A 144,179-nucleotide genomic window follows, 5' to 3' on the forward strand; every position below is an offset into this window, starting at 1 on the left:
GGAAATAGGAAAATATTACTATGGATTTTGTGTACAAGCTTCCTCGTACACATAATGGTTATGATGGCATTTGGGTGATAGTTGATCGGCTTACTAAGTCAACACATTTTATTCCTGTGAGGGAGAAGTATTCTTTAAGCCGATTAGCTGAATTGTTCATATCGAAGATTTTAAAGTACCATAGAGTTCCAGTTAGTATTATCTTGGATCGTGATCTTAGATTTACTTCTAAGTTCTGGATAGCATTCCAGAAAGCTCTTGGTTCGAGATTACTTTATAGTACAACATATCATCCTCAAACAGATGGACAATCAAATAGGACTATTCAGACGTTGGAAGATATGCTGAGATCTTCAGTATTGCAGCTTGGTGACACTTGGCATAAGCGGTTGGATTTAATGGAATTTGCCTACAACAACAGCTTTCATTCAAGTATTGGTATGTCACCATTTAAGGCACTTTATGGCAAATCTTGTCGTACACCTTTATGTTGGTCAGAGGTTGGCGAAAGAGTTTTGGTGGGCCCTGAGATTGTGGATGAGACTACTCAGAATATTCAGGTAATTAAATCTAACCTGAAAGTGGCCCAGGATCGACAAAAAAGTTTAGTAGACATGTATGACACTGACCGGGTGTATAATGTAGGTGATTGTGTGTTTCTGAAGTTATCATCATGGAGAGGTGTTGTAGGGTTTGGAAAGAAAGGCAAGCTAAGTCCTAGGTACATCAGACCATATGTGATCACCGAGAGAGTCGATAAAGTTGCTTATAGGCTTGAGCTGCCTCCAAAGTTGTCCAAAATGCACGATGTATTCCATGTTTCTTTGCTTCGTCATTATATTTCAGATCTGTCACATGTGATACCTCCTCAACCATTGGAAATTAATCCGGATTTGACTTATGATGAGGAGCTAGTGACGATTTTAGATTGGAAAGATAAGATTATGAGGAATAAGATCGTGCACCTGGTGAAAGTTTTGTGGAGGAATCACTCGGTGGAGGAAGCCTTCTAAGAGACGGATGAGCGTATGAAAGAGATATATCCGCACTTGTTTTATTATTATTAGTAGTTTGTAATTATTGTATGAATTTCGAGGATGAAATTTTCTTAAGGAGGGTAGGTTGTGACAGCCCGTCTCGAATTATTTTTTTATCAATTGCGTGAAATGACTAAACTACCCTTGGACGTTAGTTAGTGTTGTGGGTGATATGTTTTGGTTGTGGTCCAATTCATGTTAAGTCCTAATTGTTTGGACCCAATTAGAACTAAATTTTTCCTAGTTTGTGGTTGGTTGTTTTGTTGCCAACTAGGACCACACACACTCACACACACCCATACCCTTACCCGTTGACCCTTCTCTCTCCTCCCTCTCTCTATTTTCATCCATTATCCGTACAATTGTACGGTCAACTTGTGAACCAATCAATTTAGGCACGGATCGAGATTTTGGAAACCATTTTCATGTTCCTTGTGAGCTTAGGAACCCATTCATACCTTTCATTGGACGTGAAGCCTTCGTTTTCTTGAGAAACCAAGAACCCCAATTTTGAGCACTGTTCATGTGATTGTAATTGTGGACTTTTTAAGGAGTTTTGAGGTCCTAAGAAGCTTTAGAACATCTTCACAAAGCTCGGGGATGAAAGTTGGAGTGTTTTGGACTTAGGGAAGCTTAGCTTGACGAGTTTCAAATTTTGGCCGAATTATCGAGGTTTCTCCAGTGAGATCCCGTGGATTTCAAGGCTTGAAAGTGGTAAGAATGTGTTCTACTCACTCTAAACTTCATTTTGAGACAAATTTCATGGATTTTGGTGCAAAAATGAGTGAGAAATGAAGGTTTAAATATTTTCCAGAAACGGGCGATCGTAACGGCATCGGCGATGGTCTCTGGCGAACCAAGGAAGACGAATGAGAATATTCCGTCAAGTCTAACAGAATATTCTAACGATGTCAGGTAATGCCGTTAACTTTTATTAAGGTTTTAACGGAATATTCCTAGCGGCCGTTAGGCTCAGTTAGGGTTTGGCCGCGCGTGGGGGCGCATTTGGCCGTGAGGTTGAGTAAATCACTTTGGTATATTCAAACATCCCATTTGAGCATTGTATGAGAAGTTATCAGCTAATTTTGGTTGTGTGCTTTGATTAACATTTATTTAGTTATTTCTCATATAGGTGAGACCTATCCAGAGGACGAGCGCCATCAATCGAGGCTCGAGGGCTACGACCCTTCGACATACCAGTGAGTGGGCTTTTGGTTTTCCGTATATACCTATATACTTGAGATTTTTCCCAAAAAATGAATTTGAATGATTATACGTTTGGAAATGCCATGCAAAGTATCTGCCTATTTTATTTATGCATTAGTAGTTGCATATATTTATGATTGGTGTTGCGGACGCAAAGGTAAGTGCCATGTAAGTTCATAAATTAAAGATATGAGATTGCTTTAGTTTTGCGAGATATGATGTGATGCATTGAGAAGTTATAAACCTGCATCCCAGTGTTAATGCTCCCGCCTAGAATTAGGGCACAATCCTTCATGTGATGTTCACTTCCTGCACCATATGCTCACCTTGGATCCAAGTTAGGTGCACAAGCTTGTCGTACAGACCATTATAGGTGGTTCCGACTCGTAGGTGACCCGCGATCATTCACACAGTCTTCACGTGATCGTAGCACTAGAGCATATTTATTTTATACCTAGTCTTGTCGTACAGACCACTTTAGGTGGTTCCGACTCGTGTGCAGGATTTGATATGAGTGAGATTGGTTATGAGTTATAGACTCAGCCGGGCAGGTCACATTAGGTGGATTCGACTGATATGATATCTGACATTGATATATTTTAACTGGATTACTTATAGCATTTGATTGAGATACTTTGGCATGGTATATTTCTATGAATTTTCATTCTGAGCATGATTTCTGATATAGCATATATTATTTTTCTGGGAAATATACATGTTTTATGGCGAGGGGTTAGCGCTTTTGATTAATGAAATGAATTTGAAAAGCTTTGTTTTTTCCCACTCACACTTTCTGTTTTACGCCCCTCCAAGATTTAGGTAGAAGTGTTTTGGTGGCTCAAGCGGATTTTGAAGGTGGTTCTGACCGAACATCACAAATGTAAGATCACCTTTGGGTGTTGTATAATTAGTACTTGTCCAGTCAGACTGCAGTTAGGCTCTTTATGCTCTGATTGTGATTTCATACTTAATATCGCACTAGCACCTTATTTTAGCTAGTACTTTTAGTAGTTTGGTTTTTATTCACTCGTATTTCTCTATATCATTATTGCTTCCGCACTGTGCACATGGTTACGTCACTCTCACGTGACGGCCAGCACGCCCTGATTTAGGCCAGGGTGTGTCATCTAGCCTATGAACCAAAGAGAGGCGCGATGTCGCTGCCCTAAAATCATAGACGCCTCCATACGTGCAAGTTATGGCGGTGCCTACAAATCCAAGATACAACCCAAAGCCTTACAGGATGTTTGATCCGATATGCACGCCAACGGCAGACGGCATTGCCAAGTAGTGATCAATTGCCCAAGAATTATGAAGTAGGAATGTAAATTGAGATGTGAAAACTGAGGGAGACAGAAAAGTTTTAGCGTATTATGTTTTCTATCTGAGGTTTCTTATTTAAAGAACTTCGCATACCCTTTTAAAAGGAATATGACTCTTTAAATAAAACACAACTATTAAATATTATAAATAAATAAATAAAATAATAATAAGTTTTGAATATTTAAAATAAAATATTATTAAAATATTTAAAATAATCAACAATATCAACGATCTGAACCATTCATCTTCCTGTATCTTCTAATAGATCATGTTTTCAAAAAACAAAATTTGAAAAAATAAAATTTGGTGAGAAAAATGAAGCATAAATGTAAACAACAATTAACAGTTAAATTTTGATCTACGATTTATATGATTATAGTGGCACATTTCAACTTCATGAAAGTTGTAAAGCTTGTCATTATGAGCGTTTATATATTTTTTTTCTATATTTTGCACACTTCTACATTAATTAAAAAATTATTAAAAATTTTACTTAAACAATAGCCATAGGATAAATGAGAAGAAAGTGCTAATGTATAAAGCCTCACTGAAAATATCATCAATATAACTCTTGAAGACAATATATCAAGTCAAAGTTCCAATACCGTTTCATGGTGATTGATAAAAATTGAAGAGTTCAAGAAAATGTGCAAGGTTCCAAACCTTGAAACATAACTCTCTTAATTTTGCAAATCTTTTGAACATTTGATATTTTGTAATGTTCTAATGTTTTTTTTATTTTTTATTATGCTCTTATTTTGGGTATATAAATATGTAATACTTGAAAGACAAATGCGTTTTTATGTTTTAAATGTGATAATATGATATGTATATACTTATTTAGTATTATGTTTTTCATTATTGGTTTAAAATATATTTTCCTTAACGGGTAACAGCTAATGGGTCGGGTCATATTACTTGTTAATATTATCGGGTCGATTTCAGATCGAGTCATTTTACTAGTTTATTTTAATAGGTGTTACACGATACGGCCCGTTAAGATATTTGATATGACATGAAAATGATACGAACACGAAAAACACGACACGAATGTCAGGTCTAATATTCACCTCACAAAATGCTTCGTTATAAATTACTCTTTCTTTCATTTGTAGCAGCACTTCGTCTTTCCTTTATGTGTTGATAAAGCCTCTGCAATCCCAAAGCAAGATGGCATATCCCAACTTCTACTTCTTCCTCCAAAGTCTCTTTCTATCTCCATTTCAACCTCACTCCGAAATATTCATTTCTTCTTCTGATATAGTATTCCAGGCAAATCCCTTCTTTTTGGTCGGTAATTCCTCCCATCGCCCCCAACGGTTATCGTCATTCATATTTAACTACACCATAATACAACGGTGCTTTAATATACAAACTAGAAATACAATTCTCTTACCCGTCTTGTGTTCCAAAACAAATTCTTATGGCGCCACACTAAAATGAATGTGTTTTCTAACAAAAACTGACATGACTCTTCAGTGATATCTAGATTTATAAATATATATATATATATATATATATTACAGTTACATAAGCATCTTATATTGCTAGATAGTTTGACAAAATAACACTTCTTCTAAAATTAACGTTTTACCATGAACAACAATAACAAAACAAAAGAATAAGTAATTATTTATGTGTCACCAGCCAGCTATTGGTGTCGTCAATAAAAATTTTAGTGTCGCCGAAATCCAGTATTGAAATGTCAGCAAAATCCAACAAAAGAATAACACACGAACATTGAAAAACAAAGAATTTGAATGCCAAATTATTACCATGTATCTGGGAATTATTCAAAAGTACCTAGTATATCTTCTGCTTTGTTGCCTTCACCTTGCTGGTCCATCACTTCTACTTTATGCCATTTGACATGTCCTCGAAATGACCGTTAGACACGTTACTTTGGTTAGTTTATTCAAATTTAGGCGCCAAATATTTCACCCCAAATTAAAAATTAGTAAAAATTATTAGGAAGTAATTTTGTTATGTTGGACTAAGAAAAGAAAGACTGTTTCTGAGAATTCAAAGGTACTTGGAAGGAGTTATTTAGTAATACGGTCTAGTAGTATTTCTTTTTAATTGTAAGTGAGAGGTCTTAGGTTCGATTATCGTCAAAAAAAATTTAAACCATATTATTATGGCTACCCCAGTATGAGGCTTAGCCAATTCTCGACACTTTAGTGTAGATACTATCGTTTGTTAAAAAAAAAAAACAAAAAAAAGTACTGGGAAGGAATCAAATGTTAGGGTTAGCTTTGAATCATAGCCAATCTAGTTACACATGACCGCCCTATATATGGATCATTATCTTTCTCATGGGCTTAATATAAAGGCTTCTTAGGCCATCTCCAATAGGGAGGGCTAAAGGTCCAAAAACCGAAAAATGACCTGATTTTCCCAAAAACGCATCTCCAACTGAAGGTTAAGCTATAATTTTGTGGAGTCCACAAGGCCATTATTTGGCTAAAGGGGCACCAGGCTGGCCAAATGTGGCCCTCCTCTTAGGCCATCTCCAACCTAAATGGCTAAACATAGCTCGGTCCAAAATTATAGCCCTGCAAAAAATTATTTTTAGATGAACACTGCCAGGCTATATTTATGTATCATCTCCAACCGAAATGGGCTATGTTTTAGCCCCTCAATAACTTATTATTTTTAAGTTTGTGCTTTAACTTATTGGTTAATTGAATTAAACTACCATATTAAAATAAAGTTATCCAGACATATTTTGGTTGCCACTTGTTGCTAAATAAATAAGCCAATAATTTTTCGGATAGGATTTCAAGTGACACATGTCACTAAATGAGTAACTCTCCATATTTCTTATCTTTATGTAATCTTAATATTTTTTTCATATAGGATTTCGAGTGACACGTGTCTAAATGAGTAACTTTTCATATTTCTTGTCTTTATGTAATCTTAATAATTTTTTGGATATCATTTTCAAGTGACATGTGTCGAGATGTAATTGGTTATGCAAATTTCAGTAATATTCTTATCTACTTCTTCTCTTCAACTTCCAATATTAATAAATTGCCTGGATATTAGAATTCTCACACCTTCATCTTTGCCTCTCCAATTGTTGGAAATGTGCCCTAAAGCCAATCATATGATGATACTTTACGGACATTTCACATGTTAAACTAATCTAGTTTAAATATAAAGGGCAAATATTATTGTTTGAGCCGTATCATATAAATGTTATATGCTTAAACGATAAAGTCCAAGGAATATGTGATTGGGAGAATGCAATCTAATGAAGTTAGATTCATGAGACCATTCTTTCGTAGACACATCCTAAATGTTCCTGATCATAGGATTGTCAATTGGGCATTGACAGTCCGTCAAGATCGGTACGTGCTATGTCTTCTCTCAGGGAGAGTGACTAGTCTCGAGTCATTGGTGTGTGTGACATCAAGACAAGTACGTAGGTGCTCAGTAGAGAATGAGTTCACTGAACTCAATCAACGAAGAGTTCTCATACTCATGTCACATGAGAACTCATGGTTGGGATAATGCAAAGTAGTCCTTTGACCTGAGGCATCACAGTTGTCTTGTGGTTAAGTCCTTCATCTTTGATTATGTCAAACGTCATTCCATTGGAGTGTCCACGGCATCGTTGGGGTTAAACCACTTAGCCATGGAGGCAAGTGAATGCGCAACAAGGGATCTCTAACCTTCAAACCGTTGGGGGAGAATACTCTATGATATGATTTAGAATCTCTGGCCAGAGTATGAATGAGATTTAGGAATGCGTTCCAAATCACATTCAAGGTAATCATATAAGCACACGAATCACATTGGATAGTATACATGAATAAATAAACTATCAAACCAAACAATGTGGTCAAGAGTATTGTATTAGAGAAAGACCGTATTGCATTTGTAATCCCAAACTGAATAGGTTTTCTCTACCTCTTCTGATTAGCTTGGGTAACCATGATATGCTGCAAGGTGTCACTCATGGTTTGTGGAAGCCCTAAACGTGTGTAATCACTAAAGGGAGAATTGAAAGTAAGTTTCAATTCACAATCGATGTAAAATGGTTTTAATCGCCCACTGCCTCGCTAAAAGGAACCTAATGGATCGCACACCGTGTAAGGTGGAGATTGAAGAAACAATGGAGATGAGTAAGAATGATTAAATGGTTTAATCATTTATTTATGGCAAGAATTAATTAATATGTTAATTAATCAAACGAATAAGTTCGTTAAAGACCTCGGGATAGTTTTGGACCTTAAGGCCCAATGGGCTTCGAACGTCAAGCCCATTAACTTAAGTTGTATGACAACTTAATGAATAATGATTCACAAAGGCCCAATTAGTCCAAAATATCCTAATGGCCGGCCATATTGTTTAGGGTAGTGAACTTGGACTTATTTACAAGTTTGCCACTCAAATGAATAAAGGTATAAATATGACTTTATAGCCAAAATTCATTAAGGGTTTGTTTTGGAGAAAATTGGTGAGAACTTGTCTCTCCATTTCTCTCTAAAGAGGCCGGCCACCTTGGGGGGTGCATCTTGCAATCCCACTACTCCAAGGTCACTCATTTCTTCTCCAATCTCTCCTTGGTGAAGAGACTTAGAGGTTCTCAATTTTGGGAACTTGGAGAAACCTATTCATCCATCCAAATCCATAGATTTTAGATGCAAGGAATGAAGGCCCTCTCTTTGGGTGATTAGCCTTTGCCCTCTCTTTGGGTGATTAGCCTTTGCTTATGCAAAGAGGAATCTACAAAGGTATAAATTTCAACTCACTTTGTTTTGAGTTGAGTTTTGGTTCACCAATCTCCTAGGCTTTGAATTTCATGGTTAAAGTTTTGTTTTTAAGTGCATGCAAGCATGATTCCGTCTTTAATTGTTAATTGCATGCTTATTGATGTTGCTTAAATGAACTTGTTTTCACAAAATAATCCTTCACCAATATCTCTTGTCATTGTCTAAAATTTGTCATTTCAATTCAAATTTGCAATTAATTCCAACCTTGGATCTTCTTCACATTCCAATTGGGGGTCCTCATCCAATTCCAAATTGGAAGATAAATGGGCAGAACGAAGACGAGAAGAGGAGGAGTCCGACGAAGAAGATGAAGCATGGCACCACACAAAATTTATGGTGCCAATGGTTGGGACCATGGCGTGTGAGGAAACTCAACAACAACCTCATGGGGTGGCTCTGTTGTTGATCGCTCTTACAAACCACGACAAAGAGAGATGGTGTACGAAACTCTGATGAGTAACTACTTCAGCTCCAACGCGATGTACCTAGAACAAGATTTTAGACATCACTTCTAGATGAGGCATCATGTCTTCAAGCATTTTCTTTATGATGTCCAACATGCCTTCAATCCATACTTTCGACAGAAGATTGATAGATCAGGCTATCCTGGTTTCTTGCCTCACTAAAAGATTACTGTTGCACTTTGAATAATGGCCTACACCTCCACAGCTGATGTGATGGATGATACATATGGTATGTTTAAGTCTACATGCCTTGAGAATCTTGCTTAATTTTTTCACACAATTGCGTAGATTTACAAAGATAAGTACCTCTGTGAACCAAATCAAGTAGATCTTGCTCGGCTCCTTCGCAAAGTTGAAGAACGTGGTTTTCCGGACATGATAAGATCATTAGATTGTATGCATTGGCAGTGGAAGAACTATCCCACCGGATGGCAATGAGTTTTTAACGGAATATCGAGAAAGCCAAATATTGTGTTAAAGGTGGTTGCCTAGTTTAACACATGGATCTGGCATGCTTTCTTTGGAGTCCCAGGATCCCAAAATGACATCACAGTACTCGGGCGTTCACCCTTCTTTACTAACCTAACAGAGGGTAAATCACCTTAATTGGACTACTACATCAACAAACGTCAGTACAATTACCTAGCAGATGACATTTACCCGAGGTTGGCGACATTTGTACAAGAAATTGCAAACCATGTGGATGTCGTTGAAAGGTGGTTTACCTTACACCAAAAGGTGTATTGAAAAGATATTGAAAGAGCTTTCAGTATTTTACAAGCACGGTAGAAAATCATTAAGGAACTGGCAAAAGGGTGGAGTCTAGATAAATTGAACTCCATCATGATGTCGTGTATCATATTACACAACATGATTGTGGAGGATGAGCGAGATGACTATGTTGATGGAGAATTTGATGGCGACCAAGATGATCCGAACTGGTTAAGGAGGGCTCATGCAAGAATATATAATGGACCTAATTTGCCTTTAGATCCAAGAACTGGTAACATATCTATAAAATGAATACATGAGGCATCATAGAATAATATGTTCGTGTACCACAAACAAGTACCTACAATAGGATCTTGTTGCACATCATTGGGCGAAAAAAAAACAATGGAGTAAGCCTAACGGACAAAATGTTATTTAAGTTTCAATAACTCCCCGAAGTAGTACAAGGGTGAAGATTGTGTTGTTATTTGTTTTCCATCTTGAAGAACAACTCTCGTGGTTTCTAGGGTTCGGTGGAGTGGTGTTTTCATATAACTCGTAGTACTTTATGGACGTACGAATCCAAATGCCTTGACTTGTTTGAGAAATAACTTTGATACTATTGATAGGAGCATATTTATGCGCCTTAGTTAGCTAGTTCTTATGCATTTATGTTGTGTTTTCTTAGTTAAAGTAGTCTTTTAAGCTATTTTCATGTGTTTTCAGGTTTTAGAGACAAAGTGAGCAAAAGGTTGCAATTTGGAGCATTTTGGAGCAAAATTGGGCTAGAATGGAGTTCATGCACATGAAGCACAAGGGATGGACGAATTTGAAGGATTGATGAAGCTAGGAATGTGTTTTGAAGTTGAAGAATTGAAGATACAAAGATTCCTAATTGAAGTGGGAAAGTGCTTAATTGAAGATGAAATCCTAGTTGAAGATGGATTCCTAGTTGAAGTTGAATTCCTAGAAGATTGAAGTTTCCTACTCAAACAAGGTTTCCTACTTGAAGAAGGGAAGTTGAAGCCAAAGAATCAGCTCAAGTGAAGAAACCTTATCCAAAACATTATCCAAACCCTATCCTATCCAATCCTATCTTATCTTATCCTATCTTAATCCTATCCTAATTTAATTCCACCTGCATGGGGGATTTATTTTCAGATTAGGACACATTAAAATTGGTTTCTAGAAGCCCTTATCCACTCCTACAAAGGTGCCACACCTTATCCCTTGTTTTTTCTAGAAATCAGCCACAAAACAACCTTTCTAGAAGGCCTTATCCCTTGTCCTACAAAAGTGACGCCCCAAACCTTTCTAGAACTTCTAGAAACCTGATTATTCCTTTCCCCCTTGGTTTCTAAAAGCCTTAACCTTTTCCTTCAAGGATTGTGTGTTATTATCCTATACAAATTAGGCCTTTAAATCCTTTTCCTTTGCTACATAGGGGCTGCGAATTTCAGCCTATAAATACCATCCTCTACCATATTTTCACTACACCATTCACCAAAACATACCTTGTGTGCCGTGAGTTTGCAAGGAGAAGAAGGAAGACAACTTGGAGTCGTGCATGCCATTCAAGGAGCTTGGATTGTGGAGCGTTTCTAGGTGTTTTCTATCTTTGTTTTAATGTTTAAATTTATTTATCTTTGTTTATTTGCGAGTATGAGGAACTAAACCCCCCTTGGCTAGGGGGGGATTCGAAACCATGATTATGCTTGCTATATGATTTGATTACTTCTAATTGCGTTTCATAAGTTGTGATTTCAATTTGCTTATCTATGTGAATTAAAACTTATTCTTGTATGTTGATTGAGGGTCGACACTTAGTTTGCATGCATGAATTTGATGCTAGGATATAAGGGAATTTCACCTAATCGTTATGAACTTATATTCACAAGTAGTAAAGGTTGTTGATCACAATCGTGTTAAGTAAATTCTTGGCATAAGTTTCATGCAATCATAGTAACAAGTGCTTCGTCAATGCTTATGGTTTTCATAGAACTTAATGATTCTTGCTTGTATCTCTATTATGCAATCATGTAGGGGACTTGTGGGGAATGATTTGGGTTGTCGTATGCAATCATCCAATTCAATAACATTAGGAAAATCTGAAGGTTAATTTAAGCGGACCTAATTAACTTGGGGCGTTGGGAATTCATGGTTTATTGAAAAGCAATTAGAGATCGTTTTATATGCAAGTGTGACATGTGTGGAGATGAACCCCTTAGCTAGCCTTCCATCCATCCATTTAAACCAAATTCGTTTTAGAGTCTTTTCAATTTACAAAGTTTTGTTTTGTTTTCAAAATTCGTCCAAAATCAATCCCCCTTTAGTTTTAAGTGTCATATTAGTTAGAAACCCATTTAGTTTGTGTTTTTAAGTGTCTTGAGTCAAGTTTAAACCAATTTTCGTCCAAATTCTTCCCTAGTGTCCAAAACTGCCCAGAAAGTGGTTTTAAGGCAGTTTTGAGTGTTTATTTGCTGTTTTGAGTCTTTTGGTTTGTTTTAGTGTTTTAAAGTTTAGTTTTACATTCTTTGAGTCTAGTTAGTGTTTTAAACTTGTTTTTACGTTTTTGAGTCAAGTCCAAGTGATTTTGCAATCCCTCCTAATCCCCGGCCTAGAACGATCCCTACTTACATACTTGCTACAATTGATAAAAAGAGGGTTAATTTGAGTGTCAACATAATTTTCACATCAAATTTTGGCGCCGTTGCCGGGGATTAGCAACTTTGCTAATCCCTTGGATTGTTTTATTTCAGTTTTAATTCGTTCCAGATTCTGAGTTTGTTATTTTGTTTCTTGTTTTAGGTACTTGTTTATGACTCGGAGTTCTAATCCGGTTCACGAACATATTTTAGACTTTGACGACGATTTTGAGCGTGAGTTGAGACGAAAGAGGAAGAACCCGGAACCTAGTGAATCAAGTGCAAGTTCGGAGTCCATTTCTGAATTTGAAGAGGAAGTGGAAAACATGGCAGCGGACAACCGAACAATCAAGGAGCTTTCCGCGTCGGGATTGGATAATGCCGCACCCCTATGTATCCAATACCCTAGGGCGGCTCCGGACAAAACTGCCGAGTTCGAATTGAAGTCAAGCTTGTTACATCACATTCCGAAGTACCATGGGCTGTCCATGGAAGATCCGAACAAGCATTTGAAGGAGTTTGAAGTCGTTTGCTCAAGCATGACTCCGGTGAACGTGGATGAGAGCATCTTGAAGATGAAGGCCTTTCCCTTTTCTCTCCTAGAGAAGGCGAAAGATTGGTTGTACGAATTGGCTCCCGGAACTGTCACATCATGGGAGAGCATGAAACGAGCTTTCTTGGAGAAGTTTTTCCCAACTTCTCGAGTCATCCTCCTACGAAAAAGGATAAGTGGAATTCAACAAGATGAAGGTGAGTCTTTTCCTACGTATTACGAACGTTTTAAATCTCTTGTTGCTTCATGTCCACAGCATCAAATGAATGAGGAGCTTCTTTTACAATATTTCTACGAGGGACTTCTACCAATCGAACGACAAATGTTAGATGCCTCAGCGGGAGGAGCATTGGTGGACAAGACCCCTACGGCTGCAAAGATGTTGATTGCTAATCGAGCGTTGAACGCTCAACAATACGAAGGTGTTGGACAAAGGAGCATGCCACAGCAACATCAAGTCAATGAGGTAAGTGTCATAATCGAACTTCAAAATCAAATGGCTAACCTTACTATGTTGCTTTCTCAGGTGGTGGAAGGTTCAAAAGTCAAAACAATAGCTTCTTGTGGCGTATGTTCCATGCAAAACCACCATACGGACAAGTGCCCCCAATTGATAGAGAATGGAGGGTGGGAGACACTCAATGTTGTGGGATATGGCAACCAATACCAATCACGTGGTGATCCGTTTTCCAATACTTACAATCCCGGTTGGCGTGATCATCCGAATTTCAACTGGCGAGACCCCCAACAAGGCCAACAACAAAGCGGATTTAGGCAACAACCCCAGGGTTTCTATCAAAAGCCGTTGGCACCACCACAAGCCCAAGCACAACCTGCCCAAAGCAATGTAGGTAATTCAAGTGATAATGATAAGATTTTTCAATTACTTACTACTTTGACGCAAGAAGTCCAAACTCAAGCCAAAGAGAGGCAAATCCAAGATAGGAGGGTGGACAACTTGGAGAAGCAAGTGGGACAAATTGCCGAGTTCATAGGGCAATTTCGTGAGCAAGGAAGGTTGCCTAGCTCAACGGTGGTCAATCCGAAAGGTGGATTCGAATCTGCAAAGGCTATCACGCTAAGAAGCGGAAAAGAAGTAGGAACCGAGCCAAAACCATCCAAATCTGCCCCCAAGGAGGACGAGAAGATGCAAATTGAGGAGATGGACCAAGCAAAGGCCACGGCAAGGATTGAGCAATCCTTGCCGCAACCACCAAGGCTATCCAATTCGGCCAATAAGGGTAAGGAAGGTATAATTCAAGTTAATTCTAATGTTATTCCTCCGGATGTACCCTTTCCTAGCAGATTTTTGCAAGCCAAGAACGAAGAAGAGGAACAAGACGTTCTTGAGACGTTTAGAAAGGTGCATGTCAATATCCCTCTCCTCGATGCTATAAAGCAAATCCCGAAGTATGCCAAGTTTTTGAAGAAGCTTTGTACAACAAGGAAACGGATTCGGGAGAAAGAGGTGGTACACGTAAGTGAGAATGTATCTGCATTGTTGCAAAGAAAGTTACCACCTAAATGCAAAGATCCAGGTAGTTTCACTATCCCTTGTGTTATTGGCAATGCGAGGTTTGATAATGCTATGTTAGATTTAGGTGCATCTATAAATGTCATGCCATATTCTGTTTATGCATCCATGAATCTAGGAAAGCTTAAAAATGATGGTGTTATTATTCAATTAGCCGATCGATCTAATGCATACCCCAAAGGAGTTTTGGAGGATGTTTTGGTGCAGGTAGACCATTTGATTTTTCCTGCAAATTTTTATGTGCTTGACATGGAAGATTCGGTACACTCTCCATCATCACCACTCTTACTTGGACGTCCTTTCATGAAAACAGCTCAAACCAAGATTGACGTGGCCAAGGGAGCAGTAACTATGGCCTTTGGTGGTGATATGATTAACTTTAAGATTTCTGAATCGGTTGAGAATACTAATGATGTTCGTTCTTGTTGTGCTATTAATGTAATTGATAATATAGGGCAGGAATGTTCAACACTAGTCAACAAGAATGTACCACAACCCACCATCGAGGAAGGAATTGGAGTGAACAATAAAGAGTGCACGGCCCCAACCTTGAAATCATCAAATCTGCCCAAGTGCAACCCTTGTGCATTTGTCCATAGTGCTACCACTTCTTTGCCGTACAAAGGTAAGCCACCTATTCCAATTTCGATTCCCATTTCAACTAATAGGTTGTTACCTTGTATGGTGCAGGTACCAAATCGAAGACAACGTAATGGGAGAGTTCGTGTTGATTTAGAGAAGCAAAACATGACAAATAGAAAGGATCATTATCCCATCCCATTCAAGGACCCAAAGAATGAAGTATTTCGTAGGTCAGGTTGTGGAAACACCCCTCCATGCTGTGGGGTTCCATAAACCTTCGATGAAGCATCGTCCGGCTGGAAGACGTTAAAGCAAGCGCTACTTGGGAGGCAACCCATGCATTCAACAAAGGAGGACATAGAAAGCACTCCAATTTCAGATTTGCGTTCCTAAACTCTTCTCTTTGTTGTTAATTTCGTTTCTGCTATGTTAGGTTGTTTTGATGTTGTTTTGTTTGTTTGTTTGTTATTTGTGTGAGTCTATGCTTGAAACATTGAGGACAATGTTTGATTTAAGTGTGGGGGGGTAACCAAAGTGTTTTGATGCAAATTCGTAGGGTTTTGTCACCCATAATTTCAAATGTTGTTTCTTGCTGTTTTTAAGCCTTTTTAAGCTGTTTTGGTGTGTTTTAATATGTTTTGAGTAAAAAATCCGAAAATCCCATAAAAATTTGAAAAATTTGTTTTAAAAACCCAAAAAGAGTCGTTTTGTGTGTTTGTTTGTGTCTTAGGGTACCTTCCAACACAATGATAAGGATTCGGTTTGTAATTGCATGATTGTTAAAGAGAGTTATAAACATGGATGAAAGTTTGATTTACTCTTTGGTTTATGCTTGGTTGTGGTTATAACTTATGACTTCACATGTAATCATAAAGAAAAAAATCAGTTTTTGTAACATGCTTGAAGGAAGGAACTCAAACAAACGCTACAACCTTGTGAGACTTGAGCCTAAATTTTTATTTGGAGAGTTAAAATCTGTGCATTCTTGTTTTCTAAAGTCGTTGCATGATCTCATTATTCTTTGCTTGGTTACTACTTAGAAGGCGTTTCATCATTTAGTTCCAAACACTAGAACTCATGCCAATGTCATTCAAAACATGTTATTGAATTGCATAACACATATTCAAGATGAAGTTGTTTAGTAGTACCACCATAGCCAAAAAGCCTTCATTCCATGCATTTGTTTTTGTAGGTTTAACCCCGTTGAGCCTTGTTTAGCCTATGTTGTTTGTTAACCCACATTATCCTTACCTAGCCTAGATTAGGACCATCCATACCTTTGTTCTTGAAGCATAGTAATAAATGACTCAAAATGAATTCCTTTTGGTCATTATTGGCAGAAAATAAGTGTGGGGGAAGTGAGTTTTGTTGTGGGTGTGCCAAAGTCTTGAATGAGGCATGAAAAAGAAAAAAAAATGAAATTCGTGGAAAAAGAAAAAGAAAAAGAAAAAATGTGAAAAGTATGAAAAAAGAGTTGAAAAGATGTGAAAAAGAGTTCTAAAAGTGTTGATTGTTGAAGAAAGGGTCCAAAAAGTTGCATTTGACCCTAAATATGCATGCGTATTCCCCTTTGTGTTTAAAGTTGTTTTCTGCACTATAAAGTGAATTCTAAGTGTCAATTTCATTGCTTTGCTTACTATTGTTTTAAGAACATTTGTTTATCCTTTACCCTTCTTTGTTAGCCAATACCCCAAGCCCCGTTACAACCCTTTACTTTAATCTTGAGTGTTATGTGTTTCAATTTGTGGAGTTTAACATTGGTATGAGCATATGGTGTCGCTGGTTCTCGCATCTAAGTAGTAGCATTCCATTCATGAGATCATATTTAAACATGTTGTTAACTCCGGAAAGTGCTTCCTTTGTCATACATATATGTGAGCATTCGTTTTCATATTTACATCAATCTTCTCACATATAACTAGTATAGGGTGTGTAGTCAGAAATTCTGTGTGAAAATTAAGTGCATATCTAGTAAGGACTTGAGCAATTTCTCTAAGGCATGTTACTACATTCAAAATCATGTTTTAAATGGTTATATGTGAACTAGTACGTGGTGACTATGATTAAGTATGTGCTTAAGTGTGAAGATGACTAAAATCTATGGGAATGATGATTTTTAATAAGTCATGTACCATTGGAAATCCCTGAGGCGATTGTTGGAAGGTTTAGGTCATGTTTTGTTTCGTTGTTTTGCTCGAGGACTAGCAAAAGCTAAGTGTGGGGGAATTTGATAGGAGCATATTTATGCGCCTTAGTTAGCTAGTTCTTATGCATTTATGTTGTGTTTTCTTAGTTAAAGTAGTCTTTTAAGCTATTTTCATGTGTTTTCAGGTTTTAGAGACAAAGTGAGCAAAAGGTTGCAATTTGGAGCATTTTGGAGCAAAATTGGGCTAGAATGGAGTTCATGCACATGAAGCACAAGGGATGGACGAATTTGAAGGATTGATGAAGCTAGGAATGTGTTTTGAAGTTGAAGAATTGAAGATACAAAGATTCCTAATTGAAGTGGGAAAGTGCTTAATTGAAGATGAAATCCTAGTTGAAGATGGATTCCTAGTTGAAGTTGAATTCCTAGAAGATTGAAGTTTCCTACTCAAACAAGGTTTCCTACTTGAAGAAGGGAAGTTGGAGCCAAAGAATCAGCTCAAGTGAAGAAACCTTATCCAAAACATTATCCAAACCCTATCCTATCCAATCCTATCTTATCTTATCCTATCTTAATCCTATCCTAATTTAATTCCACCTGCATGGGGGATTTATTTTCAGATTATGACACATTAAAATTGGTTTCTAGAAGCCCTTATCCACTTCTACAAAGGTGCCACACCTTATCCCTTGTTTTTTCTAGAAATCAGCCACAAAACAACCTTTCTAGAAGGCCTTATCCCTTGTCCTACAAAAGTGACGCCCCAAACCTTTCTAGAACTTCTAGAAACCTGATTATTCCTTTCCCCCTTGGTTTCTAAAAGCCTTAACCTTTTCCTTCAAGGATTGTGTGTTATTATCCTATACAAATTAGGCCTTTAAATCCTTTTCCTTTGCTACATAGGGGCTGCGAATTTCAGCCTATAAATACCATCCTCTACCATATTTTCACTACACCATTCACCAAAACATACCTTGTGTGCCGTGAGTTTGCAAGGAGAAGAAGGAAGACAACTTGGAGCCGTGCATGCCATTCAAGGAGCTTGGATTGTGGAGCGTTTCTAGGTGTTTTCTATCTTTGTTTTAATGTTTAAATTTATTTATCTTTGTTTATTTGCGAGTATGAGGAACTAAACCCCCCTTGGCTAGGGGGGGATTCGAAACCATGATTATGCTTGCTATATGATTTGATTACTTCTAATTGCGTTTCATAAGTTGTGATTTCAATTTGCTTATCTATGTGAATTAAAACTTATTCTTGTATGTTGATTGAGGGTCGACACTTAGTTTGCATGCATGAATTTGATGCTAGGATATAAGGGAATTTCACCTAATCGTTATGAACTTATATTCACAAGTAGTAAAGGTTGTTGATCACAATCGTGTTAAGTAAATTCTTGGCATAAGTTTCATGCAATCATAGTAACAAGTGCTTCGTCAATGCTTATGGTTTTCATAGAACTTAATGATTCTTGCTTGTATCTCTATTATGCAATCATGTAGGGGACTTGTGGGGAATGATTTGGGTTGTCGTATGCAATCATCCAATTCAATAACATTAGGAAAATCTGAAGGTTAATTTAAGCGGACCTAATTAACTTGGGGCGTTGGGAATTCATGGTTTATTGAAAAGCAATTAGAGATCGTTTTATATGCAAGTGTGACATGTGTGGAGATGAACCCCTTAGCTAGCCTTCCATCCATCCATTTAAACCAAATTCGTTTTAGAGTCTTTTCAATTTACAAAGTTTTGTTTTGTTTTCAAAATTCGTCCAAAATCAATCCCCCTTTAGTTTTAAGTGTCATATTAGTTAGAAACCCATTTAGTTTGTGTTTTTAAGTGTCTTGAGTCAAGTTTAAACCAATTTTCGTCCAAATTCTTCCCTAGTGTCCAAAACTGCCCAGAAAGTGGTTTTAAGGCAGTTTTGAGTGTTTATTTGCTGTTTTGAGTCTTTTGGTTTGTTTTAGTGTTTTAAAGTTTAGTTTTACATTCTTTGAGTCTAGTTAGTGTTTTAAACTTGTTTTTACGTTTTTGAGTCAAGTCCAAGTGATTTTGCAATCCCTCCTAATCCCCGGCCTAGAACGATCCCTACTTACATACTTGCTACAATTGATAAAAAGAGGGTTAATTTGAGTGTCAACATAATTTTCACATCAACTATCTTTTGAGAGCCATCTATAAGCCTTGCAAAAAGCTTCATCTTCCTTTCGGGTCCAAGCCTTTCCCTTGGTTGAAGATGTGGCCATTTAAAAAATATAAATTTAGATTATTGGAATAGGTAAGAGAGGGGTGTGTATGAAAAGAGTGTTTGAGGTGAATTGAATGTGAAGAATTGAAATATAATGAGGTAAGATAGTATGGAAGGGTGAAAAGGATGTGAGAAATTGTGTAGAAATGACTTAGGTATTTATAAAAATAAAAATAAATTTTTTATTTTTTATTTTTTTAAATTCATCCTGAAAAAAAAAAATATATATATATATAACGGCTACATGACGTGACATCATGTAGTTGTTGGCTGCTGATAGCTTGGGCCCCTCAAACGGGCTGGCTGGTGGGCTCAACATGCCCATCCTGAAGGTCAAAGGATTTGAATTTGGTTTGGTGGGTCCCTTTTTTTTTGTCTTTTTACCCAAACCTCCATTGGAGTTGGGTTTTGTCTCAATTAGAGCTAAAACATGGCCTATGGCCCTATGGCCTGATCCATTGAAGATGACCGTAGCCCATTTTTTGGGGCCAAAGTCCATAGTTATAATAATTAATTCAAATTCAACGACTAGATTTGAAAACATCTAAAGGTAGTTTAATTAAATAAACTAATAATTTAAAGTATAAACTTAAAACTAATAAATTATTGAGGGGTTATATTTAGCTCATTCGGTTAGAGATAGTATATGAGTATGACCTGCCACTGTTCATTTAAAAATGATATTTTGGTTAAAGATGGCTTTAGACTCTTAGTTTTGAGTTCAAGTTCGGATCCCTACTGTCTAAATGTTGCAAACTACCAATCCATTTTTTAATTTTCCATTAAGGGCGGGTAATAAATTTTAGTGGAGAATATTTCGGAGTAATTAAATCTAATCTAACAAAACGCAATAGCAACTCATTCAATCCACCATAGATAAGCAGTCAAGCCCAAACATTTTGTTAGTGTATGTCGGTTATAATTCCCAGTTTCATAGCCCAAACCTTTGTGTGTAAGTTGAGTCTTATATATTTTGAAAATATGTACAAAATAGAGAGAACTCACATATGCATTAAAGAGGAAATACTTTGTGCGTCAAACAATTTTTGAGTGAGTTCATGTGCATATCATGTTCCTAGAAGATTTGTTCCTTGTTTGAGGTCTTTCTAGGGTTTAAACAAAATTCCATATCTTGAGATTGTGTGGTGGAAGGATCATGTGAAGAAGATTTGTGAGGCGAGATTGTCATTATGGCGAAAGATGGCGTAGCAGCTGTGTAAGTCTTTAGGAGTCTTGAAGGGTGTCCTTACGTTGCATAAGTCTATTGGGCGAGTCATTGTAAAGTTATTTTTCTCATAGTGGATTTATTTCACTGGCTTGGGCCCCAGGTTTTTGCTCCATTTATCGGAGTTTTACCTCACTAAATCTTTATGTAATGTGTTTTTAAGCTTTTCTGCACTTTATTTACTTCATAACAGGATTGATATATGCTTTCAATCCTACTGTCTGATTGTTATATTATTGCCTCATTACACTTGTTGATCAGAACTTGTTTTCTATTTCCGATGCATACTTGATCAATGTGATTAAGAAATAAAGTTTGTGAAAGTTGGATTCAACTAAAGGAGTTTACAACTCAAGTGGTTAAGAGTCACTTTTTATCTACCTATGCACATGAGACCGAGGTTTGATTCCCCTTCATTAGCCAGGTGAACTGCTTTTACTAGTCGAGTCGTCAAATTAGGTTCGCTTTTCCACAAAAATAAGTATTATTTTTACCGAGTCTAATTCAGCTTCATTTTGAATTTTGGCACTTCGCTAACCAGAATAAATAAAATAGTTTTAGATTTTATTTTCCTAGTATAATTCATACTTTCCCAACCCTAACACTAATCTCACAACTCTTCTCTACCTCCCTCAACTTTTCAGTTTCCTCCATTTCTTGTCATCTCCTCGTAGGTCTTCTCCCTCATCATTTCTCTTCCTTCTTCGTCTCCTCATATCTCCATGCCCCTTACCACTCTTTTCTCCATCTTCTCATCCTCCATGCTTCCTCTCCCTTAGACGCTCCATCTGCTTAACAAGCTCAAGATAAAATTGATGAAAACGAAATCAAATTTACCCTGCTAGCTAGTTTCGATGTAGTTGGGTTCGCTTACCATCATGATTTTGTCAGAGAGGAGAACCAATCTAATTTGATCCATTTCAGGGCTACGATTCCATTACCGATTATGGAGTTGAAAATGACTGAATGGAAATCCACCAACCCTTAGTTGTAGACTTGTAGATAGTTTTTAGTTCAAATCTCATGGACGACCGTTCTTAAATAAAAAATAATTAGTATATATATATATACACCCCAATTAAAAATATGATACTGGAAAATATTTTATTTTTAGGCACTTTAACAATACAAATACTTATATTGACAAACTGTTATATAATATATACATTAGATAAATGTAGGATTATAAACTTAGGGGCTTTAGAGCATCACTAACAACCTAGCTAAAAGAGGTTGTTTCGACTATTTTAATGAAAATGCAGCAAAACACAGAAAAATGAGCTTCCAACATATTAGCTTTTTGGCTAGCTATTTAGTTTTTGAAACAGCAACTCGCTACATTTAGGGAGGAGGAGAGAGAAATTAATTGGCTAGCTAAACATTAATATTCCTATGTCGTTGTACACTATGCTTCTATCTATGCATTCAGTTCTCGACCATACATTGGATCAACAAGATATTATGGCAGAGTGGTGAAGCAACGAGATCTGACGGCAGAGTGGTGGAGCAACGTGGCGGATTGATGAGATTTGAATTTGAATGTTGTAGATTGGTAGTAGGAATGGGCAACGGTTATGGCGGGCAGGTAACCATGGTTATTTATTTATAACCGTTTATTCTTATATCCGCATAACCGTTTACCATTGGGTAATTGTCTAAATGGTTATACTCATACTCATAACTGTTTATAAATGGTTAACCATACCCATAACCGTGTACCATTTAACCGTAACCGTTCAGTACCCGTTTACCCATTTATCATTTTTAAACTCGTTTATCCTTTCTTTTTTACCATTTACTCATTTTTCATCCGTCTACGTGTTTTTTTAACAACTTGAAAATTTTAAAAGAACAATTTGTCATAATTTTCTTTTTCCAACAATTAAACACCGTTATAGGTACATTCATCATACATTTCCGCATTTTAATTTTTTAAGTCCCTATATCATTCCAATAATTGAAATAATATTTTACAAATGATATTTTTACTGTTAGCAATGGAGATAATATAAAATTTGCTAAGTATTCTTGGTTATGAAAACTGTTAAAAGACAATATTCTTAGGTTATTTAACTCGGAATGTAAAATATTAACATAATATATATAATGAACCATGAAATTTAAAATGGTTAAGGAAAGTTATATTATATTAGCTATAGAAATCATGCACTATAGTCAATAACATTGATCTAAGTTTTGTCCGATAGGGAACATGGTTTATGTTAATTTTACATATATAAAATAAATGGGTAAATGGTTACCCGTTTATAACCGCGATTAATACCCATAACAGCCCATTTAAATTTCGAGGGTAAACGGTTATACCCTTAACCGTTTATTTATCTAAATGGTTACCCATAACCATAACCGTGAAATTTAAATAGACGGGTAACCGCGGTTACCCATAACCGATGGGTATTTGCCCATCCCTAATTGGCAGTGCTGGATTGTGCCCTATTTTAGGACACGTGTGTGGAAGCGTGGTAGGTGACATATAACAACAACAACTACTACAATAATAATAAAGTTTTATCCCACTAAGTGAGGTCGAATTTATAAATCCTAGAATGCCATTACGCTTGATTTTGCGCCAAGTCTTTTATTAACTCCAAGTACTCGTTGTATTTTTCTAAAGTCTATTTTCAAGTCTTCCTAAGTCTTCATCTATCCCTTTTGGCCTGATGAACATGAATAATATGTGATAAATTAACTTGAATGTTGTAATCCGTTTAATCATATTAAATTAATCATGTGATCCTGGTTAATCGACGTGTTTGTGTTCATTCAAAAAATAAATAAATTTAAGAACACATGCTTAAAACTTAGATTAAGTTTAGAATTCCATACTTAAGATTTCATATGCTGAAGAATTCAATTCAGTTGAGGCTCCGAAGTGTTAGCCCTCTGCTAGTATCTACACAAATGAATCTCTAGTTGGTAAAGAAGGAAGACGGCAATAAGCTACAACCTTCTCCTCTAGTGGTGTGGTGTTTTGTTTTTCAATTTCTCTAAATTGACAAAACTTAATTACCTTCTCTCTAATTTTCTATTTCGCAATATATTAATGGAAGGTCTAAAGATCCCTAAGCTTATATATAGAATAGTACCATAAGCTAGTATGATTACAATTTAATCATCCACCTCCACATGTGTACCAGAAGCACTAGGAAACCCTTCCTCTGGTTTGCCGTACCTCTCTATTGTCGTCGGGCTTTAGCCCGGTTCACTCCTATTTTATTTATTTAGTTAACTCAGAATTTTCCTTCCGGACTGGGCACCCTTATTTATTTTAGTTTAAATAACCAACAATAAATCGAAGACCCAAACCAATTAATTAAACATTTAATAAAACAATTTATATTAAATTTAGTCTTCACCAATTTGATTCTTCGATATCATTATATTATGTGCAACCTTGTATGTTTCAACTAAAGTTGGCAGTGGTTAATTTGATTGATCTAATTAATCTAATTTTCATAATTAGAAACCATTATAATTTAACCTTATAGGAATATCCTCAAACGGAATAATAACATCTAGCAATGGCTTTCGGCTACCTAGGTTAGTCAGAATATGTTTGAATTTATACAACACATATTTTGAACCTTAGTTATGGTTACAATGCAATTCAGTTCTTCTATCTACTATATCCGATCATATATTTAGAGCATGGAATTACTAATGCCAAACTCTACATATAAAATGATCGTCCAAATGTATCCCTTATACGTCACTTTGGTCAAATACTTCTAGAGATAGATCGTCAAGGGGCTCCAAGAATATCCACCTTCATGATTAGCTAGAAGGTGACAGATTTCTTATTGTGCAATCACGTATCTTCATATTAATGCACATGATCTCAACGCTCACACTATAGGGCTCCATTATCGTTTGAGAGCTTTGAGATGAGGCCAGAGATCAGATTCACTAGCATGAGATAATTAGCGATGCCTCAGGTCTGAGAATTAGTTGCATCCATAACTCAAAAGTATGGTACGATTGAGAAGTAGGTAATCTTCTTTTCATACACTTCTATGGTTGGTCAATGTTTAGTGAACTCGATCTCATAGATGAGCACCTTTATGTCTATTCCATGTCACTAAGTGCTTAGTCTAAGACTTACTACTTAATATGACATAAAACAATCTTCGCAGATATTCGATAGTCCACTCAACCATCCTATGGCTAGGAACATAATTTAGGATTTAAGATTTGTAGGGTTCATATCTCAAATTTGGAACTTCTTTATAATCTTGTCCTTACAACCTAAGGTATTCCTTGAACTCATCCTAATCAATAATGAACCTTCTTAATCCGTTGTTAGATCATGTACTCGATTAACGGATGTTTTCACTTACCCTTGTCATTGATGACTCGACAATAGGTTGCCACGAATAACCAATAACATGTTGCCACGTCAATTGCTTTTCGAGCACAAATAGGCGGATGCGACAAAGATAAAAAATTCTTCAACAAAGAAAGAGGAAGAGAGAGATTATGTGTGTGACGCAGTGGAATATATGACAAGGGAAACCAAGCGAAATCCCCATGCTAGAATCCACTAGCAAATAAGCTGAAGTCTATCAACAATCTGAAATCTACCAGAATATAGAAAAAACTTTAAAGTTGTATTGATTATAATATGAATGATTAAGATGACCTTCTTAAAATGTAAGTTAGCCCTAGAAACCCTAGGAATCAAAATAGAAAAGAAATTAAAAATATAACAAAATACAAAAACATTCTAAAATATTGAAATAAAAATTAAACATGGTAAACAACATAATTTTCTCAAATTCTGACAAGCTTTGTAGATTTCGTTGTTTTCTTTGAACCTAAATATTACACACCCAAAACTGACATGTCAACCGAAAATTATGTACATTAATCAAAACAGTCTGTAAAAGTAAAAAAGCATTCACTTTCAGGATAGACAACAACAAACAATCTATTAACCCTTAAATTGCCGATTCTCTCATCATTTTTCTTCCTTAAGCGCCGGTTCCTACTTATAATTTTATTCCATATAAAATAACATAATTTTTTTCCTACGTCAAAGAGGGGGATGGTTTGAGAAAGAAACCTGAGCGTTTGAGAACGAGGGCAAGTCCTGATCTGCTCTGTTTCTGGTGGATTTAATTTTTATCGGTGAAGCTTATAGACTTGGATGGGCGTGGGACTCTTCTGGGAGAGAGTCTGAGAAAATTGAAATATATGGACAGGGCACGGAGAGGAGAGAGAATAAAGTGGATTTGTTAAAATATTTGGATAAAATACTGAAGAGGTTGTTGGAAATTATATATTATAATATGAAATATTGTAATATATAATTTTAATAATTGAATGAAAAATATTGTTAACCAATTTCTTAGAAATGTTATGTTATTTAGGTGATACTTGATAAGTGATGTATACTTAGGGGTGGATTTTTTTGCCAAATTGCCGTGCCAACCGAATTACCAACCGTGCCATACCGATTTTGTGCCAAATTTTTTGTGCCAATCGGTAATGGTACGGTATTGTACCGTACCGAAATTTCTTGGTACGGTATTGGTAATGGATATCATTACCACGGTATTACCTTACCGTACCGAACATATAATATAATATATAATTTATAAATTATATAATATATTATTATATAACACATATTTATAATATTCTAATAATTTGATATGATGAAAGAGGCTCAACCTTGGTTCAAGATTTCAAATAGGAAGAAGATTGCGGCCAATGTGTGGGATTTATATGTGTTGGAAAAGTCTAAGTTATTTGAAGCAATGCATAATCAAAAGGTAAGTATCACAACCGATACTTGGACATCGGTACAAAACATTAACTACATGGTAGTTACCGCTCACTTCATGGATAGTGAATGAAAGTTGCACAAACGGATCATAAACTTCATAAAGATCACGGGTCATAAGGGAGAAGACATTGGGAAAGTTCTAGAGGTGTGTTTGAACCAATGGAGGATAGAGAAGATCTTTAGCATGGGGGAAACTTCTATTTGTTTTGGTTCGTAACTTCTATTTGGATTGTAAGCTTAATTTTCATCATGAATCTTGATGCATCATTTGAATTATTGTGTGTGTGAATTGTAAATGATGAATAATAGATGAATTTAGGCTACAATGTATGAGATAAAGGTACAATAAAAAAGTTTTGCCCTTGAATTGGGTTAAAAAAGCAAAATCAAATTTTGTCCCAAAACAAAGTGGCAATTACCATTGCCATACCATGCCAACCGAACATTTGGCAATACCGAACTTCGGTATACCGAAAGTTTGGTATAGTAGTGGTAATAGATTTTACCAAACCGAAAGTTTGGTATGGTAATTGGTACGAGGGTTTTGGTACGGTAACCGTACCAAACCCACCCCTATGTATACTTATAGATGAAAAGTTACATCTCTTCAATAAGTAGAAGTTGGATTCTATATAAACCCATGAAACCATTGGTATTAGATATAGAAAATTAGAGTTAATTTTTACTCTTGAGAAATAGGGTTTCCCCACTTTGTTTCTCAAATGATTCGTGTGTCAAATTCCGAGTCATGTCTTAAGAGTACAGAATATATTAAGTTCGCAAGAGTTTGAAGATTGAAGTGCTTTAACTTCGGATTATAGATTGTTGAATCCTAGGAGACGGACGCCTACCGAACTACAAGCACAAGAGTAAGGGTGAAATTCTGTCTTTAGGACATTGCATTTATGCAAGCCTCAATCTTCAAGTTTGTCAGTTTTCCTAACTTTATCTCTAGTTGTTTATATGAATTTTGTATACTATTGATGTTGTGATTTTCTTTATGATTTTCATATTTTCTAATATTGCTCCAACAATCTATAGACATAATTTTTTTTTTATGCAATATTAGAAAGTTAATATGAATGTTAAAAAAAAAAAAAAAAGAAGAAGGAAGATGGTAAGACATTAAACGTTACCCTAAACCCTAATTGGAAGAAACTATGGATTTCTATGGAAAAAAGGTATGCCTTCGTGGGATTGAATTTTGTTTGCTTATTGATGAATAACATACTAGTATAATTGATGTTGTCGTTCAACTTGTATTGCTAAATGCATGATACAATTCCAATATATTCATCTATATACGCATGAGCAGTGTTTGCATGTTGATTCAATCTGCGACTTTAAACATGTTGGGCAACATATAGTGTTGTATTTGATGTGTAGCCTAGCCCTTTTATGTTAAGATGATTTGCATAAAATTGATACAATTAAGACTTCAATCTCTATGATTTTAGTCTTGGGGTTAGATGATGTTTTGGCATTATCAATGGAAAGCGGTGTCCATGCAACCGCTTGCTTCTTTTGAAAAAAAAAATTAAATTAAAACTTTTTGGGCAAATGTATCACATAACGAAAAGGCATGAGCAGTTTGTATGGGTGATTTGGGTTACTGGTATGTTTATGCATGAGTACGTCCATGTGTGTCGGCAAGTTACCTTGAAAGCATGAATTGCATGACTTGTGAGATATGTTTTCTGGAAATTTCTTAATTTCAAATAATGACCGAGTGTTTGACAAATTTTCAAGTGTTTGATAGGCTAGTTGGAAACCTGCACGATTTCTAGAAAAAATTTCCAGAAAAGTTTGTTCATCACAATTGCAGAACAACGATATTTCTAAGGAAAAGGAAGGAAATATGTGCAGATGTGAAAGTCCAAGTAACTCTTTTACGAAGGGTTGTGGCCTATAGTAAGGGGAGTAGTGAAAATTTTCATGATGCATGCCTGGGAACGGTTTGTAAATTTCATAATGGAATGTGGCAATAGCAGCATTTATCAAATCCAAATACATGTGAAATGAAATGGGTATGACAATATCCATAGGTAAGGTCAAGGGCCAAAGATGTAATTGAGAGGCCTAACCATGTTTGTAAAGCAGATTGACCAATGTCTTGTCTAAGAGCCACATGTACATGGTTTTTATTACATTGGGGTAAAAGACTACGAAAAAGAGTTTTGCCATGGCTAATGATTTAGTCATGTTTGGCAATGAATTTTGCACCGTTTGTCCATAGGCCAACCTTAGCGTGTAAACTCATTTAGGATGCAATTATCTTTGTCTTAAAAAGAAAATAGCAACTGAATTCTAGGGGTTCTGCCCAAGGATGCAAGCCAACAAGAGTTTTTCTTATAATGGCTAGTGAGGAACGAAGGCCCTAGAATGTGGTGAAATGAGATGCATGGAACATTGATAGAGCCTAGAATGATTGGCAATTACTCCTTAAATATGACATTGAAGTGTGGGGGTTTCTTACAGAAGTGCACTAGATCAGATATGGCTACTTTAGTAAGCAAAATCAAATTTGGCTAGTTTGATGTGTTAGTCATGGTTTTAAGGTACTTAAGGTACATTATCATGGAGTGTAATTTACAATACGCAAAGTATATCCACATGGGATAATCCTATGCATGTATTGGGATGGTTTGCGAATAAGGCAGAGAACAAATTAGAAAGAGTAATTTGCATGTAAAAGAGATAATAAGTAATATCTCTTATTATGAATGACTTTTAAGGTGTGAAGAGGTTAGAGACCTTCTTTCAAATACCTTAAATGTGGGGGAAGTCTAATTCCTAGCAAATTACTATTAGTAAGTCCGAACATATGTTTCGAGGACTTAATATTGGAAAACAACTACTCTCGTATGAAATATAATTTCATAAGATGGATTGTGCACACCCTTAAAAATAGTCAACCTAGTAGTAGATCCAATTATTAAAGATTAGACTAGAGAGTAAGTTGATCAACGAGGAGAATGAGGCTAAAGCCAACATAATTAATGAATCAGCCGAGTGGAAACCTAACTTAGTTGATTGGAGATCCCATGGTCTAAGTTCAATAGGTAAACTGGTTGGGCATGATTCAAAGAAGTTAACACACTATATACCTCATTCCTATGATGGAAGAAGTGTGTTGTTTACAGACGTTTTAGGTTGTATATTTATACTTAATAACAGTGATATCTTATAAATAAGAGGAATAGAGCAGACTGTTCTTAATCAGTGGTCACCTATGTGAGAGTAGAAGTGGGTCGCTTCTATGAGTATGAGATGACTAAATTCTCTAAAGCTCTCATGAATCCGGGATTTGTTCAGGACCAAAATGAACACAACCGTATGAACCGAAATATATTAGGATTAGTGATGTGTGTTGCTTATTATCTCAGTTTACTACTGCGGTGAACAGTTCAAGATTTTATATTCACTGCGTCACCAAGTAAATCTGATAAGTATTCACTAGGGTAGGTTCAAGTCCAAAAGATACCTCTCCCGATGCATCTCTTGTTCGCCTGTACTCTCAAATTCTTCCTGATTTTTCATTCATGTGGGGGATTGTTGGAAATTATATATTATAATATGAAATATTGTAATATATAATTTTAATAATTAAATGAAAAATAGTGTTAACCAATTTCTGAGAAAGGTTATGTTGTTTAGGTGATACTTGATAAGTGATGTATACTTATAGATGAAAAGTTACATCTGTTTAATAAGTAGAAGTTGGATTCTATATAAACCCATGAAACCATTGGTATTAGATATAGAAAATTAGAGTTAATTTTTACTCTTGAGAAATAGGGTTTCCCCACTTTGTTTCTCAAATGATTCGTGTGTTAAATGTCGAGTCGTGTCTTGAGAATACATAATATATTAAGTTCGCAAGAGTCCGAAGATTAAAGTGCTTTGACTTCGGATTATAGATTGTTGAATCTTGAGAGACGGACGCCTACCGAACTACAAGCACAAGAGTATGGGCGAAATTCTGTCTTTAGGACATTGCATTTATGCAAGCCTCAATCTTCAAGTTTGTCAGTTTTCCTAACTTTATCTCTAGTTGTTTATATGAATTTTGTATACTATTGATATTGTGATTTTCTTTATGATTTTCATATTTTCTAATATTGCTCCAACAGAGGTTGGATTATTAAATAATACTTAATATTGTTCACTAGGTTTTGAGTATAACAATATATTTTACAGAAAGATGACATCTTACTTACATGTGAATATGAATACTACCAAACCAAGAGGAATGAGGAGTTCGGCTAAGTCACACAATGAGCAACTTAATTTGATATCGAATTCTTCATCCACGAGATTTGAACCTAAGATCTCTTACGAATACTACTAGACTGAAGCACTAAATGATTATATTGTTCACTAGTTAAAATATAAAAATTATAACATTATTGTTAGGAGATGCTCTTAAATTTCTGGCTTTGAATTGATATGGGAATTATTGGATTGCAAAAAGTAGTTTCAGAGACTGATTCCTAGTTTCCTACCCCATCCTCCGTTGAGTGCAGTCCTCTTCTTTAGGCTTACGATTCCATGCACGCGAACTCATTCCACGCAATTAATTGTATGGTTGGTGTCAAACTCTAACTGATATCATTATTTTAGTTTCTTTTTTTATGCATTAACTCAAATTAATCTTATAAAAGTCTTGTGAGCTCTAAACCATATATAATAAACCACAAAGTGTGACAAATTAATTAGGCACGTCAAAAGACTGCATATGATTGAGTCATCCATTTCACTTTTCTTGGACGTGTAAACATCAAACATCATTTTCTTGTTATTTTCTTACCAACCAATCAATCTTTGGTTGTGGGAATTTGGTAATAAGCTACTACCCGCGCGTTAAAAGTAAATTCAGGCCAAGTGCGTTTAAATCAAGCTGCGAGCTGCTGCTAGAACTAAAGCAGTTTTGGTTTGGAGATATTTATTAAAGTGATCGAGATTTAAGCAGATACTTCATGTGTTACAAAATAAATGAAGAAACACAAAAAATAAATTATTATTGCCACCTATACAAAAAAAATATATTATTATTGCCACCTATACAATGACGTCTGTAATACCCACTGAATACTTGTTACATATAAAAAAAAAATCTTGGTGCATTCACATGTGTCTAGATTGCTAACCAACCCAATTGTTTCTATGTGTGATTGTAATTGTGGAGCAAAAAATAATCGAGAAAAATATTGAGGCGATACGTGGATTCTAAAGTGAAAAAAGATAAAATTACCCTCGAGGCATACCGAAGCTTCTACGCGCAAGCAGCGGATAATCATAACTCAATCAATGTCAAAAGTGATCAAAATAGATATTTATTCAAAACATTTTTCATCAATCCTCATCAAATCTTCCTCACAAGGTAACTCCCAAATTATTTCTTCCAAATTATATTAATTAGCCAATTAATTGATTTATCACTCAATTAATTTATTAATTAGCCAATTGATTGTAATTAACACCAAAAAACACCAAATGTGGCCCGTTCCCATTCTCCTAATAGGGCCGGCCACACCCCTATAAATACCACCTCATTTTCTCCAAAAACCTAAGTTGAATCCTCTTGCAAAATTCTCTAAATTCTCCAAATATTTTTCCCTCAAAATTCTAACTTTGGCATCGGAGGTTTTTCGGCCAAAGCCCCCCTCCCATTCATCGTAGGCGCGTGAGACTCTTGGCCTTGACCTAAGGTGTTAATTGTTTTTGTAGGCATTTTCGTCCAAGAACAAGAAGGAAGAAATTTGCATCCACAAATTGGTGCTTTCATCGAAAGCTTGAGTCGCACACTAGTAGAAGACTCTTGCATTCAGGGTTTTTTGTTTTCTTGTTCATTTGTAGATTTTTCGTACATTCTTATTCTTAGAATTTTTATTTTTAAAAATTCTTTGATAAAACGTAAAAGAAAAGTACAATGGCAAGAGATTTGGAAACCTCGACGAACAGAAATTCCAACATTCAAGAATTAGGACCGCGACGATCTACAAGGCTCAACATAACGATGAGTGGAGTGGCACCACCCCTGGGGCACCACCGTAGCAATCACCATGGTGGCCACCCACGACAAAACCCATGGCGCTAAGGTCATGGCCCAAGCCATGCCATTTCAAGCTTCAAAGGCCCAAGCCCTAGCCGAGCTGGCCCCAGCACCCAAGCCCAAGCCGAGTTGGCCTAAGCTGCCCAAAGCCAAAGGCAGCCCAATGAGTTATGCGTTGCCAAGCCGAGCCTTAGCCTCGCATCCATGTGCGCCACGCGCCGAGCAGCCCACTTTCATGGCCCAGCCTGCTCCTGCTGCCTAACTCACTCCCATGGTATTCTAAGCAATTCTTACCGATCTAAGATCGGTTCAACCATACCGACTTCAGATTTCTGGGCCTACACTTGAACCAGGGCCATTTTCACCAAATTTCTCCGCGAATTTGACATTTCCCAACTCAAATCTCGTGCCCGGAGTTTACCACACTTCCATTGCTCAAGGACATGCATTTCTTCCAAGCTTTTCCAACCCAAATGAAGAACAACACTTGTTTTGACAAGTCATAGAGTTGACGAATGCCCTTGTACAATAGACGACCTTGGTGAATAAGCTCTTATAGCGCACCGAGATGCAACGTGCCCTGGACAAGATGTCCCGAAGTAGGACAAGGGCAGACAAGGAACTTCTCTAGTAGCGTCCTGTCAAGCAACCACTCGACCAGCCACAAATCAAGTCTTAGTGCGTGGAGGAGCATGCACTCTCGACTAGGCCCATGAACGAGCATACACTCACAGTTGGGACCACACTCTGATGATCAACATGGACAACCTTCCAAGCAAAGTGTTCATTCACGACTAGGCTCACAATAAGCATCTTCTACCTCACATCAGAGTAAGCAGGACGACATACGGAGATGAGCAGTCACTCAATCCAGCTTAAGTTCAACCGACAGCCTGCAAGGGATTCCCTCGCCTGCTAGGAACGAACTACATGCACCACATCCACGGTATAGATGAGCCGAGTACGTAAAAGAGTAGCCTAGACTAGCAGGTCAGGTCAGGATCAGGGGCAATCGAGAACTCTGCTACCCCAACAATGGTAGATTCATAGAAGATGTAGCACACTTAGCATGGCTTGCCAATGTCGTGCTAGTAAAAAAGAAAGAAAATGGCAAATGGAGGGTTTGTATAGACTACACTAACCTCAACAAAGCATGCCCAAAGGATCCTTATCCATTTCCCCGAATCGATCTATTAGTAGATTCAACTTCTAGGAACTAGTTGCTCAGTTTCTTGGACACCTACTCCAGCTACAACTAAATAGCCATGTACGAGCCCGACAAGGAGAAAACTGCGTTCGTGATCGAGCGAGGCACTTACTGCTACAAGGTCATGCCCTTTGGTCTCAAAACGTGGGAGCCACTTACCAAAGGTTAGTAAACATGGTGTTCAAGAAACAAATTTAAGTAACCATGGAAATCTATGTTGTCGACATCATGGTGAAAGGCAAGCAACGGTCATACCACATCGGCAACCTGGTGGAAACTTTCAACATCCTTAGAAAGTACAAGATGAAGCTCAATCTCTCTAAATGCACATTTGGAGTATCTTCCAGCAGATTCTTAGGGTACCTAGTGACCCAACAAGGAATTGAAGCATATCCTAAGCAAATTCGAGCGATCCTAGAAATGAAATCTCCAACCACCTTAAAGGAGATCCAAAGCTTAACCGGACAAGCAGCTGCCCTTAACCGCTTTCTCTCGCGGTCCATCGATCGATGCAAACCCTTTTTCAAGGCCATCAAGAGGGCACAACAAGACAAATGGGATGATGAGTGCGAAAAAGTTTTCCAAGACCTGAAGAAGTATCTTACATCACCTCCCTTACTATCCAAGCCAGAAGTAATGTATGACTTATACATCTACTTGGCAGTCTCCGAAGTAGCTGTGAGCTCTACCCTCATACGAGAAGAGTTGGGGGCCTAACTGCTGGTATTCTACACTTCTAAAGCTCTTCTCGATGCGGAAACAAGATACCCGAAGATCAAAAAGTTAATTTTAGCGCTAGTTGTTGCGGCTCAAGAGCTCAGACCATACTTTCAAGCTCATACAATCATCGTTATAACTCAATATCCTTTACGATCAATCCTACATGGTTTGGACACTTCTCAACAAGTGATGAAATGGGCATTGGAACTTGGTCAATATGGTTTAGTTTTCTGACCCCGTACGGCAATAAAAGCCCAAGCCTTGGCGGACTTCATAGCAGAATTCACGCCTAGTGTTGGCGACGCAATAGAGCAGCCCAACGACGTCCCGGAAGTAGCTGAGCACACCTTAACTACGCTTGCTCGTCCCAATGGAAACTTCTTGCATTTGCATGTCGATGGCGCATCCAACTACAAAGGCTAGGGAGCAAGCGTGGTCTTTGTCACCCCAAACTGTTCAATGCTCGAGGAGGTGATCACTCTAGGCATCAAAGCATCCAACAACGAAGCAGAGTATAAGGCCTTACTAACAGGCCTCTGAATGGCAAAAGACTTGGTGGTGAAGAAGCTTGCAATTCATTCTGATTCCCAACTAATCACTAATCAGACTACTGGGAGTACATGGCAAAACATCTGAGGATAGCGCAATACCTAGATAAGGTACGCAAGCAATTTGAGGCATTTCAGACTTCTACTCTTACTCAAGTTCAGCGGTTAGTATAACTCCTAATTGGCAAAGTTTTATTATAGACTACCTGGTCAACGGCACACTCCTTATGGAAAGGTTGAAGTCTAGAAAGCTCCAAATAAAGGCAGCATAATAATACATGTGGAACGGCATTTTCGTCCGAATATCCTACACCAGACCATATCTCCACTGCCTAGCGCCTCCCAATGACCTAAAGGTTTTAAATGCAATCCACGAAGGCGTTTGCAGAAATCACTTCGAAGGCCGGTCTTTAAAGCAAAAGGCTCTTAATGCAGGCTACTACTGGCCTACCATGCATCAACACGCTAAGGAGTTAGTGCAAAAGTACGACCAGTACCAACACTACCTGCCAGCGAACTACACCCGCAGACGAGTCATTGGCTGGTCCTGCAATAGACAATCGACTTGGTAGGGCCGATGCCGACCACTACTAGGGTAGAAGCATGATGATCGTGGCAACCGATTACTTCACTAAATGTGTAGAGGCAGAGCCCATAATAACCACAACTTAGATGGACATAGAGTGCTTCATATGGAAGAACATCATTTGCTGATTTGGCATCCCTTAATCCATCGTCACTGACAACAGCCCACAATTTGTGGGCAAAGATTTAGCGAAGTTTTTCCAAAAGTATGACATTAATCAGTACATGTCCACACCGAGGTATCCTCAAGGCAACAGGCAGGACGAAGCATCCAAAAAGACGATCTTCAACTGCCTCAAGAAATCCTTCACTGACAAGAAGGGAAAATGGCCAGATGAGCTCCCCGGATGTCTATGGGCATATCGTACCACCAAAAGGTGAGCAACCTGTGAGACTCTTTTCTCTTTGGCATTTGGTTCAAAAGCAATCATTCACCCTAATGTCATCATGCCAAGTATCAGCACTCTACTGCCAAGCATTGAGCATAATAGTAAAAAGATGGCCACAAGCTTAGATCTGGTAAAGGAAAAGCGTGAGTAGACCATCACCCATATTGCAACCTACCAGCAGTAGCTCATTTCCAGCTATAACAACAAGGCCAATATCCAACAGTTCCAACCTGGATATCTAGTCTGCCCGCAAAGAAGGCTCCAAAAAGATGGATCTCATCTGGGAAGGTTCGTACAAGATCAGTAGAGTAGGCGACATGGGCAATTACACCCTCGCCTGTGACAACCGGTCCCAATTTATTTTACTGTTTTTACGGAATGGAAGGTTAGTCTCAGAATTTCACTTTGGTTTTAAAAATATGTTTGAAATGGGTTTGTTTTGGACCTTAAATGGTGTGCCCAATGGGGCATACCCCTGATTTTCTATCCCAGTTTCCTTATCCCCCGCCTGCCACGTGGCAAACCCCTACCCATTTCCTTTGTCTTTTCTCTTCTCCCTGAGCACTTACTCTTTCAGCTCTCTATCACACTCTCTCATACACTCACCCTCTCTCTCTCTCGAACACTCTCCCTCACCTTGATTCACTCACACGTCCACCGTGGTAGCACTCTCCTTCTCCCTTGTCTCAATGAAGAAACGAGACAACCAGAAGACACCCAAACCCAGACTTCAGTGAGCCCAGTAGGTTTCGAGCAAGGAACCAGCCACATCTGGCCATTCCACGATGATTAGGAGGTAACAAATCTTTCTCTCTCATCTCTATTTCATTTTGGTACCTAGATCGAGTCCTAAGTGTGAGCAGTGACGTCGATCGGAGCTCGAGATTGTTCTATCGATAACCTTTTTACTTACTCCAACCATGAGGTCAAGTTCACTAAACCTCGATTGTCAGTTGTAGGTCAAACTCTTCGAACGTTGTTTTGTCTATAGTATATAAATGTCTATGTCTGCACCATCGTGTACCACCCCAATTATGCTGAAAGACATATACAAAGCCCAAGAGGGATATCGATAGGATGTTTTGGCTTCCCAACTCTAAGGCACGGTGGATCAGCAGAGTAACACAGTTGTGTATTGCGATAATTAACAAAATAGTCGTAAATAGTGACTTTTATTTCTGCATCTTCACCTTTCTTCACTTGTTTGTTTCTCAATGTAAACTGGATCATACCGAAACAACACACTAAGGGTGTGAATTTCTCACTCAAACCAGATATCTTGCACTCTAGATTTAATGAAGTTGTTTTTAACCCTCAAATCCTATAGTGTTCTTTTAGCCTTCTCAGAATAGCTGTTCGTTAAATATGAGGGAAATTTTCATTGAATCCGCTCACTTGGCTGTGTGTTCCACCTTTTCAGTTTTGGGACATATTGTCATTTTTGTACCTCTTCATGTTGCGCATTCCACTTGAAAGTTTTGTGAAGTTTTACTTGAAGACAATGGGTACTACATTTCATTCGCAAATGTTTGGACAGTATAAGTGAACTATCTAGACTTTGAAGGACGCATTGTGTTCACTCATATTATGGCTTTAGCACATTTAGAATTTACACTTCTCTTGAATGGTGTGTGCTCTCATAAGGTTTTTAGGTTGATCATTTGCGCGTCCTTCTTCTTTCCACCAACATTGGCCTTGTTTAACTAGAAATATGCAACTAAGCAAAAATAGAGAGGTGGTTTATGCACTACAACAACCCCTTTGAGATACTGCTTGTTGGAAAGGTGACTTCTCGTTTTCTGCTTGCCTGGTTCAAGCTTTTGGGTCTGATATTAACATGGTAGCCACTTCTCCTGAATCCTAAGGTACAGTTTTCAAATGGGTTCTTTGTTGGCAAAACACTGGAGTAGTTGGTCGCATTTGGAAGAACCGAGAAAGATGGGGTGCTTGGTACTGGATAGAGTTCTTACGACAACAATTTTTATTTTGTTCGGTTTGGGCATGACACTTTTTGTGACATGGTATGAGAGTTTCTACTGGCAACACTGGTTGACATAGGAGTTTTGCAAACTTGTATTCAGAGGATCAAATTCACGATACGAGAAAATTGTACACTTTTGGGAAATTACTGCTTGCTTATCGAGACAACAAATGTGTGGTCGATATCGTGAGTAGCCGACTGTTGTATCGATAACTTATTCATTAGGTTCGTTAAGCAAGTGGGTAGTAGACTTGTCTACGGTAGATGTTACTGGGTAGTCATTGTTGGGGCTTGACCCAGAGACAACTATTCTCGAAGTAAGTGACGTTATGTATACGTGGGTGAGACCTACTTTCATTTTCGGTTTTGGTTTTCAGTACAAGTATTTTAACTTACCATATTATAGTTATACGTGTTTTCTGACGTTACAAATGTTTTGAGGGGGAAGTATTTCATTTTCAGTTTTAGGTGCAACTTGAGTTTTCGACCTATATGTTAGTACATATCTATTTTGACATTATCATATTTGGCGTACTTATTTTTTACCTTACTTTATTATACATTTTTGACTTTGTATCCTTATAAAGTTTGTTTTCTACTTTACACTGATGGCGAAAAAAAAAGTATGATCCTGGAGGCATGAAAGATGGAATCATTGCAACCCAATTACGACGGTGTGTCATTTTTTATTTTGTGCAACCGCTCTGACTTGATTTCTTCTATACATATATATTTTCTTCTTTATTTTTGAGTTTTTCAGTGTACTAAGTTATTTTAAATTTCGGGATGAAATTTTATTTAATGGGGGTAGATTGTGACAACCTGTCCCAATTTATTTTACGGGTTTTACAGAACAGAAGGTTAGTCTTGTAATTTCACTTTGGTTTTAAAAATGTGTTTGAAAGGGATTTGTTTTGGACCTTAAATGGTGTGCCCAAGGGGGCCCACCCCTGATTTTCTGTCCTCGGTTCCCCTCTCCCCCGCTTGCCACGTGGCAAATCCCTACCCATTTCTTTTCTCTTTTCTCTTCTCCCTGACCACTCACTCTCTCAGCTCTCTATCATTCTTTGTCACACATTCACCCTCTCTTTCTCTCAGACCCTCTCCCTCACCCCGATTCACTCACACATCCACCGTGGTAGCATTCTCCCTCTCCCTCGTCTCTATGAAGAAATGGGACACCCAAAGGGCACCCAACCCTAGACTCAGGCGAGCCCAGTGGGTTTCGAGCGAGGAACCGGCCATCTCCGGCCATTCCATAACAATTAGGAGGTAACAAATCTTTCCTTCTCATCTCTATTTCATTTTGGTACCTAAATCGAGTCCTAAGTGTGAGCAGATACGTCGACCGAAGCTTAGGAGGCTCTGGCTTATTTCCTCAGCGAGAACAAGTAGCCAAGTCCTTTGGGCCGAGGAACCTAGGGCCTTTGGCCGGCTATACCCTTAGCCCAAGACCAAAGGGCTTAGGCCATGAGCTTTAAATCCAACCCAACCCAAGCCCTTTTTATTTTTATTTATTTTGTTTTCTTTTAAAAACCCAAAAACAATCGAGCTAGGCTTCAAGCCCATCCCATTTGAAAACCCTTTAACCCTTTCGTACCCAGGACTTAGGGCTGTGTGGGATTAGGTCTTCAGGCCTTTACATCCGAGCCAAAACCCTTTGTAGCCCCAAATCCTTTGAAACAGGCGTTCGGGCAGTGTGGAAGTTGGGCTTTTGGGCCCGTGTAAACCAAACCCAACCCAGAGAGCGACAGGCCCTTAGGCCATCCAATCTGGGCCTCCGACCCGGTAGTCTCAAGCCTAACCCGGTCCGACCCAGGCTTGTTAACCGTTGACTATTGACCGGTCAAAGTTGACTTTTTTGGGTTTCGTTTAAGGACCCCTCCTAGGCTAATTTGGATGTCCTAGACCCATTTTTGAAGTCCGTTTTCCCAAATTCAATTGTTTGAGTAGAGTTTTATTAATTAGACCCTTTATGTGCTTAGGGGCATTTATTGTGGCGTTTCCGTCTTCGCTAGTTTGCGTGGTTCTTCGATGACCGAGTATGTGTGAGTGGACCCCTTCTAAAATGCATGTTTTAATAGTAGAAATGCTACATGAAAAGCATGATTTAATATTTACGTTTTATGAAATGTTTTTATGAGATATTATGCTTACTGAGAATATTTTGAATTACCATATTTTATTGAACTCATATTCTTTGTAGTATAGATGATGGATGACTTTATACTACTTATGAACATGCTTTTGCACACTTCTTTATAGTATAGATGATTGATGACTTTATACTATGAAGATGTTTTTGAGATATATATACCTATGTTTGGAAAGTCTATGTTCAAGGGTTTTGTGCTTATCTAGTGGTCACTATACCGCCACGAGCAAGGATTATGGTTGTTGGCTGCGGGCCGGGAGAAATAATCTCTGGCTTTGGACCGAGAAACATGGAGCTGGCATTAGGCCGGGAGAAATAATCTCTGGCTACGGGCGTAGAAACATGGAGCTGGCATTGAGCCGGGAGATATTATTATTGGATACCATTATTTATCACACTATATATGAGATATGTTTCAGGAAAGGTTTTATGGCATGTTAGGGTTTTTAGAAAACCTACTACATATTATGCTATTGATGTTTTCATAAAACTTTGGAGGTTAGTATGTTGATAACTATTTTAGTATTATATATATATATACACCAACTTAGTCCACTCATGTTTGTTTTGTGCCCCCTTAGGATTTAGAATTGAGGCATACGATCCCGCATCAAGGTACTTCCGTATTGGCATATTTGAGTCCTCTCAAAGTAGGATCCATCCTCTTATTCATTCAATTTTATATTCTTCCTTTTAGTGTTCTAGTTAGATTGTATGCTCTGAACACGTTCCTAATTTGCATATTAATTATATTTAAATTTATAAGTCTTGTTTATTTCTTGTTCTCATGCATTCTAATATAGCTTCGTCACCTTCGGGTGTTGGCCAACAAGTACCTACCCTACTGTTCAGGAAATATCGAGATCGGGCATGTCATCGCCACCATGAACAACAAAGAGATCGAAAAGCAGTGGGACACCTACAATCTAAGGAAGTACCATGTGTGACATCCCGCTACATCAAAGCCTGAAGAACTCGACCAGCTCAACGGGCACCAACTCGCAAGCCGAGGATTATCCAATTGTTATGTAGTCTTTACTTTACAGTTATGTTTTCATTCGTTTCACTCGTTTTTCAATGAGGAATTCAGAAGTAATTTACAACTTAGCTTGACTACATGCCTACAACGACTGACCACTCATGCACTTCAAAAGAAGACCGTGCCCTTCTTAAGGATTTAACGCAGGAATTGCACCCCCGAGGGACCAACCATGCTCTCCAGTGTGAAAGGGTAAACCAATTCCCCAACACCCACATGGGTATGCTCTTTAAAACATGAGGATAAACTTTACATTACGAATATCCAAATGTGGATAAGCCGGGCTGCCCTAGTATAACTAGATTTATGATGGCTTGCGCCAGGATTCCTAAAAGTAGCCACAATGGTCTTTTTCAAGGCTTAGCTAACTGAAGGATTTTGGGTCTCTTGACCTAATCTGCGGGGAACATGGCCCCAATGACGGAGGGGGCACATTACACAGTACGCTCTATGGACGGCTGCCCTAGAACCTTAAAGCTGCTACCGAGTGCATTAAGGTAGTCTACGGTTTCCAGAAAACTGCTTATGACTTGCTCTTCGAGCAATAAGCCGCGTTAAACTTATACAACCATACGTTTTTGTAAAAGGTTAAACAAGTTAGCACGCACATACAAAGCTTCATCCATTGCCGACATGCTACGCAGTCGATAGACTTCATTTCTACCATAGCACGGAACGACCTACATCAAGTCCTAAAGTGTTATGATACTTGCTATGCAACCTACAGAATTGGAGAAAGCCAAAGTTAACAGCCAAGTGGTCATGCAGACTCGTTTGCTTCTGTAAGTAAGCTGTCTGGCTGCCGACCCTAAGACTAACAACTTTGCAAAGTTTTACACCAACACCTACGGCTACATTGACTACACGGACCTATCTGCTTATAGAAAAGTAGCACGCCTGCCACTGGTCTATAAAGCCTAAGGTTAGGGCATGAACAAAAGAAGAGAAGATGGAAAAAAATGAAGGAAGTAAGTTTATTAAATTTTCTAGCAAAGACCAAAGGTGTTCAAGCAAAAAGCAATAAGGAAAACAAAGAAAATCCTAAAAACTACCTAGAACTTTAGCCGCTTGGACGATCTACGATTACTCGATCGCCACACCCTTAGTAGTGGCACCATTCGGTATTTCATCCCCAGCTGCTCCAGCCTGGGCATCAACTTCTCCGACTACTTCACCAATGGAAGCCTCGAAAGTAAAGAAGAGCAAGTCTTCTGAAGAAATGAAGGAGGTCTCGAAGTCTTTACCAGAAAACTCAGAGTTAGACGGCTGCCCAAAAAGATGATTTACATAACCCAGCTTGTAGAAATCGGCTTGACTCTAAGTAAGCGAAGCCTCGAACCCAGCCTTTTCACCATTCAACTGCTCATTCTCCTTGAGCAGACCAACACGGACCTGCTGCAGCTCTTCTATTTCCTTCTTCAGACTGTCATTGATTTTCAAAACACCTTGGAATTCAAACACTTGAGGTTCAAGCCTATCAACGACCTTTTTGAAATGGATCACTTGGTTGTAAACAACGATCAATTCTTCATCATTTGCATAAACAGCGGAGCGAAGCTTAGATACAGCACATTAAAGGTCTTGAATCTGAGGCATGTAACACCCAATCTCCTTCTCTACACTTTCGTACTTTACTTGGATCGCGTCAAGCCTAGTCTTCAAAACCATGATCTCTTGGCGAGCGGTCTCAAGCTTCAGAGAAGTAGGGGTAGAAATATTAGACCCCTTCAAAGTAGCAAGCTCATATGCCAACTTCTTGACTTTTTCGACCGAAGAGTAAGCTTCGGCTGCCATAGTTCTTACCACCTCCTTGGCAACGTTGGTATCCTCTTGATTAAGGAACATAGACTCAGTTGGTAGAATTGCCGTTTTCTGCATCATAGCTAATAGAGTAGTCCTTCTATACTCAGTTGTATACTTTACAAAAGAACTCTAGCCAACAACCCTTTCAACGTCATCAATAAACTTGGCACACACATCCATGTCCTCAAGCATATTTAGTCTCAAAAGTGCACAATCTCAGCAGCTTTCCTGGAAACAGACTTAGTGGATTTCTCACAACTGCCATCACAAACAGTCTCATTCTTCTTCTCAAGCTTTAAAGAAGTGAGGGCAGAAATATTAGACCTCTTCAAAACAGCAAGCTCATATTCCAACTTCTTGACTTTCTCAACCGAGGAGTAAGCTTCGGCTGCCATAGTTCTTGCCACCTCCTTGGCAACCTTGGTATCCTCTTGATTAAGGAAAATAGACTTGGTTGGTAGAATCGTCGTTTTCTGCATCATAGCTAGTAGAGTAGTCATCTTATACTCAGTTGTATGCTTCATAAAGGAACTCTAGTCAACAACCCTTTTAGCGTCATCAACAAACTTGGCACACACATCCATGTCCTCGAGCATATTTGGTCTCTAAAGTGCACAAATCTCACCAACTTTCCTGGAAATAGACTTGGTGGATTTCTCACAATTGCCTTCACGAGCAGTCTTATTCTTATTAGCAGAAGAATCGGTCTCAGCAACATAGTGAATGGGTTTTGGTGCCACTTTAGCAGGCAAAGGCACCTTGTCACTCTTCATAGTAGCAAGCCTCTCAAAAGGTGAACCAGACTTATCCCCAAACATACGTTTTGACATAAATTTCTGCATTGGAGGCACATAGGAACTTCTACACAGAGCAATCATGTCAACAATCGAACTAGCCACTTTTAGAAGGGTAGGTGTCGTCATCACAGATCTAACAGCCTCATCCTTCTCACCCTTGGGAGAAGTCAAGTCAATCACAAGCTTGGGGGCAGCCGGTGAACCTTTGCGAACATCGAAAGAAGTCTTTGGCATTTTCTTAACTGGCATCTCTTGAGCAAGCGGGAAGGGTCTTTTTTTCCCACCTTCACATACAACAGGTTCCACGACGGCGATCAGACGAGCTAATGCTTCTGCCTTAATCCGTTTTATCTTATCTCTTAGGGGTAGCTCACCTTTCTCCTTAGGAAAATGACTAAGTAGCTAACGCCACTTACGGTACTCGGAAGGGATACCCAGAGCAACATGCACTTTCTTCATGTCCAGAGAAGTCTTAGGAGTTGAGCCAAACTCCAAATCTACAAAAACAGCGAGAGATAATCAGAAAATTAGGAAGCAGCTTAGCACAAATACAAAGCAGACGAGAGATTAAGCAACCTACTTACCAGATATGAAGACTGTTAGAACATGCAACTCGGGGGAAAAATCAGACTCCGATACTCCATTTATCTCCAAAGTCACCTTGGCCCAATCATGATCTCCCTTGCTTGAATGATCGAATAGCCTATGGCTAGGCCACAGCTGCCCAACTTCCTCGATGTGGCCTACATAAAAAAAGTACCAAAATTCGTTGACGATTAGATCTAAGTCAAAGAGTTGGCTTAGATTAAGGAATCCCACCAACACACAGGGGCACATCTCATGGAGTATAGAACTTTATGGAAGAAACGTGGCATAGGAAAAGTAAACCCCAATACAAAATAGTAGGGGTGAAACTTGATAGCTCTCCAAGCCCCATTACACGACTCACGGCTACTACCATCCTTGACATGCTTCACACGCACTCTTGAAGAAATAGTGTGCCTAAATGCCTCAAGCAAGTCTCTAAACAAGTCATCAGAGATAATTTCGAAATGAGCAGCCTTGAAGTAACCAACCTTGCTCAAAGACCCGCCTTGAAGATATAATGGCGACACACCATCATCATTCTTGTGGTTCGAGGAAGACATGCTCAAGGAAATTCTACAAAGAAGCAAAGAAAATTCGTTAGACGGCTGCTTGGAAAAAAAAAACAACAACAGCCGGCGCATCAAGTCCCCTGGCTCAAAATTACGACCCAAATCGCAAGAACCCAGTGGCCTGGTCCGATTCCTTGGCCCAAAAGATCTCTCGACCTCCTTGCTATTTTCTCCCAGGCACAGGGCCAAGCCCTGCCTTAAAAATAAAAAAATAAAGGGAGGCCCGTGCTTCCCTGGCCCATCACCAATGGCCTGAGCTCCAACCCTAACACAATATCACGGCGCCCCAACACCCAGACCAAAGCCAAAGCCACGCCAAGCCACACAAGGTAACAACCTTGCCGTGGCTTCCCAATCAACTTTTCACACCTACTTGACCTCTGTCGAGCCAAATTTCAAGCCCCGACGCTCTAAAAAAAAATTAATAAGACAAGAAAAATTAATTTTTCTTACCTTGAAGCGGTGTGAAGATGAAGCAAGCAACGAAAGACAATCCTTTACACAGGCAAGATGTAGAAGATTGCTAGAGGAGGGGGAACAAATATCCTCTAAGCTTTTTCTCTCATGTAAGGAAAAATAAATCGTTCTCCAAAGTTGATTTAATAATCTACTAAAGCTAGACTTAAATAGGTTTTGAGAAAAATTTATTTCCCTTTCCTAAAAGGATCTAATTTCCAATTAAAAGGGAATCAACATCAAAATAGGAAACAATTCTATGTTTCCTAAAGCAAGAAGATCTCTACACCTACTGCGCTTTCCTGCGAGCAGCCCAACATGTATGGGGGCATTTGTGGAGCCAAAAGTAATCGAGAAAAATATGGAGGCGACACATGGATTCTAGGGTTAAAAAGACAAAATTACCTTTGAGGCATACCGGAACTTCTACGCATAAGCAGCAGACAATCATGGCTCAATCAAGGTCAAAAGTGATCAAAATAGGTATTTATTCAAAACCTGTTTCATCAATCCTCATCAAATCTTCCTCGCAAGGTAACTCCCAAATTATTTCTTCCAAATTATATTAATTAGCTAATTAATTGATTTATTACTCAATTAATTTATTAATTAGCTAATTGATTGTAATTAACACCAAAAACACACCAAATGTGGTCGATCCCCATTCTCCTAATAGGGCCGGCCACACCCCTATAAATACCATCTCATTTTGTCCAAAAACCTAAGTTGAATCCTCTTGCAAAATTCTCCAAACACTTTTCCCTCAAAATTCTAATTTTGGCATCAGAGGTTCTTTGTCCAAAGCCCCCCTCAATTGGTCATGGGCGCGTGAGGCTCTTGGCATTGACCTAAGGTGTTAATTGTTTTTGCAGGTGCATTTTCGTCCAAGAACAAGAAGGAAGAAAATTTGCATCCACAGTAATTAATAACATCTCACATGGTATGAACAATGATAGGTCAACCATCTTGTACATGCAATGCCAGAGTTATTACGATCACATATTTAATGGAAGGATTTTATCTTTAACTTATGGTTGAAACTATAGAAATGTGTCATGCTTAAGGCCAGTTTGGGATTATTGTGCCTTAAAAGAAAAAGGGGGGCGCTATCCACACACCACTTGATAATTTATGTATGTTGATCTTCTTTAATTCATCTGATTCAACTGTTGAAAATTAAAAAGGTGTGTGAGAAGTAAAATGAGGTGTGTGGATATCACACCCCAAGAAAAATTGTGTTTTTTTTTGTACTTTAAGAATAATCAACTGTCAAATAAAACAATTGAGTGTTGGATAAACTGTATGATCTAATATCTAGGCTAAGATCTAATATGATCAAATTCAACTGTAAAAAAAGGAAAAAAAAAAACTAACGGTCCAAATTTACACCCAAAGGTTAAAGTAATTAAAAAAAATCTTTTATGTGTTTCATATTCTTTCATAGTGTTTTAGAAGTTTCATGATGTCGGTTTAGTGATTTTTCAATATTTTTCAGAATCTAAATATTTTTAGGTTAAAATGTTCATAAAATAAAATTTGAATTGTCTACATAATTTTTTTTTAAGTTAATTTAAGAAAAAAAATTATCTTAAACTCATTCTTTAATAATCTCAGGCTAAAATTTAGAGAAGAAAAACTGTTTCTGGCTTAAAACTGGAGATGATCTTAGAGCGAACATTTAAAGGAGTTTTTTTTTAGTACAACAATATGTTTTCACTAAAGAGATGGGAGTTTGGCTAAGCCACACGATAGACAACTTAATTTGGTTTGAATTCATCATCTACAAGATTTGAACCTAAGACTTTTTAGGTGTAAGTGAAGAGGAATACCACCGTAGTACTGAGTGACATTTAAAGGAGTTAAATACATGTAGATCTATTAATTTAAAGGAATTTTATTTTTCTGCTGAATCAAATTTAACAAATCTCCAAGGAAAGAAAAAAAAATTAATGAAAATGGCTTGAAAACTTTGAATAATGATAATGAAAAAATAAAGGGTAAAGTGAATAGTACCAGGTTTGACTTTTTAGTGTAAAAATATGATTTTTCGTTAAAATGAACAGCACCATGAGTTTTTCATTAAAACTCTAAAAAAAAAAAACCTAATACGTGTAATTCCTAGAAAAGCAAAAAATAAATAAAGAAAACAAAAAAGCCGGCTTTCGCAAACGTTGAAAAAGCCGAACAGCAGAGAAAGCCAAAAAAGAAAGAGAAAGGCTTTGACAGCTTGGACTTTAAAACCTCCTGCAGCCTGCTAATAAGTCAGCTCGTACGGCCCTCCGTCGTTGCTTTCTATTTTCCCTCCTTAATTATTTATTTACTCTCTTTCCTCTCTCTCTGCAATTCTTCCAACTCTCCAAACTTGAAGAAATCTTAAGTTTTATGGCCACTCTCTCCCACGCGATCGCCCCGCCGGGACTCGACCTCCACCGCCGCGCTTCTCACGGATTCTCTCCGCCGTCTCTGAGACTACTGACTACTTCCTGTGGAGTCACCAAGAACAGCAGCCGCGTCTTCGCTCAGAGCAAGAGCCATAGCCGGCAGCAGATCGATTTCAGTGATCCCGACTGGAAATCCAAGTTCCAGAAGGATTTCGAGAAGCGGTTTAACATCCCTCACATCACTGATGTCTTCCCTGACGCCGTTCCCATTCCTTCCACCTTCTGCTTACAAATGAGGTCACTTTATTCTTCTTTTATTGTTTGAATTTATTTTTGACTTTTAGTTGGGAGGGCCTCAGATATTGTGTTGCAGGACTCCGGTGATTGAAGACTTTGCAGGTGGGTACCCGTCGGACGAAGAGTGGCACGGCTACATAAATAACAATGACCGGGTACTCCTTAAGGTAAATAAAGCAATTCCATTTTCTAATATCTTTCAAATGTTGTAAAAATAATTTGCCATCTGAATCTTTTTGAATCACTATAGAGCACTATATAGTATAAGAGAACTTGTGAGAAACTTATGTATTTGCACCTTCAATCTATTAGGAGAGTACCCTTTTCGTTTTTTCGATTTTCGTTGCTCTTGGGTTGAACCAATTGAATGGTGATGGTTTATATGACTCTCATGCGAGAATCACTAAAGAGAGACTACTGTTTGCGTGTGTGTTTTTTTGTCTTTAATATGTGCAGACCATATACTACTCGTCGCATACGTCTGCTGGTGCTGAATGCATTGATCCTAATTGTACTTGGGTGGAGCAATGGTAAATATTTCTCTCAACTTACCTTTGTTGTTTGTGGATGAAGTTCTGAGCGGCAATAAGTTGAAGATCGGTTTAATGATACAGATTTTTAGATCGGTCATGTTTTGTGCCTTGGATGTTTTCCAGTGAGAAGTAAAAAACAGAGCGTTTCTGTGAGTTTTGGTTGTGGACGTGGGACCGCTAGGTCAATGGTTCTAATAGTTCCGGTTATGATAGGGATTTGTAGTCCTGTTGCAGGGTGAGAGCTCAAAAGGATGCTTAATAGTGAGCCGCTGGAATGGCGGTTTCCTCATTCATGTTCTCTTTGTACTTGTAGGGATTTTAAAGCAATAGATGTTTTTTTTTTCCTTCGAATTACCACGTTTCTTTTTTATGAGTTAATCGAGTGTAGTAGCTTCTATTTCTTTCATCGGCTGATGGTCATCATTTTTACTCTATGTAAATTCAGAAAGGAGCATACATGCTTCCATATGTATTTTTCAAAGTTTTCTACATTTGGGCTATGATAGGTCTTCAAATAATTGCAACTTGAATGTATTCATATTATTAAACTTTTTATTGATCTCTTGGTACATGCGTACGTTAGCTTGCTTAGCATAGGTGACGCTAGTTTTTCAATTTGAAAACTGTAATTTGTGCTGAATATGATAATGAAAATTTCCAGGGTTCATCGTGCTGGGCCTCGGGAAAAAATATATTTTAAACCAGAAGAAGTGAAAGCAGCAATTGTAACATGCGGAGGGCTCTGCCCTGGTCTTAATGACGTCATCAGACAGGTCATTATCATCACACCAAAATTTTAAATTTTTTTAGTTTTCTTGTGGCTTTTATCAGCCCTGGCCTTGAAGTTCTATTTGATGAAATTGGTATGTTAATAATTCATGATGTAGTAGTAGAAACTGTAATTTAAAGTTCTGATATAACAACATATGCCATTTTCACATTCTGTTATAGGAGTATAGGACAAACAATGGGCGTTTCTGTGTATGAGTATGGTGAGTTTAGCAGATGGTATAAATTTTGGTAGTAAGAACTTTAGAGAAAATAAGAAGATTTAGGATTGCTGTATTGCAGAAAAATTATACGGAGAAAATGATCAGAAAAGTTATGTAGAGAAAAATGAAAAGAAGAGAGAGGAGAAAAGTATAGATGTAGCAGTCCAAGCGTAAAGCCTTACAAAAATAGTTTATTGTCATTCACCAGATATTATAGGCTACAAAGAGAACCTCAAAAGACTCATAGTAGTACTAAAACGCACATATAATGACTAGAAGACTTTTGAAAACTTAGAACAGATTGAGTCTGAGACCAAAACATATTGACTCATATTTGATCTTGACAATAACTTTAAGTTTGACATTTAGACTAACTCTTATGATATTAAGAGATGGATCAAATTTACACTACCTTAAGTGGACCGACACTTCAGTGCCATTGAATTTCTCATTGTACGGTCAGCAGAATATAACACGCTTAACAAGCATTTGAATTGCACAATGTCTTCTCATATTCCAACTGAATAAGTTACTATATGTGATATGCCCAAATAAAGCAATAAAATGCAAACAAACAAACCTGCCAACAGGCAGACCTCCCAATCTGAGTACTTGTGGGTTTTTTTTATACATTGTAGACTTGAACTTTTCATTCTTTTAGTAATGGTGTTTTGGTCAGTCAAGTATTTGTGATCTTAAGCTTTACAGTACATTGGTAAGGCAAAAAGTTTAATTATATTGTGGAGTTACTTACCAACTACATGATTGGGGCTTAGCATCTTTCTTCCCTGATTGTTTTCCTTTTCAGCTCCAAACCTTCATACTTATTTCTGTTGTATTTGACATCAAACGTATACATTCTGCAGATCGTCATTACACTTGAAATATACGGTGTCAAACAGATTGTGGGGATTCCTTATGGTTACCGCGGGTTTTCTAACAATGAATTAGCTGAAATGCCAGTAAGTTCTTGCTTTTGTCCTTGCAAGTAGCTGTCTAATATGAATCATTCAATCAACAATTCTCTTGCAGCCTTTCTATGCTTCTAAGATAAATATATGTTTCCTATATTTCGAAAATGCATTTATGTTGTAGACTAATATGTTGAAACTGGATTTGATTATCAGCTATCTAGGAAAGTGGTTCAAAATGTTCATCTTTCTGGTGGAAGCTTGTTAGGAGTTTCACGTGGAGGTCCCAGTGTTAGTGACATTGTGGACAGTTTGGAGGTGATTACTTGAAAGCTTCTTTTAAGAAATTGGTAATATTGAAGCATCATGATTCCCCTATAATTCAGTGTCATGATATATGTATTTGCGTGTTGATATCAGGAAAGAGGGATCAACATGGTTTTTGTTTTGGGTGGAAACGGCACACATGCTGGAGCCGATGCAATACACAATGAGGTTGGTAAGCTTAGAATCTGTACCAACCTGGTACATTATGTCATATGTTGAATCTGGTATTCATTCATTATTAAAAAAGAATTTCCTAACATTGCCTTCATAGGACTCGTGTAAGATATTCTTCTTTCGAGTTTTAGTACAATGTCTCTTACATGACAATGACCAAAGAAAATAATAAGGAAAACTTTTGGGAAGGAATGAGTGCACTATGCTATAGTTTGGGATAGTCTGTCTGTTTATTACTATTAAAATGTGTTAGCCAATACTGGTAGAGGCTGGGAAATTATGTACTGGATATATATTCTGGGAGGATTTTCGTAGAGAGTCTCATTTGTGACAATCATATAGTCTTTGCAAGTTGTGAATGCTTGGTTCTTTCATTTGCCTTAATTTTTATAAGGTCTAATTGTTTTATGGTTCCTATTTTGCTTTTAGTGCCGTAAAAGACAGTTAAGAGTGGCTGTAGTTGGTGTGCCGAAAACCATAGACAATGATATTTTGCTGATGGACAAAACTTTTGGTTTCGATTCAGCTGTTGAAGAAGCTCAACGGGCAATAAATTCAGCATACATTGAGGTAGAAGTTATGATATGTATTGTTTCTTATGTTAATTATTCAATATCATTTTCCTGTCATGCGTGGGTTTATGTTTCTGCGAGGGTTCTACACTTGTACTTAAATTTCCTGGCAGTGATGTCTACATGATATGCTGATCTTTCTCCTCAATCTTGTAATAGGCACATAGTGCTTACCATGGCGTTGGCATTGTTAAATTGATGGGTCGTAGCAGTGGATTCATAGCAATGCATGCATCCCTGGCTAGTGGACAAATTGACATATGTTTGATACCTGAGGTACTTAGACTGGACCCGTGCTAATGACATATGCTATTTTCATTTATTTCCGACCCTCCACTGATGCTAGTGATATATGCACATCCAAGGTACCTTTTCAAATACATGGCCCTCATGGTATTTTGCACCATCTAAAATACCTAATTCAAACAAAGGGATCAGCTGTGGTCTGCGTAGCAGAGGGAGCAGGGCAGGTGAGTCGGAATCATAATTTCAAGTCATGTTTTATTTTATTGTATATGTAACTTATTATGTTAAAAAAAAATAATAATAAAAAAAAAATTTGTTCTTTTGGTTACCAAAAACTTATGTATTTAACCTAAAAAGATAATGATCATTTCTTTCTTCCCTGGATTTCATGTCTAAATTATTAATTTTTTTCTTTGATTTCTGTGGTTGATATTTTTCTTGACTACATGGTGAGATTGTTGAGTTCTGTATGGTTCTTTTCATGCAGAATTTAATAGAGAAAACCAATGCTACTGATGCATCTGGAAATATGGTATATGGGGATATTGGCGTACATATTCAGCAAGAGGTTGGTGATTGTGTTTTAATGCAATAATGATTTCCAATGCATTTGAGAACTCAGTTTTAGACTTGCAGAATACTATCCGTGGTTTTCGACCTAAAATATGAAAAAACTATACGGGTATAGATGATGATTGCATCCAGTAGGCTATGAGTCTCATTAGGACTTTTAATATGCTTGTGTACTTAAACGGACAAAAGTAGGATCAAGACACAGAACGCAGTCATAGTAATTGACCATTTTTGTTTCTTTTCATAAGAAATATCTGATAGTCTGATAATGCAATTCCTCTGATTTAATTGTTTTGTTCATAATTTGGATGAAACATTTTTGGTGTCTATAACCATCTATTCTTCTGCCAGACAAAAAAGTATTTTAAAGAGGCTGGTGTTCCCGTTGACGTGAAGTATATAGACCCCACATACATGATCCGTGCGTGTCGTGCAAATGCATCAGACGGAATACTTTGCGCTGTATTAGGGCAAAATGCTGTGAGTCTCTTTTCTCCATCTCTCTTTCTCAAACACCCGTACATGCACTCGCACCTGCGCGTATATTTGCACAAGACCATTTCCTTCCTTTTGTATCTCATATGAAGTTACGTTGAATATGTGTTCCTGGATATAACAGGTTCACGGGGCATTCGCTGGATACAGTGGAATCACCGTCGGCACTTGCAACACTCATTATGTATACCTTCCAATTCCTGAGGTCATATCTCATCCCAGGCTGGTGGATCCGAACAGCCGAATGTGGCATCGTTGCTTGACTTCCACAGGTCAGCCGGACTTTATCTAGCTACGTAGGCGTCATTAGCCTCAGTTTTGAAAAATACAAATTTCCAAGAGTAAGTTGTAAGCAAAAAGAAATAACCAACATCAGAAGGAATCTGGTTTGGTCGCGCATGCTGCGGAAGAAATAATACAAAACGATGAAGACATTCCCTCCACTAAATGTCTAGTGTATAGCATATAGCAGCTTCAGAGTCGTCTTAATTGTTTTGAACGTTAAAGCACTTGATGCTTGGTTCGTAATGTACATCATTTGTTGTATCCTTACAAGTCGTTCAAGTAATCCGAACGAGGTTACTGATAAATTGAACCAGACCAAGCATATACTTAATTCAAATACATAATTTAGTTTTAAGGCTTGGGATGCCTACACTTACAAGTCGTTCAAGTAATCTTAGAGACCGTTCGGTATTCTACTAAAAAAAATAAAAAATCATCCTTTTAAAAAATATGTTCCAAGACCATTTCTTAGGAGCAATTTTTAACAAGATTCAAGGAATTGTTTGGTATAAAATTTAAAGTGTTTTGGAGTTTTCACAGTTCAAATTAAAAAAGAAAATGCAACCATCAACTTGGTGGAGCTGACGAAGGAGAGCAAGAAAAGACTGGATCCGAAGTAAGAGGAAGAAGACAGTGGATTAGAGGAGGGGGGGGATCTGGCGGGAGAGTGGAGAGCAGCGAGGAGACAAAGAAGAGAGAGGAGAGAGAGAGAGGGGGAGGACCTGACGTGAGAGTAGAGAGAGCAGCGAGGAGACAGAGAAGAGAGAGACAAGAGAGATAGGACTATCTAAGGGTGGGCATTAAAATCATGAAATGTAGAACCGGATCAAACCAAATTTAAAAATAATTGAAAAAATTGTGTTAACAACAAACTGATCAAACCCGGTCTAAAAACGAACTGAACCGGTCAGATCGGTTCTGGTTTTGGTTATTATCAGGTCCGACCTGAACCGAATTGGACCTTATTTTTAATTAATTTTTATTTTAAATATAATCTTTTAGGCCTTTATTTTTATCTGTCTGTTCAGCCCAGATATAAAAAAAGTCCATATCCAAAGCTCCCAAACTTCAGCCCAAATAACTTTAACAATACCAACCAAGTTAGAAATCTAGTTATGTTGTGGTCTATTTTATCTGACAGAGGGACTAGGGCCGGCGGCAGAGAGAGAGAGGAGAGAGATGTGTGTTTGTAGAATTGTAGGGGAATGTGTGTGTTGTTATCCCTCCTACATTGTGCCTTTATTTATAGTAGTAAAGGGAGAGAAGATATTCCTTCTCCTCCAAGTAATACAAGTTGTAATAGGAAAGGATAACTAGAATCAAATCTTATCTAGGATTTACACAATCATACTTAAACTAGGAATGTTTACAACACTCCCCCTTGAGTGGGTAAATACTCAAGGTAGATTCAGCATCATGCAAAAGTTGAGGAAGTCGACTCGTCGGCATTGATTCCAAGGAACAACGCTTATTCTCAATAAGGTAGGAACTTGCATAAGTAGTAAGTCTCACTAAAAAACCCTAAGGCTATGGCAAAAACCCAAGTAGGGACAAAATCCATAGTCTAAGGAAAAATGCGTGAGAAATGCAAAGTCAAAAGAAACGTCTACAGGACGTCATCAGGGATATGACCAGCCCAAGGTGGGTGCCTCGTTAAAACCTAGTTAGGTAGCAAAAACCCAGTGGGAAAAATGCTCCTAATCGTAGGGAAAAAGAGTACATTAAGATCAAGCAAGTATCTAGAAGATACTCCCCCTGAGTTTGACATAATTCCACAGAGAAATAGCAAAGTTACAACTCAGAAAGTTTACGCATACCAATTCCATGAACAAGCTTCTGAAACGTCGCCTTCGGTAGTGATTTTGTGAAGAGGTCGGCCAGATTGTCTTGTGATCGGATTTGCGTGACTTCAATCTTCTGATACTCTTGTTGTTGATGTGTAAAGAAGAACTTCGGCGCAATATGCTTGGTGTTGTCTCCTTTGATGTAACCCTTCTTGAGCTGTTCGATGCAAGCTGCATTGTCTTCAAAAATCGTCATCGGGGCATTAACGGCGGGATGAAGATCACAGGAGCTTCGAATATGGCCCACTACTGCTCTCAACCAAAAGCATTCCCGAGTTGCTTCATGTAAGGCGAGAATTTCAGCATGGTTAGACGAAGTGGCAACTAAGGTCTGTTTAGTTGACCTCCAAGATATTGCGGTGCCTCCAACGGTAAAGACATAACCCGTTTGAGAACGCGCCTTGTGCGGATCAGATAAGTATCCAGCGTCAGCATAACCAACAAGGCGAGAATCAACCCGATGAGCATAGGGTGCGGCATCACTCGAGGATTCGTAGGGATAGAATAAGCCCAAATCCGTAGTACCCTTAAGGTAACGGAAGATGTCTTTCACGCCAGTCCAATGTCTACGTGTTGGTGCATTGCTGTATCTTGCCAAAAGATTAACAGCGAAGGAGATGTCGGGTCTAGTGCATTGAGCTAAGTACAATAAAGTGCCTATCGCACTTAGATAAGGAACTTCAGTCTCCAAAATCTCTTCATCATCCTCCTTCGGACGGAAGGGATCTCGCTTTGCATCTAGCGTACGAACGACCATAGGAGTACTCGAAGACTTCGCTTTATCCTCATTAAAACGGCGCAACACCTTCTGGGTGTAGTTCGATTGATGTACTAGGATTCCATCCGAACAATGCTCTATCTCGAGGCCGAGACAGTATCGAGTCTTACCTAGATCTTTCATCTCAAATTCTGACTTCAGGTGCGAAGCAGTTATCGCGAGCTCTTCAGGAGTTCCGATGAGATTCATGTCATCGACATATACTGCAACAATCGCAAATCCGGAATGTGACTTCTTAATGAACACACAAGGGCATAGTTCGTTATTCACATATCCCTGACTAGTCAAATACTCACTTAAACGGTTATACCACATTCTTCCGGATTGTTTCAAACCGTATAGTGAACGCCTCAGCCGAGTTGAGAGCGTGTTCCGGGGTTTGGAAATATTTGAACCAGTCAATGTAAGTCCTTCGGGAACTTTCATATAAATTTCCGTATCAAGATCCCCATAGAGATACGCGGTTACTACGTCCATCAGCTGCATATCCAGTTTTTCGGAAACTACCAAACTGATAAGGTATCGAAAAGTAATCACATCCATAACGGGTGAGTAAGTTTCGTCATAGTCAATCCCGGGGCGTTGTGAGAAACCTTGTGCTACAAGACGGGCTTTGTAACGCACAATTTCGTTCTTCTCATTAAGCTTCCGAACGAAAACCCACTTGTAGCCAACAGGCTTCACATGTGGAGGAGTAGGAACTACAGGTCCAAACACCTTACGTTTCGCAAGTGAATCAAGTTCGACTTGGATTGCTTGTTTCCAGTTTGACCAATCAGCTCTACGTCGACATTCATCAACGGAACGCGGTTCAATGTCATCGCTCAACATGATCTCAGTAGCTACTGCAAATGCTAATGCATCGTCGACAATCATCTCATTTCTACGCCACACATCATCTAAGCTAGCATAATAGACCGAAATCTCACGATTCTCGGGAGGAGGATTCGTCTCTTCAAGGACGCTTCCATAATCTAGAATTTCCTCATGAGTTGGGTAAAATGAGTAAGCGATAGTCGGATTCACGGTAGGCTCTTCAGGACCTTGTGCCGTGGTTTTCCTCTTCCGGGGGTGTGAATCCTTTGAACCAAGGGATCTGCCACGCTTTTGTGTAGGGGCAGATGATTGGCTAGCCGCTAATGTACGTGGATCACCAGAATTGGCGTCCCGGGCTTCCAGGAGGGTAGTCCGTCGTACATTTGGTACATCCATCTTTGCAGGCTATTCGCAGCTGGAATATGTGATCTTGTCACGCGCGCTAGATCGGTGAAAGCATCTGGCATGCTCTGAGCTATGCTCTAGAGATCTAATATGCGCTGCACTTCAGCTTCAGACTGAGCGGTGCGGGGATCTAAATGAGACAAAGTGGGAGTCGTCCACGATAATTCTCGTCGTTCATTAGGAACGTTGACGTTCTTATCTCCCCCTAACGACGGGAAGACTGTCTCATAGAAGTGACAATCCGCGAAACGAGCGGTAAACAGATCGCCTGTCAAAGGTTCTAAGTAACGAATAATCGAAGGAGAATCATATCCGACATAGATTCCCATCCTTCGCTGAGGCCCCATTTTTGTACGTAAGGGCGGCGAGATCGGCACATAGACCGCACAACCAAAAACGCGCAGATGCGATATGTCGGGTTCGCATCCGGTGACCAACTGAAGGGCACTAAATGGTTGTGTCGCAACAGGCCTCAGTCGGACCAACTTTGCTGCGTGCAATATTGCATGGCCCCAAGCAGCGATCGGGAGCTTGGTACGTATGACCAACGATCGAGCAATCATTTGTAAACGCTTAATGAAAGCCTCTGCCAGGCCGTTCTAGGTGTGAACATGGGGTACAGGATGTTCAACTTCAACCCCAACCGACATGCAATAGTCATCAAAAGTTTTAGATGTGAATTCTCCAGCATTATCCAATCGAATAGATTTGATCGGATAATCAGGGTGGTGAGCCCTGAGCTTGATAACCTGAGCCAACAGTTTGGAGAATGCAGCGTTCCTTGTGGACAACAAGCACACGTGTGACCACCGTGTAGAAGCGTCAACCAAAACCATAAAATATCTAAATGGTCCGTAGGGAGGTTGAATCGGTCCACAAATGTCCCCCTGAATCCGTTGTAGAAAAATGGGAGGATTCGAACGAATCTTGTCATAAGAAGGCTTAGTAATAAGCTTTCCCATAGAACATGTTTGACATGCAATTTCATGGATCGAACCTAAGCTTCGGGTTAGTGGATGCCCGTGTGAAGTTTTGAGGATACGGCGTATCGCTATTCGTCCAGGATGTCCCAAACGATCATGCCAAAGTGTAATTTCGTGCGCGGTCCCTGTGGTAGGGCCGGCCACATAGTGGCATTCTATGGGGCGTATGGTCGTAGTATACAAACCACTCGGGTTACACTCCATCTTCTCTAGAATACGCTTCTGGCCATATTCGTAGGAAGTTACGCACAGAAATTCAACTCCGTTTTCTACGTGGGTTTCAGCGTGGTAATTGTTATCTCTAATGTCCTTGAAACTTAGTAACGTTCTTCCGGAACGTGGAGAATAGAGTGCCTCATCAATGGTCAAGATTGTACCATTGGACAACATTATACGTGCCTGACCGTATCCTTCGATCAGGTTGGATGGGCCTGAGAGGGTTGTCAGAGGTGCATTCTTAGGTACGAAGTTAGTGAAATAGATGCGTTCACGCAAAACAGTATGCGTGGTTGCACTATCTGCCAGACAACTAACTTTCCCACTAGTCATACCTAGAATGAAAAATTAATTTGAATCGGTCACATGCATAAAAGTTTATAAAAACAAGTATCAATTCAAAATAATTTCATTTATTCAAGGAAAAAACTTAATATCCAAAATAAATCGCCAACTAATAATCCAAAACATAAAGGAAAATTGTTCAAAATCAACCAAAAAACAAGGTGGGGTTCGGCCACAAGGTGGAATTCGGCCCCAATTGTCTTATTTTAACTGAAAAATAAGTCTATGTCTAAGATTCTAATCTTCCATAGGAGTGGTATCCTCCTGAAAATCAGAAACCTCCATCTTTGTAGTCTCCGGTTCGTCCACTTGCAGGAAGTTTGATTCAAACTTCGTACGACGAGAATGATATGCATCCACAACCTTCTTGGGAGCACGGCAAATACGGGACCAATGGTCCTTGGAACCACAACGATAGCACATATCGTCATTCATTGTGGCAGGTGCTTTGCCCTTATTCTTGAAGTTCGGGGCCTTGGGAGCGAGGTTTGGGCGCTTCTGGGCTTTGTTTCCTCCCTTGGATGGGCCTTGGCTCTGTTGACCTTGGTGGGATGGCTTCTGGCCGCCCTTACCACGCCTCTTTTGGCGTTTTGGGTGCTGATTAGTGCTATAATGTGCTTCAGGCACAGCAGTAGCCCCAGTAGGTCGAGCTTGATGATTCTTCATCAACAGCTGGTTTTGCTTTTCAGCAAGAAGTAAAACAGAGATCAAATCCGAGAACTTAGTGAACTTCTGAGCTCTATATTGTTGCTGCAGGACAATATTAGAAGCAGAGAAGGTCGAGTAGGTCTTCTCCAGGAGATCCTCTTCAGTCAAAGTTTCATTGCAAAACTTGAGAAGTGATCGGATTCGACAAACTTCAGAATTATATTCATTCACAGACTTAAAGTCTTGGAAGCGCAAGTGCTGCCAGTCGTGTCTTGCTTCAGGCAAGAATATGTCCTTTTGGTGATCGAAACGATCAGCCAAAGCGACCCATAATGCACGTGGATCCTCCTCAGCAAGGTACTCAGTTTGTAGAGCGTCATGGATATGTCTTCGGATGAAGATCATAGCAGTGGCTTTTTCAGCCTCGCCAACAGGTTTATCTGTTGCTTCTTCAATAGCAGGACGCAAGTTCTTTGCAGTGAGGTGGAGCTTCACATCTTGAACCCACTTGAGGTAGTTCCTTCCAGAAACCTCCAAAGCGGTGAAGTCGAGTTTGTTCAAGTTCGACATGTTCCTATCACAAAATAGATGGACAAGATGTGGTTAGTGTAATGGAGAAAAATCAATCCATTCACATAGGAGTAGAACATACAGGTTCTAATAGACATGTATTGGTTTAATTTTGCATGAAAAACTTCGGGTTTTCATGGGTGATATGTTTAAGTGAAAACTTCGGGTTTTCTAACAAGGCATGTGTATAAGAAACTTCGGTTTTCAAAGTAATTATGAACTTCAGGTTCGTATATTCCTGCAGGCAAACACAAATATATATGCAAACAAATATGCAAAGAATATATGCAAAAATATTGTATAATGATAAGTGAATTAATTTATTTTTGGTCTTCGGGGCCAAATTAAAGTGTGGGTGAAAATATAAAAACCCATATTTAAAAAAAATATTAAATAATAAAATCTCGGGGCCTAAAAGTATAAGCCAAGAACCCTCGGGTGGGATTACAGGCCCACGGGGTGAGAATAGGGGAATGGGCTGCTGTGTGCAGCCCTAAAATTTTTTTTTTTTTCTTTTTTTCGGGCCGTTCCAGGAGAGCCCAGAAACATTTTTTTTTTTTTTTTTTTTTTTTTTTGTATATATAATTCAATGAATCACATATTTACTTTGATGCATATGCAAATAATAGTTTCAATGTATGTACATATGTAAGATTCAATTCATGGCAAATATCAAATTCACATAATTGTAGCAATTTTGATGATGAAGCATACACAATTTATGTAGAATCTAAAATACGTTAAACGTAAAGTTGGGTCATGCATCATGGTGAATGTTCATGCTATCAGGGCTTGCAAAATATCGAGTTAAAAACCGTTGTTTGGAAAGAACCTGATTGCGTGATGATATGGATGAACTGGTTTGATGCAGAAAAAAAATCTCCAACGTCAGATTCCTAAGCGCAGCGGTAGGAGCGTGCTGATAACGTGTTGTGGTCTATTTTATCTGACAGAGGGACTAGGGCCGGCGGCAGAGAGAGAGAGGAGAGAGATGTGTGTTTGTAGAATTGTAGGGGAATGTGTGTGTTGTTATCCCTCCTACATTGTGCCTTTATTTATAGTAGTAAAGGGAGAGAAGATATTCCTTCTCCTCCAAGTAATACAAGTTGTAATAGGAAAGGATAACTAGAATCAAATCTTATCTAGGATTTACACAATCATACTTAAACTAGGAATGTTTACAACAAGTTAAAGTTTTAAACCTTAAGTAATATTAAACGGACCCTTAGTTGCTATGGTGTGGTGGTGTTCTACCAAATGCTAAACTTTTCTCAAATTTAAGACAATTTCAACAAAAACGCTTGAGCAGAAGTGCTTGCAAAATAAGCCTTCCGCAAACAACTTCTACAATGTAGAAGTATCCTTCTTTTATTTTAAGTGAAAGGATTCGGTAGAATTATCCTTAATGTTTCTTGAGGCTGCATTGCGCATGACAATCAAATTAAATTGACTCATCCAAAAAGATATACTAATTAACAATAATAAGTTAGTGTCTTGGTTTTGACTGGTCAAAAACATGTGCCTCAGCTCCTCTAGAACTTTGCAATTTAAACATAAGCTTATTGTTTGATTCTGATTGGCTAATAACAAATGACTGTTAAATGACTTGTTTCAATCTAAAATCCTATAAGAATGACTTACACAAGAGTACTGTTATGTGGCATCTTGGTCTAATAATGTATTAATATGCGTGAGATTTTCTTTACACATAATATTTAGTAGATCAAAATGGTATAATAACGGTGAACTTGTTCTATTTAAATTATCTTCTTGCCGTTGAGGGTTTTAAGTAAAATGAGCCATTGTATACTTAAGTTTTTCACAATAATTCATGTGAGTTTGTTTTTATGTGTAGGAATCATACATATTGAGTTCAATTATTATAATTATATTTGTTTAGAGGAAATTGTAAAAATTATCTCTTAACTTTAATTCAATTATACTAATGATCTCTCAAATTAAAAATTTGTGACCATTGATCCCTTAACACGTGCAAGTATGGTTCATTTCGTCAATTCCGTTAGAACTTCCATAAAAAAGAGTTATGTGCCACACATGTGAGACCGAATCAAAGGCAAATATGAAAAACCAAATGAGAAAAAATGTAGCAATAATCTCTCAACTTTAACCCAATTGTAGTAATGGTTCTTTCAACATGACGGAATTCTAATGAAGTTGACAAAAAAGACCATAGTTGCACGTTTTAATGAGTTAAGGGACCAATGATTATGAATTTTTAATTGAGATACCATTGCTCCAATTGTGTTAAAATTTAGGGACCATTACTACAATTTTCTCATTTATTTATAGTGAGACCAATCTATTTATTCTTTGCCCCTATTTATGAATGGTTAATTTCTTTTTTTCTTTTTTTTTCAAATATTTGGTCATTTATTGTCTATATATAAATCAAACTCATGAGTTCAATATATGAAATTGAAGAATTAGAATCACCCCCATGAAATCAAATTTTCAACTCATTATAAGAGTTTGAATCCAATTTTCTAAACCATTGTGCCCTACTCCATTTCTTTTATTTTTATAAGAAATGTGTGCAATGTGAATATTATAGAGTGCTAATAAAAGTTCCAAATACTTGGCTCTTTAGTTGGCATTTCTAAATTTCTGCTAATGACAGTTTAATATGTGTATATCTCATTTTGTGTTTGTCAAGAGATATTTTAACATATATGTCAAAAGAAAATAACACTTTCCGGGAAATAAACAATGTCCATAATATATTAGCAATGGATGCGACATTGGGATCCTAAGGTACATGATCAATGAATGCAAATACTCTAAGATGATTTAAGTTTTTTGGGTAGGGTAATGTTAAGAAGATCAACTTTTTAAATTAAATTTTGTGAATCATATGACGTGGTTGTTGATTGATTAGATTATTATTTGAGTGTTGATTACCATGCTTATTTTCTATTGGTGACACATTATATAGTTTTTAAGTTTGCTCTAAAAAGTTTATCTAACTAGCACTACGTTTTTGAGTAATGGTATGTATACCCACAACATTTTTCATACCAGATTTGTATCTCTTTCTAATGGAGGTAGGACCCATCAGTAATGTGAATGTCATCTCTATTTGAGAGGTGATAAAAATATGGTATGAAAAATATGGTAAGAATAACATTTTTTGAAGTTTTTTTTTTATATACAAACTATATATTTACATTATGATAATACTTTTCTCCTTGTAGGGGCAACATACATATCTTACCTCTTACGAATCATGTATTTTCACTGTATAAATTTCATAATCATAATCACTCAATTTGTTAATCTCCATTTGAAGATCTTTCCTACATAAAAATCATTCCAATCGAAGATCATATGGTCATCCAAATGTATAAGGTAAATGGACGATTCATCATGAATATATTACTTGGTACTCACACAATCTAATTGTTCCATGCATTTAAATGCCTAAATGGTCTCTTATTAAAATGATTTTTTTGTAAAGATAATCTTCAAATGAAGATTAAGAAACTGAATGGTTACGGTTATGAAATTTATATCATGTTATTTGTAAGTAGTGGGATACGAGTGTTCTCCAATAAAGAGATACAAGTATTATCATTTGCATTAACAGGTGAGAGATTTGAATGAAGTAATACATGGGTTAGCCATAATAAATTTCATTTAAACTTGCTCATATATGTGAGTCGAATTTAAAATCTAGCACTTATAAGTAGAAGAATAATTAGGCTGTAATATTAAATGACTAAGATGATTTAAGTTTTTTTTTTTTTTTTAATAAACATATGATTTAAGTTTGGGAAATTTTATTTGAACCCATTTGTTTTATCTCTACACCAAACTTAAAAATTTTGTCCAACAAACTCTCAAATTTGCCCTTCATAAATATGAAAAAGAAAATAAAAATGGGTGTTTTTCTGTCTACACCCAATAACCCTAAACCCACCACACCATTGCACCTCACCATTATTTCCAGCGAATCCAAATCAAACTTCCACCAAAATTTATCCCCAAGTCATCAACAACTGTCAACTCCTTCCATTCTTTTCCTTCTTTTCCTTCTTTTTCTCCTCCTCCCTCGTATCATAACCGTGAGAAGAATATGAACCATCATTTCCCTTTGGTGCCATCGGTGGGCATCGAACATGACTCCTCACTTCTCTGTCAACACTAATTCACACTCGCATCTCTTTCCCGATTGATTGGACCCAAGTTCGCACAGAGAAACAAAAAAAAGATAAAAGGAGAGCATTAATTGGATGTTGGAGCTTCAGTTATGTTTGCCGGAAAAAAGAGGTGTCGTGGCTTGTCGGGGAGCATGAAAGCCTCCCCTTGTGTTTTCACGATGGGGTTGGCTGGAGCATATACAAGTTCTAATTGTTTTGAAATTCTTTCTATTTATTTCAGGGCACATTTGGAATTTTATTAAATAAGTTTTAAGTTGGGTGTAAAGATAAGATAAACGGGTTCAAATAGAATTTCTCTTTAAGTTTATGGCAGCCTATATTTCCAAGAATCTTAGACCTTTTCTAAATGAGATGTCAAAGTGTCCAAATCAACAATAATAGTAAAAAAAGACAGCTGTTATGTTTTCCAACCGAGAAGTCAAATCTGATGTGTCATAACATGGAATGGCAGCTCTCTCCCTTCCTCCCCTTCCCCTGTCTCTCCGCCACCCCAATTTCCCATCTTCGCGCATTTGTCAAGCTCTCCAAAGGCCTTTTCAAGCTGGTTTTTTTGCTCTCCGATTGCAAACCCAGTGAGGCAAATAACGTTGGCAGTCAAAGCAATTGGAATTGCAGCTCAATGTCGTTGTTTTCGCAGCTCACCGGTGACAGAATTGATACAATGGAAGGGTTTTCTCGAGCTTTGGCGGGACTGGGATGGAAAGGTTCTCCGGGGATTCATGAGAGAATCTGAGTTCCTCCAAACTCTTCGTTCCAAACCCAAAAAATAATAGTTTAATAAATAAAAATAAAAGAAAATAGTGTAATAAAATAATATTTAATTTGACATACCGGGTGTTTAGCAAAATTTTGAAAGATGTAAAAATACCACATAAGCTGTCAAATTCAAATTTTATGTTTAAAATTTAACATCTCATTTGAATATGCTATTAGCTCCAGTCATTGCTGCCCCAGGACAACTAGGGCACAATGAAAAATGGTAATGCTTCGTGCACAAGAGTAGCAGCACATGACAGTAGAAGTGTGTGTATGTGTATGCATATATATTTATCCTTTTACCCTCAAGGGCCCGCTCAGCATGGATGAAACTGTAACTTCACGTAAGGTAGGGCGCTTACTAAGTGCATGCATGGCTGGAATTCATGTTCCTAACATTAATATATTACCGTCCAGAGACTAGAGACTGAGAGGGTGTTTTGATTCTTTCTTCTGAGTGTCTCTGACCAACTCCTTTTAGGGTTTTCTGTTTCCACCCACCTCCTCCCAACTTCTTACAGTTTCCTTCCTCCTTCGCGCACTCTCACAAAAGTGTTAGGTCTCGAGTTCCCATGCTTGATGCTCTCTTGCCCTGCCCTCGTATATTATTCTTGCTATCACTCTGACCAAAAAAATAAAAAAATACAAGAAAATTCTTGGTAATAACACCAGTTTCTGGTCCTGTCAACTTTCATTTTATCAGTGAAGACCAAACCTAATTTAGTTACTACCCTCACAACCTAATCATACGGTACAACTCAAAACATGCTTCCCCAATTCAATCTCAATGGTGCGTATAAAGTGGTTTGGGATATATGTTAAGCATAATAACGATTGATGAGTCATTCATAATAAATTGATACTATCGGCACAAACAAGGATCTAAACTCTTGATATACCCTAGCTAGATGAAAACGATATAAACTAGTGGACAAGTGTCAAAATAATTACGTGGATTAATGGATTCGCTATTTGAGTGTGCAAAATAAAAGCATTGAGATGCTTACAAAATAGAGATATACACAGAATGATATCCGAGAGATGACTTGAATTTCTGTGTTATCAGTCAAACTGAAACTGGTTATTATCAGAGCTGTTAAACCTCTACCAACCTAAAGGCAATTTTGCAGTGGCACTGAAACCACACATGCACACATCAGAGAAAGAGAAAGAGGGAGAGAGAGAGAGGGAGAGAGAGAGGGGGAGAGAGAGACAGAGAGACAGAGAGAAATTATCATATGATATAAAAACTTAAAAGGTTGCAGAGTATGACTGTTCTACGTATGGTCTTCAAGTTGACTGGCCAAATAATTAGAGAAATTTGGAATATGACTTCTTAGTTTAACACGTAAGGGCATAATTCATATCCCTAACTGATCAAATAGTCACTTAGACGGGTATACCATATCCGCCAGATTGCTTCAATCCGTAAGTGAACGCCTCAAACGAGTTGAGATGGTGTTTCGTGGTTTGGAACTATTTGAACCAGTCTATGTAATTCTTTGGGAACTTACTTGTAGATCTCCGTATTAATATCCCCATGGAGAAATACTAACCACATTTCATAATGTTGCAGTCAATCACATGGCGTTTAAGAGAAACCTTAAGTTGTAAGACGTGTATCATATCGCACTATTTCATTCATCTCATTACGCTTCTTTCCCACTTGTAACACAAAAAGGTTACCTTGGGCGGTGTAGGAACAATAGGTCTAAAACACACTTTGGTAAGGAATTTAACCTAGATTGTGATTTCGGTTGTCCAATCAAGTCTACGTTGTCACTAATCAACGGAACACAGTTTGATATCGTCGTTTTTCATTTAAGTCGGTAGCTACCATAGAAGTGAAAACATCATCGATGATAATCTTATTCCAATTCCATTATCTCATCCAAACTAGTATACTGGACCAAGAACTTCAAGTCTCGGGAGTAATCCAGATTAATCTCATGAGATGGAAATGATTTGAGATAACAATCGAATATAGATTCATTTTGTGTCATGATCTTCCTCTTTTAGGGAAGTGAATCCTATGAACCGAGTGATCTGTTGTACTTCATGTCGAGATAGATTGATTGGCTATCCGTCGATGTACCAGACCATCCAACAGAGGCAGCCAAACCGTCCAATAGGGGCAGTACACTCTTCGAGGATGTTGACTCGACATTCGTTAGGTATGTTTATTCTTGCAGACATGTTTACAGCTGGTATATGATCTCATCACTTTAGTTAGATTAAAGGAATGTGTCTGGAGCAATATTTTGAAAGCTAGAATACATCGCACTTGTTTATCACACTTGTGTTGTACGGGGATCAAGATGAGACATAATGGGCAATGTCCATGCAAATTCGTGTCATTCTACAGGAACGTTGACGTTCTTATCTTCCCCTAATAGCGGGAAGACTATCTCATTGAAATGACAATTCGCAAATGAGTGGTAAAGTGATCGCATGCAAAGGCTTTAAAAAGCTAGTGCGAAAGAGAATCATGATTGACAAAGATTCACATCCTTCTTTGAGGACCATGTCGGTACGTTGCAACAACGCAACTTGGCAAATGGAATGCACACCTAAATGCGTAAGTACAAAACATCAAATTCGTACCCAGTAACCAACTGTAACGTCAGAATGGTTGGGTGGCAATGGGTTTCAAGGCGGACCAACATAGCTACGAATAAGATTACATAGCGTAGGCAGAAACCGAAAGCTTGGTGTATTTCCCAAGGAACGGACGATAAATTAAATTGTGCTTTACGATCGCTCTGCGAGGCTGTTTTAGGGTGAACATGGGAATTCGATGTCCAATTATAAACCCAAAAGAAATGCAATACTTATCGAAAACCTTCGATATAAACTCTCCAGCATTATCAAGTCTTCCAGAATTTATGGGACAATTAGGGTGGTGAACTCTTATAATTGGTCGGGAGGTTTAGCAACAATGTGTGTGGACAAACATGTGATCAGTTTGTCAATTCATCAACCAAAACCATAAGTATTTATATGGTCCGCATTTTGGTTGGATTAGTCCACAAATATTCCCTTAAATCCACTGTGAAAACGGGGTCGTTTCGTATCTTTAAGAGGGATGATATAGAAATCAAATTTCCCAAATAAGCAGGCTTGGCAAAGTGTGCTTGTAAGCACATGATCCTTACTTCAAGTAAGAAGATGCGTCATAGAATCATTGTTCGACCTAAGTGTCCCAAAATTTCGTGCCAAGGCAAGTAAACTGCTCAATCACCAGGCTCCAAGCCGACCACATGTGGGGTGTTCCCAGTTGGGAGATAGCCCATTGACCCCAAAACAACGCTTCAAGCTCATTTTTGGAAGTGGTGCAAAGATATTCTACTCTATTTTCCATCGATGGTTTCATTCATGATTATTGTCATCTCGAGTATCCTTAAGACTCAACGATGTTCTTCAGGAATGGGGAGAATATAAGGTCTTTGAAATTGTTGCTAGAGATGTGATTTAGATATAAAGAGTGTGCATAGTATCGCATTCATCCAAACGACTAACTTTCCCACATTCATACCTAATCACGTGTTTAATTGAATTCAGTCACATGTTTTAAGAAACATGATTCAATTAATTAATATTCGAGGATAATATCGATAAGATTATCCATAACTAAAACAAACACCAAACATGAATCCAAGAACATAGAAGAATGTTCACAAAGTAAATGGTTTACTAAGGGGATTGGGCCAACAAGGTCATCCATGTCAAAATTTTGCTCTTCTAATAGTGTTTGGTGGAGCAAAATTAGTCTCACATATTGACTACTAGAATGGTACTCTTCAACGACATTGGTAGGGGCACGAACATGTGCATAACTAATGATCTATTCCATCAAGACGGAAGTAAATTCTGCAGGGTTGAGGTTCAGGAACAATATCCCTAATTCTTGAAGTTTTAGGTCTTAGGTGTCAAAGATCACTCTTCGGGCATGATACCACACCATGGCAATCCTTGATTCTACCACATGTAAAAACAAACTTGAAATTAATTATGAGAGAGACAGACCAAGACTTGGGTTCGGTAAGCTTTAGCTGAACCTGGAGAGGTCTATTCGGTAGGTCTCTGCTGAAGCAGAGAAATACCGTCTGATGCACCTTTGTCGAAGCAAAGCATGCATATTCGTGCATCCCTTGCCGAAGCAAGGCACCACCATTCATTAGACTTCAACTGAAATTGGGTCAATATTGTTTGGTATACTCCAGCTGAAGCTAGGTCTATACCATTCTCTCACATTTATGGTAGTAATTAGATCCAAGAATTTGGTAAACTTCCGCTCTCTATATTATTATTTCAAGAGCAAGTTAGAAACAAGGATGGATAATAAAAGTATTCTCCAGTCAAAATTTAATCGGATTTACAAACTTCATAATCGTATTCATTCACAGACGTAATCATGGTGTGCTTCAAGCAATATCTTTCATGATTAGACGGTTCGTTGAAACAAGCCAAAGAGCCATGGAATCCTCGTTCGGGAGGTATATCCATTTGTAATGTTTCGGGCATAAGTCTTCGAATGAAGATAATGGCGGAGGCTTATTCAACTCTTCCATGCCATTGTTGGTTTCATTGGTTACACATAATAAAATATACAACTAAGTGTAGTGGATTTGGGTTGCTTTCAGGAACTTAAGTGTGAGTCCTTCGGGACTACAAAAGTGAGTCAATGGTTCAAAGAAAATAAATAATTTATTGAATCGTTAATTGCCAAAAAGTGGACTTCAGGCCAATAATTTTAGATTAATTGTCAGATTAATGGACTATTGGTTACATTAATTAATTCAATAGATCATAAGCATCCAAGTTTGATTGTAGAAGCAAAATAATAACATTCGTGTTAATATTAGCTTGAATTTTGTTTGGGCCAAGCAATAATAAAATTATAGCTTGATAAGCATTGACCAATAGCGTCCCAACAATTATAAGAGCATGGTTATGAAGCAGGAATGCCAAAAAATAGGGCATTGGGTTTGAAAAAAAAATCACAGCCCATCTTTATGGGCTGGCTGCCGTGTGCAAGGCAAGGCCCTAAAGGCTTATTGGGCCACGATGTAGCCTACAAAGCAGCCCCAAGTTATGGCTGCAAGCCACGGGCCAGGTTCTGGGAAGAAACCCAGCAGCCAAGCTGTTGGTTTTGGGCCAAATTGGCGCGAAGAGGGACACAGGTCCAGCATGGAAGCTGGCCTGGATAGGTACGCACGAAGGCCAGCTAAAGGTTGGCCTTGTTTTGGGCCGTGGCAAAGTAAGCCTAGCCATAAGGGCTGGCTTTGGTGATCGCAGACTGAGGCAGAAAAGCAAGCCAAGCAAGCAAAGCTTGCTGCAGGCAAGCTAGAGCAAAGACAGAGCCCATCAAGGCTTGTAGGCCTACTGGTGGACTCAGGGCTTCAGGCCTGTGCGAATTTCAACCCAGGCCGAGGCCTGGTTGTCGGTCCATGACGTCGAAACGATGTCATTCTGTGGTGGCGTGGCTATAGGCCAGCCGGTTCAACAGCGTGGTGTGGAGCTGCAGCTCAGCTGCGAAAAAGATCCCATATTTTGTCCTTTCTTTTTCGAATTTCTAGGGTTAAAAGCCCTAATTACTCCTAAATTAATTTCGATGTTTTGATTCACAAATTCCACATAGCATAATTGTATATTGCATGAACAAATATATATATATATATATATATGCAATATATATAATTGGAAGGAAAATATAAATGTAGGGGGTTCATGCATCATGGGGAATATTTTCATGCTTTATAATCGTTTCAAATATCTTAATTTATTTTAAAAGAACCTAATTGGCAAAAAACAACTGAGCCTTTGAATTTGTAGAAGATCATTCTCTGAAAGTCGAAATTGTATCTCCAATGCGTTGTATCATGTTAAACAAAGAAAAATTAAATTGAATCAATAGCATGTAGATCAATTCAATAAAATAATAAATTAATCATAAAAAGAATGATTAAAACGTAATATTCTCCTAATTGAATATCAAATTCTCTTCAGCGCAGTGTCAAGAGCATGTTGATAACGTGTGGTATGCCTAATTTACTGAATCATATAAAGTACAGAGAGGGAGGGGGTGCGGCAACAGCAGAAAGAAAGAGAGAGATGTGTAATTGTGAGGTGTGTATTATTTCATCCCATTGATAGTAGTAGGGAAGGTAAATTCTTTACCCCAATAGGATTACAGCTCTAATAGGATAATATCTAAAATCTAAGATATGGTAAAATTTCATGAGGATATCCCTATATATAATAGAATTTATAAAATTACATTCCTAATTTAATAAAACTACAACAAACCTGCAATAATTTATAATTTAAATTGTTTTGCATGGTTCATTTCCAAGGATATCCCTATATGTTTGCACCTATCTTTCATCATACTACAAGTACTGTATGATGTTCAGATTTTGACCGGTCACCACTCAAAACAAATACCGATGGTGGAGGCAATGGGACCTATCAAAACCCATTGCCAATCCCAATAGCAACACACTGCTCATCAGTCCTCAACACTTGTCACCATTTGAATGTCCACGAATGGACACAATTTTGACAAATTTTAAATTAATCCGAAATTGTTTATACAATGAGGAATTGTAAAATCGAATTCGGAACTTACGAGTGCAAGAAATTCATCAACCAACAATTGTATCTGAAGGGGAAAGGTCAAAAACCAAAACTTGGAATATTTTTTTTCCAGCTATATATAGTTTCAGTTCCATTTCTCATTGAACTGGAAGCTACAACAAAAAACTGTATTTCCTTAAACACCAACATGTCTTTCAAAAACGTTGTAATTATGCACCCCTGGATCATCACCACTTTTCAAATCTATGGCTGTTGAGATAATAAACAGCTGGTGACTCTACTTTCATGCTACAAGCATGAGACCCCTGGATTTTTCCCACAGTACTTTATTCATCTCTCTCTGTCTCTCTCTCTCTCTCTCTCTCTGTTACTACAGGGAACCTCCATAAACCACACCAAAACTCCCACTCAACCAAACTGATTGGCTTGGGTGTGAAGGAGAAAAATTCATAACTCATGACTGATTGTCTGGTTTCCTCCTCTTAATGTCTGGACTACTATGTGAAGAATTTTCACTTGACCCAACTATAAATTCATCACTTTAATAGCTCAAGCATGCAGCATCCAACACCCCATCCGGACTTTGGGGCACCGATGGACCTGAGGCGCTTCCCCGATTGGCGGAACCACTGATCAATGACAAATCTTTGATCAGTTCAACACACTTCAACACTCTTTCCTGAAAATCCCACAACAGAAAAGCTTGAGAAACCATTCCATTGGCAAAAAGATAAAATAAAATCGAAGAAACTTTCTTAAGACCTAAGGCAAATTTGTCTTATCAAGGGTTTGCACCTATTGAACAACCTTTTTACCTTGTCTACATGTTCAAAACAAGAAATGGCCTTATCGATGTCTACTGCTTGCGCTTGTATTTCTCCTGAAATACAAATTGCGACTGCTGCAGCGATTTCAGAAGGCCTGAATTCCAAGAAGTCAATACCTGCATTCATTCCCATCCAGCAGTTCATTGAACCATCAATCCTCAAGAACATGAAGCAACAAAATATAACTCATTCACAGTCAGAAAAAGGACCTCTGATTGTGCTCAAAATGAGTTGTTCTGATCTACATATGGACGATAGCAACGGATATTGATCATCACTTATCTTGCTGAGGAAGCAGTCAATGAAAGAGTAAGCACTACAAGCATGCATTCTCCATTTTAGGGTGCTCATCACAAGAAGCTCCATTCTTAGTATAGTTTTTGCTTCAAACACAAACTTGGGATCTCCAACCTGTGCACAATCCACGCACAATCAATACCAGCTTCCGAATTATCAATACGTAAGTCCAGCCATAGTTATCAATGCACATGACTTGTACACCTGTATATCCACAGACTGGGGTACGCTAGTCTCCTCTACTTTGGCTGCTATTGATAAACAAGCCACAGCTAGCAATTGCACCGCCCAAGCTTTACCTCTCTGTATTCACACGAAAAGTGAAGTACAAAATCAAGAACAGAAGCAGCGTAAATGAGAGGACATTGTACGTAAAGGAAACGAGAAAAAGAAACAAACTTTGGGCTCTAATTCCACAACTTACAGGCAATTCATAAAGCGAAAGGAAGCGGTCCAAGTAGTTCATAGATAGCCAAACACACAATGGTCCAAAATTGTAATGGGAATGAGCCTGTTGATCGCAACACACAACAATTCAGCTTAATTCAGTAATCACAAAAACCGACAGTCTATATATTAGCAATAAAAAATGAGAGACACAACATCCAAATTTACAACACAAATGAGATGCCACAGACAACCAGATTGGGAACAAACGCCATGATCATTGATCCCACAACAGCTTAGATAGACTTGGGGCATCTCGAAAACAATCAAACAAGTCACATTGCAGAGAAACATGTTTTAACAAGTTCTCGAAGAACAAAACCCAGTTGCGCAAACCTGAATAGCAATCGCAAGAACCAGTAAAAGCAATCACCCAATGGAACTTAAGAGGGTAAAAACTCCACCAACCTTCCAAATCCAATCAAAGGCCTCCCTTCTAGCGCTCAATTCTAAGTCCCCAGAACGAAGTCTCCTCAGATAATCGTGTCTGGGCAAATGCTCACTCTCCCTCTTAACCATTTCACTCACCCACTCTTCACTATGTGAGGAAAAATCTATCATGGATTTGGATCTACGGTTGTGATCAAAATTGGGGTCTTGATTGGTTTTGTGGGAATTTGATGGGAAGTGACCCAAGTCATCTGTGACATTAGAATCAAGATCATCAAAGCAGGTATTCGAGTTTTCTGCACAGAGAAGGTTTGAGGTGGCAGAGTCAAAGCTGTCTGTCATTGGAGCACCTCGAGATGCCCTGTAAAACCCAACAAAATCTTATCAAATTAGAGTCTGGGTTTTATCAAAGATGGCATTTTTATGGCACAACAGAACCCAAGAACAACTGAGAGTCTGTTTATAAAGAAAATGTGATAGTGGTGTAGATACAAACAAAGAGAGGTTAGAGAGAGAAAGGGGGGAGGGTTTTGGGGAGAGTATATAGCAAAGAGAGGAGCTTTATGTAGGAAATGAGCATGTGTGTTTAGGGTAAACGAGAAATGGGGGAGTGAGGGGAGTGGATCTGTAAATTAGTGGTATTACTCTTTACTTATAAGTGAAATGCTTTAGGTTCACCAAATTTGAACCATTTTTTTGTTAGCTCATTATGAAGCTTAACTCACTCTCCTATCCCTTCAGTGTAGATTATATCATTTGTTAAAAAAAAAATGTAAGACATGGTAAAAACAAAATTCATACTAGACTTTTATTGAGGCTGCCACTTAATACGGTATACTCATATTCATCTCTACTATTATGTCAAGTTTCATTCTCTTTGATGGCGAGTTCAATATCACATTATTATGGCAGCCCAAATTCTCCATCCTTAGTGTTGTATTAAAAAAAAAAAACTTTAATTGACGTTTTTGCATGGCTAATTATGTTTTACATCCTACATATGATCTGTCACAAAGTTTTATAGTCGTATAACCTTATGTCTTTCATCTATTTGATTGTATGATACACCACAATGTGCAATGTGAAATATATGATCTCTATCTATTTTGTGGAATCATAATTACATCATTATTAAATGATGACGTAACAAATCGTATGATCCGATTCTAGGCTTCATGTAAGCCACACTTCTAACAATGGGACCAAAATATATGATTGGGTATCGTTTTGTGAGAAAAAATAGGTTTTAATGATCAAACTTTCGAGCAGAACAAAAGTGATCAAACAATCACACGGACAAAATGCATATAAATTGCTATGACTTCAAAAGCTCATAATACAACAATGTGAGAAAATTAAAATTTCATGGTTAAAAAAAACATAAAATGTGTTAAATACAGTTGATCATTTGTTGGTGGGTAAATAACTTTCAAGAGAGGTTGACGAAGGATAATGATTAGGCTTGTGATAATGTATATATATCTGTCATCACGAACTCAAGGCTTATAAGAGTCAACAACTCAAGAGGACTTCTAAAGAATTGCAAAATTAAGAGGATGATAATACATCCGACACTCAAGGCCAAATTTTAGTAAAAACTAGTGGCGACTTGGGATTCAAATTTTAATTGGATTGAATTAACATTACCAAATTAAGGAAAACAATTTATCAAATAAAAAATATTGGTAGAATTTAAGTAAAGAAAACAAAAGGAGAAAGTTTTCATCTTTCCAAAACAGCTCGGAAATTTGTCTCTTAAAAAAAAAAAAAAAAATTAACAAATGAACAAATACGTAGGAGACTCAACATCCATATCACATCGGCAAGAAGGAACGAGCTACTCTAGACATCAGTTTTGCATATTCTTTTGTGCACAGTTATATATGATTCATGAATATGGCTAAGGAGAGGATGATATATAGGTCGTTATTAGAAAATTCGATTGGGTCTGCGGTGTAGAAGTCAAACTTGTGGTCAGAAGGAGGTTAAAATGTTTCTATGAGTCTTACCAACTTTCAGAATGAGTGGATAATCGTGACTTGCCATCAGTTATCTTCCTTTTAAAAAAGAAAAAAAAAAAACTCGGTCGGGCTATAGCACGTCCAGCCCTTGGTCCGCCCATGGTAGAAGTAAATGAAAGTAATTGTATGGTATATATATATTGCACGTGATTTTATAGATTATTTTTTTAAAGTAACTGTATGGTATATTTCATGTGATTTTTGTAGAATTTTAGAGTTCAGCATAACGTGTCAAATACACGTAGGAATTGTTAGAGAAATGTGAGTAGTAGTTATATTTGTTGTCTAACAAGTTGTCATGAAAATGTGAAAGATAGATAAGCGAAGCATTTGTGACCAATCAACATTGTTCAAATTATCTAGTTAACTAACTTTTATTCTAGTGATATACGACCCATTAAGATATTTAAAATTATCCAATTAATTAGGTTTTAGTGTAATGAACGTTTCTTTCCGTTCCAAGTTGGAATTGGGATCAAAATAGTTTAAACCATCTAAAGCTTGTTGAATCGGCATATGATTGTAAAAAGGAATATGAATTTGGTGGAGGAATATTCGGATGAAAGACCATCCATCATTTCCTTTCTCTCGTTTTATTTATAATTTAATGTTATTTTTGAAAAATGAGCAAATAGTAAGAGATTAAATGGAAAGGTGAAGGGAGAAGTAGGAAGGGTTTGGTTAGAAAATTTTTTTATTGTAACGAGAACATAGATGATACATCACGTGTTTTTATACAAATCGTGGGAAATTGTATTTTTAAATTATTAATTTTTTAGCACACATATTTCATTAGTATAATGACACATGACGTACCACCTCGTATTCCAAACACATTGAAAAATCCATGAAAGAATGACCAATGGACAATGGCTTTGTCATTTTCCATCATTGGAGAAGTCGCGTGCTCTCTGCATTCGCAGCAGAACCAAACGAGCCGTTTTTGGCTCTGAAATTGGTACCATCATGCTACTTTGACCTTTCTCGCTCTAATTGCATGCACATGCATGCCTTAATGTCGAAATAAAAATATTATTCACACATCCATTTTTATCTCTTACACATCCTTGTTAATTTTGATCATTGATCTTTTTCAATCAATTCCTTTTAGATGTGTGAAAAGTAAAAAATGTGTGTGTGGATGCTAATATTTATCCAACTGGTATGAAGACAAATTAATAAACTTGTTCATTTAATGAGACCTGGTGGTGCCGCCTCCTAAAACATAATGAGAATTTGAGAAAGATTACTACTTAGCTACTCAAGCATGAGTATAAATTTTTAAAAATTCTTCTTTTGGCTGATTCACAGAATTTTGTGGTGAATTGATAGAGTCGGTTATATTATAAATCATTCTGTAAATATCACATCTTCAAAAAATTAATTAAAACTAAAGTTATTAGTCAGTCAACTATAGCAGTTTAACCAACATCTTGGGCTATGAAGGAGTTAGCCACCCTGGGTTTATGTATCTTACCAAAAGATTCATAGCAAAGGAGATTTTTGATCTAATGCATTGAGTCAAGTACAATAAAGTGCCAATTTCACTAAGGTATGAAACTTTAGATTCCAAGACCTTCTTATCGTCGTCTATGCATCTAAAGTTTGAACTACCATGAGAGTATTCGAAGGCTTCACTTTATCCTCATTAAAGCGGCGCAACACTTTTTGCTCATGGTTCGTTTGGTGGACTAGTATACTAATCATGATGGAATTATCTTGTCTTACAAGTAATACAAAACCTATGACGATTTCATCTCCAAATTCTATTAGAAGTCTACTTTAAATTCACACAATCACATCCCTAGTTAATAATTTTGTTCACAACATCTCTCAAATTCCTAAATGCTCCTTTACTTCTTTATGCTTCCCTTATCTCCAATTCTAACAATCATGTCAACCTCGTAAATAATTATTCTATCACTTTGATTCTAAAATTAAAAATGTATACCTTGAATAATCTCTTTTAAATATTATTTAATGCATTAGTTATGAATTTTGTATGAGAAACAAATTCGAATAGCTTCGATCACGGGAGCTGCCCTCTCAATTAAAGAAATCGGGCTTTGCCCATGCTTATATTGGTAGAATCATACAATATATATAACACACTTGGTTGTTGGACTATGACTCTAAACCTGACTGAAGTTTGTTGGATACTTCAAAGACCAATCATTCAATTGTCCACCCTCATATTTTGTTGGAGTTGATTCAAATTTTCCAACTTAGTTGAGCTCCACCACTAACTGATAAAGCAGAAAAAATTCAAATCTTTTAACTGGTATGTTCTCGAAATTGAATGGAAACAAAATTAAAGCTAATCCCCTTCACTTAGGATACTCAAATCCTGCATTCGTAAAAAGCAGACTCGAAAAATAAGATCTAACCATAAAAGAAACATGATCTTTGAATCTTTTTTCTCTTTTCTGGACTTTGGCAACACAAATTTCTAACCCTTTTCTCTTCTCTTAGAGATGCTCTCCTCCTTATTTGAGACTGTTTGCCTTTCCACCACCTCATTTGTATTGGGGTTAGCTCCCAAAAATTCTCCAACACCAAATTCGAACCACTTTTACTACTACATGCATGTTCCAAATCACAAATTTTAATTTATTGCAGCCTTACAATCACTCTTTGTAAGAGCTATATTGTGAGATATTTTTTGGAGTCGCTTTAATACCGTAAGATAATGTTACTAGTCCACTCATATTATAACACATATAATTTTGATGATAATATATTATTTAAATATAAATTCGTCATTTGTTCATATTGTAATACGTGAATTAATAACACTATATAACGTTGTAACCTTCGCATGTAAATATATTATTTTTTGTACCTTTCATGCCTCGTGCATTCCACAACACCCACACTACCAAATAGCCAAGCTTTGAAGTCGACTGGAGATGCATGAAAATGTAGATGGTGGTGGTCCAAACATCCCCACCACCTTTTTTATGTTTAGGGTTTTTGTCAAGTGTTTGAGATTCGAGAGCAGAGTCGTCTCTCTCTCTCTCTCTCATCAAACGCCGAGCCCAAGTAGCATCAAAAGCATCCAGAGCAACAGTCAAGCTCTGTGTGTGTGTGTGTGTGAGAGAGAGAGAGAGAGAGAGAGAGAGAGAGAGAGAGAGAGAGAGAGAGAGAGAGAGAGAGAGAGCAAATGAATATGCAATAAAAATCTGATCTGTAACGGACCTGCTTTTGTTTTCGTTTGTGATTTGTCCCCTTTCCCTTCCACTTGCAATTTATTTAGAGTCCATCGAGCTTATCGAGTTTGTAGAGAAATTTTCATGTATACATGAAACACCTGATATTACGTCGGTGTGCGATAAGATTGATATATTTTATTAAATTTTAATAGAATGATTACACTATGTGACCGTGTTTTTGTATATGAAAAAATTTATCGAGTTTGAGATCGATGCGTTAGTCATCCAAGTCGAGTGTTCACGTGTTTGATTATAAATAGATTACGAAAAATTAAAAATATCAGGCATGCAGAATTGCCGTCTTTTTTTCTTGTTATGTTCAATAATACAAAATTGTTAAGATAGTTGGATCTCAACCACAAGGAAACTGGTATATAACGACGTCTTTTAAAGTAAGGGGAAACAGTTTTTTAGGACTTAAAGTTGCAGTTTGATGGTGTCACAAAGCCAAGAAAAGGTGACGAATACCTCCACTAAGATAGAACAGGCTAGTACCGTGGCCATTTGGTGTAGTGATAGTTAGGGTTAGTTTGGTATTGTTGTGTTTAAAAAAAAAAAAAAAAACTGTTTTTACTGTGATGTGAGAATAAATAGCTGTAAAATAAAGCATTTATATGTTTGGTAAACTTTTTTTGTAAAAGTGCTTTTAAGTGTAAGAGTGTTTGGTAAATTTTTATATAAAGCTACTATGACTATGTCAAATGACAAAAATGAGTATGATATTAAATGTAAAATAAGAATAATTTTATTTATATTTGAAAAAAAATAAAGAATAATAATTTTATTTATTAATACTCTCTCTAGAGTCTTCCCTCTTTATTTTCTCCATCTGCATCGACTAGACTTTTTCAAAAACCAAAAAAATCTCTAGAAGTTTCCCCTACTATCCCAATTTTCTCACTTTTTTTTTTTCTGCTCCGTCTTCTTCTTTTTTCTTTTTTTTTATCTCCATAGATTCCGAAGGCGCCAACGCCGTGACTATGCCATCTTTTAATAGGTTGTTCCTGAATCTCTCTCACATGTCTCACTGCATTTTTCTTCCTCATTTTCTCCATCTAGGCAATCTGGGCTTTCCTAATTTGCAAAAATACGAAGATCAGTCTCCTGTAAGCGGTGCAATCTGGGAAATCTAGGCAAGTCCGCGATGCCAAAACCGAATCTAAATTCAAGTTTGGTTATCGCCGGAAAAGATGGTGGTGTTTCTCGACGCGATTTTGTTGGCGTGGGAGTGAGAGAGGACGAACGAGAGATGGGTGAAAGGACAGAGACAGAAACGATGCCGTAAGGTATGGAATCCAAGGTCAATAACGGTGATTGTTGAAGCTGGGAGTGAACGGCGTTGTGGCGGAGTCGACGAGGATGATCTCCCAATTGAAGTAGACGACGTCTTCCTGTTGGTATTATGTGTACTTTATTTAATTGTTTAAGGCCATTTTGGGTATTTGAAAGTTTCATTAAAGGACTCAGCGCCTCTTGCAAATTAGGTTTGAGCAGAAGCTGTGGAAGCAAAAAAAACCTGTTTTTCAAAGCTAGCTTTTGCTGCTTCTGTTTTTTGACTTTTTTCACCCAAAACTGTGGAAAAAAACTAAAGTTAAAAGTTTACCAAACACAAAAAAGCTCCCAACTTTTTTTTATACCCATTTTTTTCAAAAGCACCTCAGTACCAAACCAGTACTTAGAGAGGTGTAGTCAAATTCAGATTTGAGAAGAATTTAAAAGATTTTAAAATCCTAGTGTAGTCAACCCAAGGATTAAAATATCGATAATATCGGCGAAATATCGCCGATATTATCGTTTTTCAGAGACACCGATATTTTCCCACGTATCCCCCTGATTATCGTCAAAATATCGCGATATTATTGATAATATCGATAATATCGCGATATATTCGATATTATCGAAACAATCGTCGTGGCTCCATCGTCGGAAAGGCAGCCGAGGCTGTGTCGTCGCAGCTGCCCATATCTCTCTCTGCAATCCAAGCTCAAACCCAAGATCTGCTCCTCCGTTGTCAAAAATGAAAAATCCATTTTCTCCGGATCCCAAAACCCGCTCGGGTTTGAATCAAACTGTTTGATGGATTCCCTTGCATGATGGTGGTCACCGGGAGGTGAGAAAGGGATGAGGAACGACGACATGGGTTTTGATAGACTCGCCCACTACACTTGATCCTCCTGAGCCCAACTTCATAGATGATGATCAGTTGGGTGGGTGGGTGGGGGTGGTTTCTCAGGTGGGGGTGCCGAGATCTAGGGGAAGGGAGAGATAACGGAGGAGGGCGAAGGGGGTCGGACAGGCGGAGAGTGAGCACTCGATCCTCCTGAGCCCAGCGTCATAGATGATGATCAGTTGGGTGGGTAGGTGGGGGTGGTTTCTCAAGTGGGGGTGCCGAGATCTAGCGGAAGGGAAGGATAACGGAGGAGGGCGGAGGGGGTCGGACAGGTGGAGAGTGAGGAATTTGAGAGAATATGGATGGAGAAAGAGAGAGAGAGGCGACTAAAAGGCAAAGTGGGAATAAAAGGGAAAGAGTCTAAGGGCAATAGGGATTTTGATAGGTTCTGAAGAAAGATGATGGGTTGGGATTTTTTGCATTTTTGGGAATTAAGTGGGACTCTTTCTTTGCAATTTTCTTAATGCCCATTTTGCATTTTGAAAATAAAATATTGTTTTCTATCACAATTTTACATAATTTAAGAGCATCTTCAATATAAATTTTAAATAAAATCCCCACAAACATATAATTCTTAAATAAAAAAATAAAGGGTAATAAGTCACTCATGTATCTTACCATGCAATGTATAAAGTGTAAAATATTGTACTAATTCATTATATATAAATGATTATGGTGTGTTTAAACTTCTTTCATTAATTACTACATATTTTCTACACTCACAATGTTTGCCAGCTCGTTATATAATCAACTTAAATCAGTTATATCTATCATGCAATGCATTTCCTTCCAATTTTTTGTGATAAACTAATAGATAATTGACTAAATAAACATCCTGCAAAGTTTCAATAAAAATTTCCAAGTTTTTCTTACAATTTCCGTGGTTTCCATGTAATTTTTATCGATATCGATATTATCCCGATATTTCTATCGATATTTCCGTGTTTTCGGACTACCGATATTTCCGATATTACCGATATTTTCTTCCTTGAGTCAACCAAAGGATTTTAAAGGATTTTTAGAATCCAGGCAAATCTGGGTGTAGTCAATTCAATTTAGATTTTAATAGTAATTTTTAAAGTCCATCCAAATCTAGGGTATTGAAAAATTAAAGATTTTGTAGGATTTCATTAAGTTGTGGATTTTGTGGGATTTGAGAGCAAGACGTATATATAACTAAGACCAAATAGAATCCTACCTCACACCTTAGGATTTCAAATCCAAGAACCTCTCCCTCTTCCTCTCACACTTTATCTTCTTCCTTCATCTCTACAATTTTTTCTTTATCTCTGCAATTTTTCTATTTCATCTTTGCAATTTTTCTACAATTCTTTTTGCAATTTTTTGCAATTTTTTCTTCATGGCAGAGAAGGGGAATTGAAATTGGATTGTGAAGGAAGATGAGTATGTCGCACCCCGGCCCAGGCCCCACCACATCCCTGGCTCAACTCCACCGTAGCACGATATTGTCCGCTTTGGACCCTGACCACGCCTTCATGGTTTTGTTTCTAGGAACTCACACGAGAACTTCCCAGTGGGTCACCCATCATGGAATTGCTCTCGCGCAAACTCGCTTAACTTTGGAGTTCTAATGAAACCTGAAGCCAGTAAGCTTCCAAAAGGCCTTATGCTAGGTAGAGATGAGAATATACATATAAGGCTTACATGATCCACTCCCCTGACCGATGTGGGATGTTACAAGTAAGAGAGAGTCGTGGAAAATAAGATTAGAGGAATATTGACAAAAAAAAAAAAAAAGGATTGGAGGAGAGGTTAGCTGGGAGAGATCTTTCAGTGTGACCGGTACATGGGGTGGTACACCACGTGTCACTATACAAATGGTAGGATATATGTGTTGAAAAGTTAATAACTTAAAAAGTAAAATTTCCCACCACTCCTATTAAAACATGTGGTATACTACTTGTGTTCCCATCACAACTAAAAATTTCTTTAGCTGGAACAGAAAAGAGAGAAGAATAAAGTGGGGAGGAAATAGGATTGGAAAGGGGTGCAACTGGAGACTTTTGATTAGTTGGGTTTATGTGATAATTCTTGACTTTTTATTTCAGCTTCATTTTAGTGGATTTATGACCTAGATACATTTATTACCATTTGATTTATTTAATAGTCAAGATTCAATGTTGTTAATTCTATCAAAATCTGCAGAAATCTGTTATATGAATCTTCTCAAATCTGCAGAAATTTGTTGAAGTCTCGTAATCCTATGAAATTCATCATTTAACAAAATCTATTAAAATCCTTTCAAAATTCCAAAGTTGACTTAGTCTCCACTTAAAGGAATTCTTGAGTTTAGAAATTTCATCCACAATACTTGTTGAATGAAAAAGTAAAGAAGACTCTCTCACATATTTATGCAGACGTTTTTGTTTTTTTTTTTTTTTTTGTTTTTTGAGTATATGTTACCGCACCACTTAGTACTACGGTCTAATGATATTCTTCTGCAAGGTATTAGATTTGAATCTCATAAATTACAAATTTGACATCAAATTATTATGATAGACCTATTGTGTGACTTACCTCAAATCTCTTATCTCATTTTTTTTTTTTTTTTTTGGGTCAAGGGTAACTACTTTACCAACAAAGCAAGATTACAAAGGCCCAAAAACAAAAATAAGCACAAAACAAAAGAAAGACCTTCCATATAAGTAGAAGTTTGGGCCCAAAACAGAAATTGGAACTCATAACAGGAAAAGTAGACGACAAAGAAATCCTAGCAACTTCTTCAATATTCTTGCAACCGCCGCCAGAAACCGGTGAATCAAAGAGGAGACCAAAGCCTCGATAGAGATATGTAGAAGATGGTATTGTAGCATCCTACCAGAACTAGCAACAGACGTCACCTTCAAGCTATCAAAGGATGAGTCAAACATAAAAAAATTAAAAATTAAAAAAAAAAAGACATGTTGCCGTGAATTTGAATGATTGAATATGCGATCCTAAATTACAGTCTAACAATTCCTACAAAGATTCATCATGTTTGAGCAGCTTACAATTCCACAAAGATTCATCATTCATGAGAAGATACCTTGGTAATTGCAAATCACAGATTTTTTGAGGTACACGGTACACCGGAGCATAGTTAAATTTCCGACAACTTAGCAAGAAAGTATTCAGGCCGCGTATAGATCACCGGACACAAGGGGATGGGACCGGAAGGTGTTTTGAGCACGAACTTGGGCAGCATCAAGGCCGGGAATTCCACACCCAGGAGTTTCTCCTACTTTGCCTAAGATAAATATTAAGATTGTTTATAACGATATATAGAGGGTAGAATTTTAGGCTTTGGTCATTATAAATTAGTGTCTCGAACTAGGGAGATCCAAACTAAGACCTCCCACACAAACTTGAACCGTAATACCAAGCGGCAAGTAGATATTGTTGAAATGAAATGATTAGCAACAAATAAAGAGATGACTAAACTCTCCTCGGCACACAAACCCATTTCTTAAATGAAAATCATCCTAAATTGAATCAAACAAGCAGCTTCATCAGGTTCATGAGAAGCATTTTCAGGCTCCACGAAAAAAATACTTGGTTGACACGACTTTACACCTTCAAAATGAGGCAACTAAGGTACTAGGAATCATAAAAAGTGACAGATTTCAAAGGACCATATACAAAAAATCGGAGCACAAAAATACCAGGAATCATTAATCAAGCCAAAAAAAAAGGTACTAGGAATCATCATATACTACTCGCATTACCAAGCCAAACAAATTAGAAGGAAACAGGTCAACATGAGCATATGGTATGCACATAAGGACATCAATGTAAATAGAGTTGTCTGCAGATTACAGAATATTTATGACATTCAAGCCCACCTCCCTCAAGGAGCGTAACAATCCCGTGCTTAAGCCTCGTCCATCTGCTCCTGCTTGAATCCCAACAAAATTATATTTAGAAAGAAGAAAAACGGAACTATAAAAATACACCAAGAATCAAATAAATATTCCAGGCTTAGAAAGCTAGAACAAAACCTTAATATCGTTGGGTTTGTACCACATCCGATTACTAAGATCGCAAACTAAAGGACAGCATGCTTGCATTGGAAGCAAACCTTTTTTTAGTTCTTATTTACATAGCGCATTAAAAACATATTTACATGGTACTTTATGCATCAAGGACAGTGCAAATGGAGGCCCAAATGAGTTAGGGGTGAGGATCGGAGATCAGGAAGTGCCAAAGAGCAACCACTTGCACTACCTAGGATCTATCTTTGCAAAAGAACGGAGAATTAGATGGAGACCTCAACCATACAATACAAGCTGGATGGATGAAGTGGAATAGTGCATCCGGCGTGTTGTGTGACCGCCGTATACCATTGAAGCTCAAGGGAAAATTTTATAGGACGGCAATAAGGTCGGCGATACTGTATAGGACAGAATGTTGGGCGGTGAAGCATCAACACGTACATAAAATGGGTGTTGCGGAGATGAGGATGCTTCGTTAGATGTGTGGGCACACGAGAAAGGATAAGATTAGGAATGAGGATACGAGGTAAAGTATGAGGAGTCGAAATTGAAGGAAAGATGAGAGAAAATCGGTTACAGTGGTTTGGACATGTGCAAAGAAGGCCTACTGATGCTCCGGTTAGAAGATGCGACTACGGGACAGAGGTCAGGGTCTAACGGAGGACATGACACAGAACCGAGCGCAGTGGTGTTCTAGGATTCATATAGCCGACCCCACTTAGTGGGAAAAGGCTTTGTTGTTGTTGTTGCATCAAAATTCAAACCGTATATCATGATATTCTACATTTGATTTTGCGGTTTCAAGAGAGATGATGCTCTACCTTCTTTTTCTTAACAATTTTTCATTCAACAGTAAAGTTACAGGCCAAATTATAGCTTTTAAGTGCTACAGAAAAATAATGTTTGTTGTGCACATCCCCCTCTACACAAATCGTGCTGAAGTTACTTAATATTTTATCTAAAAGTAGCACTGACCTGCAAATCTGAAGTCCAAAGAGTGAGGTTGTCCCTCAGCAGTTGCATAATCAAAGTGCTATCCTTGTACGATTCCTCTCCCAGTGTATCAAGTTCAGCAATAGCTTCCTCAAAAGCCTGCATATAACAAAAGGTATTTTAAAAAATCTAGAGATTTTCACGTTATTCAGAGCTGATATGTTGAATCATCCTCCAGTATTACCAAAGTACAAATGACAAAACAAAGAACGAGGTGTAGCCTTCTCAGCGTAAATGCCAAAAATGCATTTTGGCTTTAGTTTATTATAAAGTACATCTTTACACTTTCCTGTAATTTTTAATTAATCTGTATTTTTCCATCTAACTATTAATTCGGCCATTACACATTCCTATAACTAGTATATGCAACCTAGTTGAGATGAATACAAGTAACTAAAAACAAATCAAAACTTTAAAACAATATTAGAGAGTTTAATAAACAAAATCTATGCTTGTTCATCATCCTAGTATGCAGTTCATCATGCTGCCCAATCTGTGAGTGTATGGATCCCACATCTTGTGGCTAAAGCCACATTCTACAGTGTCTCATGCAACTTCGGATGTACTATTAGCCTTTGGCTATCTTCTAGTACTTTAGCTGTTTATGCTTTCTCTAATGTTAATTGGGCTTGGTTGTCTCAGTTTGCAACTTCTGGTTTCTATGTTTTTTTTTATTCCAACCTGATTATCTGTAGTGCCAAAAAAGAGCCTACCGACTCTTGTTCAAGTGCACTACTCACTTCCAAACTTGTGCCGGGATTGTTTGGATTTCCACCCTTCTCATTAGCTCCAGTTTGACAATCTCAATGCCGCGAAGATGGTTCCAGGTCCTGTTTTCCAAACTCGGACCAAGCCCATTGAGCTTGATTATCACTTCATGTGAAAGCATGCACTCTGTGGCAGTCATTGGGTTGGGTTTGTTGCTCCGACCATTATAGTTTGGGGGGAATTATTGGTAGCCTCAAGTTGTCTTTTAGTTGATGCCAAAATGTACTTGGCTTAGCTCTTGTACTTACCCTCTAAAGTTCTAAAACTATTAATTAGCACTTTGCCTCTTTCGCTTTCCTATAACTAGAATATACCTCAACTGAGAAGAAAGCCCCTCGCACTCACAGACATATGGATGCAGAATTCCAATTTCTAATGTCTTGGAACACTGCAGAGCATTGACCATATTAACATACTGTAAAGTCCATGCGATAATTTATGTTTTGCATGTATGTCACATAGAAGAGCACACATAGGGTATTGAGGAAAAGTGATATTGCTGCATAACTATTCTATTCCTAGTCAATTCAATCCATGTCTCCTGCTTTTGGTTTGTCTTGCTAACTGGTGCCACTCACTATGAAGCTTAGCTTCTTTCCTAGCTGGTTGGTCTCTTTATAGTTCCCCTAGTTAACATTTTCCCTTCTTCCCATGTATAGACACATAATTCCCAATCATCTATCTGAAAATGCAAGCAAAAGAAACCCAAGGGAAAAGGAGAAATTCTCTTGATGAATAAATTTAATCAGACACCCCTTGGAACAAGATAGTCAAAGTTCTTTCCTGCCACTAGCTCTACCAAAACTACCATTAGCATATAGCATACAAAGACATACTTTTCATGTCTCCAAAGTAATAATCAAACTATGTTGAACGCAGCAATTACTGAAGATACTATAAAGAATCACAACCAAATCGTAGCCTGCCTTGATGCGCTAATGTCATACTGCTTCTCACAAGAAGTTGAGTTAATTTATACCAAATTATAAATGCTAATTTATAGTGCCTTACCCCAAGCATGTGTGATGTAATGCAATATGTCTTTCCACCCAACACATGCCAGAATCCCCAAATACTGACGAGGACAAGGTCTTAAAAATCTTTTTATTTTGCCATTAAAATATTTATGACCTTGTCCCCAACGAAAATATCAAAGGTCCAAAACATGCAACTTTTATTGGAGACGTCGATTATAGATACCAGTATGAATTCAAGAGAAACAATGGAAATTGTTAGAACAAAATGGAAACTTTCAATGAAACTGTATGGACAAAAAAAATAGGAGGAACTAAATTGTGCAGTGAGTTCAAGTGAATACAATGGTGTGCAGACAAGTACACTCAGAAAATGTTTACCAGTTATTGAAATTTGATCAAATACACCACAATAACAATTTATAAGACTTATGTGGTAATATGCATGCGAATAGCAGTTTTTAAGTACAAAAGAATATGTGTCTAGATTAACAATCATTTATGTGTCGATTAAGCCACAAATTGGTCTGCTAGCCTAATTCTTTGACAACAAATACACTTAACATAAATGACACAAATGCGCATGAGCACAGTTGGGAGAGGTGTTCAAAGAGTAACTAAATGGTGGGAGCGGTTCGAAACTCCTTCATTTCATTTGTACTGGTGTTTGTGCTTATTTCAGACTGATGCGTGATAAACTGGCAATATAGAGGAAGTTTGGGAGATTTTGGCGATAGGTTATTCATATTCAATTATATAAAATCAAAAAGAAAATATCATGGTGGTCTCCCAGCCCAAAAATAGCCAGAAAGAAAAAGGATAAAATAAAATGGAGGCCAAAACGAGTTAGGGGTGAGGATCGGAGATCAAGAAATACCAAAAAGCGACCGTTTTCGTTACCTAGGATCTATCTTGCAAAAGAACGGAGAATTAGATGGAGATCTCAACCATAGAATACAAGCTGGATGGATGAAGTGGAAGAGTGCATCCGGCGTGTTGTGTGACCGCCGTATGCCACTGAAGCTCAAGGGAAAATTTTATAGGACGGCAATAAGGCCGGCGATGCTGTATGGCACAGAATGTTGGGCGGTGAAACATCAACACGTACACAAAATGGGTGTAGCGGAGATGAGGATGCTTCGTTGGATGTGTGGGCACACGAGAAAGGATAAGATTAGGAATGAGGATATCCGGGGTAAAGTAGGAGTAGCCGAAATTGAAGGAAAGATGAGAGAAAATCGGTTACGGTGGTTTGGACATGTGCAAAGAAGGCCTACTGACGCTCCGATTAGAAGATGCGACTATGGGACAGAGGTTCAGGGCCGAAGGGGTAGAGGAAGACCTAGGAAAACTTTGGAAGAGACTCTAAGAAAAGACTTAGAGTACTTGGATCTAACGAAGGACATGACACAGGATCGAGCACAATGGCGTTCTAAGATTCATATAGCCGATCCCACTCAGTGACTTGGATTTTCCAAGTCTCCAACCGAAAAGTTTTCCTCACTCGGGAAATTAAGGGAACACTACCCCAACCTACATGCTCCACTCAGAAAGCTTCAACATACAAGCTTCAACAAAAGAAAATTCAAAGAACTTAGCGAAGAAGGCTTTGGTGTATTTAACACAATACGTTGAAATGAAGGAAAACTTATTTATTGATATCCCCGATAAGCTACAAATATGTACATATACATGAGTCAAAATAAACACACAAGAGGGAGCCTTCACAAAGGTGGCTTAGGAGAAGTCTCAGCAGTCGGTAGAGCCCCAGAAAGAGAAGGCACCGGAGGGGGATCATTTGGAGCCTCAGTACTGGACAGAACCCTAGAAGGAGGAGGCATCAGAGGTTGATCATTCGGAGCTTCATTACGCGGTACAGCCCCAGAAGACGAAGGCAATAAATGCCTTTGGAACAAACCCACAAATCTCTGATGATCAAGTAAAACCTGACCATCAGTTTCCTTCATCTGGTCAAGCTTCCTCTTCATGTTTGTAGCATAGTCATGTGCGAGCCGGTGCAACTGTTTATTCTCATGCTTGAGCCCTCTAATCTCCTGTTTGAGACTCATCACTTCAGCCGCCAATGATTCAACTTGGCGGGTTCGAGCAAATAGGCGTTGGGCCATATTAGACACAGAACGTGCACACTGAACACTGAGAGCCAGCGAATCCTTAACAGCTAACTCATCAGACCGTTTGGAAAGTAGTCTGTTATCTTTGGGAGTGAGAAGGTTCCTGGCCACCACCGCAGCGGTCATATCATTCTTCATCACGGAATCCCCAACGGTAAGAGGACCAGTAGGGGAGACGAAGGATGGGCGCCATATGTTGTCTGGAGAAGGCGGGGCTGCCTCTTCAACAAGGTTCAAGTCAAAACGACGGTCGGAGGGGCCAGACATTTTCAAAGGTGTTGAAGAGAGAAGAGGTCGGACAAATCAAGATCTTAGAAGTGCCAGAATGAAGCTTCTACTGGTGGAGATTCAAGTGTGCTTTGGAACTTAATGCCAGCCCCTATAAAAATCTGCACTCGACGGAGCTTCAGAAATCGAAGAGGCGCCTGCTCAGAAATCGAAGAGGCGTTTGCTTTCTCAAAAGCTGGGCTGCTTAGAGATCACGAGGGTTGATCTCAGAAATCGAAGAGGCGTTTGCTTTCTCAAAAGTTGGGCTGCACAAAGACCACAAAGGCCGATCTCAGAAATTGAAGAGGCGCTCGCTTTCTCAAAAGCTGGGCTCCCCAGAGACCACGAGGGCCGATCTCAGAAATCGAAGAGGCACCTACTTTTCCAGCCTTGTCAGCACCTGTCACACGCACACTCAGCTTTGCGGAAATTATGGGCATTCTGTCGAAGACTTCTGGGGAAGTAGAAAACACATGAATCTTACTGTTCAATCACCCACTTCCCACATGCAACAATAGCTTATGGGTACCACAGATAACTTTGCCAAAGTTCCCTGCCAAAGTTGAGCACGTGAAGCTTGCAGCTCCCACTACATCGCTCTGACCAAGAAGGGTAAAAGAATAGCAAAGAAACAGCACTAACAAAGTTTAGACCCATAAATTTTGAAGGTCTAGCTACCATATTATTACCCACAAGGGTAAAGGAACAGTACCACTGCTGGATAATTGGAAAGTCCCTGTGTGTCAACCTCTGTGCTTCGTGGCAAGGTAGACTAGCAAACATGCCCAACCTTTACTCACATTCGAGAAAACACTCCCAATAAGATTGCTTGCTCCAAAATCGAAGAGGCACCGTCCTCCGAATCTCGAGAGCCAGACTCCCAACATGACTACTTTCTTAAAAATCGAAGAGAGGGTAAAGGAACAGTACCATTGCTGGATAATTGGAAAGTCCCTGTGTGTCAACCTCTGTGCTTCGTGGCAAGGTAGACTAGCAAACATGCCCAACCTTTACTCACATTTGAGAAAACACTCCCAACAAGATTGCTTGCTCCAAAATCGAAGAGGCACCGCCCTCCGAATCTCGAGAGCCAGACTCCCAACATGATTACTTTCTCAAAAATCGAAGAGACACTGCTCCCCGAATCTTTGAGAGCCAGACCCCCAGCATGATTGCTTTCTCAAAAATCGATGAGGCATCGTTCTCCGAATCAATCGAAGAGGCGCTCGCTTTCTCAAAAGATGGGCTGCTCAGAGACCACGAGGGCCGATCTCAGAAATCGAAGAGGCACCTACTTTTCTAGCCTTGTCAGCACCTGTCACACGCACACTCAGCTTTGCAGAAATTATGGGCATTCTGTCGAAGACTTCTGGTGAAGTAGAAAGCACATGAATCTTACTGTTCAATCACCCACTTCCCACACGCAACAATAGCTCATGGGTACCACAGATAACTTTGCCAAAGTTCTCTGCCAAAGTTGAGCACGTGAAGCTTGCAGCTCCCACTACATCGCTCTGACCAAGAAAGGTAAAAGAATAGCAAAGAAACAGCACTAGCAAAGTTTAGACACATAAATTTTGAAGGTCTAGCTACCATATTATTACCCACAAGGGTAAAGGAACAGTACCACTGCTGGATAATTGGAAAGTCCCTGTGTGTCAACCTCTGTGCTTCGTGGCAAGGTAGACTAGCAAACATGCCCAACCTTTACTCGCATTCGAGAAAACACTCCCAACAAGATTGCTTGCTCCAAAATCGAAGAGGCACCGTCCTCCGAATCTCAAGAGCCAGACTCCCAACATGACTACTTTCTCAAAAGCGAAGAGAGGGTAAAGGAACAGTACCATTGCTGGATAATTGGAAAGTCCCTGTGTGTCAACCTTTGTGCTTCGTGGCAAGGTAGACTAGCAAACATGCCCAACCTTTACTCACATTCGAGACAACACTCCCAACAGGATTGCTTGCTCCAAAATCGAAGAGGCACCGCCCTCCGAATCTCGAGAGCCAGACTCCCAACATGATTATTTCCTCAAAAATCGAAGAGACACTGCTCTCCGAATCTCGAGAGCCAGACCCCGAGCATGATTGCTTTCTCAAAAATCGAAGAGGCATCGTTCTCCGAATCTCGAGAGCCAGATACCACAGACCACTTTTTCAAAGTGCTCTGACAGAGTTAAAACATGTGAAACTGGCAGCTCCCACTACCGTGCTATGACCAAGCAGGGTAAAGGAATAGCATTACTACTTGTTGTTAGGGAGACTCCTATATATGTGGACCTCCATCCCCAACGGACAGGCAGACCTGCAAAAATGCTCAACCCTTCATCATATCTGAGAGGGCACTCCCAACGAAGCCTTTCGAAATATTCAGCTTTCTTTCCCCCCGATAATACCTCTGCAAACAAGCTATACTAGAGCAAGAATATCTCATATCATCAGGGTTAAAAGCAAGAGTATCCCATATCATGCTTTTTCCCTGTCTTTTCTTTTGGCCTTGTTTTTACCTGCAAGACAAGGAGAGAGAGCAATCAGTCAGCACTTGGAATCAAGCTTCCAGCCAGGAACTGACTGCCTGGAACCCCTTACCTGATTACTTACCTAGCATTGCTCTCGAGTACTCATCTTCAACATCTTATGTTTCCAGGGAAGATTCCGCATCTGCTTGAGGAACAGATAGGGCAAGTGCGAAGGATACAAGGAAGCATGTGGAGACAAGCGTAACAGCACACGTGCCGATACATCCATTACTCTGTCAAAAGCAAAAGTATCCCATATCAGCAGGGTGGAACGTACTCTAGATTTGATGGACTTGTTTTGACCCTCAAATTCTTCAGTTGGCCTTATACTCTGGAGGAAACCAGAAAACCCTCCAGCTCAGTTCAAGAATAAGCCTGTGGAAAGTTACTTCTTCAAAAGCAAAAGTATCTCATATCATCTCTTCTCATTTTTCTTCTCTTTATCCTTCATGCTGCTGCAAGATGGGGAGAAGGTGAACAATCAGTCGGAGCTCTGATTGCTTACCTTGTCTGTCACCTCTTTCAGCAGACCCCCTAGCTCGGCGACTTGGGGGACTCCTACTACATGGTTTGTATCGCGCTTGACCAAGCCTGAAACTACAAGTAAGCTTCAAGTGAAATTGATACATTACCTTGTGCATCTCCACCAGTTAAAGATACCACCCCTGGATGGAGGAAGAGTACGTCCAGAGAAGATGCCACATCTACCTATGAGACAGATAAGGCAAGTCAAGACGACACCACACTCCGATATTTAGAAGTTTCGTGATTACGAGATCATTCTCCCACAATATTTCCTAATGTCATTTGTACTAAATCATTCACTTGTACTCACTAAAGGAGAGCTTGAACCTATGTACTTGTGTAAACCCTTCACAATTAATGAGAACTCTTCTATTCCGTGGACGTAGCCAATCTGGGTGAACCACGTACATCTTGTGTTTGCTTTCCTATCTCTATCCATTTATATACTTATCCACACTAATGACCGGAGCAATCTAACGAGATCACAAAAAGCGACTGTTTTCGCTACCTAGGATCTATCTTGCAAGAGAACGGAGAATTAGATGGAGATCTCAACCATAGAATACGAGCTGGATGGATGAAGTGTAAGAGTGCATCCGGCGTGTTGTGTGACCGTCGTAGGCCACTGAAGCTCAAGGGAAAATTTTATAGGACGGCAATAAGGCCAGCGATGTTGTATGGCACAGAATGTTGGGCGGTGAAGCATCAACACGTACACAAAATGGGTGTAGCGGAGATGAGGATGCTTCGTGGGATGTGTGGGCACACGAGAAAGGATGAGATTGGGAATGAGGATATCCGAGGTAAAGTAGGAGTAGCCGAAATTGTAGGAAAGATGAGAGAAAATCAGCTCCGGTGATTTGGACATGTGCAAAGAAGGCCGACTGACGCTCCGGTTCGAAGATGTGACTACGGGACAGAGGTTCAGGGCCGAAGGGGTAGAGGAAGACTTAGGAAAACTTTGGAAGAGACTCTAAGAAAAGACTTAGAGTACTTGGATCTAACGGAGGACATGACACAAAACCGAGCGCAATGGCGTTCTAGGATTCATATAGCCGACCCCACTTAGTGGGAAAAGGCTTTGTTGTTGTTGTTGTTGTTGATTGTTGCCAAAATATGGGGATGTGGAAAACAAAAAGATTGACAAGATTTTTGAAATTCAAGGGCATGGAGGAGGCCAGGCTGGAGCGTTAAATCACTGCTAAAGATTTATCCAATCAAAAGAAACATCCTTCTACTTTTTAAATAAAATGTAAATATTTGGCGGCTAAGATCCAAAATACGGAAAGAAGTAATGGTTTTACGATGATAATGCCTGGTGACCTCTGTCCAGAATAGCATACAGTTGTAGCACTCATGGAGCAAAATACAACTACTTCAACTGTTTCCTCAGACTAACTGAAAGACTTTTACTGTAAACAAAGCTATTTTAGCTTGCATCTTCCAATACTTATTCGAATCCATGCATACGAAGGTGCCTTAATTCCAAACAAACAAATAACTAGACAGGTAAAAGCAATCGACTTTTTTCACACGCATTGTCGAATTCAACATCCTCCAGTGTTTCCTCTTTCATCCATATATGATCAAGTATTACAAAATGAAAAACAAACAAAGAACTACAAGTTTTTAAATCAATAAAATGAAGAATTTCATAACCAGTCCAAACCTGTTTAGCCATGCTACAAGCTTTCTCCGAGGAGTTGAGGATCTCGTAGTAAAACACCGAAAAGTTGAGCGCCAGCCCCAACCTTATTGGATGCGTGGGCGCTAAATCACTCACCGCAATATCCTTAAATACAAAATTACGAATCAAATTGAATCAAATCGAATCTAATTAAGCAAAATTAAAATGATAATTAACTGAATTTCGAAAACGTGAAAACGGAGAGAGATTAATCAAGTACCTGAGCAGCCTTGTATGCAACCATGGTGTCCTCGGCGGCGGTCTTCCTCTCGTCGCCATTTTTGAACTCGGCGAGGTATCGATGATAATCGCCCTTCATCTTCAAGTAGAAGACCTTGGACTCTCCGGTGGTCGCCGAAGGAACAAGGTGCGATTGCAGGAGCTTCAGGATTCCAGCGCAGATGGCGGAGAGCTCAGTCTCCACCTTGGATTTGTACTGCTTGACGAGCGCCACGTGCTCCTCGTTGCGACGGCCTTCCTCCTTCTGCTCGATGGACGAGATTATGCGCCAGGCGGCGCGGAGCGAGCCGATGACGTTCTTATAGGCGACGCTGAGCAGATTGCGCTCCTCCACCGTCAGCTCGGTCCCGGCGGCGGTGGAGCCCACCACCAGCTTCTCCATGAAGCTCACCATCTCCTCGTAGCGCTCGGCCTGCTCGGCGAGCTTCGCCAGGTACACGTACTGTTCGCGGCTGAGGTTTTCTGGGACGGCGGAAGCCATTGGAGGAGCTGAGCAGCGAAAGAGTTGGAGAGAGGAGGAAGAGGTGAGTGCGACCGGAGAGCGAGACGGGTTGAGATTCGTTTGATTTTGAACAACTTGGTTTGAAAAGGATACGATTACTGCTGGGGCTTGGCCTACTACTGAGAGTATGAAATTGTTTGATACTCGCTAAGGGGATCGTTTGGGACATCAAACGTCGTCGTTTGGATGACGGGGGTAACGAGTAGCGTTGTCTTGGGCGTAGGAGGGGTTTGTGGTTGTCCGATTGGACCACAATTATGAGAACAGGATAGAACGTGGGAACAAATTTGGATCTCGAAAAAGGTCAAATTTCGGCGATGGCTGGCTTGGGCCAGGAGGCCAGGTCGTTGTATTTTCAATGGTCAGTTTCTACAGGCCCACAAAAAGCCCAATGGACTTTAGTTACGGATTTCTGTTGTTTTCGTTTGGTTCTGATCCAACGTCAGTCCATATTCAGAGATGTAAAAACGTGGCAGTGTAACAGTCACATTAAAAGAAAATAATAACGAAAAAAAATTCACGTACTCCTTACACCAATCTAATATAATTGTTGATTTTTTTTAACAAACGATATTATCTACACTTCGAGTTGGTTATCCTGGACTACTTTAAGGACCTCTTCACTTCGTAATACAATTGGGGTGATGATTGATTAAGGCTATTCAACCAAAATTGAACTATGAGATGTGTGTAAACACGAAATTTTCCTGCGACAAACAAGACAAGAACACGTGTACAAAATAATATTTTGTATTTGATGATTTTGGGTTACGATCTCTCTCAAATTTGATCCTCTGATTCGATCTCCGTAAGGTGTGTATTTGTGGATGTGCGATTGATCCAAGGGCCGTCGAGGCTTGATCTTAGATGAACGGTTGAAAGTTTCTTCAAGGACCGTTGAGGCTTGATCTTGAATGATGGTGATGAACGGATCTTCAAGGGCTTTTGAGGCTTGATCTTGATGAACAATTGATGGATGGATCTTCAAGGGCTTTTGGGCTTGATCTTGAAAAACTGTTGATGAACGGATCTTCAAGGGCCTTTGGGGCTTGATCTTGATGAACAGTTGATGAATGGATCTTCAAGGGCTTTTGGGCTTTATATGTGTGGATTTGTTGATGTTGTTGATCCAAAGGGTCGTTGAGGCTTGATCTTAGGATAAACGAATGATGAACGATGAACGCTTTCTTCAAGGGCCGTCGGGGCTTGATCTTGAATTGGTGGAAGTTCCTTCAAAGGGCCGTTGGGCTTGATCTTGAAGGTTAGGTTGACGAAGAACGAAGAGAGCTTTCTTGATCCTTCGGGATTTGCTTGGGAGCTTTGGAGTTTCAAAGCTTCAAGGTTTTGGTGTGAGGTGAATGGGTTATGAATTGGTTATGAATTTTTTCTAAAATGAATGAAATGGCTTCTATTTATAGAATTTTCCAAGGCCTAATTTTGAATATAATATGCAGATGAAATAAATCGTTTCTGCCAGGTGTTGACATGTTTCCTATTTGATGACTTTTCCGATTTATTTTGATTTTTCGTTTAGTCACACGCTACGTGTAAAATTTATGTGACACGTGAGCGTTGAAATTGTAACTATTGGTCAACATTTATTTCACCGAAATTTCGATGTCTACAAATGCCCCCACTTCAAGGCGTGTCGTATACATGTGCTTGTCGCGTGTAGGAGATGCGTTTTGAAGTCCCTTAATGTAGATGTCGATCCAAGGGCCATCGAAGCTTGATCTTGAATTGGGCTAGAGATTTCTTCAAGGTCCGTTGAGGCTTGATCTTGAATTGGGCTGAAAGTTTCTTTAAGGGCCGTTGAGGCTTGTTCTTAAACTTTGTTTGAAATTTCTTCAAGGGCCGTCGAGACTTGATCTTAAAGGTTGAAATTGGACCACAAGGAGCTTTATGTGGTAGATGATCTTTGGCTTTGGTAGTGGATGAATTGGCACGTATTTGTTTTTGTGCTTGTTGACTTTCCACAGCTTTGATCTTGAACTGGGTTGGAGAATTTTTTGGATTCCTCCAATTGTTGACTTTCCACAGCTTATTCTTGAACTGGATTTGATGCAATGGTGGTGGACGCTTGATCTTGAATCGAACTTGTGATTTCCTTAAGGGCTGTCGAGGCTTGATCTTGAATTTAGCTGGATATTTCTTCAAGGACCGTTGAGGCTTGATTCTTGAAGGTTGACTCGAACACATGGCAAGCAGGCACGAGGTGAAAGTGACGACTTGTTGCTTTGTTCAATCTTTCTAATTCACACCTGAGCAGTTTGGTCAACGGTATGATCTTCAAGATTGATGGGCTCTTCTTCCAGTTGGTGACTTGATCTTTAAGGATTTGATTCAAGGGTGGTGAATCGGCCCGTGCAGCCCACAATGCTTAGCGAGTCGACCCAAGAATTTGAGGGTCAAAACGAGTCCTCCACCCAGAGTGATTGCAACCCTGATGATATGAGATACTTTTGATTTTGAAGAAGTAGCGGATGAATCGGCATGTGCTTTGTTCTGCTTGTCTCCACATGCTTCAATGTATCATTTTCCCTTGCCTTATCTGTTCTTCTGGCAGATTTGGTATCTTTTCTGGAAGCATAAGATGTTGAAATAATAGGTACTTCAAGAGCAGTGCTAGGTAAGCAATCAGGGAAGGGTTCCAGGCAGTCGGTTCCAGATCGGAAGATTGATACCAAGTGCTGTCTGATTGCTTTCTTTCTCCTTGTCCCGCAGGTAAGAACAAGGACAAAGAAAAGGACAGGGAGAAAGCATGATATGAAATACTCTTGCTTTCGAAGAAGTGGTGGCGATTTGACAGCGTTGCACAGCGAGGCTTTGCTCTTTGGCGATGGTGCCGTCAATATGTTATTAAAGCTTCTCGAGCTCTTGGATTCAACTCAGACCCCTTATTCTCTCTAATTTTTTTTTTCAACTTGGACTCCTTCTGCTGAGTTGATTGTGCATGCCACATTTCCTTATTTGTTCTCCAGGCAGATGTGGCAGCTTCTTGAGTTCCTCAACTCAGACTCCTTATGCTGAATTGACTGTACAGGCTGCATTCTTCTCTGCTTGTTTCTTCTGCACGTTGTTTCCACATGCTGCAAGGTATCATTTTCACTTGCTTTATTTGTTCTCCAGGTAAATGGGGCATCTTCTTCGGAAGTACATCAGCAGCTGAAGACGAGTACTCGAGAGCAATGCCAGGTAAGCAACCAGGCAAAGGTTCCATGTAGTCGATTCCTTACCTGAGTTTGAGTGGAGGTTCCGGCATATTGCTTTCTTTATCCTTGTCTTTGCAGGTAAGAACAAGGACAAAGGAAAGGACATGGAGAAAGCATGATATGAGATACTCTTGCTTTCTACCCTAATGATATGAGATACTTTTGCTTTGGTGTCATTTGTTTGTAGAGGTACCCAAAGGAATAAGGAACATTGAGTGACTCGAGAGGCTTCGTTGGGAAGGCATTTTCGGAGATGAAGAAATGTTCTGTATGTCTGCCTTGCTATGGAGGGTGAAGGTGGACAGTTATAAGAAGTTCTTTAATACTTGTAGAGGTACTATTCTTTCACTCGTGTCGACAACCATTGAGTGATTGATTAGTATGGCTTCACGTGCTTTCTTCTTCATCAGAAATCTTTGACAAATTGTCCGTAATTTCCGCCAAGCTGAGTGTGCACGTGACAGGTGTTGACATAGCTGAAAAAGACTGGCGCCTCTTCGATATCTGGGATCGGCGCTTCGACAAATTGCCCGTGATTTCCGCAAAGCTGAGTTTGCGTGTGACGGGTACTGACACGTCTGGAAAAGCAAGATGCCACTTCGATTTCTAAGCTTGCCTCTTCGATTTTTGAATTAGCCTCTTCGATTTCTAAGCTCCGTCGAGTGCAGAGGTTGCATGTAACAAGTGCGGACAAGTCTGGAAATGAAGATTGGCCCGTGGTTTCTGAGCAAGCCCAACTTTTGAGAAAGCTAGCACCTCTTCGATTTTTTGAATTGGCCTTTTCGAATTCTAAGCTCGCCTCTTCGATCTCTGAAATCCCGTCGAGTGCTGATTTTTATAAAGGCACGCAGTTCATTTCAAAGCACACTTGAATTTTCGCTTGTAGAAACTCCCTTCTTGCACTTCTAAGATCTTGATTTGTCCGACCTCTTCTTTCTTCAACACCTTTGAAAATGTCTGGCCCCTCCAACCGTCGTTTTGACTTGAACCTTGGTGAAGAGGTAGTCCTGCATTCTCTAGACAACATATGGCGCTCATCCTTCATATCCCCTACTAGTCCTCTTACCGTTGGGGATTCAATGATGAAGAATGATATGACTGCTGCGGTGGTGACCCGGAACCTTGTCACTCCCAAAGATAACAGACTACTTTCCAAATGGTCTGATGAGTTGGTTGTTAAGGATTCTTTCGCTCTCAGTGTGCAGTGTGCAGCTTCTGTGTCTAATATGGTCCAACGTCTATTTGCTCGAACCCGTCAATTTGAATCATTGGCGGCTAAAGTGATGAGTCTCAAACAGGAGATTAGAGGGCTCAAGCATGAGAATAAACAGTTGCACAGGCTCGCACATAACTATGCTACAAACATGAAGAAGAAGATTGACCAGATGCAGGAATCTGATGGTCATATTTTACTTGATCATCAGAGGTTTGTGGGTTTGTTCCAAAAACAGTTACCTTCGTCTTCTGGGGCTGTACTGCGTAATGAAGCTCCAAATGATCAACCTCCGGCTCCTCTTCTTCCTGGAGTTCCGTCGAGTGATGAAGCTTCACACGAGCAACCTTCGTGAAGGCTCCCTCCTGTTTGCTTTTTTTTTTTTTTTTTTTGACTAATGTAAAAATGTACATTTCTGTAAATTTTCAGAGAAATCAATAAATGAGGCTTTTTTCATTATATATATAAATTTTTTTTTCTTTTCTTTTCTTGCACATGGTGCCAGATGGACCACCACCTTCCTTTCCCATTTTTTTTTAATCATGCACCCACTATCCTTTTTTTCATATGGTGCCAGACACACCATGTTCCCTCATCATCATTTTTATTATTTTATTATTTTGTTTTTTTTTCTTTAATCATGGTGGAGTGTTCCACCATATTTTATTTTTTATTTTTTTTATTATTTATTATTTATTATTTTTTATTTTTTATTTTTTTTGTATAAATTTGGATGACGGGTTGAGGAATTTGCAAGGAAGGACGAAGACGGACGGAGAGCTGGGGTCAAGCTTTATGGTAGTGCAAAGCGTCAAGCTTCACGATCGGCTAGTCGTTTGACGGCGGTCACTGAAGTTCTTCGTCGATTTTGATCATGGCAGCCAGAGTGAAGATGAGGGACTCGCAGGTTTGGATGCAGGAGCATGGAGAGCACGGACGGAAGTGCGTTAAGGGCTGAAGAAGAAGGCGAGGAGACAGAGGAAGAAACCCATCCTCTTGTTCTGCCATGGAAGATGAACCTCTCCGGAATCTGATTCTCCACTACTACCACAACTAAGCACAGCCAACAGACTCCGCCACTTCAATTTCCTAGGCTCCCCCAAAGACACCCTTGCTCCACGGCAATCGCTGGATAAGTGACAGCCACAACTCTACCTCTATACCCAGTGAGAGCCCCACCACAAGGTCACACGCCACTAAGAATCTCTGCCCAACTAGCCGCTGCCACGCCGCTGTCTGCATCTTGCTTCTCTCAGCAACCTTTTGTCTATGCATCTTGTCTAAAATCTTATTTTCTTCCTGACAAATTTCTATCTGTTTCATCAACTCTTGCTTTTTATTTTGAAGGTTATCCACCATGGAGGCCTTAGCCAAGGCAACCTGAACAGTCCTCTCGGCCTCAAGTAAAGTTGCTTCTTTTTATTTGGTAAGGTGATCCAAAGCTTTGTTATCATCTTGAAGCTTCGCAATCTCTTGTCGGGCAAGCTTTAGCTCAGCCTCTAGAGGTGCAAGAATGGCTTCAATTGGAGGCATATCATCATTCTTTTGAGCAGGATGAACACTCCGTAGAGTAGCTTCAGCTGCGAACTAAGCAGCCATGGAAGCTTGATTTTCAAGATTTTTGCTTTCTAGAAGTGATTCAGTTAACTTCAGCTTTTCTTCCACCTTTGACAGCTCATCAGTGAGCTCTTCACAAGCTTTTTCTCTGGCTCTATCAGAGAGCTTGAGAGCCTTGATCTGAGCATGTGCCTCTCCTAGCTCCCGGTTCTTATCTCTGACTTCATTCTTGAGCCGATTGAGCTCGACCTTGATCGGATCCGAGCCGTGCAAGAGGTTTATCAACTAGTCGCCATCCATACTCGGTTTCCTGAATCCTCTCATCCACGATGAGCTCTTCCCCTCCTTGAACTATCCGGACACCGTTAGCGGCAGCGGTGTCGACGTAGCGCTGTGAACCGGTCCGTTACTGTAATCCGTCATCGGAGTCAAACCTCCGTCACCGGAAAACTCCTCCATAACCCGATCTAAGTGCTGCATGCTCCTTCACATCCAAATGTAGCTCAGGATCCAAAATGCCTAGGGTTTCAAATCGCAAACAAAATACACAAAGGCGCAGATGTACAGAGAGAGAGGGGGATATAACGAGAGAGTGTTGGAGCTTTTGCAAAAAATGATGTGATTTTTTTTTAGATAGAGAAAGGGAGTGGGTTTTGCTCTTTGGGTTTGATTTTCTCTCTCTAAATTGTGATTTAAATCTGGTAATGGATAAGAGAGAGAAAGAGAGAAGGTGGAAAGTAGTGGAGAAGTTCCTGTTGTTAATGGAAGCCTGGTAGCAGAGATGTGCAGTGCAGTTGGGTCCTGTCTGATGTGGCTTCATCTCTCGCAGCCATGGCTCTACAATCCCTGTGTATCTCTCAAACCCAGCAAGAAAGTCTCAAAAAACCAGCAACTATGCTCAGCTTCTCGACCACGCTATTCGCCAGCGGAGCACCACCGCAGCCAATCACTTGCAAGGAGTTCAAATCGCAGCCGTGCATCTCATTTCTGTCCCCGTGTTTCAACAAAGTCATGACCATCGACGGGGCACAGGCCATGTGGGTGATTTGGAATCGCTCGATGGATCTCATCAGACACCAATTTCCCCTGATTTACGACCTTTGCAATCTAATGAGCGAAGGGAGAGTCGACGTTGAGATGCAAGTCATAGAATGAAGTGGAAGAAGGAAGGATCGAGGCCGTGGTTCTGGGCCTGACCTGAGGTGGTCTTGCAGCTGTTGATGATAAGCAGGAGAGACCAGCGGAGATGAAGGCTTAGAGCCGAGTGGGGAAGATGATGGGCCTATATTTTTGGGTTTGCCGATGATAGGCTTGGGTCAGGAGGACAAAGAGCAGAGTTAGGGGAGAGCATGAGCTGCTGGGCCACACTGTGGATACCAGTGTGAGTGGACAACTTCATTTCAGAGTTATTAGCGATCAAGCCGTTCTTCATGCTGTTGGGGAGCACAGGAACTTGGCTGGGCTTCGTCCGTACAAGTCTATAACAAAACGTCGAGCACTGGGCATGGATGTAAGGGAGATGAGTTGGAGCTTGGGCCTGGATTTGTAGTTGGGCCCATTGATTTTGGGAAGAAGAATAAAAAAGTTTTAGGGCCGCCCCCTCTTTTTTTTTTCTCTTTTTTTTTGTAATACAATATAACAATAACATATGTAAATATTTTTTTTTTTTTTTTTTTTTTTTGTAAATACATAATAACATATGTATTCATTTTTTTCCCGAAACTGTAATTTAATTTCGTACAAAGAAAATTGCAAAATGTTTCATTTTTATTTATTTTTTACACAAAATAAATTTGTAATAAAATTGACCTTCATCAATGAACTTTAATCAAACCCCTATTTTTTTTATGTGACTGAACTCGAAATTGAATGCTCGAGTTGCCTACGTATACTTCCAAAGAAAGAGATCAAGTCAAAACGTAGTTCAAATGAGCGATAATTTTTTTTTATGGTGATTTTGATGATGATTTTGTTGTACACAGTTTATGCTCTTGCGGGCCAGGAGCTTTGGTGTTGCCTTTTATGCTCGTGCAGACCAGGAGCTTAGTGCCATGCAATTTAGGCTCGTGCAGGCGAAGAGCCTCATGTCCTACAGTTTAGGCTCGTGCGGACAAGGAGCTTTGGTTCGTGCAGTTTAGGCTCGTGCGAACAAGGAGCATTGGTTCGTGCAGTTTAGGCTCGTGTGAACAAGGAGCATTGGTGGTTCGTCAAGCGATCCGGGAGAGTTGTTCCTCGCAATCTTCATAGCAAGGAGCCTTGATTGAGTAGTTAAAGAAGTCTTCTGGGAAGATGTCACACATCGTGATGGGGATGAATGATCTTCGTGTCAAAGTTTCATTATCTCCAATACTTTCACATTGTTCTGGAGGTTGACCGGAGCTGCTTTGCCCCATTTCCCATTGGTGAACTTGTGGAATAGATGGTTGCTGCCTGGAAAGGCGTTCCTCGCAATCTTTATAGCAATGAGCCTTGACCGAGTAGCTGAATAATTTTTTGCGGAATGAGAGATCGCGCATGGTCGATCTTTGTGTCGAAATTTCCTCATCTTCAACACTTTCACATTGCTTTGGAGGTTGGCGAAAGTTGCTTTGCCCCTTTTCCGATGGGAGAACTTGTGGAGAAGTCATATGCTTCTTGTGCAGTTTCTTCGGAGTGACATGAGTCCATCCTTCAACTTCACTTGGCTTGACTAGCATGGTTTTAGAGCATGCCCCCAGCGATTGAGGTGAAGATTTTGAGTTGACAAAGCCGGAAGTAGCGTCTTCTTTCGGGATTTCGCCTTCTTTGTCTTCTTGGGCCTCCTCTTCAATACGGTCCTCTTGGGTTTGTTGGCGTGAAGATTGGCCGGTGTAGGTGATTTTGCGCCTCCTTACCTTCAGTGGTCCTTTTGTGTCGACCTCCAAAGCTGTTTGGCGCTTCATCCTTGAAGGAATCAAGCTTTGAACATTGTCTTTTCCTGCTAGACTGTCGCGCTTTTCTTCCTTGGGCGTTGTCTTCCTGTTTCTAAAAGGCTTTTTAGTTTCTTCAAGTCTATCCGCAGCCGACCGTTGCGGAGGAAATCTAGCTGTGCCGTTTTGTTTCTTGGGTTTTGATAACCTTTCAAAGACAGATCTTTGCAATGTTTGCGTCTTAAGCCTTTTGAAGACGGAAGTTCGGTCTCGACCACTGATGCGATCAAGTACTGAAATTCTAGGTTTTGAATGATTCAGCCTGTCGAAGACTGAAGTTTGAGGGGCGGGTTTAGGCTCCTCTTTTAGCCTTGTGGCTTGTGGTATTGGCTTCCTCGTTTTTTTGTAGGTTGCCGATGTCCACCCTTCCTTATCACCAGTAGATGCATCTTGGTTGCTTGCCCTAGATGATGGTTGTGTAGGAGGTGCCGTGTGACTTAAACATTGACGGGAATGGTCATGCATGCTTCGGAGATGCACAAGATCGAGTGATCCAAATACGATAGTAGTAGTGTGTGCCGCAATCGTGTCTTCGAGGTCAAGCTTGATTTTCCCTTGTTGTGTTAGCTTCAGGATGAGATCTTTCAGTACGAAGCACTTTTCCGTTGGATGACTGATGAAACGGTGGAATTTACAGTACCTTGGACTATCAGTACGATTCATCTCTTCCAGCCGTCTGCACTCAGGTAGGTCGATCACCTTTTTGTCAAGCAAGTCTTTCAACATGGCAACCACATCAGAGTTGGGGAATGGATAAGTCTTCTCCTCGAGCTCCTTCAAAGTACGTCTACGCATCTCTTGATTACTAAAAGTTTCGGCTTGAATTGCCTTACCTCGTGTAGAGATTTTGACGGGAGCTGTGTTGACCGTCATTGCTTCCTTGGTGGATTTCCACACAGACTTCTCCACCTTTGTCCCAAGAGCTTTGTCGTTCTTGTAGTCGGTGTTCGGTTCTTTTTTCCATGATGGGCGATGCTCAACTCCATGTCATGGGCGCAGATGGCTAACTCCTCAAAGGTCCGTGGTTTGATGCCTTGAAGGATGTAGTGTAATCCCCACTGCATGCCTTGAACACATATCTCGATCGAAGAGGTCTCCGAAAGTCTATCTTTGCAGTCAAGACTTAGAGTGCGTCATCGATTGATGTAGTCCACGACTGGCTCATCTTTCCATTGCTTCGTACTTGTCAGCTCCAACATGCTTAGAGTGCGGCGGGTGCTGTAGAAGCGATTAAGGAATTCTTTTTCCAATTGCTCCCAGTTGTTGATGGACTCAGGCTCTAGGTTCGTGTACCACTCAAAGACGTTTCCTTTCAGCGAGCGCACAAACTGCTTAGTGAGGTAGTCTCCCTCCATCCCTACATTGTTGCAAGTTTCGACAAAATGTGCAACGTGTTGCTTTGGGTTTCCTTTTCCATCAAACTGCATGAACTTTGGTGGTTGATAACCCATCTTTAAGGCATCAATCTTCTTGGAGTAGGGCTTCGAGTAAAACAATGAGGTATGTGAGCTCCCTTCGTACTGCGCCTTGATGGTGTTGGTGATCATCTCTTACAGCTGCTGGATAGAAAGAGATCCCATGAGTGCTGCTGCTTGGTCTGGCTTCGACTTCACATCGATTTTCTCCACCTGAGGCTCATTTTCTTCGCCAGCTCCTCTCTTTAGTGGATCATTCTCTGGGTCGAGGTTCTCGCCGTCCTGTGGCCCTAGTCGGCTGCCGAGTTCAGCGATTTGCAAGTCTTTTTCTTCCACAGTCCGTGTTAACCTTGCGATCGCTTTATTCATTTGAGCCAGTTGTTCTTCAATAGAGGTAACACCAATGGTCATGACTTGTGCAACCAATAGATGTGACTTTGCTTTAGACATCCAGGATGCTGACGAAGAACGTCGTTGGCTGCTTTGGGATGTCATCTTGTGTGCCTCAACATCATGCTTCGGTGCCCCCAATGAGGTCAGGTTGATGACGGACTCATGCCTTTGATGCTCCCCTTGCTCATTTAGCAGCACCAACTTTGAAGTGGCATGTTGAGGAGCTGTTGTGGTGCCAATGGATTGTCTGTTCGCAGCATAAGTGCTCAGGATCCTTCCCTTGGTGGTTGTGAGAACGGCTTGTCCCTTGCTTGATGCCATTGACTTTGAGGCGTGTTTGGATTCCTTGAACGAAGAAAGAGATGAGAGGTAGAGATTGTCCCACTGGACGTGCCAAATTTGTAAACACGAAATTTTCCTGCGACAAACGAGACAAGAACACGTGTACAAAATAATATTTTGTATTTGATGATTTTGGGTTACAATCTCTCTCAAATTTGATCATCTGATTCGATCTCCGTAAGGTGTGTATTTGTGGATGTGCGATTGATCCAAGGGCCGTCGAGGCTTGATCTTGGATGAACGGTTGAAAGTTTCTTCAAGGGTCGTTGAGGCTTGATCTTGAATGACGGTGATGAACGGATTTTCAAGGGCTTTTAAGGTTTGATCTTGATGAACAGTTGATGGATGGATCTTCAAGGGCTTTTGGGCTTGATCTTGAAGAACTGTTGATGAACGGATCTTCAAAGGCCTTTAGGGCTTGATCTTGATGAACAGTTGATGATTGGATCTTCAATGGCTTTTGGGCTTTATCTTGAAGAACGGTTGGATGTGTGGATTTGTTGATGTTGTTGATCCAAAGGGCCGTTAGGGCTTGATCTTAGGATGAACGAATGATGAACGATGAACGCTTTCTTCAAGGGTCGTCGGGGCTTGATCTTGAATTGGTGGAAGTTCTTTCAAAGGGTCATTGGGGCTTGATCTTGAAAGTTAGGTTGACGAAGAACGAAGAGAGCTTTCTTAATCCTTCGGGATTTGCTTGGGAGCTTTGGAGTTTCAAAGCTTCAAGGTTTTGGTGTGAGGTGAATGGGTTATGAATTGGTTATGAATTTTTTCTAAAATGAATGAAATGGCTTCTATTTATAGAATTTTCCAAGACCTAATTTTGAATATAATATGCAGATGAAATAAATCGTTTCTGCTAGGTGTTGACATGTGTCCTATTTGATGACTTTTCCGATTTATTTTGATTTTTCATTTAGTCACACGCTACGTGTAAAATTTATGTGACACGTGAGCGTTGAAATTGTAACTATTGGTCAACATTTATTTCATCGAAATTTCGATGTCTACAATGTGTACTTTGCTAAATCTTGACTTCTCTAAGATGGAAATTAAGGCGGCTATTTTCTACATGAAGCCCGACATTACTTTGGGTTTGGATAGCCTCCCCCCCCCCCATTTTTTTTTCCCAATTGGGAAATTGTTGGCTCGAAGGTAGATGGTGCAATTTTGTCTTTCCTTTCCTCTTGGAAATTCCTGAAGCATATCAATTTCACGCATGTCTGCTTAATCCTAAAGGTGAAGAACCCTAAGGACATGACTCAACTTCGTCTGATTAGTCTTTGTAATGTTATTTACAAGATTATCTCCAAGGTCATTGCTAATCGAATAAAGCTTATTCTCCCAAGAATTATCTCTCCACAACAATCGGCATTTTTTCTTGGTCGTAATATTTCGAACAACTCCATTATTGCCTCAGAGATTGCCAACTTCCTCTTCAAGCGCATGAGGGGTAAACAAGCTTGCTCTCACTCAAACTTGATATGAGTAAAGCATATGACCATATTGAATGGCAATATTTGTGGCGAGTTATGTTGAAGCTCGGCTTTCCTTATGCATGGGTCAATCTAATTATGACAATGGTGTCATCGACCTCTTTTTCCTTCTTGGTAAATGGGCCCTTAGGGGATACTTGTTGCCTTTGAGAGGTTTTTGACAGGGTGACCTACTATCCCCTTACCTCTTTCACTGATGCACTAAAGGCTTTTTAGCTTTGCTTGCAGATAAAGAATGGGCTGGTTTGATTCAGGGTGTTTCAATCAGGAATGGTGTGCCACTTGTAAATCACATTTTATTTGCAAATGATTTCTTTATCTTTTCTCGTGCTTCAGTTCAGACTTGCAACCAAATCTCACGTATCCTACAGGCCTATGAACTTGCTTTGGGCCAAAAGATTAACCTTCATAAGAGCAAGATCTGCTTCAGCCGGAATGTGAAAAGGCTGGACAAAGCCCAGATGGCTTCTGTGCTAGGGGTTACTAGGGTCACAAAACATGAACATTACTTGGGACTACCTACCGTTGTTGGTCGAAATCAGAGTACGTGCTTCGACTATATTAAGGAAAGGCTGTGGAAACATCTTCAAGGGTGGAAAGGTAAGCTATTAAGTTCGGCAGGCAAGGAACTTCTTATCAAATCAGTGGCCCAAGCTATTCCTCTCTACCTTATGAGTTCCTTCCTACTCCCGAAGTACTTCTATGATGATTTAAACCGCCTTATTGCAACCTTTTGGTGGAACGGCACTAATAGAGAGAACAAAATTCATTGGCTCTCGTGGGAGAAACTCTGTCATCCTGAGTTTAGAGGTGGTTTGGGCTTGCAAAATTTTTATGCCTTCAATTTGGCTTTGCTAGCGAAACAGGCCTGGAGGTTGATCGCTAATCTGGATTCGTTAGTGGCCCAAATCCTCAAAGCCAAATACTTCCTTGCGTGTCAATTCAAGGATACGGTGATCAATCCAATTACCCTTTTGTCTCGCGTAGTATCTGTGTTACCCATAGAGTTATTAATCGTGGTGCTAGATGGTTAATCAGGAATAGGGCATCGGTGCACATCTAGGAGGATTCATGGGTTCCCCTCCCACATTTTCTTCGTCTGATATCTTCTAAGCTGAATCTTGGCACCATATCTTGGGTGGCAGACCTCATTGACCATAGCTCGCACTCGTGGAAGTCTGATCTGTTTTCTCAACTTTTCTCTACAAATGAAGCTGATTTGATCCAAGGCATTCCACTTAACATTTGCAACTCAGATGACCGCTTGATTTGGCACCACAAGTAATGTGGAAATTTTTCCGTTAAATCTGCCTACTAGGTGGTGAGGGAGTGAAATGTCGCTACTTCGATTCACCTATCTGGCTCTTCGTCTGCAGTTGGTCCATTACCTTTATGGATTGCCCTATGGAAAGCAAATGTTCATCGCAAGGTTCGGGTTTACTTTTGGAGAATGTGTAGGAACATCTTGCTTACTAAATCTAATCTTGCCTCCAAGCATATCGCAAATGATTTGTTATGCCCATTGTGCAATTCCTATGGCGAGTTTACTTCCCACATCATCCGCGATTGTCATTTTGCACGTTGTGCTTGGCTTTCGTCCTCCCTAGGATACTTACCGCAGCTAGTTGGCTATCCCTCATTTTCTAAATGGGCGTCAGAACTGGCGACCTCCATTCCTTCAGCGAAATTCGAATTAATGATGGTCACCAACTGGGGAATTTGGAATTGCATAAATGCAATGCTCTGGAATGGTAAGTGTGACTCTCTGGACATTTCGGCTTCGAGCGCTGTCTCCTGGTGGCAGGATTTTGTGCGGTCAATTGCTTGCCTGAGACGGGTTTCATCCATGTCCCGTCCCCCTATCAAATAGGCTACCTCCCCATCTGGCCACCTGAAACTTAACTTTGACGAAGCATTGAACATGGATATAGGTATTAGTGGGGTGGGCACCATTGTTTGTGATGAATTGGGAAACTTTGTGGCTGCTTTCTGTATAAATTTCTCCGATGTTTCATTTCCTTTGCATGTAGAGGCACTTGCAACGTGAGCATCTGTGGTTTGGGCGACGACTAAGGTTTTTGATAATTTGTTAATTGAGGGTGATTCTCTTCAGATCGTTGAGGCTTTAAGAAGTTCTTCTACCAACTTATCTTCGATTAGTCACATAATTAAGGATATGAAGGTCATTTTTCCTACAATCACTGAAGATCTTTGCACCCATGTTCGTTGCCAAGCCAACTGCATTGCACACCGACTGGCTCGCTATAATCTATCCATCAGAAGTGATTGTGAATGGCTAGCTTCTCCCCCTTCATTTATTTTGGACCTCCTCGTTAAGGAATGTCTGTAATGGTGTTGTGACCTACTTTTTCTTTTTTCCTGGATTATAAACTATTTTGTAATTTGGACTTTGGATGATAGACATCAGTAATACACTGTCGTCTTTTCTCAAAAAAAAAAAAAAAAACAAAGGTAGGGGAATGAGATAAGCCTCACAATGGGTTAGCAATAATGTGTTCAAATTCGCCTTTGTTGATTTTTTTTTGATGAAAATAAATAGAGAAATCCCCTAGGTCAAAAAGATCCTATGAAGTTCCATATTGAAGCCGACTTTGCTTGAGTAGGAAGATATTTTAACCATAATTGATGATCTGTAGATGATTGCCCCATAGGAGCTAAAGCATCCACAATATTTAGCTTCACGAAGGATATGACTAAAAGATATGGAGCTGAAATTGCAAGTGATAATTGTTCAAAAGTCTATGTCCAATGAGCTTTGATTATATATAGTCGATAAGTGTATTTCTCTAGTAATTTATCCGATTAGTGTTTTTCTATAATAATTATATTTAACTTGTTTAATTTTGACCTATATTATAATAATCTTAATGTGTAGGACCATGAGAATGATACAAGGCAATTAAAAGATGAGGAAAAGAAGCAGACATGCAACAAGAAGAGAGTTGGGCTAGGAACAAAGAGCTCAAATTAAAGGCAGATGTAGCTCACATGCAAAGGCAAAAGCAGCGAAGGGTTTAGGCTATTAGAGCAACTCCACCTCTTAGACCATCTCCAACCCTTAGGGATAAAATTTAAAATTTTAAGTCAGAAAATTTTAAGCCATAACCCATAAACTATTTTTTTATGTAAATTGTTTGAAAATAAATTTTATGTAGATTATCCTAATTTATTTTTATGGAAATTTTAATCTTAAAATATTTAAATTTTGATAAGTAATTAAAAAGCATACAAATACATAGGTATTTATAAAGTTTTAAGTGAATTTGATTTAAATAAAATTTTTAATATTATTTTAGACGTTATATTTAATTTTGGGCCATCAAATATTTTTTTTTACCGTTAGATTTGATCGTATTTGATCACAGCGGTTGAATTATAAGCAAAAAAACAACAAAAGGTTTGAAATATGATAATTTGATGGGTCTAGAATAATTTAAGCTATGTTTAATTTCTGGGGAGAATTTAGCCCAAATAAATATTTTCTCCCCGGGCCTTATTTTAGCCCAATGGTTTGGAGATGGTTTCTGAGAGGGGGAGGGGAGAGGTTTAAAGCTATTGGGCTACTGACAATTATTGTCTTAGTGAATAGTAATTGTCTGAGTGCATTTGTGTAATAACCTGTATATGAAAATGACAATATATATGTGTGTGTATAAGTAATTATTTTTATGCAATGACTTTATTGAGTTTCTTTATATATACTACGAGTACAAAAAACTTGTATTTTTGGCATGTAAGTTAGTAGGGGTTCTTTCACTACAAAAATATATTTTTATGCCTAACTAATACTTTTATACTCAAATGTCTCCAACTAGAGAGGTTTCTATTTTTTTGGCATCCTCATCATAATTTTGTAACTTTGTCCAATAACTGTGTATCTTATATGTATATATGCATTAGTTTGATCTGTCTACTTATCCTTTTCGTGCCAATAGCAACTAAGTTACCCTTGGTAGCCTTTTTTTATCTTTAATTAGTGAAGTGTAAAGGGTTGGAGAGTTAAGAGTTAAGCTCCGAGAGGTGGGAATTTTCTAGTAGAGTTAGCTTGGTTTTTTCTCCAAAGAATGAGGTGGCAGTTGGTAATTAATAGAAGCTAATAATTAGGGTGAAGAGGTAGAGTCTATATCATGTGTATGTTAGTCTATTTGCATGTAGGTGGCAACACTTAGAGGTATTAGAAGTGCTTACTCATCAATATATAGGAATCTTAATCATTAGGATGATATTCACCACTCTAAATAGAGGAAGATGACAACTTATTGTGGTTAGAACATTTCACGTGGCCTTTGATGCAAGGAACATCTTGCATGATATTCATTAGTTCATGATTAGCTTAACATTTGTTGTTTTTCTATTGGATCACATTTCATTCTTAATGATTAGGACAACAATTGTTGCTTTGTTATTGGAACACATTTTATGTCTAATGATGGACACAACACTTGGGTTTCTTTCTATTGGCACACTTGTGGAGTTTTTTGGAGAGCAAGATGTCATGAAATCTTTATAAAGAAAGGAGCAAAAACCAACGGAGGACATGGAGAAAAGAAAGAGGAAGAAGAAGAAAAAAAGAAAAGAAAAGAACAACTCCAACTAAAAGCCATCCTCCCTTTCATATTACCACTTTATCTTTCTTTTACATATTGTTAAGGCTTTAAGCCATCTTTCATTGTATTTTTAAGTTTCTCATATATAGTGAAATACAACGATTTGGTGAACCACTTAAATCTTGTGTTGTTTATGCATTACATTTTGAGGTCATTGTTATGAGAGCATTCCCACTAAACCATAAAAAATATTCATTTACTTCCCTTAAGAACTGTAAAATAAGGGGAAAAAATCTCAGAAAATGCATGAGAGCTTACCCAACAAAATTGCTCTATGGAACTCAAATGGAGTCATGCATCAATATCACCTAGAGAGAGATGGAGTAAAATGGTAAAGTAATATTTCTTAATTAGATTATTGTGTGTTATCAATATCATATTATCGGTAATATACTACAATTTTGACTACTAACTATTTTGATTAGTTTTGCAGATTATATTATAGAACGTGATTATTGATATCTATATTACTTTGCATATACATAAGCATTCATGCAAAGCAGGGAAAAGAGATGTGTTGTGTCATGTGCTCACTTGTGTAAAGTGTTTGAGTTGTGAAGTTATTCAAGGGCTGAAGTTTGCCTTGAATATAAAATAAAGAACTTTTGTATATGTCAGGTGTCGAGGGAAGGGCTTGAATATACAATTGAGCGTCGGGGGAAATGCCTGTATAATAAAGTGGAAACTAAGAATTTAATTACAAAAATTGGGTTTAAGGGATGAACGGGAGTTAACTCATATTCTAAGGTATTCGGAGCCAATTGGTATAAGCATGGTATGGAACATGTAGGCTTGGGTGCCTTAGGTATGAGTTGATGGGATTAGAAGAGAGTGAGTACATTCATGCATCTCACTTGCATATATTTTATGCATTTGAAAGAATTGTTACAATTTAATTATAGTAGTTTTTGTGGTGAATTAATTTGTGAACTATGGTTATTCCGCTGTGTATTTAATAAATTTTATGTAGTAAACTCAAGCGTTTAATATGTAAAAGTTGTAATCAGCTCCAAATAATTTTATTTTAAATTTTCCACTATATCTTGGTTGTAAAATTTATTTCTATAGTTAAGATATGGCTCCACCCTAACTCGTGAATAGTCTTTATTCGCGGGTCGGGTGTGACAATTTGAGAGCTTGGAAAGCATGTTTCACCTTGTGAGACCACTTGAAGTTATCTTTTAGAGAAAGTTATTCAATGGGCGAGCAAATTGACTCAAAATCCTTCACAAATTCATGCAGTAACCTGCCAATCCTAAGAATCCCCGCAATTCCTTATTAGTGTAGCAAGTGACAACCAGCTGGAAATAGCTTGAATTTTGGAGTCATCCATAGCTGTGTGCCCTAAATAGTTGATAGATGACTAGCCAAAGACGCATTTGAAATATTTCACATATAATTGATTTTGATCTAGTACCAAGAAAAAGGCCTCCAAGTGAGCTTTCCTTTGGAACTCGCCATGTATGAGATAAAAACTTAAGACATTTCAAATACAGATGAAGAAAAATATTACTAAATTATATTACATACTATGGGTAATGCTGGGGAGACTAATGTGTAGACTAAATTTTGTAAACTAAATGATATGAAAGTTGAAGATTGAATTATTATTTAAGTGTTGATTAACGTACTTATCTAATATTAGTGACACATCATTTATAACAGAGTGTGTTTTCTTATATTTTCATTTGTTTTGGGCGAGGTGGTGGGCTAGAGATACCCAAACCAAACATAAAAACTACATCAAACATAAAATTGACAAAGAGAAATCCCCTAAGACAAAAAGATCCTGTGAAATTCCATAATCAAGTTGACTTTGCCTGAGGAGGAAGAAATTTTAACCATAACTTATGATCAATAGACGATTGCCCCATAGAAGCTAAAGCATCCGCAATATTTAGCTTCACGGAGGATATGACTGAAAGATATGGAGCTAAAATTGCAAGTGATAATTGTTCAAAAGTCCATGTCTAATGAGCTTTGATTATATACGGTTGTTAAGTGTTTTTCTCTAGTAGCTTATCCAATTAGTGTTTTTCTGTAATAATTATATCTAACTTGTTTAATTTTAACCTATATTATTATAATCTTAATGTATAGGACCATGAGAACGATGCAAGGCAATTAAAAGATGAGAAGAAAAAAAAAGCAGACATGCAGCAAGAAGAGAGTTGGGCTAGGAACAAAGAGCTCAAATTAAAGGCAAATGTAGCTCACATTCAAAAGCAAAAGCAGAGGAGGGTTTAGGCTATTAGAGCAACTTCACACCTTAGACCATCTCCAACCCTGGGGATAAAATTTTAAGCCATAACCCATAAACTGCTTTTCTCCTCCAATAGTTATGACTTAAAAAATTTTAGCCCGATATTATTAAATAATGATTTTGGCCTTTTTTTTGGGTAAATTTTTTAAAAATAAATTTTATGAAGATTATCCTAATTTATTTTTATGGACATTTTAACTTAAAAATATTGAAATTCCGATAAGTAATTAAAAATCATACAAATACATAGGTATTTATAAAGTTTTAAGTGAAATTTGATTTAAATAATTTTTTAAAATTATTTTAGATGTTAGTTTTTTTACTGTTAGATTTGATGTCATTTGATCACAGCCATTGAATTATAAGTAAAAAAAACAAAAAGCGTTTGAAATATGATAATTTAGTGGGTCCAGAATAATTCAAGCCCAATTTAATTTTTGGTGAGAATCTAGCCCAAATATATATTCTCTCTCCAACCTAATGGTTTGGAGATGGTTTGGGGGGTTTTAAAGCTTATCTTTTAAGCTTTATCCCATAGGTTGGAGATGATCTTACGATGACAATGACCCGAGCTATTGGACAACTGACAATTATTGTCTTAGTAGACAGTATTTGTCCGAGTGCATTTGAGAGCTTAGAAAGCATGTTTCGCCTTGTGAGACCATTTGAAGTTATCTTTTAGAGAAAGTTATTCAATGGGTGAGTAAATTGACTCAAAATCCTTTACAAATTTCATGCAGTAACCTGTCAATCCTAAGAATCCCCGCAATTCCTTAATAGTAGCAAGTGATAGCCAGTTGGGATTATCTTGAATTTTGGAGTTATCCATAGCCACACCAGAGGTTGTGTGCCCCAAATAGTTGATAGATGACTGCCCAAAGACACATTTGAATAATTTCACATATAATTGATTTTGATGCAGTACCAAGAAAAAAGCCTCCAAGTGGATTTTTCTTTCGAACTTACAATGTACGGGATAAAAACTTAAGACATTTCAAATATAAGTGAAGAAAAATACTACTAAATTATATTATTGAGCGACCATTTATACTATGGGTAATGCTAAGGAGATTAACGTATATACTAAATTTTGTAAACTAAATGATATAAAAGTTGAAGATTGAATTATTATTTAAATGTTGATTAACGTGCTTATTTATTATTGGTGACACATCATTAAATCTACATCAAACGTACAGAGTGTGTTTTCTTTTTCATTTGTTTTGGGCGAGGTGGTGGGCTAGAAGCCCACCAAACCAAACATAAAAACTACATCAAACATCGGCCTGGCTGCAGGGAAACCCAAAAACCCTAGCACACCTAGCTTGTACATATAGCAGTGGCATCTCACCCAACTCCTTCAGATCGTCAGCAACAAAAATGTAGCTTTCTACAGCCACTCCCCAAGCTATCTCCAACCTCAGTAACCATCGCCACCATCTCATCACAAACCTCACCACCAACCTCAGCTCCAAACCCTCACTCCCTCTCAGAAAAATCCCACTCTCACTCAACCCTCTCCGACTTCACTCATGTACGTTCCCCATCCCTTAACATTTGGTATCCAATCCCAACAAACCCCATTAATTTCCCAACTAGGGTTTTGGCTATTTTTCCATAAATTTATATTCTTTTCTTGTTTTGTCGCTGCTTTAATTTCAAGTATTTTGATTTTTCGTTTTATTCAACTTTATTGCTTTCGAATTTGGAAGTTTTCTCAATTGGGGGTTATTTTTTATTATTTTTCTTGTTCACATTGGCCTTTTTGGAAATTATTCGGTTTTGTTTGGTGTTTTGGTTTGATATAAGTGGCTACTTGCTTATGGGAGCATTATCTTTGTGTTTTTCTTTCAGGATTGCTTTTGGCAAGAGCAGCAACATCAGAAGAAACTCCAAATGGGGCCAATCTTTATGCTGCCGAAGAGTGCGGCAGCGGCATATCCTTGGAGGATGTTGTGCCCCCTGAAAACAATCTTTACAATCGAACTTAGACTGAAGAAGAAGTTAAAGAAGATGCAAATGCGGATGCAGATGGCCTGATGCAGATATTCTAGTATTTCAGTAACCTCGACCTAAAGGTTTGTGATTTTACGTACATGTTAATATACATCTATCAAAGTAGATGTCGTACATGCATTTCAATGTTTGCATGAGCAATTGGTTGGATGCAAAAACATGTTCTGTTTATAGCGGATTGTACAGATGTTATTTGTGGATTGATTTAGCTTTATAACTTGTATTTGTTTGGTTCAAATTTCTCAAAATTAATATTGTGGAATTGAAAACTTGGTTGCAATGATGATTCAGTAACTACTTGAGAGTGTCTAACAATACTCGATGGAAATCCGACAATTATGTCGATCTGAGCGGTTACCTAAGCAACTCAGTAATTTAAATTTGGTGGTTTGGAGAAGGATTTCATGAGTGTTTACCTCAGCAAGATATGTTCCTCAGTACTTTTTTGTCATTTGAAATTGCATTTCCATCGTTCTTTTTGTATTTTCCACCTACATGGAAAGTCTAATAGTGTACTAATAAAATGCACTGTTCACATGAAGGTTGGTTTTTGACACTAACCTTTCTTGTCAAACATCAAATTGGATTTCAGAATCAGGGATGTGCTTGCTTGTATTGTTTTCTTTAATGTGATTGTTTTACCTTTTTATTTGGTTTTCTGGTAACCTGAATGTTATGTTTCCATGGATCCCTGGTTTCGTTATATGTTAGAAAGCAAAAGCTAACTTGCTTTGTGCTTTCATACATTGTAATGTCGTGGTAGCCTTTTCTTTGTTTTACTGTTGTACTAATTTCATGTTTGATTTTTGCCCGAGTTCTACCAGTTTCTTTATTCTATTAATTTTATGTGATCTTTGGTTGTGATGATGATCCAGTAACTAGTTGAGAGTGTCTAAGAATGCTTAATGGAACTTTGACAATCATGTCATTCTGAGCGATTACCTGAGCAACTTGACACGTTGGTCATGTTCAGTACTCAAATTCGTTCTCCTTGCTATGCGTCAACTCCCTTTATTAGTTTTTGTTTTCATTTGTTGTCTTTGGTTGCTGGTGAATGGTTGCGATGATGATTCAGTACCAGTTTAGAGTTTCAAAGAATGCTCAATGGAACTTCGACAATCATGTCAATTTTGAGTGGTTACCTGAGCAACAAGATATTTGATTTGGTTCAGTACTCAGATTTGTTCTCTGTTCTGTCCTTATTGCACTTGGTAGAAGTATTTTGTTACATCTGTTTTGTCTTTGGTTGATCTTTAGATATATAAGAAAGTAATAGCTTACAACATAAATTAGTGTAATGTTCACGATAAGGAATATGATTTTGTTAGTATGTGCTGCTGGTAAAACCATATTTCTAAATACAACTGCAAATACCCTATCACAAAAAGCGTTACTTCCGACCAAAAGAAAATAAAAAAGTTGTACTAATGATTTGCGCTTTGACTAATTGCAGTTGGATTGTGATGATACGTACAGCCTTTTGCTATACGGTGGTGGTACCTTGTTTGCTCTGTGGTTAGCATCAGTTGTCGTTGGAGCTATTGATTCTATTCCATTGGTATGTCACCAAACATACTTTCCATGTGAATTTCTTGAATTACAATTATGAATTGATACCCTTTTTTGGGGATATTGATGTTGCTCGCCATTTGAAGTAGTTCCTGAAGTTGCTGGAAGTTGTGGGTCTTGGAAAAACAAATCTGGTTTAGCTCTCGTTACCTGATATTCAAGGTAACTATATACTATTAGCTTCAAATGTCAACTTATTAACCCGTCAGACGTTAAAATATATACTTAATGTTGATTATTGTTGTGCAGGAAAACAGAGATGAGTTGGTTGCTAAACTTCAAGTTCTTAAAAAGCAGGTTCTTGGTTCGGATGATGACTGATATGGAGGATTGCGATGTTGTGCAGATTGTTCCTGCATAAAATCATGAATGTAGAGTTTAATTTCCTTTCGGGAAAGATCAAATATATATACATACATATATATATATATATATGGTTTATTATAATTTTGAAGTCTTAGATTCTTGACCATATGAATCTAGATCCAATAATTTTTTGGTTCCGGCATGTTTTTCGCCTGCCCTGCGTGTTTATTTCGCCTGCCGGGTGGGTTTAAAGTTTAAACCCTCTCCTCTTTCCATTGTTTAGATGAATTTAATTTAGTTGAGATTATCTATCCTTTGTCAAGGAGGTTGATCATTTCTTTTTTAAATGATTAATGAATCACCTCCAATGCACAAAGAAGAAATTCTTCATATCGTCAAAGTAAGATTTTTCGGATCATTCAGTGGTACGTACCGTTTAAGAAAAATTACCGACCCAATTAAGGTTGTAAAGCTAAAGACCGACAGTGAATATATATGGAAAAAGGAAATAAAGTCCGATGCTTATACAAATTTAAATTTGTTTCTGGACATTTGTTTCCCTTTCTTTGGTCAAGTGCCAAACTACAATTAACCAACAAGAAGGGGAAGAAAAGAGCTTGACCTATTTTTCTCTTGTTTCTCTACACTTTTCGCCATCCCAAAAAAAAAAAAAAAGAATTGTACAGGGGCTGAAGCAATATCTTCCTGGGATTTCTCCAAAATTTGGGAGATATCTTAGCGGTATTGATAATTTTGGTAAAACGAAACATCATTGCAAAATCTTTTGGGGAATGTCATTGAAATTTCTATCGATAATGTAGTACTACTGTTTAGTGATATTTCTATTCACTCGTAAGTGACATCTCAGGTTCGACTCTCACCAAGAGCGAATTTGAACCAATATATCTTTCGACATCAAATCTTAAATCTAATCTCAAAGTTATCACTTCTTCTAGCATTGTTTGCACCACAAGGCACAAGCTAAAATGAAAAGGATCCCAAAGTTCTACATTGTGAATTTGTGCATTTACTCGCCTTAGACTATTCAAATAATCCAACAACTCAAGACATAACATTACACTTCATTTTATTAGTTTTATTTTATTTAGTTATTGAGTTTTTGCTCAATAAGGTTTCATTAGGGTTTATTGAAAACTTGGTAGAATATACTGTTACTTAAAATCACCAAGGACCTTTGCGAGAAGATCCAACACTTGCCAGACTGTGTAGGTGGTTAAGTTGAGACAATATCAGTGTGATAGTTGACATCTGTCCTAACTCACCAATCACGTTTGGTTCCATCCCTCGCGTCCTCATTATGACAACAAATTGATATTAATGCTTCAAATCTAAAATTTAAAGATAAAACCTCATTTTACAAGAAACAAAAACAAAAACGAAACAAAAGCCATCACATATTGAAGAAAAACTTGCACATGACAATACATTATTAGATAGGAAACACCACGTGATAATGAACTCGTTTCATGTAAGTTTTTCTTGATAGGGAAGAGGCATCAATTTCAGTTCATTAATTTTCTTATGATGAAAGACACAAATGAAAGGAAAATGCAGTCCAAGTCCAAAGTGGGTGCATGGAATGTGTGAACCTAAAACGAGAAGGAAAAAGTACGCGCGAAGAGAATTCGACCATTATGAGAAACAGTGATTGCGCATGCCACGTCAGCATCTCTTCATTCGCACGTCTCCTTCAAATGCCTTTCTGTCTTGATCATAAGAACCTAATTATTATTATTTTAAGTCCCCTTTTATTTTGTTTCGAATTAATCCCATCGAAGGGTTGGGTATTTTCAAACCAAAATAAAATATTTTCTTATATTTTGAATACCAAAAACCAGAGGGAATTTACAGGATACAGAAAAGGAAAATTTCCTGGAGGAGAGAGAGAGAGAGAGAGAGAGAGAGAGAGAGAGCAAAACCCAATAATTTTAAAGAGTTGCCCTCAAAAGCTCCATGATATTGATTTGGGTAAGTCTCAAATCTCAATTGTTCTTAGTTATTAAGTACATTTATTCTTCTTTGGAAAGTGCTTTTTCTCACAAGTTTCCTGTTTGATCAAAAGATCATTAGAAAAAACAAAATAAGTAAATCAAAGGAGTAACAATCTTCTTCCCCCAAATCATTTGTTGTTTTTTTTAGAGGGATTCCCAGAAGCATAAGCACTTGGTTGATCACTCTACTTGTCATCGGACCAATAAACGAGTCTTGTTTGTTGCTTCTCAGATTTTCTCTACAAACAAGTTTTGATATTGGTGAATCTGTTAGGTCAAAAGGAGTTTCGACAATTGTGTTCGACCAAGGGATGGACACCAATGGTCTTAGATGGGTTGGAGAGGTACGCGCTTTTTGTTAAGAATTTAGCTACGGTTTAAAGTTGTTGGCTTCGAAATTTCTTGTCTTTGATGACTTGCCAACTCTTTGTGGGTGTGCGCAGTCGCGCGCATAGCATAGAGATTTTCTAATTTGGTTTTGTGTGTAACAGAAACATAAAGTACAATCTGCTGTCAACAACTTGAGGAATGGAGGAGGAATGAAGAGCTGCGATTCAGACATGGACACAGACTCTGACTGTTAGAATGTGGCCACTGATAGGAAGTACTCAGTTGCATGGTCCCCCTTGGATGACAGAGCTTCCAACACTTTGGGTTCTAAAGGCGTGGCATCGAAGTAAAGGCAGTGAATTCAGGGTTGTGATCAAATTCAGACTGAATCTAGTTTGTCGAGGGAGAAAATCCAATTGAGAATGGCTCGGGAGTTTGGAAGGAACCAAGCAATATACCCTGCTTTTACCGAATTTGAATTGTCTGATTCGATCACTAGTACTGAACTTCCGTTTAGGCAAACGAAAAGCAACAATGGTGGTGCCCGGAAGGAATCATACAATTCAAGTGGTAATATAGAAACAACATCCAAAAATAAGCTTTCGAATAGTAATCCCATCACTCCTCCACTTTATGGTTCTGTTTCGGAGATTGAACGTGTTGTTGAGCCAAGTTCACTTATTAGAGCATACAACACAGCTCACACTTCGAATTGGAGTGTTCCTGCAAACACTAATGGTTTAAGAAAAACAAAAAGTGTCTACTCAAGCAGCCCTATGCATTATTCTTTCGGCAATGGAACTTCTAACTCGCCAGTTCGTTCACCTGCTCGCCTCCCAGTATTTAGTGAATGGTTGGTTACATAGCTGAATTATATTTTGAATAACCACATAATGACTCGGTGTTTGATTATCGAATATAAGTGCTTTAGAGAAATTTTTACAAGAACACTGAACTGTTCTGTTCTACATTTGATAGTTATCTCACTGATCCAGTAGTCGTTTTAAGTTTAGGGGTTTTATTTATTCAGTGTGCAGGGTACATGGTGTGCTGTAATCGCTTATGATGCATGTGTTAGGCTCTGTCTTCATGCTTGGGCTCAGAGCTATTGTGCTGAAGTTCAAGGATTCTTGGAGAATGAGAGCGCACTGTTGTGAGATGCATTTGGTTTATAGCATGTATTATTGCAATCAGAAGCTGAACTTTTGGCAGAACAGCGTCCTTCACAGCCAATCAATACATTAGCTGCTCCTGCTCCAAAACATGTGAAAGCTTCTGGAAAAATAAAATTGCAAGGTACCCTACTTCATTGAATTCCTCATTTTCTTTTTCAATTAAAATGTTAGGTTCTTCATTGCCTCACTGAAATTTCGTCATTCAACAGTTCGTAAAGTGAAAATGGATTCGGATGAACAACCTTCTAGCTGCAGTTTCCCATCTCCAAAACTACCAAGGATTCGTTATGACTCATGTTGTAGGCGCTTCTCTAATTTGAGATCAACTTTATCTTCTGCATTGAATTCTACACAGAACATAAAGTTGATCTCAAACGGTTCCTTTTCTCATTGGAGCTTGGCTTGCCTAGGAGCTGGAAGGAAATCTATAAAACAAGGATCAAGCTTCCTAAAAATGAGGGCAAATACTTTGTGCAATCGCTCTTCATTGTATGAAGGAGTGCAAGGTATGTGAATCTTTTGTACATTTTAAGCATTCCTTTAGATACTAAGGTGCAGATGGTTTTCTTTTGTCGGGTAGTATCTGACATTTGCCGACCTAATTCTGTCAGAAACTTATTCCTGCTTCGTGAGATTGACAAGTTCACCTGAAGAGGATGCAGTACAAATGCAACCAGGATCCGGTGAAACCCGTGTGTTGTATGTACTCTTGTCCTTTATTTTCTCTTTTCATTCACTCTTTCATTTGGTCCATACTTGTACTGTTGTACGTAGTTGTATTGTTAAACGACTGGTTTACTACAGGTTTCCAAATAGCGTTGGTGATGACGTGATCATACAAGTACAAAATTCCAAGGGACAACATTGTGGTTGTGGTCATGCCCTAGTCAAAGTGGCTGCTATTGCTGATGAACCGATACAATTTTCAGAATTCAGTAATTCACTATCTGTAAGAAGGTTGATATTTATGCTTTGGAATTAAATATCTATTTTTAATGCAGGGCGACAAGATACGATGGTGGCCTATATATAGTAGTGATCTAGAGGATGAACCTGTCGGCAGAATACAATTAAGCATGGATTATTCGAGTATTCCAGTTGAAAATAGTAATCTTAAGGTTGTTAATATTCAACGATAGCTAAATCCTTTCTTCGAAACTGATTGACGTATCTTTGGAGTTCGGTTTTTGATATTCTCTTCCTCTTCTTTCCTTGTCCAGTATGGTTCCATTGCAGAAACTGTGGTATATGACTGTGTCTTAGAAATTGCAATGAAAGTTCAACATTTTCAGGAAAGAAATTTGTTATTACATGGCCTGTGGAAGTGGTTATTGACGGAATTTGCATCTTACTATGGAGTATCAAAGGCATACACCAATTTAAGGTAGTGAAATATGTTAGGACTCAAAGTAACTTATCATGCTATCATGTTAGGACTAAGGTAGTGAAATATTACCTACTATGGATCTTCTAACGGCTATTATATATAAATTTTCATGCTACTTGCAGATACCTTTCCTATGTCATGGATGTCGCGACCCCTACTTTAGATTGTCTCACCTTATTATATGATCTGCTAGCAGATGTGAAGGAAATGAGCACAAATCTGTTAAGTCATCAAGAGGTATTCGATTTCATCGTATTGTTTTTATCCAGACAAAGCATTAGCACATATTCGGTCCCAAATGAGGTGAGGCTCTATTTCTTACTTGAACATCTACTTGGAACTTCGATCTTTCTTTTTAGGGTATACTCATCAATATTATGTATCATCTCTCAGTTAGGAATTCTTTTAAATTCCATGAAGAGGACGCTCGATGTGCTGTGGCCCCATATTGAAAGCCAGTTGATGTCTCGGAGTTCTTGCATCCGCGATGGATATGCCACAGGCGAACATCTTAATGACGTATCTGCTCTACTCGGAACCAAACTTAGAACCTACCGACTAGCCATTGTCGAGAAGCTTTATGAGAATGCGAGTACTGAATTTTCAGTTTGAAATGTGCATGTGCATCAATGCTGTTGAACTATCTGTTAACTACAAAAATTTACAGAGTTTGATTAATAAATGATTTTTTTTTCTTTCTATTTCCTTGTAAATACAGACTAGAGTTCGTAACAAAACAAAGCTGAAGAACATTATTCAACGCTCAAAGGCGGAGAAATCAGTTGTTCAAAGCAGAATGAAGCCTTTGGAGGTTCTTTTGCGGGAGATGATTGATCATCTCCATACTGTTGTTGATCCTACCGTGTTTGTAGAACTCTGCCGAGAGTTCTGGGACCGGTTGGGGCAGGTAAACTGAGCTCTTAATCTTTACCATACAAGATACAACCTCTCCCTCTTGAATTGGCATGTAAAATTTAATTTTCTTTCCAATTTAATTTCTGTAGGATGTACTGCATATCTCGGAGGATAAGAAAGAGGAGTACAAAGGCTTGCGCGTGGCAGTTTCTGTAAGTTTCTCTTCAGCCGTTGAACTTTCTACTAGATATTGATTATCTACATGTTATTGCAGCTAGTTCATGTTAACAAGATAAAATGTTTAATATGTGAATTAGTATCTGTACTAATGATTTTTGTAGACTTGTACTAAAGTGCTAATCATTGTTCTTATAATGGCAGAACCTGGATGACATATTTGCATCAGAAATGCAAAGACTACGCAGGAACTCGTTGAAGGAAAGAGACTTGTCGCCACCAGGATCGATGGAAGAAGTACATTCCATGCTGAAAGATGTTGTACGTATGTAACATGGAGAAATACAGTCATCAGCTACGATTTTTTATGCGTGCGCAGTGTGTACCGAACATAGAAGACGACCTTATTTGATTTCATTTCCAATGAAGAAGAAGCGCTGGCCAGTGGCATAACTAAGGAGACAACACGAGCACAAAGTTCCGAGTAACGAATTTTGACATGGCAAAAAATTTGTCAAATTTTGAGTCTGAGTTGTATGTTGATTTCATAGGATGCCCACCATGGCCTTCATGGTGGTTGTAAATACAGTTCTTCCTTCCATACAGTCTCTGCAATATATTTACAAGGTTGTAAATGCGTTAGGTTCTAAATCTACAACACACAATTCTGCCTGAAGAGCTTAAATGAAAACAGGAGATGAATGTTTGAAAGGGGGATTAAAAATGCCCTATTACCGTAAATTAGATGTTCTGTCTCTGATTTTTTTTCTTTTTCTTTTTATATTTCCAATCATGGGGTAGAGGAACTTTTGTGTAGGCAATGAGATGTGAGAAGAGAGAGAGGCTGCTCTCTCTTTGTGCAACGTAATTGACCAACTGATAAAACGAAAATGACGTTGCACCAAGTCATATACCTAATATAAGAATGTACAAGCACCACTTGGTGTTAAAATGTAGGAACTAGGCCTGAGTATAGATAGAGATTTTGCGGAGTACCCGAAATACAAACTGGTACGCTATGTATCCTAATATAAGTGAAGGGTCATTAAAAATATATTTTCTATCTACTTATATTGTGACATATGGAGAAACAACTACTAAACCGACTATGTAGGAAGCCCAAATCATGAAAATGATAGTGAACACAATCAGAGAAGGCAATACTTGAAGATTTGATTTCTACCAGCTTTATGGTATCTATGAGAAAAAGTGAAAAAAAAAAAAAATTATTTTAAAGTGTTAATAACGTTACAAGACAGGAACAAACTTTGATTGAGCACACATGGTGGGGCTAAAAAGCATGAATGCAATGGTCCATTGAATTTGGTGGTGCAAAATACGTTGCACTTTTAACTTTCAAAGTGCCATTTCGAAATGAATGAACCTTTGAACCTACCATTATATCTCCCAACTTGTGAAGTTGTTCGAGTCTTACCACTTTCCTAGAAATTTCTAAGCCTATTGACTATAGTTAGGTACTAACCCCATTCTACGATGCAAATCATCATAGTATCACGCCTACTAACAATCATTTTCATGGGATCTATCTTATCTTTAAATATAAATATTATTAAGAGCATGAATCTCACATCGAAAAAAAAAGGAGATCTTGTGAAAAACGTTAGGTTTCTACTATAAAACCAATTAAGAATATGTGGAGTAACTCAGTTGCTTACAAGCACATGCAAGATGTCTCTTTCTCCTATAGTGAAGTTTCAAGCAGGTAATGCTAGGAAGACCAAATTTTCAAACCAAATGATGTATCACTAATAGGAAATAAGAACGTCAATCGATACTTAATGAATAATTTCATTCATCAACAACCACATCATTTCGTTTACATAATTTGGTTTAAAAATTTGGTCTCTCTAGCATTACCCTTTCAAGCCTAACATGAAGACAACACAAAATGGGTGATGTGGATCAAGTGTGGATCAGGTGTGGTCTCCCTAGCATTACCCTTTCAAGCCTAACACGTAAATAAGACAAAATGGGTGATGTGGATCGGTGTGGATTAGGTGTGGACTCCCTAGCATTATCCTTTCAAGACTAATACGTAGACAACACAAAATGAGGTAATGTGGATTAGGCGTGGCCGTTGGACTTTATAGACGGGACAACTTGCTTTGATAATATGAAAAAAGTTAAAGTTTCATTATAAAATCAATTGACAGTTAATATGAGAAGTAACTCAATTACTTAATATGCAAATGCAAAACCTATCTTTTCTCCAATGTTTAATTGACAATCTCAAAATAGTGATTCACCCCAAAACAAAAAAGAAAAGAAAAAGATGATGGTGCGAATAGTAGGCAAGGAAGAGGTAGTGGATGAAATTGAAAGGTATGGCAAAGCCTTTGGTTGGCATTCTTGACAATGTGGTGTTAAGATGATATTATTTAAAATCCAGACGGAATTAAATTTAGTTGGTTTATGTCAAATATGAAGGGATTTGAGTTGACTCTCGAAACAAAATTAAAAGCTAAGTCGTCATATCGAGTCGTATGTATATGATCCAGTTGAACTACTAAATGGACTTATTTATATAGTCTTGGACATAAGCACAAGTTCGTTATGAGACTTTTGCTTTTGTATTGATTTGAACTCGGGGCTTATTTAGTATTGAAAAGTGAAATATTATTTGACCAATAGCTAGAATTATCTTATCAAAATGGTGAATTCTGAGCATCAATAATTTGAACCACAAAGGCTTCATCAACAGTTAAGTGTTTTCATTTCCATTGGGTTCTAATTTGAGCCGAATTTCCAGTTGTTGTTTTAGATTGATTCATGCAATTGCAACTCAGCATTCATTTCACATGACAAGTGTTAGTCTAGAGGTTTCAACCTTAAGCCCTTCACTCTTCATAAATGTACATTTCAGATTAAAACTACCAGTATCAAATAATGGTAACGAGTATAAATTTTTTTGGTTTTGGTGACTCAATGTGACCAGAACAGTTTGGTATTGTTTTAACTATCTAGACGGGACTTGTAAGTCACAATATGTTGAACTATTGTCCAATTTTATAAGTTTAGTCTCAACATTGATAAGTTCATCAACATAAAACACGCTACATATGGTTCATTTTAATAGATTAGTCGTGTGTTAACTTGTACACAATTGAGGTACGCAAGAATATTCCAAATAAAACTAGGGTTCTCCAAATCATAGAATCACACCACCAATTTATATCGTAAATTTAACAATCTGATAAACATAAAGGGGATTGAAATACAATCAAATACACAAGCACTTAGGTATATTATATGGCACATTACTTAGAGTCAATATTGCATCTTAATATATTACTTTTGTTTTTGTGTTTTTGCTAACGACCTCTTAATTAAGTTAATTCCTTCCCAATCTAAAGGAATTTAAACAATAATAATAAAAAAAATTACAAAAAAAAAAAGACACATGCCCATATTCTAGAAAGTACTTTTTTTCGTCATCACATCGAATACAATCACCACCGTTCACTTTCTGAATCCTACGTTCAGAAATCCTTGAGCAGCTTGCGTACCTGCTCCAGCGTCACAAACAGCACAACGGTAAAAGGCCCTTGCCGCGAAATCGTAGGCACAAAGCCTTTATAAAGCGCCATGGGGCCCTCCGAACGCACCGTTTTGAGCGCGCAATCGAACGCCCCCGAGTACGGCGGCTCAGCCCCGGCCTCCACCTTCATATTCATCACCCTAGTCTTGATCACGTCGACCGGGTTTGACGCCACCGCCGCCACAAACCCCGCTGCGAAGCTCGCCGTTACGTGGGTCCCGAGCCCGTCGCGCATAATCCCTTTGTCCACGATCATCTCTTTAATCTGATCGTACGATGCCAGCTGCGACGCCGTCACCAGCATCGCGCGATTGATCGTCAGCGACGACCCGCGCCAAAGGCTCGTCACCCCTTCTTGCTTGGCCATGCGGCCGATGGCGTCCACCACGCTCTTGTAGTTACGCTGCTGAGCCACCGGGAGACGCCCGTCTGCTTGCATTCGGACCATGGCCACGTCGGCAGGGTTTCCGACGGCGGCGCCGACGGCTCCGGCGATCAATCCTGCTGTGATTTTGCGGGGGAGTGGCATGTTGCGGGTTGTCGGGTCGGTCCATTTTTGCTTGAGAATGTCGTAGAGGCCCATTCGGGTTGTGGAGTAGAGAGTCTGCCGGAGCATGGTAGCAGAGACGCCGGAGAACATGGCGGAGACGCCTTCTTGCTGAATTATGCGAACCGCAACGGTGATTGGACCGGCACGGACCGCAGGAGGCGGTGGTTGGGGGAGGGGGATGGAGCCGCGTCTGGCGGCTGTGTGGACGGAAGCAAAAGCCGGGCGCACTGTCTGCTCAGCCGGGTTCGGGACGTGGGTTTCGCCCTGGAGCTGCATTCGGACCTTGACGAGGTCAAGAGGGTGGGTGGAGCAGCCGGCGATGATGGAAGCGATGCCTCCTTCAACAAAACCTTTGATACCCATGTCGAATTTTCTTGGGGAAGAAACGGAAAATAAGAATAAATTAGAAAGTTTAATGATGTTAAGAGGGCCAGTTGGAATTAGGGTTCATCTCACTGGAGACGAGGAGATGGGAATGGAGGCTGAAGGCGATGGAGGAAGAGTGGGGGATGTTAGGCCTCTGAGACATATGCTATCCGCAGACTCACGCGAAATTAACGGAATTTGATTAAACAGGATGGACTGGTTTGCAGACAATCCAGGGAATTGAGAATATTTATAGGACAAGGCAAGCGCCTTCGTGAAAGGATTTAGCACGTAGGGCTATTCACACGCATTTTTTATACTTCTGTCGCATAATTTTAATTTTTTAATGTTGATCTTCTTTGATTCATTTTAATCCGACGAGGTATAACAACCGCCATTTAAGAAGAAAGAGAAGGTACTAAATTGTAATGACCTTTTTTGTCTACACGGTTGTGGCCCCCGCTAGCTCATGCATGCATTGCATTCCCATTCGTTCGTCTAAAAAGTACAACTCCCTGCCTCCTCAATTCAATTCCATTTTTGAATTTGATTTAACCATATTGATAAAATTCAAAAACAGGTTTTACACCCGGACTAAAGCAATTTTTATTTGCCACCAACGATTTGTTTAAAGCCTTATATTTATATTTCTTGTTACTTGATCGAGAGGAGGTAGGTATAAAATTGTATACAATTTATTATAGTTATATGCAAGTTTATAATTCGATTTGAATTGAGTTTTCTTTTATCAAACAAATGAATTATGGTATATTTACTTACTCAAAATGAGGGATTAATGAATCAAAGAAGGAAAAAAAGAATGAGAATGGGATCAAATAGTCGATTCTTAATTTTCAAGAGTTGAATCAAACTTAGGACCTCAGATGTACGAATGAATGCTTTTAGATTTAATTAAATTTTTTTATTTTTTTATGCACGATTTAGAATAATTTCTATACCCATGTTTAGTAAATGTATATAGTACTGTAACAAATTAGATCTAATTTTGGCATGCTTACTTACCGAAAATGAAAATTAGAATGATATGGATTCAAGTTTGGTGATTTTTGTATGGTTATTAGTACTTTATACCTTAACACAAATTAAAGCCGCATTTGAATAGCTTGGTAATGTATTTGACCCAATTTGTTGTCTTTCTAACTCGTCCATACAAATTACAACTCGAGTTGGATCCATGCAAACGTATAAGTTGTGTCCCTAGCAGGCTAACACAACCCCAATCATAATCAAAGAATATTCCTACCTTTCATGTTGATGTTTGTTCTATTCCTCTACATTATTCAACCATATAGGAGGCTTTTAAAGGAAAGGATTTTTTATTTATTTATAAAAATAAGGATTAGTTGTTGAACTCACACCACATCGTACTTTAACAATCCGAGCCATTTATTTTTCAACCATATTTGAGGCATCTAATTGAGTTCAAAGAAATTGATGAATATTTTGTTCTCTAAGAAATAATGAAATTTCAACGTGATAATTAAATAAGCAAATGGTTTCGGATTAAATTGAATTTTTGTAAGGATGATTAATAAATCGAGATTACAAAATAGACGGTTCGAATTATTAAAATTCAACATGGAGTGAGCCCTATAATTAGTCCTCGTTTTTACCCAAAAATAGAGACCTCTTTGTACAAAGAGCCTATAACCATATGTGTGTGTGTATATATATATGCTATCCTTTGACTCAAATTTTTAATGTCTATAAAGTTGCGTCTTGTGTCACAAGGGTTGAACTTTCATGCTTAGTATTAACTAAGCAAAGCGTTTTCGACTATCTCATACACTTTTTTCAGTCCTTTCACTCTGGTGGTGTGTGTGTGTAAGAGCTCTTTATGCAAAGGGATTTTTTTTTTTTCAAAAAATGGGGATTAGTTGTGAGGTCCATTTCATATCGAACTTTAACGATCCGAACCGTCTATTTTGTAAGTCTTTATTCATAGATCATCCTTGCAAAAATTTAATTCAATCCGAAACCATTTGCCTATTTAATTATCAAGATAAAACTTCATTATTCCTTATATAACAAAGTATTCGTTAATTTCTTTGAACTCAATTCCCTTAAAAGTTGCTTATATAAATAACTAATTCACTTGGCCTCGTAACATTCTAATATATTTTTTTCAGACTCTATGCCGTCTACGTATTGTAGAACCAAAAATATTAAAAGTACACGGATTATTTGTAAGTTACACTCGCGTGAACGTTTAGGATGAGAGACTGAGTGTGTTATATGTTATTTAGGTCAATGGATTGTTTTTAAGTTTCATTTGCGTAAACATTCAAAAATGCTTATGACACCGGAGACTCCTCCTTACCAAAATGGAAAATGGCACCGTGGACTCCTAGAGGGTATGCATTGCAATCTTCAAATCTGCAAGTGCTTCCGTAGTTTACTTATCATTCATCACCTTTTGCGGCTAAAAAGTTTAGGAATTTTTTATCAAAGGTGAATTTTACAGTTCATGTGACAGTCTGAAATTTTATGTCATACTTTTGTGGTTCTTTCTTCGACCAAATTGTTAAATAATATTTTCTTATTAGTGTAGAACTTTAAACGGTTGTATTTATTAAAAATTATTGAGTTACAAATTTTATTGGTGGAAATATTAATCGAATAAGAGAACCATCATTATGTTGCTAATATTAAAAATAAAATTGACAATGATGTCAAATTCAACTCTTAATCACAAAAATTTCAAATTCAATTTGCTAATAACGCTTGAATTAAAAGAATTTTAATATCAAACATACACCGTAACATTTTCATCCAAAATTTGATATCTACTTCGAAGGGAACTGGCCGCATTCAGAATTCATTTGGCCGTTCAAAATTCAATGGGACGAAATGATAATTAATATTGTTGACTGGACTGGGATTCCCACTCAAAAGACAAATTGGCCTTTATGGTCATGGAGGGACTCTAACTGCCGAAACGTGTCCCAGCATTACGTGAGAAATTAGGTTTTGAAAGGCTGACTGACTGAGTCGCCGAGACTCGATCAGTTGGCTAAGAAGGGTGGGGGGCACTTGGTGAAGGCGCCGACCAAGCTTCCAGAAATAAAGGGTGATATGATATAAATAGGATTTAACGAAAAATAATAATATGAATAATATAAATGTCGCCTGAGAGGTTCGAGGATACCCCATGTGCTTAGCAAGCACACGCCTTAACCACTCGGCCAAAGCGATATTTAACGGCAGGATTAATGAAGAAAGATTTATAACTGTTATATTATAAATGGTGATTAAGGAGCAAGTGGTAATTAGAGCTTGCTCTTATTTCATTTATGCAATTTCTACTTTAGAATAAATTATTTCCTTAATTACTTTGTGTTTGGGCCCAAAATATCAGTTTGGGCCGAGTATAGAATTATTCTCGGCCCAGAAGGCCTTACTACAGGGTTATCAGGGATCGTTTAGTTCTGGATCGGTTAGGTCGTGGGCACCAAACTTGGGTTGTTAAGTCATGCTGCAAGACGAGTCGAATCCTGGTGCAATGAGGAGTCTCGGCAAGATTAATAACCCGGAAGTGAATCCGGCTCAATAAAGGACTAGGTTCACAATTATAGTGAAAATAGGACTGGTCGAGTTGGTGTTTGATCAGGAGAAGAAGTCCTAATCCGGGTAGGGTTTTAACTCGACCTTGAAGGTATCCGGTGTTATAAATAGAGGAGGATGTACATCATTCAACCCCCCTCCAATTCAACACACAACTGCCCTGCGCAAACCCTCTCAACAACTTTGAGATTTTTATTTTCTCTTTTCGCTGACACATCTTCCGTTGGCATCAACAGCACTGTGACAACAATCGGTGATATCTTAAGTCGGCATAGATAGCTCTGTCGCCGTAGAATCAGCCGGTCTCGCAGCATCTTCCGTTGGCATCAACAGCACTGCGGCGAAGACGGTTGGTTACCTATCCAAGTCTCGATCGAGAAGGGTTTCTGAATCCTTACTGATTGAGGTCATCTCATTAGCTTTCTCGACGAAATGAGGTGTTACAGTTTACTGAGCTCGGTGCATTGCACGCTGAGTTATTTTATGATTGGATACTCTCAAGTGGGATTTAGAGTTCGGCACTCAGACGGCCGAACCACGTTCACTATTAAGACTTATATTCGCTTTGAGTATTTGTGTCCTTACACCTTGGTGTCGATTCGGCTTGAGTTTACTTTGACGAATAACATCATTGTGATCGAATTCGACGAAGGCGATCCATGAGCTTCGTAAGAATAGCAGACTTGTCTTCAGGTTCAAGAACCTAAGAGGCCGAGACGTGTTCCTTCCTCGGTCGAAATCGCAAGACGCAGAAGTCAGCCGTGCACCCAACGCAACATCAACAAATTTTACTCCTCGACTGAGCTCAGCCGACGAGTTGGCACGCCCCGCATTTAACCGAATGACGTAGTTAGCTAATAGATTACTCGGCCTGCGCGCCACGTAGGCTTGGTAGTTTTTAGGGTCAACATTTTGGCACGCCCAGTGGGACCCAATGCTAAACTACGAAGTTCATGCCAATTGAAACGCGATCGGTAAAAAAGAAAACAGCTATGGGAAAGTCAACAGCCGATTTGCCAATTCAGAACATAGGACAAAGTGTGCCGCAGGCGCAGAATCCCATTGGCACCGTGACACCTGAGTCCACAAGCGCGACTTGTCAAGAAAGGGAAGTTAATCTCGGCGGTCAGTTTCGTAGTCTTGAAGTCCTTAACAGGAACACCTGCGTTCTCAATGAAGGGATAATGGAGGATTGTGATGAGGATGGTGGCGAGGGAACTGATCCACCAACAAGATCGTTTCTTCGAAAACGACTTGACGAGCAATCTCAGACGGTTGAACAGACGTTTAGTCGAGGAATCGATAAACTTCATGACGTGATACGCAATACCAGTGAGGCACAAACCAGATTACTCGAAATACTGGTTAGTAAGGTCAGCGACGGTAGGTCTTTCGATCTTGCCCAGCACTTGCCACCAAAAAATAATCTATTACCAATTGCACCGGCCGAGTCAACCCCTGTTCGGCTCAAACCAATTAACTTGGAAAAATGAGGAGGATCAAATAGTAGGTCAGACGGATCCGACCAGAGAGTGAAGGCAGCACTTGTCAATATGACTGAGGTCCAACAGATAATCGATTTGGCCATGAAGAAAGGGCCGAAGTTCCCTAAATTTATACATCCGTATCCGGCTTATGTGGAACAGTTCGAATACCCTAGAGGTTTCAAAATCCTGGATTTTAGCCTTTTCGCCGGAGAATCATCCTTATCCTCGTTGGAACATGTGGCTCGTTTCACCGCGCAATGCGGATATGTCAATAGCGACTTTCACAAGCTGCGACTGTTCAACTTTTCGCTGACCGGTTCAGCATTTGCTTGGTATATCAACCTCCCACCGAATTCTGTCCAGAGCTGGGATGAGTTGGTCGAGAAATTTCATGAGCAGTTTTATCGGCCAGGGATAGAAGTGTTAGTATCCTCGTTAGCAAGGATGGCTCAAGCATCTAACGAGTCACCAATGGATTATCTTACCAGATTTAAATCAGCCAGGAATTGGTGCCGAGTACCTCTCCTTGAAGTCGAATTCGTCAGACTTGCTCTGAATGGTCTTGACGTAGAATACAAAAAGAAATTCTTGGGGCAAGCTTTCGGGATATGTATGAACTAGCCCAGCATGTCGAGCAATATGATTATTTGCTCTGTGAAGAGAAGATCTCGAAAGCTCCGTCCAGAGGGACGATCTATAAAAATCCCACTGTCAGTTATGCATCGGCCGAATGTGAATGTGTTAGCGTGGACGCAGCCGAGATATCATAGATAAGCCATACGTTTGCAAGGCACTGACTCAAATTGACTTTAAGAAAGTCAAAACCCGCTCGGCCCCTAAAGAACCAATGAAAACGTCAAAAGTCTATACTTTTGATATTACAAAGGCCGATGCAATTTTTGATCAATTGCTATCAGCAAAGATCATCAAACTTCGGCCTGGGCATACCATTCCCAAGGTCAACGAGCTTAAAGGAAAGATATATTGCAAATACCATAATTCAAGCAAACATACGACAAATAATTGCGTCATGTTTCGAGACAACATCCAAAGCTGGATTGATAACGGCAAACTCAGATTTCCGGAGAAGAAGATGAGTGTTGATACCGACCCATTCCCCACGGCAACAATAAATATGGTAGATGCTCGCCTACCTAGGGATAAAGGAAAAAGGAAAGCAAAGGTCGCTACACCGCAAGGTTCTCTGAATCAGAATTCTCGGCCACGTTTCAATGCTGATTTTCGTTCAAACAAACCACCTACAGCTCTAATGGGACCTGCTATTGTCAAGCCTATGATAGATTACAGCACTGATGAAGACAGTGATTTGGCAGTTTTATGCAGCAAATGTAAAGCAAATGTCAACACCGAGCCAAAGGAAAAGTCCTATCCGCCTATAATGGAACAACCTACAACCGCAACACAGCAAAATGTGCTCAACGTAGGCCAACATCAATGGGTTTTTTATAGGCTCGGTTCTAAAGTATGGGTGGAAGAGACACCTTCAGTTAGACGGCCCCTCGATTTTGATGCTCCGTTTTATGATGAAGATTATTACATACGTAATTCTAGCAGCTCGGAATCATCGCAGAGCCAAAAAACTTTCAAACCTCCCGAACCTTGAGACCAACGTTGGTATACATATCACTCTTCGAAAGGTGTCTACATTGCACTGTCCAAATCCCAGAAACGTCGGCACCGAAGAATAAATTGCATGGCCCACCGACGGGCAGCCCAAGAAACTTCGATCCCTAAATGGCGGCCGAAGGAAACAGTTGTCAATAACGATGAACGACTATCTCCAACGATTATGACAGAGCTGGTTCCAGGGAAACGGCTGGTTAATCAAGATGTCGAAACCACGTTTGAGGAGGCTGATAAACGGATCAAACTTCTTTTGCGGCCCGGGGAGATGAAGGCACACTTCGAGCATTTCAGGCAAGAAGCTGAAAGCAAACTACCCCCGCCAACCACACAAGCACCTTTGATTAAAATTCGACGGAATTTACATCCACCATTCCTCGAAGAGGCCTTGGAATATATGCGAGAGTTTCATAAAAAACATTCGGCCAATGATCTATATGGTTTGCTGAAAGCATGTCAAGATACAATCGATCTCGTCCTAACTTGCCCGGATGCCGAGCGAATTATTCAGAAGACCTCAGATCCAGGATTGAAAGCTAGGTTTCAGCACATACGAGAAGCTCGAGTCCTTGGTTTTGAAGTCGACCCATACACTGATATCGATGCAGCCGACATTCATTTCTCAATGGAGGACCTTCAGTATTTACGATACCATTTCGAAGTCTTTTCGGCTGTTTCCCTTTTCGGCCTTACGACCGATGAAATAACACGAGTCACACGGTTGGATGCCTATCTCAACACCAGGGATGCTCGTATAATGTACCAAGAGCAAGCTCGTATCCTAGCATCAATCCCAGGCACACTTATGATCTCAGACCCACTTGAGGCACCTACGCAGAACCAACAGGCTGCCGAAGAGACACCAAGGGAACAAACTATTGAAGAAAGAGCATATGAGTCTCTTGGTACAACTCTGACGGAAGCGGATGCCGCAGTCGGTGACCCGGAAAGAGAAGAGGCTGAAGAAGATGATCGTAACCCGATGGACCTGTCAGTCCTGGATAACATGGAAATCAGTATGGTCCATGTTTTGCCTGCTGATTTTCAGTCAAACACATCTCAACCGAATTTCCTCGATGGCGACGTAGTTGCCAAGGAAGCTGGTCATATTGATTTTGTAACCATTGCTGAAGTCGAGTCGACAACAAAAGATAACAATATCAAGGCAGCTTTGGCTGAATTGTTTCCTCGCTCCTCATCGGCCAAACTTCATCATTTGAAGCCATTGTACGTAACGGCCCATATCGAAGGGTATCCAGTCTCCAAAGTTTTTGTCGACTATGGAGCCACTGTCAATATCATGCCTGTAAACGTCATGAAGGCATTACGTCGCTCCAATGATGAACTTATTCCCTCCGGGATCACAATGAGCAGTTTCGTCGGAGAAATCCCACACCAAAAGGGTGCTTCCTTTAGCGGTAAACATTGCCGGCCGTAATCACATGACCGCATTTTTTATCGTCGACTCTAAGACCGAGTATAATGCACTGCTCGGTCGTGACTAGATTCATCACACCAGCTATATTCCTTCATCATTGTATTAAGTGCTCGTTTTTTGGGACGGAAAATTAGTCATTGTTCACTCGGCCGATAGTCAGCTCTTCGAAGATAACATGATCCAAGCACGGTATTATGATGACCACGTCGGCTACATCACCCTACAGGGTTTCAATGATGAAGGACGACCGACTAGGATTTCTGTGCAAAAAGCTATCGAGGTTGGCGCCGAAACTGTCCACCAGGATTCAGCGAGACTCGGTTTAGCTAACTTCATCCCCGATCCCGATGTTTAACACCGATCAGGAACAACGTCGGGCCGTAGTTTCATATACTATAGAACGACTGCTGGCTCATTGGTATACTATATCTAAGCAACCAAATTCAGGCGTTAACCTAGTTGAGTTCCTTGCTGAAGGAGATAATGGTCCTGTCTTATCTCTTAACAAAATTCAAGTTGCCTCGGCCGAGCTCGAAGATAATCGGCCCCAAGTTAAGGACCCCTTGGAAGAAATTAATGTTGGGGCGACCGATGACCCACGACCTTTATTTATTAGTGCTTTACTTCCCCAACTTATGAAAGCCGAACTTCGTGCCCTGCTTGGGGAATTCAAAGATTGTTTTGCTTGGAGCTACCATGAAATGCCTGGCTTAGATTGCACTCTCGTCGAGCATGAGTTACGTATTAAACCTAGATGTAAACCTTTCCGTCAACCACCTCGACGATTCTCGACCGAAGTGCAACTCGGTATCAAGGATGAACTGGTTCAACTTTTGAAAGCAAGGTTCATTCGGACAGCTCGATACGTTGAATGGTTGGCCATGCCGGGTACAACTAAATTTTCATTGCTGAAGCCGATGTGCACAAGATTGCTTTTCGCTGCCCGGGGGCACTCGGCACTTACGAATGGGTTGTCATGCCATTCGGCCTCAAGAACGCCGGCGCCACATACCAACGAGCAATGAACACCATATTTCATGATTTAATTGGAACCATCGTCTAAGTCTACATCGACGATGTTGTAATTAAATCTAAATGCCGGCAGACACATCTGGATGATCTCCGACAGGCTTTCCTCCGTATGCGTAAACACAACCTCAAAATGAATCCTGCCAAATGTGCCTTCCGTGTGTCGGCCGGTAATTTTCTCGGCTTCCTCGTGCATCACCGTGGGATTGAAGTGGATGAAAATAAAGCACGCGCAATCATCAATGTTCCACCCCCGACGACGAAGAAACAACTACAGTCCTTACTCGGTAAGATAAATTTTCTTCGTTGATTTATAGCTAACTCAGCAGGTAAAATGAAAGCTTTCTCTATGCTTTTGAAACTTAAGGACTCAGATAAATTTGAGTGGAAAGACGAGCATCAGGCGGCGTTTACGTAAATCAAAACCTCCCTCACGACACCACCTGTCCTTGTCCCACCTCGGCGTGGTAAGCCTCTCAAGCTATATATCTCGGCGGCTGAAGAGTCCATCGGCTGTCTCCTCATGCAAGACAACGATGCCGGACGAGAGCAGGCTATTTTCTACCTTAGTCGAAATCTTAATCAACCGGAGATCAATTATTCTACCGTCGAGAAACTCTGTCTCGCTGTATTTTTCGCCGCCTTCAAGCTTCTGCATTACATGCTCCCATCGGTCACACAAGTCATTGCCCAGACTGACGTTATCCGCTACATGCTCACCTGACCAATCGTAAAAGGCCGAATTGGGAAGTGGACAATGGCGTTGCCTGAGTTTAGCTTGCAATACGTGCCCTAGAAAGCTGTCAAAGGCTAGACACTAGCTGATTTCCTAGCTCAACACCCTTCCCCCTATGGTTTTGGGGGCACCGACGTCGAAATCGGCATGGTTGAAACATGCGATAACTACTGGACGATGTACTTTAACGGCTCAAGTACTTCATCCTCGGCTGGCGTCGGAATTGTCATTCAATCCCCAAACCACGATCGTTGGTATTTTTCACTCAAGCTGGATTTTGAATGCACAAATAATCAGGCCGAATACGAAGCCCTCATCATCGGCCTTGGCATCCTTCATGACTTGCGGGCAACCCGTGCCCTCATCCTCGGTGACTTCGAACTTGTGATTAACCAACTTAATGGGTCTTTTCGATGCATGAGTTGTACCCTGACACCCTACCAGATGGTTGCCAGCTATTTGGCCGAATCCTTCGACGGTATTACATTTGAACATATTTCTCGGATCCATAATACCAACGCAGACGAATTGGCTCAAATCGCCTCTGGTGCATAACTCTTGGGGGCAAGCTAGGCCGAGAAATACCCGTGTTACGACAGCTATACCCGACCTTGGTTAACCAGCAAGTCCTTCGACGTGACAACGTGAGATGCACCAGAGTCATGTCCTTACCTTCGTTGTTAGACCGACAAGACCTTATAGATGTTTGCGCCATCGAGGCAATACCAGATGATTGGAGAAAGCCCATTATGTAGTATCTTGACAATCCTAATGGCAAACACATTTGCAAGACAAGAGTTCACACCACAAACTATGTCACGTACCAAAACGAGTTATACCGAAAGGGTGAGGATGGTTTCTTACTGCTATGCCTCGGCCCCCAAAAAAGTGCTCAAGCAATCACAGAAGTCCATGAAGGGGTTTGCGGAGCTCATCAGTCCGGACGTAAAATGCGGTGGTTGCTTCGACGACACGGTTATTTTTTGCCAATAATATTAAAGGATTGTATCGAGTTCGCACGAGGGTGCATACAATGTCAGATTCATGGTCCTATACAACGGGTCCCGGCCGAGTCATTACATTCGGTCACTAAACCATGGTCATTTAGAGGATGGGCCATGTACGTAATCGGTAAAATCACACCATCTTCCGGGGCTGCCAAGCACGCATGGATACTGGTAGCAACCGATTACTTCACTAAGTGGGTCGAAGCAAAATCGTATGCCGAGCTAACATCTAAAGAAGTTTGCGACTTTGTGGAAGAACACATTGTGACCATATTCGGCATACCAGAAACGATTATAACTGATAATGGCATAATCTTTACAGCCGAGAGGTTTAAAGAATATACGGCAAGTTTGAAAATTCGGCTTGAACAATCTACACCATATTATCCACAAGCAAATGGGCAGGCTGAGGCAAGTAACAAAGTGTTGATCGGCATTCTCGAGAAAATAATAAAAGAGAGGCCTGTCATGTGGCATTTAAAGTTAAATGAGGCTTTATGGGCATATCGAACATCGCTTCGATCGGCGACTGGGACAACCCCGTATGCACTAACCTACAGACACGAGGCAATGTTACCAGTCGAGCTAAGCATAAATTTGTTATGAATAATTGAACAAAGTAGTTTGTTCAACGCCGAATATAATCAGTCCATGAGACAGGAGTTAGAAGACTTCGAAGAAGCGCGACTCGATGCTTATAACTTGCTAGTGGCATAAAAACAGATTGCCGAGCGAGCGTACAATCAAAAGGTCCGACATAAAATATTTGGCGAAGGAGAATTAGTTTGGCAAACAGTGTTGCCTGTAGGAATTAAAGACCCTAGGTTCGGTAAATGGTCGCCAACTTGGGAAGGGCCTTTCGTCATACATAAGGTTCTCGGCAAAAACGCACATCATCTTAGAGATCGGACTGGTTTAGTTCACAAATTTCCAATCAATGGGAAGTTTTTAAAGAAGTACTATCCGGTCACATGGGAAATGCAGGAATAGAAATTCAGTTCATTAAGATCGATAAGAGAATACACAAATTGAGTAGGTTGATCAGTTTACATTTAAATAAATTCAGGGTGAAGAAGGAAGAAGAGTGTCAAGAAGCGCCTTCAGCTCCAACCACCGCACCTCGCCCATTATGACCTCGGCCTGCCGGTTCTTCTTGTCCATTTTCAACTGCTCGACCTGTTTTGTGCTCGCTACATATTCGGTTAAAAAAGCTTTACCGCCCGACTCGATGTCCTTCGCAAGCTCGGAAGCAATAGCCGATCTTCGTTTTGCCAATTCGGCCATTTGACGGTCGAGGTTGGCCAAAGCCTCCAAAGCCTCCCCTTTTGCCTTTAAATCATCAATCTTCAGATGGAAAGTTTCTTGGACAGCCGTAACAGCTTGCAGATCTTGTTTGGCCCTCAAAGCGTTCTTGAAGACACTAAAGGTTTCTCGAACTCGCTTCAAGGCGAATGACGCCTGAACGATGGCCTTGGCGCTCAGTTAACTGTCGGCTCCGAGGTCGTTTAGACATGCACCCAGGAAATCAAGACCTTTGCGCTCAATGACTTGCGACGCTGAGAGAGATAAGACCTCTTGCAAACGAGCTAGAGCAGTTGAATCAGCGGCTGTAGTTGTGGTGGCCGAAGGACCAGCCACTCCAGTAGTGCTGGACAAAAGGGCTTTGAACTTGACTTTCCATGAAGCCTGCACACAAAAATCAGTTTAAGCTTAAGGAAATCACGAAAAAGGTAGAATGAAGGTTTTGTTTTTTTTTAAACCTGCCGAGAGGAAACTTCGGCCATGTCTTCAGGATCGTTGCTCGAACCTAAAGAACTTAATGGCCGAGCCTAGCATCTTAGATTGCTTCTCAGTTCACGCGGTTGATGGAGGTTATCTACGTTACACGGCCATTGAGGCGGCCAAGAAATATAGATAACACCATTCGGCGCATAGAATGTTCTATGAAAAGAGTGTACAGGCATCTGACATTTAGTATTTTCCTGGTTTAGAGTTCTATGGCAGAGAAATAACTAAAGAAAGGCGGTAGGGGGTACTTACAAAGGCCAAAGTGGCTTCCTGCGGAGGAATATTGAGGTTCTGGTCCTGCGGATGAACAGGCGTTTCCGCAGTCGCTTCTGGCTTTCCTACAGGTCGTTTGCCACGGTCGGCCGTAGAAGGGCCGACTTGGACAGCCGCCTCGGACACAGGAGAAGGCACCTGACATTTAGTATTTTCCTGGTTTAGAGTTTTATGGCAGAGAAATAACCAAGGAAAGGCGGTAGAGGGTACTTACGAAGGCCGAAGTGGCTTCCTGCATAGAAATATTGAGGTCCTGGTCCTGCGGGTGAACGGACGTTTCCACCGCCGCTTCTGGCTCTCCGGCAGGTTGTTTGCCACGGTCGGCCGTAGAAGGGCCGACTTGGACAGCCGCCTCGGACACAGAAGGAGGTTGATGGCGGGGTCGAAAGCGACTCGCCAGTGGAACCTCGTCGCTCCCGTCGCTCTCTTCCAGAACGAAGGCCGAGGGTTTTGGATTTTTAGGATAAGTTCCCTTGGTCACAGGGACTGCCTCTTCCGGGAAGGGTGCAGCCTCGACCGGTGGAATAACAACTGGTTTACTGACTTTAGAAACAAGCCCTATTGACGAGGCCATTTGCTTAACACGGCCTGGACTACGGTCTTAACCCTCTTGGAAACGATCGATTTTTTCTCGACCGCAGCCGCAACGACCACTTCCACTTTTTTCAATGGCCGACTGCCTAGAAAAGTAAAAGCAAATCAGCAAAGCCGATCAGTGGTTCAAAATTGAAGGAAAAAGGTAGAAATAAACTGTTACCTTGGGGTTGGGGGGCATGAGCCTTCTTAGGTCGATCACCGAAGATTTTGTTCATAACGGTTTCGATCGGAACACCAAAAAACTGGTGGGTATACTCTTCCCACCAATCACCGAAAGTGTTAGTGCAAAGAGGTTCTGTAGTGACCGGTTGAAGACGAAATTTTTGGCATCGCTCCTGGAACTTTCTTTTGGCATCGTTGCATTCCTTCTCTGAAGAGCCAGGTTCGCGTCCGCGGCTTAGGACGGACCATGAGAAGAGAAGGGGGACTGGGCAACCTTGAAGGTAGGCAAGCTGCCGAGTGAGGAAGTTGGGATGATACACTTCCCAGCTCACTCGGCGACCCTCACAGCCAAGAGGCAGGTCGCGGGCAAGCACAAAAGACCCCAGGATTAACGAAGGTCAGCATCTTCGTCCGCGCCCCACGCTGATGTAGGAAGTTTGATCGACGAAGGGTATTCTCGACGACGGCAGATCAAGAACTCATCATCAGAAAGGTCGTCAAGAGCGAAAAAGTATTTGAACACTTCTTCGGCTTGGTAAGGGGGGATTGGCCGAAAAGCCACCTAAGGGCCGAGCGCTTCCTTAGGCGAGAAATCGGCAATCGTTGGCCGAAGAGGAGCAAAGTAGACCTGCAACCAGAGTTGGAAGACCCAGAAGGGACCATTCTGCTGCGGATCGACCTTATCTAGGGTTGTTTCGGCCAAGCAGAGTAGGAGATGGGCGAGAATGGCTGGGCTGAGTGCTAGAGTGTGACCGCTAGCTAGGGCTTCGACCATTGGCATATTCTCGACCAGACACTTATTAGATTTGGTACAACAGATAAATTTGTTGTACCAATAGAAGAGGAAAGCCTCGTGTTCTCCTTCTCGCAGAGCATCTTCTCCTCGGTCGGCAAAATAGAGATAGAGGGTGTTATAGTTGAAGAAGTTCTTGTGAAGCTTGTGAACCTCTTCTTTCGAGGGTATTTGGCCTTCACCGCTTAGCGTCTCAAGGGCCCGTTTGTTGAAGAGCGCCTTCAAGTTAAGGTTCGACGGGTACCCAGAGAGGGCAGCGTCGATTAGGATTCCAGTTGGGGAAGTCCCCAAGATGGCAGTGAGATCAAGGATGGTGGGGCCGAGAGGGATGACCATAATGTTGGTGGCCGAACACCAGAATTATAAGGCCGCTAGGAGGAGCTCCTTGTCCAGGATGACTTCCATGGACGAGAGGTGAATGGCGTCGTAAATGCCGATGACTTTCCATTGCTCGCCGAAGAGCTTTTCCATTCGTACAACCCAGGCTGCCCAGGCTGTAATGGTCGAGGGCCAAGAGCCTTGAGGCCTTGCCACATCCCACTTCGGCCATTCAAACCCTTGTAGCAAGGGTGACAGGCAGTGTTTCTGGAGAAGCCTAGTGATGGTTGATGGTACTGCCACTTTAAAGAGAGGACCCAAGATTTGATGAAGGGTGCTAATGTCACTTTCGAACCGTATGGTTTTGATCGAACTTCGATCAATAATTTTCTGACATTGGTCGCATTCCTTGGAAAGCTTAGAGATAAAGGAAGCCATTGTTAGGGGATTAAAAGAATGCGAGACGAAAGGAGTTTTTTTGGGTTGGGAGATTTGAAGACGAAGATCCGGAA

The 144,179-nt window shown here is 39.2% G+C and overlaps 6 protein-coding genes, 3 non-coding genes and 1 pseudogene across 16 annotated transcripts; 6 read left to right on the forward strand and 4 right to left on the reverse strand.

Moving 5' to 3' along the window:
• The first annotated feature begins 47,355 nt into the window (after window positions 1–47,355).
• LOC126632736 (ATP-dependent 6-phosphofructokinase 5, chloroplastic-like) lies at window positions 47,356–53,314 on the forward strand. 2 transcript variants are annotated; one of them, XM_050303208.1, is made up of 13 exons: window positions 47,357–47,834; window positions 47,911–48,001; window positions 48,291–48,364; window positions 49,029–49,140; window positions 50,226–50,321; window positions 50,487–50,588; window positions 50,691–50,765; window positions 51,201–51,341; window positions 51,503–51,619; window positions 51,709–51,813; window positions 52,077–52,157; window positions 52,514–52,642; window positions 52,782–53,314. In XM_050303208.1, exons 1-13 carry the CDS (start codon window positions 47,539–47,541, stop codon window positions 52,947–52,949), a joined length of 1,587 nt encoding a protein of 528 aa, XP_050159165.1. In that variant the 5' UTR covers window positions 47,357–47,538; the 3' UTR covers window positions 52,950–53,314. The 2 variants fall into 2 exon arrangements, with proteins under 2 accessions (XP_050159167.1, XP_050159165.1); XM_050303210.1 differs by lacking the exon at window positions 52,782–53,314 and having other exon boundaries at window positions 47,356–47,834; window positions 52,077–52,167; window positions 52,523–52,644.
• A 5,063-nt stretch (window positions 53,315–58,377) lies between these two features.
• LOC126626614 (uncharacterized) lies at window positions 58,378–60,728 on the reverse strand. The gene is made up of 2 exons (XM_050295989.1): window positions 60,380–60,728; window positions 58,378–59,551 (listed from the first exon to the last, which is right to left on the reverse strand). The coding sequence occupies exon 2, from the start codon at window positions 59,545–59,547 to the stop codon at window positions 58,567–58,569; it is 981 nt and encodes a 326-aa protein (XP_050151946.1). The 5' UTR covers window positions 59,548–59,551; window positions 60,380–60,728; the 3' UTR covers window positions 58,378–58,566.
• Window positions 60,729–71,162: 10,434 nt separating this feature from the next.
• LOC126614879 (cyclin-D4-1-like) lies at window positions 71,163–73,588 on the reverse strand. Its single transcript, XM_050282588.1, has 6 exons — window positions 73,061–73,588; window positions 72,630–72,716; window positions 72,410–72,508; window positions 72,118–72,319; window positions 71,897–72,024; window positions 71,163–71,760 (listed from the first exon to the last, which is right to left on the reverse strand). Exons 1-6 carry the CDS (start codon window positions 73,382–73,384, stop codon window positions 71,623–71,625), a joined length of 978 nt encoding a protein of 325 aa, XP_050138545.1. The 5' UTR covers window positions 73,385–73,588; the 3' UTR covers window positions 71,163–71,622.
• A 10,505-nt stretch (window positions 73,589–84,093) lies between these two features.
• On the reverse strand, window positions 84,094–95,116 carry LOC126620975 (14-3-3-like protein GF14 kappa). Of its 2 annotated transcripts, none has more exons than XM_050289318.1 (4): window positions 94,520–95,116; window positions 94,282–94,404; window positions 85,413–85,529; window positions 84,094–84,340 (listed from the first exon to the last, which is right to left on the reverse strand). In XM_050289318.1, the coding sequence occupies exons 1-4, from the start codon at window positions 95,018–95,020 to the stop codon at window positions 84,317–84,319; spliced, it is 765 nt and encodes a 254-aa protein (XP_050145275.1). In that variant the 5' UTR covers window positions 95,021–95,116; the 3' UTR covers window positions 84,094–84,316. The 2 variants fall into 2 exon arrangements, with proteins under 2 accessions (XP_050145275.1, XP_050145283.1); XM_050289326.1 differs by having other exon boundaries at window positions 84,094–84,337; window positions 94,520–95,113.
• A 20,772-nt stretch (window positions 95,117–115,888) lies between these two features.
• LOC126627235 (protein CURVATURE THYLAKOID 1D, chloroplastic-like) lies at window positions 115,889–118,540 on the forward strand (annotated as a pseudogene).
• Window positions 116,799–116,890, forward strand: LOC126634169 (small nucleolar RNA snoR128). The gene has a single exon (XR_007627232.1). It is a non-coding gene; the product is annotated as a small nucleolar RNA snoR128 (small nucleolar RNA).
• Window positions 117,383–117,474, forward strand: LOC126634173 (small nucleolar RNA snoR128). Its single transcript, XR_007627233.1, has one exon. It is a non-coding gene; the product is annotated as a small nucleolar RNA snoR128 (small nucleolar RNA).
• LOC126634177 (small nucleolar RNA snoR128) lies at window positions 117,583–117,674 on the forward strand. Its single transcript, XR_007627239.1, has one exon. It is a non-coding gene; the product is annotated as a small nucleolar RNA snoR128 (small nucleolar RNA).
• Window positions 118,541–120,194: 1,654 nt separating the features above from the next.
• On the forward strand, window positions 120,195–125,076 carry LOC126627270 (uncharacterized). 6 transcript variants are annotated; one of them, XM_050296829.1, is made up of 14 exons: window positions 120,195–120,388; window positions 120,644–120,755; window positions 120,903–121,594; window positions 121,772–122,037; window positions 122,126–122,422; window positions 122,528–122,615; window positions 122,721–122,851; window positions 122,918–123,034; window positions 123,137–123,300; window positions 123,426–123,606; window positions 123,697–123,891; window positions 124,022–124,210; window positions 124,308–124,388; window positions 124,540–125,076. In XM_050296829.1, the coding sequence occupies exons 7-14, from the start codon at window positions 122,825–122,827 to the stop codon at window positions 124,666–124,668; spliced, it is 1,083 nt and encodes a 360-aa protein (XP_050152786.1). In that variant the 5' UTR covers window positions 120,195–120,388; window positions 120,644–120,755; window positions 120,903–121,594; window positions 121,772–122,037; window positions 122,126–122,422; window positions 122,528–122,615; window positions 122,721–122,824; the 3' UTR covers window positions 124,669–125,076. The 6 variants fall into 6 exon arrangements, with proteins under 6 accessions (XP_050152786.1, XP_050152715.1, XP_050153020.1 ...); XM_050296758.1 differs by having other exon boundaries at window positions 120,686–120,755; XM_050297063.1 differs by having other exon boundaries at window positions 120,686–120,755; window positions 124,308–124,370.
• A 2,541-nt stretch (window positions 125,077–127,617) lies between these two features.
• Window positions 127,618–129,141, reverse strand: LOC126633047 (mitochondrial uncoupling protein 5-like). Its single transcript, XM_050303594.1, has one exon. It carries the CDS (start codon window positions 128,805–128,807, stop codon window positions 127,836–127,838), a length of 972 nt encoding a protein of 323 aa, XP_050159551.1. The 5' UTR covers window positions 128,808–129,141; the 3' UTR covers window positions 127,618–127,835.
• Window positions 129,142–144,179: the final 15,038 nt, after the last annotated feature.

Source organism: Malus sylvestris, chromosome 1 (genome assembly GCF_916048215.2).
Source record: "Malus sylvestris chromosome 1, drMalSylv7.2, whole genome shotgun sequence".
Classification (NCBI taxonomy): domain Eukaryota; kingdom Viridiplantae; phylum Streptophyta; class Magnoliopsida; order Rosales; family Rosaceae; genus Malus; species Malus sylvestris.

Excerpts from the sequence above, each read along its gene's own strand:
- LOC126632736 (XM_050303208.1), top strand. The coding sequence starts at position 47,539 with ATGGCCACTCTCTCCCACGCGATCGCCCCGCCGGGACTCGACCTCCAC. Across the intron at positions 47,835-47,910 it reads ACCTTCTGCTTACAAATGAG|GACTCCGGTGATTGAAGACT; the intron begins GTCACTTTATTC and ends ATTGTGTTGCAG. Across the intron at positions 50,322-50,486 it reads ATGAATTAGCTGAAATGCCA|CTATCTAGGAAAGTGGTTCA; the intron begins GTAAGTTCTTGC and ends TTTGATTATCAG.
- LOC126626614 (XM_050295989.1), bottom strand. The coding sequence starts at position 59,547 with ATGTCGAACTTGAACAAACTCGACTTCACCGCTTTGGAGGTTTCTGGA.
- LOC126614879 (XM_050282588.1), bottom strand. The coding sequence starts at position 73,384 with ATGACAGACAGCTTTGACTCTGCCACCTCAAACCTTCTCTGTGCAGAA. Across the intron at positions 72,717-73,060 it reads CCTTTGATTGGATTTGGAAG|GCTCATTCCCATTACAATTT; the intron begins GTTGGTGGAGTT and ends TGCGATCAACAG. Across the intron at positions 72,320-72,409 it reads CCCAGTCTGTGGATATACAG|GTTGGAGATCCCAAGTTTGT; the intron begins GTGTACAAGTCA and ends GATTGTGCACAG.
- LOC126620975 (XM_050289318.1), bottom strand. The coding sequence starts at position 95,020 with ATGGCTTCCGCCGTCCCAGAAAACCTCAGCCGCGAACAGTACGTGTAC. Across the intron at positions 94,405-94,519 it reads TTGCATACAAGGCTGCTCAG|GATATTGCGGTGAGTGATTT; the intron begins GTACTTGATTAA and ends TTTGTATTTAAG. Across the intron at positions 84,341-85,412 it reads TTTGGACTTCAGATTTGCAG|CAGGAGCAGATGGACGAGGC; the intron begins GTCAGTGCTACT and ends TTGGGATTCAAG.
- LOC126627270 (XM_050296829.1), top strand. The coding sequence starts at position 122,825 with ATGAACCGATACAATTTTCAGAATTCA. Across the intron at positions 123,035-123,136 it reads TTGAAAATAGTAATCTTAAG|TATGGTTCCATTGCAGAAAC; the intron begins GTTGTTAATATT and ends TTCCTTGTCCAG. Across the intron at positions 123,607-123,696 it reads CATATTCGGTCCCAAATGAG|TTAGGAATTCTTTTAAATTC; the intron begins GTGAGGCTCTAT and ends ATCATCTCTCAG.
- LOC126633047 (XM_050303594.1), bottom strand. The coding sequence starts at position 128,807 with ATGGGTATCAAAGGTTTTGTTGAAGGAGGCATCGCTTCCATCATCGCC.